This window comes from Schistocerca americana, chromosome 8, assembly GCF_021461395.2.
Source record: "Schistocerca americana isolate TAMUIC-IGC-003095 chromosome 8, iqSchAmer2.1, whole genome shotgun sequence".
NCBI lineage: Eukaryota > Metazoa > Arthropoda > Insecta > Orthoptera > Acrididae > Schistocerca > Schistocerca americana.
Genome location: NC_060126.1, coordinates 263,314,017 through 263,435,912, shown reverse-complemented (window position 1 = coordinate 263,435,912; position 121,896 = coordinate 263,314,017). Strand labels below are relative to the sequence as shown.

Genomic DNA, 121,896 nt, shown 5'->3' with positions numbered 1-121,896 from the left:
AAGTAGGGACAATCCCAACAAAATCTGGAGAGGTGGCAACACTAGTCACAAACATAAAATGTCAGGGTGTAGAAAACTTAAGATGAAACAACCATATAAAACTAGGTGTAAAAAAGTCAGCTGCCAGACAGATTCGTTTGTAGAATACTATGGAAAGTGATTCATCTATAAAAGAGATGCCCCCCACAAGGGTTCATATGAGGCCGAACTTTTGTCCCAATATGAAGCTGTTTTCTCATCGTCGTTCTTGGGTGTCTCTGACTTCGAAGCTCATGCATCTCTCCTTCCTTTGGCTGTGCCCAAATTTTGTAAAGCCCAAACCACCCTTGCACACTTCAGGATAAACTATGCGCAGAATTACAATGTCTGCAGGATGATGGGGTGCTGACACCAGTGTCTAAAGCCGCTAGGCAATGCCTATCTTCATCTTCGAAAAGCCCGATGGGGCAGTGCGTATTTGTGGAAACTCTAGTGCTACAGTCAATGCCCAATCAGTGGTTGACTCATATCCTATCCCCAAACTGGAAGATATTTTTGCTAAGCTGGGTGGGGGCAACGTGTTCTCCAAGACTAACTTAAAACACACCTACTTCCAGTTACCATTGGATGCTGAATCCTGTTACATCCTGGTCATCGACACACATTTTGGACTTTACCAATGTAATAGACATCCCTTCAGCATTGCTAGTGCTCCAGCTATTTTTCAAAGACGTTTGGAACAGTTGATATGAGGTACCATAGGCACCACCAATTACCTTGATGACATACTTGCAGCAGGTCACTCCACTGAAGATTTACCCAAGAACTTGGACACACTTTTTGCAGTGTCTAACTTTGTGCAGGTCCATTGTAACAAGGAAAAGTGTGACATTTTGAGTGACAAGTTGACTACTTAGGCCACATATCCAGTGCATCCGGAATTTAACTCATACCCCAGTATGTCAATGTTATTTGACTTTTTCCATGCCAGAAAACAGATCTCAATTCAAAATCATCTTAGGACAAATGAACTACTACTGCCTTTTTCTTCACCATGCAGCAGCCTTGGCAGAACCACTTTCATAAAAATGTACACCAGAAATGGACACCCCAGTGTGACAAGGCATTTCATGATCTCTGACAGGCCCTTTTCCACCACACCTTCTTACCATCTACGATCCCTCAAAGCCTCAGATTCTTGCTGCCAATGCATCAGACTATGGCATAGAGGATGTACTCTCACATGTGATCAACTGATTGGAGAGGCCGATTGCTTTTGTGTCAAAAATTTTATCATTGGCTCAATGGAACTACAGCAAGATCAAGAAGGAAGCAGTGACATCTTTGATATGAAAAAGTTTCACAATTATGTGTATGGGCGGCAATTTACACTCCTCATGGACCATAAACTGCTCCTATCCTTACTGAAGTCCACTGCACCCCTCCCCACCACAACGGCTTTTCAGATCCAGTGCTGGGCTCTGTTTGTTTCTCCATAATACACTTTCAACATCCAGTTTTGGTCCACAGCTCATCATGCTAATGCAGACCTTTCCAAGCAGCACAACGGTCAAGACCCAGATATTGGCTCTGACCCACAGATCTGCTGCTAGCAGTACTCAGATGCTGAAGACACCACAGCCTGGGTCCTGTAGGATGTCACCCTCATCTGACGACACACAGGTACTAACTCGGTCCTGTGTGACATCTTGCGGTTTGTCAAACACAGTTGTACAGTGAATTATAAAACGCTGACATACACAGATCTGCAAGCCTTCTCGGCTTGATGACAGGAGCTCCTAGTGGTCAACAGCATTGTCCTCATACTGGGCGACAATAGGAGAATGCACATTGCATCCCTTGCACACACCACGATAGGCTCCTCATCCTTCTACATGAAGTAGGTAGTGCTCACCACATGCGTCAGCTGTCAACATGTCTATTGGCAGAGCATGCACTATGCCATCACATCCATGGTGGCTGCCTGTTCTAAATGTCAACGCAAACAGGTCACCGTGCTCTACATTATTTTCCATGGTGCTCTAACCCGCGGCCCTGAGTTCCTCCCAAATTTGTGGACCCCTTTCTCGCTCGTTGCTGTCGAAGCACACATTTTCCTTATGTTATCCATATCTCCTCCATAGACAGCATCAAAGTGCTGACCCACATTTTTTCTATAGGAAGCATCCTGGAAATTCTGGTTACTTATAACAGTCCTCAATCCACCTCTTTCAGAATTACGCCCTTTTGCACAAACAATGGCATCACTTTAATCCACACTGAACCTTTCCATCCAGCCTCTAATGTCATAGCGGACCAATTTTTCTGCACTTTTACGATACAAATGTCCAAATTTTGTTGCAACCCCTTCTTGATGATGCCCTGAATCTTTTCCTTGCTTCGTACAGGGCCATGCTGCACCACATACAGCTCACCATTCCTCTCTTTCTTTCCTAAACCCTCAAGAACAGAGTCACCACCCCACCTGTTCAAACAGACACCACTTCTCTTCACAGAACTGAAATGTATGAATACAAAGAGTTTTGTTTTGGATATTCATGTGTTCTTGTTGGAGTGTCCTTACTGCGGGACATTTCACAACATGTGCTATAACAAAACTGACTGGGAATCAATGCCTGTTTTAAATAAGCTTCCCCAGTTAGCTCCCTAAAAATCTTTAACAAATTACCACTCTCTGCATAGTCCATGTCTTGTAAGTAATTTAAAAGAAAATGTATAGCTGACTGGCCAAAAATCTTTTTTTTTTTGTTATAACAGAAGTTTTTGATGAGTTTGTGAACATATGTTAAAATTAAAAATGTATGGCAAAATGTCTGTACTGGTGTATGTAATTAAGTATATCGATATCACACATATGAGCCAAAGCCTATTCCATTGTGTACATGGTCAGTGACAAATAAAGATGAATATATTGTAATTACAACCAATTTTTCAGTCTTATTTCCAGTAGTTAATACATATAATGAATTTATTTATGTGCATGCTGGGACAAATGGTTGTGTTTCCAATGGTTCTATACTATAGTAGACAAATTTCTATAGGAAGCTGGTATCAGGAACATTGAACCTAACAACTACACCTCCACTGTTAAACAGTGATAAAAATGTTCCATACGTGTTGGTCAGGGACAGTGCATTTGCACTAAACAGACATATCATGGAACAATTTTCCCTCAAAAATGTAATGGACAAACAAATTTTTAATTACATGTGAAGCTTTTGGCATACTCACTTTGAGATGCACCAAATAACGACTGTGAATTTCGAAGCTGTGGACAGCATTCTACATGTGTGCTGTTAGTTGCACAATTACTTAGTAAAGAGATACAAAGCATGTACGAGAGACTCCAGTGTTGGCAGAGAGGAAGCCATACATTTCTCACATCAATTAACTCCCTTGTTCCTCTGGCAAAAACCACAACAAGAGAACGAGTTGAAGAAGGAAACAAATGCTGGGAAGTATTTATTAATTACTTCAATAATGAGGGACAGGTACCATTCCAAGAAGCAATGCCATGAAATGACAAACAATTAAAACTGGAAGTTATATAAATCAGTGAAATAAAATATGTAAATGGAACAAAATAATATATTATTTGTAACTTCTTCCTCCTCTTGTATTCTATCTGTCCTATGTCCTGTGACTGTTTTTCTTTCATCTAAGAAAAATATCAGCCAAAGTACCAGACCCAAAGATTAATCCCTCACTTAAAATCTCATGCAAGAGTGAAATTAGTGCACAATCTGGAAACAAAAGACATAAGATGTACCAAACTTTTTACTATTGTGTGCTATCCATTATAATCAGATTGTCTTACAACGTTTCTACTGTAGGAAAGTACTTACTTACCTACCTCAGTTCTCCCACATGCCTTTCACAAGCAAAAGTGCACTGTAGCATATCTTCTAAATTAAAGAGTCGAGCAGCATACTTTACTACATCCATCCACATACTTCTAGCGAAAAGACAACAATGGGAAAATGGGAGAATTTCCTGCTTCATCAGAGGTTTCCAGACATTCTTTCCTCCCAAGTGCTATGGAGGTGAATGACAACAGTAAAAAGTCATAAGTATGGTAGTACTCCATCATTGTGGTAATGCTTTGAAAGAATCTGTACATTGTTTGATTGTCATTTGTATACCATCTCATTGCTTCATTACAAATCTTGATTGTTGGAAATTTACCTATACGATCCGCTACAGACTGATACTCGCTGATAAGTAAAACCGTTACGATATATACCCATATGGGCAACAAGAGATTGGTATAATATGCTTTTGAAAACACACTAATCATTTCAAACTACCTGCTTGAAACATCAACATTTATCTGTTGCAGAACGCTGTCTACATCTACATCTATACTCTGCAAATCACCGTGAGGTGCATGACAGAGGGTACATTCCATTGTACCAATTGTTAGGGTTTCTTTCCCTTCCATTCTCATTTGGAACATGGGAAGAATAATTGATTGAATGTCTTTGTGTGTGCTGTCATCATTCTAACCTTATCCTCACAATCCCTGTGTGACTTATATGTAGAGGGTTTTCGTGTATCCCTAGAGTAATCATTTGTAGCCAGTTCTTGAAACTTTGTTGATAGACTTTCTCAGGATAGTATACATCTGTCTTCAAGAGCCTGCAATTTCAGTTTCTTCAGTGTCTCTGTGACACCCTCCTATGGATTAAACCAACCTGCGACCATATATGCAATATCCTCTGTTAATCCTGTATGGTACGGGTCCTGCACACTTAAGCAGTAATCTAGGATGGGTCGCATGAGTGATTTGTAAGCAGTCTGTTTAGTAGACTGATTGCACTTCCTCAGTATTCTACCAAAAAGCGAAGTCTACCATCTGCTTTACCCACGACTGAACTATGTGATCATTCCATTTCATATCCTTACAAAGTGTTACACGCAGATATTTGTGGCATTGGCTGAGTCCACCAGTGAGTCATAGGATATTACGTCCTTCTTTGTGTGTGTGTGTGTGTGTGTGTGTGTGTGTGTGTGTGAAGTGCACAGTTTTACATTTCTGAACATTTAGAGCAAGTTGCCAATCTCTGTACCACATTGAAATCTTATCAAGACTTGACTGAATATTTATGCAGCTTCTCTCAGATAGTACTTAACTATAGATAACTGCATCACTTGCAAAAGGCTTTATTTTACTATTAATATTTTCTGCAGTATAATTAATATACAACACAAACAGCAAGGGCCCAACACACTTCTCTGGGGCACACCCAAAGTTACTTCTACATCTGACGATGACTCTCCATGGAAGATCAAATGGTGTGTCATACCTATCAAAGAATCATCAATCAAATTATACATTTCACTTGATCATACTTTTGACAATAAGTACAGGTATGGTACTGAGTCAAAAGCTTTTTAGAATTCAATAAATAATGTATCTACCTGACTGCCTTGAGCCAAATCTCTCAGTATGTTATGTGAGAAAACTGCGAGTTGGGTTCCACATAATCAATATTTTCAAAAACCGTGCTTGTTGTCATTGAGGAGGTCATTCCTTTTGAGATACCTCATTATGTTTGAGCACAGAATATGTTCTAAGTTTCTATAACAAACCAATGTCAAAGATATTGGACGGCATATTTTTGCTTCCTGGATCACTTCTGCTACCGGTATGCTTCTTGTAGATGGGTGTGACCTGTACCTTTTTCCAAAAACTGGGCGCGATATTTTGTTTGAGAGATCTACGATAAATTATAGTGAGATGAGGGGCTAACTTAGCTGCAAATTCATTATAGAATCTTACAGGAATTCCATCGTAGCCTGGTGCTTTGTTCAGTTTTAACGATTTCAGCTGTTTCTCAACACAACTGACAATAATACTTATTTCATTCATATTTTCTGTGGTCCGAAGATTAAATTGGGGCAGTTCTCCTGGGTTTTCCTTTGTAAAGGAACATTTTAAAACTGAGTTCGGCATTTCAGCTTTTACTTTGCTATGGGCTGGACACTGACTTTGGTGCCACTAACAGCCTTTATATACGGCCATAATTTATTTGGATTTTGTGAAATGTCATTTGACAATATTCTGCTATGGTGGTCATCACGCACAGCTCTCTTGACAGCCAAACGCGTTTCATTCAGCAACTAATTTATCTATAGCCCCACGCTGTGTTTTACACCTGTTATGGATTAATCTCTGTTTCTGTAGGAGTTTATTGAAAGTGACTGTATTCGGTGGCGGTTCCCTCTCGTTATGAACTGTTCTACTGCGTACATATCTATTACAGTATCAAGTGCGTGGTCGGCTGTACTTATAAATTTGAGCCAGAGTTCCTCAACATACTAGACTATACTATGAACCCAAACATAAACCAAATGTCAACACTTTCGAAAGTAACAAAACGTCGTAAATTCGACACACTTTCAATTTATTTCATAGAAGTGTCTACGACATTTTCGTGGTCATGTTAGTATTTCAGCTGTACGTATTTCTGCCGTTTCATAGCATTTCTTAATTTCCGTTAATTTTCGCATCTCAAATAAAGATCGTATTCCCATTTTTGATCTAGACATTTAGCCTTCTATCTTTCTATTGTTCTGTCAACAACAGTGCAGAGTGCAGTCAGTCACGACCTCCTCGGCGGACAGCATTGTGGCAATTGGTATCGAAGTCTATAAACAGAAGTTTTCAAAGAGACCGAATCATCAGAAAATACAAAGGATCGATCACATGTGAAGGTAAAAAAAATAACAATTTAAAATATATAATATTTTTCGTTTTTGTGTTAACTGGACAGAGTCTCTTTGGTAAACGCCAAAGGGACACGTAGTTCTTTGGCGGCGAGCTTCACTTAACAACTTTGTTAGTAAATAAACAAGGTGCAAACAGTAAACGTAATGGTTGCAAACTGAGCGAGCTGCGAAAGATTTAGAATGTTGTGAAGTGTTGGAAAATAAGTAGCCAACGGTGATGGCAGAGTTATGTTTATATTTTTTAAGGGCAACATCAAATTAAAGTGTGTCAAGTGCTTCCCTTTTGAATTATTATGACTGTCTCGAGCAAGGAAGGCGAAACAAGCCGCGGAGGACCCTCCCAAAACAACAAAATTAGTGACAAGAAGGACAATGACGGTAAGATATTAGCATGCAAAAACATTGTAATGCTTGATCTCCATTAAAACTAATTGCATTTTAGCACTGAAAATGTCAATGTTTTAGCTATTTACAGGGTGTACTCGGCTTTGTCATTTTTCTTCATGTTAATTGTTGTTGGATTTCCGTTGTGGTGGAAGACAACTGAAGTACACAGAGAATCCCTACCGTACACAGAAATTTCGTCGCTTAACGATTTGAAGCTTTCGTTCCATGTTAATGCGATTGTTAGCACTCTTGATAAAAGCAGAGGAGAAGATTTCATCAGGGAGTTGAATAAACTGTTTAGAACGTCAGGTGAGTTGATAAAAGTTTACATAATATCTTAAACACGGTAGTGAGCAAATTCTTACCTGTATTTCATTTTGTAGAGATCTACAACATCAACTTTACTTGGGTGGCTGCAGATAAAGCTCTTTTGGGTAGTATGAAAAGTATCACAGATCTCGAATTGTCATCAATGAGTCGCTTACGTCCTGGGGAAATAAAGTTACTTGAGATACCTGGGCTGTCAAGATTCAGCCCAGACCAAATTTTGGTTGGTCAGAGACGGAGCATCTATTTCAGCACTGATGCAAGTAAGAACCTATTTGTTATTTTATTTTATAGACTAATAGGACAACTACTACAATAGAGAACACACTGCTCTAATTTAATAACAATACAAGAAGTGGTTGACAGGTAGGGAAGCCTAATGTTTACATCCTTAACATGTTTAAAAATGCTAAGGGGAGCCCCATGCATAATGTTTATTACATTCTTAATATTAAAATGTCCTATTTTTATGCATAAAATATTACTAATAAAATATGATTACAAGAAAGAAGAGCTGTGGAACAGGAAGTTCAGAAATGATGGTTGGGTGATCAGTTACATAGTAAATGGATGAGCAACCACACTTTGTGCACACGAAATCTTAAAACCCGTGTCACATCCACCTTACCATCGCTTGAAATTGATAGCGGGTCTGCAGATAAGTTTATCTTCTAAATTTGTGTCATAATATGAAATAGGGAAAATGTCAAGAATTATAATTAGTAGGTAGGGTCGAGGCCCCAGTTATGGCCACATTAAGGGCAATTCGATATACACCACATTTTTAGTATAGGAAGAAAGTATACAAATTACTTAAAAAAATCGTATCTATTGCTTCAAAGTCTACACATTACAACCATGTAGAAACAAATATTCTAAGTTATTTAACAAAAACAGAAAAAAATATTGAAAAATAAATGGCGCATTTCCCCAGTTTTGGCCATGTTAACCCTACCTATGGCCAGTTGTTTCCCCACTTATGGCCACTTCATATTATAATAAAACTATGGCTAAAATAATTGTCAATCCATGTGCCAGAAAGTAATTTGTGCTTTATACAAGTATATAAGACAACAGACAACAAACATACATCAAATAGGTAAAAGGTACAGAAACTGAATGAACAGAAAAAAAAATTCGTTAGGCAAAGAATTGTCCCAGTAATTACTTAAATCAATTTCCACACAAGTTTATTTCTCACGAGTATCAATGGAACCAGGGAACTTTGTTTTTGAAGATAGTTTCACATTTTCTGGTATTTCATCTTCATCTCCTTCTACATAGTCATCGAAACTGCTTCCATTGTCCGTCCATTCTCGTTCCTCGGAAGACCTTGTTGGCCTATCACTTAACTCTTGTCTGTTTCTTGTTTTCCCCCTTTTTACGTGAGATAATGCCAAGTGCTGCTCTTTGGACTTTAATTCCTTCATAGCTTCTCTCTTCCTTTTTTCCTGCTCCTTCTCCTGCTTCTCTTTTTCCTTCAGTTCATGATATTCCGCCCACTTGTCACTAGTCACAACAGTGGGTGTATGTTCTTTCTTTCTCTTTGTGCCTCGTTGTTTAGGTTCTGGCCAAGTGATAACACTTTCAAAAACTGTTGCTAATGATTTTGGTGGTGTCACTTGGATACACACTGGAGATGGACTATGGTTGGATATTGGAGTACCTGAATTAAGTGAAATACTGTTGGGGGTTGTTGATATATCTGCAGGAATAAGACTGTTGGTGGGTGTTGAAGGAATATCTGAATTGCGTGTTGAAAATATGTCAATATTATCAACATTTTGATTAAGTCTGTCTGCGTTTTGTGAAACATTCTCTGTTTGATTATCTTCAGAGGGAGGCGCTATGCTATCTGTCAGAATGTCATCAGTGTTACCACTAGCACCATGCATTTCAACCTCATCAGCTATTTTTCTCCAGAACTTGAAAAGTAATAATGCTTCTTGATTTCCTTCCCACTCATGATTGCTTCTCTTGGTTGCTCTGAACTCATCTAGAAGGACAGGATCAATTTGCTTTTCTATGTATGAGAAATGTCTCGGAAGTTCCTCATTTGTCTGAACTGTGGTTGAGGCTGGTATACTACGAACAACTATCTTGCTGTAATCTACATTGTTCACATTAAATGGAAACAGACCAGTGGCCCTGAAACCAGCACGAATATTTGCCACCATTTTAGGTTCTGTAATAATTTGTGACAGAACAGAAGGTACATCAGATTTTGAAATTTCAGTGCCATTATTTTCAAAATGCCATTTCTGAACAATCTTCTTCCACATTTTTTTCATAGGTCCAAAGACAGCTACATCTAATAGTTGCAAGATGTGTGTAGAATTGGGATGGAGAGCAACTAGAATGATCTGATTTTCCCTACAATATCTGCTCAAATGAAGTGTCAAATGAGAGCAGTGCCCATCTAAAAATATTACTACAGGCCGGGGAATTTCAGCTTCTTTCAAGAACAGATCAAATACATTTGTTATATACTCAAAAAAACTTTCACCTGTCATCCACCTATTTTCTGTTTTTCCAATGCCCCAGTTTGGAGGAGCTGCTTTCACCAATGATGCTGGAATCCTTGCATATTTGAACAGTGTTAAGGGAGGAGCAACTTTTCCAGCAGCATTCACTGCAAACAATGTAGTAACGTTATCTTTGTCAGAGTTACACGACTCTTCATAAACATGATGGCCACGAGGACCTATGATTAATTCCCCTTTAGGAGCCAGAAAAAAAGAAGTTTCATCCATATTAAAAATTCTATTTGGGTCATTTAACACATCCATATCATTTAAAGTGATGGATACTTCTGAAACCAGTTTATTATTTTCTCTTCTGTAACAGAACCTCTAGACATATTGACATATTCTGCATGTTTTTGTGACAGAACCTTGTGCCTCTTAAGAAATCCATAATAGGCTAATCGAGGAATGTTGGATACAAGTTGTCAGCATTGGCAAGTAACATAGGAAACATGCTATACACACTGTAAACAACATGGTGACTATAATTTTATTGGTGATTTTTTTCAAATGGGCTAAGCTACAGCTCTTTCTGCCATCATAACAGTTTTTTTAGTATCTCAGTCATTGGTTTCACCAACTCACAACCAAATTGTCAACTTCTAACCTAATCTACTCGTCTGGCGAAGCTGCAGGTCCATGAGTAACGACTTCCAATTTTTTTTGCTTTCACATTTGTTAGCATTGCCAGCTAACAACAAAACTGTGAATATGTGCACCAAAAGGTGGCATGGCAGCAGCCATCAACATTGTCACTGACCAAAGCTGATGACTTGTATTAAACATTCCTCATCACCCTAATTACTGTGGCACAAGGATTGCAAAATGCAAAATCTTTGTCTTAAGCGGGGTAGGACGTCAAACGGGCTGACTTGGAGCAGGAGAGGCATCACAGGACATTTTAATTTCCAGTGTCTATACTTTTACAAATCAATTCATAAAACTTTGTCAGCATCACTAGGAAGGATTCAGGATTCACACGCATTGCAGTGAAAGTTCGAAAACTTAAAAAAATATTTTTTTTTGCATTTGAAAATTCATCATTTTTTCACGTACTAATGGCTGCATTTGTTGCTATAGGTACACTTTTCTTCATAAGTTATAGAGATTATTCGAAGAAATTTGCACAGCATACATACCGTACTTACAGGTGCATGAAACTCTAGAATTTATTTAATTTATAAAAAAACAAATGAGCTGTAGTATTTTAAACTTCATGTCTAGAAAAAAAACAAGTTTTGTAGTTAATTACCTCAATTTGGAAAATTCTAGAGTTTCATACACCTTTAAGTATGGTTTGTATGCTGTGCAAAATTCATCGAAGAATTTCTCTTATTTATGACGAAAAGTGTACCTATAGCAACAAATGCTGTCATTAGTAAGTGAAAAAAAATGATGAAATTTCACAGGTAAAAAAAATTATTTCATTATGTTTTACAACTTCCACTGCTAAGAGTGTGAATTCTGAATCCTTCCTTGTCATCCTGACAACATTTTATAAATTTATTTGTAAAAGTATAAACAGTGGAAATTGAAATGTCCTGTGGTGCCTCTCCTGCTCCAAGTCGGCCTGTTTGATGTCCTAAGTGAGGATTTAGAATCATATTTCATTAGTGGAATGATAGGTACTGCTTATAGGAAAATGTAAGAGGCCTTTGGACAGACAAGCAGTTATATGAATATGAAGAGCCCAGATGATAAACCAGTCCTAAGCAAAGAAAAAAAAATCTGAAAGGCGGCAGGAGTATATATAGAGTCTGTACAAGGGAGATGAACTTGAAAAGAAAGAGAGGTGAACATAGCTGAAGATGAGATGGGAGATATGGTCCTGCGAGAAGAATTTAACAAGTTCTGAAAGATCTAGACAAAACTACTCCGACTGGTGTGCGAGATGTACGAGACTGGTAAAATACCATCAGACTTCAAGAAGAATGTAGTAGTTACAATTCCACAGCAATCAGTTTAACTATCAGTTTAATTGCTCATGGCTGCAAAATACTTACTCAAATTCTTTACCGAAGACTGGGAAAACTGGTAGAAGTTGACCTCGGGGAAGATGGATTTGGATTCTGGAGAAATGTAGGATCAAGCGAGGCAACACTGACCATATGAAATCTTAAAAGACAAGTTAAGGAAAGTGTGGTGTCACCGCCAGACACCACACTTGCTAGGTGGTAGCTTTAAATCGGCCGCGGTCCATTAGTATATATCGGACCCGCGTGTCGCCACTGTGTGATCGCAGACCGAGCGCCACCACAAGGCAGGTCTCGAGGTACGGAATAGCACTCGCCCCAGTTGTACGGACAACTTTGCTAGCGACTACATGGACGAAGCATTGCTCATTAGCCGAGCCAATAGTTAGAATAGCCTTCAGCTAAGTCAATGGCTACGACCTAGCAAGGCGCCATAGTAATTGATAGTTATCGTATGAATTGTCTCATCAAGAACGCTGTATACAAATGATGGATTAAAGTTAAGTATTCCAGCAGCTACGTACTTTTCTTCATAGCATTCATTAAGTATCCTGTTTCAGACCATCAAGTCCGCCTGCTTTAACTTAACGCGTGCCCTTCAGCTTCCTCTCATTGTGTCTAGGCTGTCTTGTCTAGACACAACAGAAAGGCAACCTTACATTTATAGCATTGTAGACTTAGAGAAAGCTTTTGACAGTGTTGACTGAATAGTCCAAATTCTGATTGTAGCAGGGGTAAAATACTGGGAGAGAGAGGCTATTTACAACTTGTATAGAAACCAGAATGCAGATATGAGTTGAGGGGCATGAAAGGGAAGCAGTGGTTGAGAAGGGAGTGGGACAGGGTTGTAGCCTATCTCTGATGTTATTCAGTCTGTATGTTGAGCAAACAGTAAGAGAAATTTGGAGTAGGGATTAAAGTCCAGGGAGAAGAAATAAATACTGGCCGCTGTGGCCGAGCGGTTGTAGGTGCTGCGCTGCTGCTACGGTTGCAGGTTCAAATCCTGCCTCGGGCATGGATGTGTATGATGTCCTTAGGTTAAGTTAGGTTTAAGTAGTTCTAAGTCTAGGGGACTGATGACCTCAGATGTTAAGTTCCATAGTGCTTAGAGCCATTTGAACCATTTCAAGGAATAAAAACCTTGAGGTTTTCCAGTGATATTGTAATTCTGTCAGAGACAGCAAAGGACTTGGAAGAGCAGTTGAATGGAATGGACATCATCTTGGAAAGAGGATATAAGATGAACATCAACAAAAGCAAAACAATGACAATGGAACATAGTCGAATTAAATCAGGTAATGCTGAGGTAATTGATTAGAAAACGAGACACTTAAAGTAGTATATGAGTTTTGCTGCATGGGCAGCAAAATAACTGATGATGGTCGAAGTAGAGACGATATAAAATTCAGATTGGCAATGGTGAGAAAAGTGTTTCTGAAGAAAATGAATTTGTTAGTACCAAATATAGATTTAAGTGTTAGGAAGTCTTTTCTTAAGGTATTTATCTGGATTGTAGCCACGTATGGAAGTGAAACGTGGACGATAAACAGTTTAGATAAGAAGAGAATAGATGCTTTCAAAATGTGGTATTACAGAAAAACGTTGAAGAATAGGTGGATCAAGCACTTGGAGTCAAGAAATTTGTGGCACAACAAATAGGGGATCAGTTGATTGGAAACATTCTATGACATCAAGGGATCACCAATTTATTATTAGAGGGACATGTGGGGTATAAAAATCATAGAGGGAGATAAATAGATGAACACAGTAAGTAGATTCAGAAAGATGTAGGTTGCAGTATTTATTCGGAGATGAAGAGGCTTACACGGGATAGAGTAGCATGAAGAGCTGCATCAAACCAGTCTTCAGATTGAAGGTCACAACAAAAAATGGCAAGTATGAAATACAATAAACTCATGGGCAGTCAGATTCTGAGGTTACAGTCTGGAAAACAATGGAACAACTAGTAGTGTCATCCTGTTTGGCTTCATCTGTATGTACTTCATTAAATCATGATAATTTGTTAAAATGTTTGTTCTCAAAAATGTAGATTTGAATGAACAGTTTGTTGTACTTGGGAAGTCTTGGGATTCATCAATATTCTGGGTGGTGCTTTACTACAAAATTGGCTCTGTATATTTGTATGAGACATACCTAGATCTGTCAAATGCTGTTTTGCTTACCGGTATTTACCTAACAATTTTGTCGCTTTTGGGAGATTTCTGTAAAGACGTTCTAAGGTTGCACACATGTTAGTTAATTGGATAATTCCCAAGATCACTTGCAAGCGATGATATCGAGTGTGTGTCTGTCGTTGTGGCAGATGTCGGTTTTGTTTGAACCATTAACAACAACAATGATGACAAAAGATGACAGTAATTTCACTCACCGTACTTGTCATGCAGACAATTCCGCACGTTGTTTATGCTGCCAGGTGAAATCCTTTCTTTGCCATAGTACCTGTTAACATGGAAAGACATAAAGTTCTGTGACAGCAACTGCTTGTAATGTGATTAGGGTGCAAGGTAAGGAGTAAAGTGTGTCAGCGATGAACATTGTCCCTTTCTTAGCCCTTTTGCTACTTAGATCATTTCTGTGCAAGTGATATTCCTATAGCACAAGGATGTCAAAAACCTTATGTGTTTCTTGAAGGCATGTACACATGAGTCTAGTTCCTAATCCATGTGGTTTCTGAAGCCTCTTAAATTCTACTTTGGTATGTCCATTACCTGTTCGTGAAGCTTTCATTCCTCTCTTTCCCTTAGTATTTTGGTGGGGTGTGCAAGGCTGTTGGAAATGAGCTAGAGGGACTTGATAATGATGATGATGATGATGATGATGAAGTCCCATACTCCTTGACAGAGCGTAGGGGACGATGCGAGAGACGCGCACCGCTGTATTAGGCAAGGTCCTAGCGTAGGTGGTTTGCCATTACCTTCCTCTGATCATAATTGGGATGAATGATGGTGATGAAGACGACACAAGAGCACCCAGTCATCTCGAGGCAGGTGAAAATCCCTCAACCCGCTGGGAATCGAACCCAGGACCCCGTGTTCGGAAAGCGAGAACACTACCGTGAGACCACAAGCTGCGGACAGAGGGACTTAGTGGGTGCTTCAATGTCACCGCTTCCATTTCCAAACCTCAGGAAAGCTTTGCTTCTTGGGTTGGGTACAAGTGATCAGTAGCCCACTTGAATCATTGGGAGAGTTTTTAAAGAATTAATGGACTTCACTGGAATCACACAAGCAGCTAGAGTAAGAGAAGTCTATCCTGGCAGAGCTCCATGTGCCAAGGTAAGCCTTGTACAGCTGAGATCTGGCAGGTTCCGCAGTTGTTGCCCACTAACAATTGTTTCATATCGTTCCTCACATCAGTGTGCAACTCACCAAGAGATTAATGGCCTTGCTTCTATAGGGATTTGTACCATCCTAGTGAACAGAGTTATTAAGCCGAGATCCCCATTTCCTGTGACACACAATGTTTCATGCAGTTGTCAATAAAGCATGTCCAGAGTTCATGGTTAAAGATTTTTATGGCACCCACCAATTCCCAGATCAGGAACACCAGGTTCACCAAACTTATACTCGGCCAACAAAGACTGAGCTCGCTGAGGTGCTCGCCATTTGTCACGACCCAGGAATTACATGTAGCTAATCGAATGCCATCGATGTGGTGAGCTTTACCCACTAGGCCAGGAAGATAGCAAAGAGTTCTGACAGCATAGAGTTGTAAGTGTATAATGAGAGAATAGTAATGATAAAAAGAGGCGAAGTAGTTGTGTCAGATCCTGATGTAGTTATAACTGAGTAATCTGCAATTTAAAAAAAGGGGGGAGGGATTGGTTGATATCTAAAAAGTTGCAAGATATTTGCCATAACAGTAGAAATAATTTTTTGACACAAGATTTACAGCTGAAATGAGTATGAAAAATAATGTGACATGTATGTAGTCTCCTATCACAAAGTGTCTCTGCAATCATTGCTCGTATCTTCATTAACTGCAGCCGAGCTACTTCACATTGCATCACATTCATTTACTTTGACACATTGTAACCAGGCCCTCACTTCCCAACCAAACACAGACCTGGGATTTCAGTACTGATCAGTCTTTCCCAGTAACACCCATCCCAAAAATATCTTTTTGTATGACATTAGTTGACTTCAACAACTTGCACCAAACTATCTCCTCCCAACCTAACATGGATCTGAGGCTTCAGTGCAGCTCAGTATGTCACCACAACCATTGTTCTAAAAAACATAGCAAAGATAAATATTGTTGCCAGGTTGCTGTCAGTTTTAAGGCAACTTTTCATGACTCAACACAAACATGAATATTCTAAAATAATATGAAATGATTTCAATTTTTGTGCCCAAAATACATCTCCTATTTTCTTGTCTTTCATTGATTACGTAAAATGATTCTCCCATTGGCTGCATAAAACTGACACGTTAATCTAAGTACCTTACAGGAAAAGCGACCTGTCTGGCACTGCCGTTGTTCTGGACTTTAGCCTATACTAGTCAGGACGATCAGTCTTACATCTAATTGTGAGGGGGTGAGAGAGAGAGAGAGAGAAAGAGAGAGAGAGAGAGATGGGTGGTAAGCTGTGGACATGCTTTAGTGGCAACAATTCAGTACAATTGTGGAGCATTGGATAACACACCAAACAGAAATCTCTTGGCTTAACTTTCTCAACCTCAAAGATGGTAGAAACCTACATCTGAAAATAGTCTATCTAAAAGTGTGTTGCACCTTTTGGGGTAACTGCCACAAAACTACTTTTATAAGACTTGCTTAGGTATATGGGCTCTGTCTGAATTAACTTCTACTTTCCCAATTGCATCTACTAATTACCATGAAAAAACACTGCCAGTAGTTTAGATTGGGCCATTGGGTGGGAGAAATACCAAACTTAACAAATTCTTGGATAGTTAGAGTGACTAGAGATAATATCTCTCTGGTAGCTGAAAATACACATAATGGAACAGTTGGTGATTTTCAGAATTTTGTTTTGTTTTGTTATGGAGATACACAGATGGTTAATCCTGGTAACTAATCAGTACAAAAAGAAATTGTATAATTATTTAGAATATTTTCAGTAAACCTACTAACCACCAACAGTACCTCAATTTTGACGGATCTCATCCCTTTCACACCAAAAATCCCTCCCATACAGCTTGGCCACCTGGGGCCAGTGTAACTCCACTGATGAAAACTTCCATGCTCAGTATACTGAGGGTCTCACCAAGGCCTCCACAGACAGGCACCATCCCCCACACCTAGTCTGCAAACAGATCTCCCATGCCATTTCCCCTCACATCCTCCATCCTCCCACCACCCTCAAGAGCCAGCCACAAAGGAGTATCCCCTTGTCACCCAATACCACCCAGAATTGGAATGACTGAACCATGTTCTTTGTCAGGTCTTTGATTATCTATCATCATGCCCTGAAATGAGGGACATCCTACCCAAGGTACTCCCACCCTACCCAGTATGTGTGAGCCAGTTGTGTGCTGCCCTCTCATGCCCTAGTCTGTGAAATCGAGTGCTCAGCTGTCTGCTGTGTGCCACCTCTACCTGCACCCCTAGGTAGCCCATGGACGGCTCCCCTCTCTCCCACAAGCTACTAGACATTTGCCCCCAACCCACTCTCCGCCTCCCACCTCTCTCCATCCCTCACCCCCACCTCACCACAGTACACTCACTGTGGGCCAGAAAAGAGCTGGCAGTTGAATGAGCACAATGTAGGAACAAGTGTGTGTGTGTGTGTGTGTGTGTGTGTGTGTGTGTGTGTGTGTGTGTGTTGTTTTTTTTTTTTTCCCTACAGCTTGAGAAAGGAATTCCATTCTCAAAGCTAGCCAAATAAAGCTCTGTACCTTTTGTGTGTGTATCTGTCAATGACACAGTACTTCTGTCTTTAGGTGAGCCGTCTCCTTTATTCGTAAACAATTTGTTATTCTCAACCAGAAATTTCCATACATTATTATATTTACAGTATGATATTTTTGCAGGAAAATTGTACACCCAGTGTTTGAAGTGCATAATACTGGCATTAGCTTTCTAAGCTCTACACGTCACTCCTTGTGAGGAGATGCTCACTGAGTTTTTCAGACAGGATGACATGGAGACATAACAGAGGTGTGCCAACATGGTCCTGGGATTAAGGTCATCTGCAAAAATGTTTGGTGTGTGCAGTGATAAGTGTTGAGAGAGTAAAGCTAACTTCTTTCAAGTATGTAAATACTTAAGAGCATTGTACCTTAGGTATAACCCAGTGAGGTAGTGCGTTTGTTAAGACCCTGTCCTCAGATTTGAGAGGAGGAAGGCTTATTCTCTCTGCAGCAATCATGATTAGATTTTCTGTGGTTTTCCTAAATCACTTCAGACAAAAGATGGGTGGTTCCCTCAACAAGGCCATAACAATCCGACCTCTTCCCATTAAACATGTATTCATATACCTCTGTTTATGACTTAAATTTTTTAGCTGACAAATCCCATTTCAGAATAAATTACCATCACCATCACAAATTGATTCTTTGTTTCTGAATCAGAATGGAATGAAATGAAATGAAGTCCCATGCGTCTTTACAGAGCGTAGGGGAACGATGTGGGAGACCCGCACCGCCTTACTAGGCAAGGTCTTAATGGAGGTGGTTTGCCGTTGCCTTCCTCCGACCGTAATGGGGATGAATGATGATGATGAAGACGACACAACAACACCCAGTCATCTCGAGGCAGGAAAAATCCCTGACCCCGCCGGGAATCGAACCCGGGACCCCGTGCTTGGGAAGCGAGAACGCTACCGCGAGACCACGAGGGGCGGACGGATCAGAATGAGTCACCACTATTTAAAGTCCTGTCACCAGATCTGAAACTAACATTTATTTTTTTGGCTACGAATACTTCAGATAGATCACAGCAGGTTTCTGCCATTTTCTCAGCTGCTGTGAAATTCACTTTAAACAAATTTTCTATGCTAAATTTTCCACCATCTTCTGTAAGATATTGTGATTACAGTTCAGTTACACAGCAAGTTCATCGACTTTGATGTGTTTTTGTGAAATAGGTGGTACATCCAATGACAGTTCATTTTGTTGGTCACAGTAGATAGTCTTTCCCTACACTGCTTGTGTTTAATATGGATTCTGGAACATATTTGTAGAGGAAAAATCATTCCAGTTATGTGTGCAGTTTGAATTATTTGGAATTCATTGCAGCAGGTTTCATTTACTCTAGATAGCATATCTGTAGATATAGCTTAAATGCTGGGGAAAAAGTCTGGAGCCATAAGACCATACCATAATGCTTCATTCTTTACATTAAATGACAACTGTCTCCACACAGCCTATGAAGCTGAAATCTGTCAGGGAGAACATTCAAGTGCCCTGCCCTCCCCTGCTTGAGATACTGACTGATCACAATGGAATTGACCCTACCATGCTGTAGTGTCTTGGAAATGAATCAAAAGAAACCCACATAGAATGTTGTATTGCTAGCAGCGCAAGTTACCATTTTGCTTAAGTAGGTAATTTTGGTCAACTTAAATGCAAGTGCACACACACACACACACACACACACACACACACACACACACAAGCACACGCATGCCTGCAAAGGTGTGCTTTACTGCCAGGAGGCATAATATTCGTGGACAGCTCCACAAAATTGGTTTTCAAGGTGGTCTACATGTATTCATTTTGTCTTCCCTAGCCCACTGCTTCCTCAAGAGATGAGTTATACTCCTTAACAGACTTGAGAAGGGGCATTGTGTCCCTGAGAGAAGTGTGTCAAGTGTAAACCTTTGGCATTGCCATCACTGTTGTATGATCTCCTCCCAATCCAGTATCACTTGCTAGAGATTTAAATTTTCTTTGGAGAATATATATGGGAGGGCCTATAATTTTATTTTAAATGTTTTAGTGACATTTTTATTTCACCTGATTTTGTTTTCCATGTGTCAGAAAATACTTCTGCTAACACAATTATATTCAAATTTCATACAGCATTGTGTACAATTCACTATTAACTCTGGGTAAAATTTCACGTACCATGTCGGCAGCTTCTCCACTGTGTGTTGCAGCTAGTAACAGTTTGCGCAGTGGAAGATGGGAATTGGACTTCAACAAATTATGTTTTGGGTGATTAGACAAGATGATGGAACCAATGTGATCATGAAATTACGTGGCGGTATAATGGAATATATTATCCAAAATATTGTCATATAACACGGAATGTTCTGTAAAACCAAAACTGTATTCTTAGGTTCCTGCGTAACGACAACTACTGAAATTGGAACATTTCAAAAATACCTCAGTTTCTGAGTAACCAAAACCTCTGAAAATGGGATGTTTCAAAAATACCTACAAAGTTTTTGAAATGGTCATTGGGGTATGCTATAGATTAGTCTGTTACCACAGCCAGTTTTCCTCCAATTTACATTCATTGGCTTCGCCAACTTGCAAATGAACTATAAAACTGGAATACAAAACAGTATCCCAAGAAATCTTGTCATAGTCTGAGAAACATGCAATACAAGAAATACATATGAAAATCAGGAACCCTTCTTATATCACAGGTTAACCAGATCAATAATCATCTGTCTTGCACTATTTGTTTTGAGAACAAAAGTAATCAGTTCTTATCGTCTGCTGTAATGACTTATTAGATTTAACTATTTTATTGGCTACTGTATATTGTCCCCTGACTGGCTATGGCCAGCAGAAACAAACTGCCAACAGCAGTATGCAGTGGAAGAACCCCTGGATGCTGGAGTTAAAGATGGATTGCATAGGTTAGAACTATGTGTTAACAGTGTAGTTCTTCTTGGCTAATAAAGATGTTATTGAAGTCAACAAGAAACCATTAATTTTTACCAGATCCTAAAATAGATCATTTGTGGTTTCATGCCAATTAATTTGCCCAAAAATGATTTTATTGTTCACCATATTATGGACACAGGAGGATTATTGTAAAACTGATTTGGAGCAGATACTACTTGTAGCAGCCATGATTGGTGCTTGGAAAAACAGTGGCATTTCTGAAGCTCCTTGAACTTTGTTGTACCAGTAACAACCAATACTGCAGCGCGCGCGCGTGTCCATTATTTCACACTGTTGCGGTTGAAACTCCAAATCTTCGTATGAAATTGGTAGCTGATATTTCACTTTGATTAATTTCTCCACAGTGAGGGTTACATTAGCAAACATGCACAAAATTTCACTTCTGTTAATGCCACAATATGGCTTTATCCTAGCAGAGGCTAACAAGTTAGCAGTTATGGAATAATGTTAACAGTTTCTGTATATTGTATGGAATGGGGTGCTTACTGGTACTGTATCTCAAACTTTTCCTGGTTACTTACAGAGGGGGGAGTGGGCAGTGAAAGAAGCAAGTTCTGTCCTTCACATCTACTGCTGCAGAGAGAGAGGAACAATGTGATGGAAACAAGCTCCACCTATCTAATTCAGTTATGGTACAACACATGCACTATGTCTTTGGCACTAAGAATTAGTACAAAAGGAGAAGTGATCCATGAAACTAACAAATGCTTTAATATTTTGTGAAAGTGCTTTATTGATATGTTTGTTTCAATATTGGCATTCTAGTGCCCCAAACGGCATCTATAATGGCACATCAATGCCACAGATGTCATATCAGTTCACACAAGCACAGATTTTCTGAAGCTATTAATAATTTCCTCTCCGATCACTCCATAACTGTCTCCAAGTAGTCTTAAAGACCTAGAATTACTTCCTCACACTTTTTGTGAGAAACGTGCAAGACAGTGTAGCATAAATTTTATTATCTCCTGTAATGGCTAGTACAACACTACATACTGTGTTATTGAGTGTGACTAGATACAAACACTTATCACTGAAAGTCTTCTGGCTACTGTAGTTTTTTACCTCTTCAGAACTAATGAGCCCAATAATCAGGAAGAGTTTGATAAATACACTCCTGGAAATTGAAATAAGAACACCGTGAATTCATTGTCCCAGGAAGGGGAAACTTTATTGACACATTCCTGGGGTCAGATACATCACATGATCACATTGACAGAACCACAGGCACATAGACACAGGCAACAGAGCATGCACAATGTCGGCACTAGTACAGTGTATATCCACCTTTCGCAGCAATGCAGGCTGCTATTCTCCCATGGAGACGATCGTAGAGATGCTGGATGTAGTCCTGTGGAACGGCTTGCCATGCCATTTCCACCTGGCGCCTCAGTTGGACCAGCGTTCGTGCTGGACGTGCAGACCGCGTGAGACGACGCTTCATCCAGTCCCAAACATGCTCAATGGGGGACAGATCCGGAGATCTAGCTGGTCAACCTTCTAGAGCACGTTGGGTGGCACGGGATACATGCGGACGTGCATTGTCCTGTTGGAACAGCAAGTTCCCTTGCCGGTCTAGGAATGGTAGAACGATGGGTTCGATGACGGTTTGGATGTACCGTGCACTATTCAGTGTCCCCTCGACGATCACCAGTAGTGTACGGCCAGTGTAGGAGATCGCTCCCCACACCATGATGCCGGGTGTTGGCCCTGTGTGCCTCGGTCGTATGCAGTCCTGATTGTGGCGCTCACCTGCACGGCGCCAAACACGCATACGACCATCATTGGCACCAAGGCAGAAGCGACTCTCATCGCTGAAGACGACACGTCTCCATTCGTCCCTCCATTCACGCCTGTCGCGACACCACTGGAGGCGGGCTGCACGATGTTGGGGCGTGAGCGGAAAACGGCCTGACGGTGTGCGGGACCGTAGCCCAGCTTCATGGAGACGGTTGCGAATGGTCGTCGCCGATACCCCAGGAGCAACAGTGTCCCTAATTTGCTGGGAAGTGGCGGTGCGGTCCCCTACGGCACTGCGTAGGATCCTACGGTCTTGGCGTGCATCCGTGCGTCGCTGCGGTCCGGTCCCAGGTCGACGGGCACGTGCACCTTCCGCCGACCACTGGCGACAACATCGATGTACTGTGGAGACCTCACGCCCCACGTGTTGAGCAATTTGGCGGTACGTCCACCCGGCCTCCCGCATGCCCACTATACGCCCTCGCTCAAAGTCCGTCAACTGCACATACGGTTCACGTCCACGCTGTCGCGGCATGCTACCAGTGTTAAAGACTGCGATGGAGCTCCGTATGCCACGGCAAACTGGCTGACACTGACGGCGGCGGTGCATAAATGCTGCGCAGCTAGCGCCATTCGACGGCCAACACCGCGGTTCCTGGTGTGTCCGCTGTGCCGTGCGTGTGATCATTGCTTGTACAGCCCTCTCGCAGTGTCCGGAGCAAGTATGGTGGGTCTGACACACCGGTGTCAATGTGTTCTTTTTTCCATTTCCAGGAGTGTAGTATGTCTTCTACTGTGTAAATACTTCAGGGTAGTAAGTGCTGATTTGGAATCTGATAATACAGTGAATGTTTCCTCATTTTATTGTTAAAGAAGGGATACTTCTGATTAGCTTGTTGATACAAGGTGTATCTGTAAATGTCAACAGATACTGGATGATCCTTATAAGATTTTATTCGACCATTCAGTATAAGAGGAGAGGGCTAGTATGGCAGGGCAGAGGGTGTTTGTTGCAAGATAATACTTGACCCCGAGCCACATAAAAATGCTGAGGCTTCCTAAGTTTTCATTAGAATGCTCTGAATCATCTTGCCCATAATCTCAACTATACAGAAACTGATGTCCTTGTCTTGCATCATTTTGAAGGAGCTGTGGCCAGAAAATGTTTTTCAACTGACTAGGGAAGAAAGTTGTGTGTGAGGGGTCAAGGAAGTTGGCAGTAAACATATGCCACCAGCATACTTTAGTTGATACTCATCTCACCAAATGCATGTAATGTAATAGGAATTATGGGAAAAAGCATAGTATATCTCTGTATATGACATTTGAGTTTCATGAGTAAATATACAATTTTCTATGTATGAAATGAGGTTTAACATTCTTGTATGCAATATTTACAATAATTATTGCCTCATTGTTTAAGCTATACAGTATATTTGTGCTGTTATGGAAGGTATCAACTTTAGAAGCTAGTAAAATACGTTGGATTCCAGGTCCACTACGCATGCATGATGTTCTTCACAAGTGGCTGTTGCAGGAGGAGACACTTGTTCAAACTATGAAGTCCTTGAGTTCACAGACTGGAGAGAGAGACTATACCAGCCGTTACAGGTTGCCGCCTGCTGAGGGCTACAACCTGCTTGTCACAGCAGTTAATCCTGATCCTGAATCTTTAAATACCAGCCATTGGGATTTACCTCAGGCAATAAGTGGTAAGTTGACAGTAATTGCAGGTTCTGCAGTTCATAAATGGCAACAGTGTTCTGTTGTTGATACTTTAAACAACTGGATGTATTTCTCTGCCTGCCAATGATTTGTCGAACTGTATGTCTGAAGTTCCAAATTTATATACATTTCAGTGTTTTCTATAACTTATTCTCCAATACTGAATGACAGGTACAGTAACAGTTTTTTAATGTTGCCTTTTTGGTGATTTTCAGGTAAAGTAAAAGTGTTGGAGCTGAGAGGAAGCTAATCATTATAAGCTACGAGCTTTTTGCCCACAAATTGTCCATCACACACACACACACACACACACACACACACACACACACACACACACACACACACATATACACACACGAGAGAGAGAGAGAGAGAGAGAAGCATATTTCACGCATATCTGTATACATATTTCGTTTGTGTCCGTAGCGAATTTTACTCTGCAGTTTCATCTGGATACTGAAGAAACTGTTTGATTCTTCACTGTGTTGTGCAGAACATGTTTTGTTAGTGAACATACCGTTTCTAATTACAGCAGACCTCCACAACACTGAATTATTATAAGGATGATGTTGCCTGTGGAGATATAGCACATATGAAAATTTTAGAAACTGCGAAAAGAGAATGGTTTGTGAAGTGAAAATCGTAATAAGAACAATAAAGGACGGAATAGAAAGGACTGCTACCTTTATCCTGAGAGCTAATACCTTTATTGTATGATTGCATTGTCCACTATTACTCGAATACATTAAGTCAGGTTTTCTATACCTCAAGGTATGATATACACTCCAAATCCAGTGAAAAGTTACAAGCACTGCAAGATTCATCCACATCTACGCATGTACTTCATACCAGTATTAACAATTTAGTCCTAGTCCATCTATGTATAAAGCAAGTGGCATGATTCAGTGCAGGCCATAATTCTTGCTGTCTCCTTCTCATGATCACTACTTGAGATCTCCGAAGGGCACAATTGTTGCACAGTTATCCTCAGATACCAGTCCTCTAAATACATCCAGCAGAGTTTCACACCTTTTGTCCATAGATTTTCATTGTACTTCCCTTGACATATCTTTTTACACTCGTGGTTGGCCAATATTGACCTGTAAGCAGTGCATCTCTGAACTCATTCATTGTCCAATGTCACACCTACTTGATAAAGATTCCAAATGCTGTAGCGGTAATCCAGAATTAGTTGCATTGCTGCCTCATGTACAGTTTCCTTTACAGATCACTACACTTTCCTAGAATGCACACAATAAAATTAAATCATTTGTTCATCTTTTACACTAATGATTTCATGTGTTCATCCCTTTTCATATTGCTTTGCAGTATTACTCATACTCCATACGTAGAGCCAAAATTCGTATGTAATTACATTTTTATTTATTTATTTTTTTATTCCACATACTTAAAAAGTGTAAATGTTTACGGGATTATGTTGCCACTCTTGGTATATTTCATTTTATTATAACATATCTGTGTAATTATATGTTTTTGCGGGCTACTCTCTGGACAATATCTTTATTAGGCCTGAAGACAAGAAGTAAATTATTTTTTAAAATCTGGTTATATTGCAATAAAAAAATAGTTAATTTCACTCGAGTTGGATTATGGAAGAACGTTATTATGCTTAATTTCCTAACAAGGACCCCTGGAGTGCGAGGTTGCAAAAGGCCAATGATGTTTGTGGCATTTAATGCCCCACTTATTGTCTACAATGCAGCCACAATATTGTTTGCCAATGGCAACAGGGGGTGGGACTGGAGGTATGCAGTGGTGAGCACAGCATGAAGATACAAAGTGTAGTTCCCCCCTGCGGGTCCGGGGATTAGAATAGGCCCGAGGTATTCCTGCCTGTCGTAAGAGGCGACTAAAAGGAGTCCCTCCCCCTCAAGGGGGTAGTTAGCGCCTGCGTCCGGAGACGGACGGTTCCACGACCTCTATTTGTGGTCATTTTGCTTTTTCACTTCTCGTTTCTTCCTTCCTTTGGTTGGTTCCTTTCTTTGCTCTTCTCCACCTCACTGTCTTCCTTACTCTTTCCCTTGTCTTCTTCTCCTTGCCTTCTCATTGCCTTCTTCTCCTTGCCTTCTCATTGCCTTCTTCTCATTGCCTTCTTCTCCTTGCCTTCTCTGGTCTCCGCCTCGGCGTTTGAGACAGTCTGTCTCTCTCCCTCTCTCTCTTCTTTTTCCTCTTCTTCCTTCCTCCCTGTGCACGCCTGAAGGCCGACCCACGCGTTCGCACGCGTAGCCGGTGACGGGGTAACGCGTAATTCCCTGCCATGGGTAGACATGTAAGGCACGCACGTACCCCTGGTAAAGGCCAGGCCCAGGGAGGGGTGATTGCCTGAGCTGATACCTTCTGACCATGCCGATTGGTCCCTCTGTCTGTTTCTCGGAAGGTGTGACCTGAGGTGTAAACATTCACCTAAGGCGGGAGTGCCCTCTGAGAGGGTCCCCACAAGGAAGGAGCGCGCCATCGGAGACGCTGGCAATCATGGGGGATTCCTCCGTAATGGATTTCACTCCATCTCTCTCGACTTCTGCCCAAAAACGGAAACATGACCAGCCACCAGTGACAAAAGTACTACCGCCTGCCCCACAGTTCCTCGTCGTTTCTCGATCTGAGGACGGAAAGGATTTTTCCTCTGTCAACCCTTTCGTTATCCAGAAGGGCGTAGATGCCATAGCCGGATCTGTCAAATCTTGTACCAGGTTGCGTAACGGTACCTTATTACTAGAAACTGAGAGCGCCTTTCAGGCACAAAAACTGCTTCGGGCCACACTCCTGTACACGTTCCCTGTCCGGGTGGAGGCTCACCGAACTTTGAATTCGTCTTGTGGTGTGGTCTATACTAGATCCCTCGACGGATTGACTGACGAGGAGATTCAATCTTTCCTCGCTGAGCAGGGCGTGACGGCTGTCCATAGGGTCATGAAAAAGGTCAACAATGACCTTGTACCGACCCGGACACTTTTCTTCACCTTTGATAGTGTTAAGCTGCCATCGCGCATCAAGGCGGGCTACGAGGTTATTTCTGTTCGCCCCTATGTCCCGACACCTACGCGCTGCTACCAGTGTCAGCGTTTCAGTCACACTCGACAGTCTTGTTCCAATGCGGCTAAATGTGTCACTTGTGGCAGGGATGCCCATGAGGGTGACTGTCCACCTCCGTCTCCTCGTTGTGTGAACTGTCAGGTTGACCATGCCGCATCCTCCCGCGACTGTCCTTTCTATAAGGAAGAACGCTGTATCCAAGAAATTCGGGTCAAAGAGAAAGTGTCCACCTCGGCTGCTCGCAAGCTATTGGCTAGTAGGAAGCCCACGCTGCTCCCAGTGGGGAAATACAGTACTGTCCTCGCCTCTCCTCGGACTACCAGGGAGGTGGCAACCCAGACATGCGATCTGACCTTCAGCACCACGGTCGTCCGTTCGGCCAGTGCTAAGATCGCGCGGTCGACGTCTCCTCTTCCTCCCATCACCCCACAGACACCAGCCCCTTCATCAGCTTCTGCTAAGACGAAGACCCCGAAATCAGATGCACGGGCCTTCAAGAAGGAACCGTCCCGTGCAGACTTCCTACGTACCTCGACCTCCCAGCCTTCAACCGGTACTTCCACCAAATGACCTTCCAAGAAGGCTCATAGGAAGCACAGTTCTCCTTCTCCGCCACGGCGCATTTCTTCTCCTGCGCCACCCAGCGGTTGCCGGCCCAGGCCGTCATCCGTTTCGCCTGGCCGCACCGCTGGTAGCCGAACATCTGGCCGTTCACCGGCGGAGGAAGCTCCCCCTCCCGGCCATTTTCCCAAGATGGCCGATGAACCTATAGACCCAATGGATGATGACTGTCCGCCTACTGATAGCGGCGGCAGTGCTCGCTCGAAGCCAGGCCCTCAGCGGCCTTCGAGGTGACCCATTCTTTCATCTTCCTTTTCTTCTTACGATGGCACTTATTCACTGGAATATTTGCAGCTTTCGCTCCAACCGAGAGGACTTGAAGTTGCTGCTCCGCTTGCACCGTCTGCTCGTCGTAGCCCTCCAGGAAACGAAGCTACGCTCATCGATCAAATTGCCTTGGCACACTACACCTCTGTGCGTTTTGACCTACCCCCTGTGGTAGGTATCCCGGCTCATGGAGGGGTTATGTTGCTGGTCCGGGATGATATTTACTACGATCCCATCACGTTGCACACCGGCCTGCAGGCAGTTGCCATCCGCATTACTCTCCCCACTTTTACATTTTCCATTTGTACCATTTACACTCCATCGTCGTCTGCCGTTACCAGGGCAGACATAATGCAACTTATTGCTCAGCTACCTGCACCATTTTTGTTAACTGGAGACTTCAATGCCCATCATCCCCTTTGGGGCTCTCCAGCATCCTGCCTGGGGGGCTCCTTGTTAGCAGACCTTTTCAACCGGCTCAATCTTGTCTGCCTCAATACTGGCGCCCCTACTTTTCTTTCGGACACATCTCACACCTATTCCCATTTAGACCTCTCTATATGTACTCCCCAACTTGCATGCCGGTTTGAGTGGTATGCACTTTCTGGTACATATTCGAGCGACCACTTCCCGTGTGTTATCCATCTCCTGCAGCATACCCCCTCTCTGTGCTCATCTAGTTGGACCATCTCCAAAGCAGACTGGGGGCTCTTCTCTTCCAGGGCGACCTTTCAGAATCAAACCTTCACAAGCTGCGATCGTCAGGTCGCACACCTCACGGAAGTCATTCTCGCTGCTGCTGAATATTCCATCCCTCACCCTACTTCTTCTCCACGTCGCGTACCGGTCCCCTGGTGGACCGCAGCATGTAGAGACGCTTTACGTGCTCGTCGACGTGCTTTACGCACCTTTAAACGCCACCCTACAGTGGCGAATTGTATCAATTATAAACGATTACGTGCACAGTGTCGTCGTATTATTAAAGAAAGCAAGAAAGCCAGCTGGGCTGCTTTCACAAGCACCTTCAACAGTTTTACTCCTTCTTCTGTTGTCTGGGGTAGCCTGCGCCGGCTATCTGGCACTAAGGTCCACTCACCAGTTTCTGGCTTGACGGTCACGAATGACGTCCTTGTGGCCCCTGAGGCTGTCTCCAATGCCTTCAGCCTCTTTTTCGCAGAGGTATCGAGCTCTGCTCATTACCACCCTGCCTTCCTCCCCCGCAAACAGGCAGAGGAGGCTAGGCCACCTAACTTCCGCTCCTCGAATCGTGAAAGTTGTAATGCCCCATTCACCATGCGGGAACTCGAAAACGCACTTGGCCGATCACGGTCCTCCGCTCCAGGGCCTGATTCTATTCATATTCAGATGCTGAAGAACCTTTCTCCTGCAGGTAAAGGTTTTCTTCTTCGTACTTACAATCGCATCTGGATTGAGGGACATATTCCCGCATGCTGGCGCGAGTCTATTGTTGTCCCGATTCCTAAGCCGGGGAAGGACAAGCACTTGCCTTCCAGTTATCGACCCATCTCGCTTACCAGCTGTGTCTGTAAAGTGATGGAGCGAATGGTTAACTCTCGATTGGTTTGGCTGCTCGAGTCTCTACGCCTACTTACCAATGTACAATGTGGATTTCATAGGCGCCGCTCTGCTGTTGACCATCTGGTTACCTTGTCGACCTTCATTATGAATAACTTCTTGCGGAAGCGCCCGACCGCGGCTGTGTTCTTTGATTTGGAGAAGGCTTACGACACCTGTTGGAGGGCGGGCATTCTCCGCACCATGCATACATGGGGCCTTCGCGGTCACCTCCCTCTTTTTATTTGTTCCTTTTTAATGGATCGACAGTTCAGGGTACGTGTGGGTTCTGTCCTGTCAGACACCTTTCGCCAGGAGAATGGGGTGCCACAGGGCTCAGTTTTGAGCGTCGCTCTCTTCGCCATAGCGATCAATCCAATAATGGATTGCCTCCCAGCTGATGTATCAGGCTCCCTTTTCGTGGACGATTTTACCATCTATTGCAGCGCGCAGCGTACACGTGTCCTGGAGCGCTGTCTTCAGCATTCTCTTGACCGTCTTTACTCCTGGAGTGTCGCCAATGGCTTCCTTTTTTCTGCCGAGAAGACGGTCTGTATTAACTTCTGGCGCTACAAAGAATTTCTCCCACCGTCCTTACGACTCGGTCCCGTTGCTCTCCCATTCGTGGAGACAACAAAATTTTTAGGTCTTACATTTGACAGGAAACTTAGTTGGTCCCCACATGTGTCATATTTGGCTGCCCGCTGTACCCGTCCTCTAAATGTCCTTCGTGTTCTCAGCGGTATGTCGTGGGGAGCGGATCGAACCGTCCTACTTCGCCTGTATCGGTCGATCGTCCGGTCCAAGCTGGATTATGGGAGCTTCGTATACTCCTCTGCACGGCCATCCATCTTACGCCGCCTCAACTCCATACAACATCGGGGTTTACGACTTGCGATCGGAGCGTTTTATACTAGTCCCGTCGAGAGTCCTCATGCTGACGCTGGTGAGTTGCCACTCACCTACCGGCGCGATATACTGCTTTGTCGGTATGCCTGTCGGCTACTGGCAATGCCCGACCACCCGTCTTATCGTTCCTTTTTTGATGACTCTCTCGACCGTCAATACGAGTTGTATGTCTCTGCCCTGCTACCCCCTGGAGTTCGCTTTCGTCGCCTCCTTCAACACCTTAATTTTTCACTCCCTGCAACCTTTCGAGTGGGCGAGAGCCACACGCCACCTTGGCTCCAGGCTCAGGTTTGCGTCCACCTTGACCTCTGCTCGCTCCCGAAGGAGGTTACCCCCGGTTCAGTCTACCACTCCCGTTTTGTCAAACTTTGTTCGAAGTTCATTAATATGACCTTCATTTATACAGATGACTCTAAGACCAATGACGGGGTCGGGTGTTCTTTTATTGTCGGGGCACAAAGTTTCAAATACCGGCTCCATGGCCATTGTTCGGTCTTCACAGCTGAGCTCTTTGCCCTCTACCAGGCTGTTCTTTACATCTGCCGCCACCGACATTCTGCATATGTCATCTGCTCCGATTCCCTGAGCGCTATCCAGAGCCTCAGTGATCCGTACCCGGTTCACCCTCTCGTGCACCGGATCCAACGCTCTCTTCAGCAGCTGGTGGACGTCGGTTCTCTGGTTAGCTTTATGTGGGTTCCTGGCCATGTCGGTATCCCTGGGAACGAAGCTGCAGATGCCGCGGCCAAGGCTGCGGTCCTCCGGCCTCGGACAGCTTCTTGTTGTGTCCCTTCGTCAGATTGTAGCAGGGTCATTTGTCGGCGCATTTTATCGCTGTGGCATGCCGATTGGGCTGCACTTACAGACAACAAGCTTCGGGCCTTGAAACCTCTTCCCATGGCTTGGACGTCCTCCTCACGCCCTTCTCGGCGGGAGGAGGTAGTTTTGGCCTGGTTACGAATTGGACACTGCTGGTTCAGCCATCGCCATCTGCTGACGGCTGCACCGGCGCCGTTCTGCCCATGTGGGCAATTGCTGACGGTCCGCCACATTTTAACGTCCTGTCCGGATTTTAACACACTGCGTCTTGATCTTGGCCTGCCATGTCCTCTAGAAGCCATTTTAGCGGATAACCCACGAGCAGCTGCTCGCGTTCTTCATTTTATCAATTTGACGACCCTCTCTAAGGACATTTGATTATGCTGTTTTCTTTTTTTAATCCTATGCCTGTCAGTCTGTCTTTTATCGTGTTTTCCGTTTCGTTGCTGTTTTAAACTTGTGACTCGCGGTGCATTCCTAACGTAGTCTGGGCGTTAATGACCGTTGAAGTTGTGCGCCTAAAACCACAAAAAAAAAAAAAAAAAAAAAAAAAAAAAAAAAAAAAAAAAAAAAAAAAAAAAAAAAAAAAAAGTGTAGTTGAACTGCTTAGTCAGTAGCTCAGAACAGTGCTACAGTGCTAGTGGTGTTGATAAAAAACAGAACAACGGCAATGATAGACAAAGCAAACATTGTGTTATATCTACAACAGATGCTGAACTTGACATTTCACCAGAAAGGGACCCAAGGAATTCTGCAGAGTGAGAAAGAAGTGGCAGATGAAATATTAGTGTTTTTGTAAGGTGAGTCACTAAAGTGTGTGGCGTCGTATACGCTTGACTGTGCAGACAGTGTACCTGAAGAGTACAGTGATGATGATACATGCTTAACAAGTGAAAGTGATACAGCAACAGGTGGCTCCCACCCTCAATGGGGCTGCCACTTCTTTGGCGGGTTTGTGCTTGGCTACTATGGGGTTTCAGCCTTTGCAGCATGTTTTCCCTTCCATGGTGCGTGTCTGTCCTCCTGCTATTCTTTTGCTCCTCCCTTGGGGAATATGTCTGGGATGTTTTTGGAAATGTGTTCTGCATTTTCGGTAGCTGATATCACAACAGTCTCTCAACTGTTTTTTTCCTGTGTGCTCCTGAAGGCCGGGCCATGCATCTGTCGTGTGACAGGTGACCTGCTAAAGCATAATTCACAGCCCCGTTTCGACAGGTAGGGTTTGCATATACCCCCTGGTACAGGTCAGGCCCAGGGAGGACTGATTGACTGAGCTGCTACCTTCCAAAATTGCCGATTGGTCCCTCTGTCAAGTGTTCTGGAGGTGTGACCTGAGGTGTGAACAATCACCTAAGGTGGGTGCAGCCCCTCTGAGGGCCCCTCCCCCCCCCCCCAGTTGGAAGGATGCTGGCAACCATGGGGGATTTTCTCACAATGAGCCAATCATCATCATCACGGTCAATGTCTATTAAATGTAAACGAAATGAGGCTAACGATTCAGAGAGCCTCCCAGCTGCACCACGGTTCCTTGTGGTTTCATGTATTGAAGACGGTCAGTCCTTTGTTACGGTAAATCCGTTTAGTATTCAGAAAGGTGTTGATGCAATTGCTGACCCTGTAAATCGTGCTCTTGTTTACGCAGTGGCATGTTGCTTTTGGAGACTACTTCTGATTCTCAAGCATAACAACTGCTTGCAGCTTTGCTCCTCCATGGCTGTCCTGTCCATGTTGAGGCCAATCAAATGCTGAATTCTTCCCATGGTATTATTTACACTAGGCTGCTCAATGGTCTGACCGAGGCAGAAATGCAAACATACCTCTCTGAGGAAGGCATCATTGCAGTCCATCTGGTGATGAAAACGATAGATGCATCCTTAGTACCGAGCGAGGTGGCGCAGTGGTTAGCACACTGGACTCGCATTCGGGAGGACGACGGTTCAATCCCGTCTCCGGCCATCCTGATTTAGGTTTTCTGTGATTTCCCTAAATCGTTTCAGGCAAATGCCGGGATGGTTCCTTTGAAGGGGCACGGCCGATTTCCTACCCAATCCTTCCATAACCAGAGCTTGCGCTCCGTCTCTAATGACCTCGTTGTCGACGGGACGTTAAACACTAACCACCACCACCGCATCCGTAGTGTCCACACACACACACACACACACACACACACACACACACACACTTTTGATAGAGTTGTGCGTGGATCAAAGCAGGCTATGAAGTTATCACAGTCCGACCGTACATTCCGACCCTGATGCACTACTACTAGTGTCGTCGTTACGACCACAGTCAAATGTCCTGTCGACACACACCCAAATATGTAACCTGGGGTAGGGATGCTCACAAGGGCAACTGTCCACCTGCTTCTGTCCAATGTATCAATTGCAATGGTAACCATACCACCACCTCCCGAGATTTTCCCGTGCATCTCAATGAGCGGGCTATCCAGATCTGGGTGAAGGAAAAAGTGCCTTATCCAGTAGGTCGCAAGTTGTTGGCTAGTTGGAAACCTTGCGTTCTACCATCCGGCACTTACAGCACAGTTCTTGCTGAATCTCACTCCGTGAAAGATGCGCCCACACAGACCGTGCGACCTCAAATTCAGCACCATAGTTGTAAAATTGCCCAGTGTTATGGTAGCATCCCTGTCTCCTCCTTCAGCTGTGCAACAAGCCACCAAACTTTTGCCTTATGGGGCAAAGTTACCTGCAACACAACCGGCAGCCCGGAAAGGGCAGAATTAGGACTCCAGTGAAGACTTTCTGTGTCCCTCCAACCAAAAAACATCTGAGTCTTGCTCTGCCAACTGTAAAGGCTCCAAGAAATCAAACAAAGGCAAACAGTCTTCTCCTTTGCCAATTCGGAGATCCTCTTAGATGGTGTTGCCACGTGATACCCTCACCCAGCCAGCCTCATTGTCCGCTAACTGTTTTTCTGCCGTGAACTCCACAGACCAACAGAAGGAGCATGCCAATGCTTCTGTAGATCTCATGGAGCAGGATCCTCTGTGCCCTGTAGCAGTGAGTCTTTGAAGGCAGGCACTCGGCAGCCACTGAGGTGACACCCCTCCCCTTTCCACATCGTGACTCTCCTCCAATGGAAAGTTCGTTTGTGGTCTTCGATCCAACAAAGAGAACTTACGGCTGCTCATGGAATTGCAGCATTTGCTTGTTCTCTGCCTCCAGGAAACAAAATTGCGTCCTCACGACCATTTTGAGCTCTCGCATTTCTTCCCAGTCCACTTTGACCTTACCTCAGAGGACGGCACTCCATCTCATGGGGAAATCGTGCTGCTCATCCAGGATGATGTTCGTAGGCAACGTATCTCTCTGACTGCTTGGCTTCAAGCTGTTGCAGTCCTCATTTTCCTTCCTCACTTTTTCCCTTTGTACAGTTTACATCCCTCTGTCATCTTACGTTCCATAACCTTGCAAACACAGCTGGTGAAAGAAATGGGCCAATAACTAGAAGAAAGGGCAGAATTCCTCCAGCTTATTGGGCAACTCTGTCGCCCCTTTCTGCTGCTCAGTGACTTTGATGCCCATCATCACCTTTGGGGTTCTTCCCAGAACATGTCCAAGAGGTGGCCTCGTGGCTGCCACTCAATCAACTTAACCTCATCTGCCTTAACATGGGAGCACCCACGTTCCTTTCAGGCTCCATGTACAATTATTCCCATTTGGACCTCTCAGTCTGCACTGCCAAGTTTGCCAGTCGGCTCAAGTGGTCCGTTCTCTCTGACACATACTGGAATAATCATTTCCTGTGTTCTGTCTGTCTGCTGACTCCTACCCCACCTATGTGCACACCCAAATAGCAGCTTTCTAAGGCTGACTGGAGGCTTTACTCCTCCCTGGCAACCTTCTACAAACAACATTTCTCCAGTTGTGGTGACCAAGTAGAATATCTTACAAGCATTATCCTTACTGCTGCAGAATGTTCCATTCCTTGCAATTCCTCTTTACCACACTATTTCTCGGTCCCTTGGTGGACAGAGGTGTGCCGCAACACAATTCGCGCACGGGGACATGCTCTCCACGTTCTTAACTGTCCTCCTACGATGGCAAACTGCATTCATTATAAACAGTTGCATGCATAGTGTTGTCGCATTTTTTGGCATAGCAAGAAAGCTAGCTGGATTTCCTTTACTAGTTCTTTTAAAAGTTCCACTCCCTCTTCCATCATGTGGCCCGACCTCCAACGGCTCTGTGACACCAAGGTCTGTTCCCCAATATCCGGCCTGACAGTAGCAGATGATGTCATAGTAGGTCCTATTGTTATCTCCAACACTTTGGGCTGCTATTTTGCGGAGATTTCAAGTTCCACCCACTGTCACCCTCCCTTCCTCCATTGGAAACGAGTGGAGGAGGCTTGGGCAGTACCCCTCTCTTCCCAAAATCATGAGTGCTACAAATGCACCTTTTATATGAGGGAGCTAGATCATGCTCTCACTTCGTCCTGATCCTCCGCCCAAGGGCCGGACGATGTTCAAATTCAGATGTTGCAGAACCTTTCTCTTGTGGACAAGTACTTTTTCCTTTATATATACAATCACATCTGGGCAGAGAGCACATTTCCCAGATGCTGGCATGAAGCCAACTGTCATCCCCAGTCCCAAGCCTGGTAAGGACAAATACCTTCCTTCTGGATATCACCCCATTTCTCTCACCAGCTGTGTTTGCAAGGTGATGGAATGTATGATTCATGCCTGGGTGGTATGGTGGCTTGAGTCTCACAATTTACTAACCACTGCACAGTGTGAATTCTGAAGTGTGCCGTTCTGCTGTTGACCATCTTGTCGCTTTGTCATGAGTGGTTTTCTGCGGAAATACCAGACTGTTGCCGTGATTTTTGATTTGGAGAAAGCCTATGACACCTGCTGGAGGACCAGTATCCACCATACTCTCTATATGTGGGGCTTTCATAGCCGCATGCCCCGTTTCCTTCAGGAATTTTTCAAAGACCGAGTTTTCAAGGTACGTGTGGGTTCTGTCTTGTCGGACACCTTCGTCCAGGAAAACAGTGTGCTTCAGGGCTCTGTGCTGAGCATAATCCTCTTTGCTATTGCCATCAACTCTATAATGGTCTTGTCTCATGCCCGGCATCTCCTCCCCCTTTTTACTGACGATTTTGCAATCTATTGCAGTTCTCCACTGACTTGTCTCCTTGAGTGGCGTCTTCAGTGATGAGTCTTTACTCATGGAGCATCAACAATGGCTTTCACTTTTCCACTGCCAAAACCATTTGTCTGAATTTCTGATGGGGCAATTGGTTTCTTCCACCATCTTTCCATGTTGGGCCTGTTGCTCTTCTGTTTGTTCAAACTACGAAATTCCTGGGACTCATGCTCAATAGGAAGCTTGCTTGGTCCCCCCACGTGTCTTACCTGGGGAGCAGATCGTTCCACCCTCCACCATATGTACTGGTCCCTTGTCCATTTAAAACTAGACTATGGGTGTTTTGTTTATGCATCTGCATGTCCATCCCTCTTACACCGTCTCAATACTATCCACCATCATTGCATCCGTTTGGCCACTGGCACCTTTTACACTATCCCAGTTAGAGTCTGTATGCAGAAGCTGCCTAACTACCGCTGTCATACCACTGTGACTTTCTCCTCAGCCTTTTGTCTGCCATGTCTGGCCACCCATCCTATGCCTCCTTCAGTGACTCCTTTGATTACCAGTATGGGGCATGTCACATTTCTCTTTTACCTCCTGGAGTTCGCTTTCGGCTCTAGCTCCGACAGCTTTTCACGCTACCTGCCACTTTCCTGATTGGTGTGAACTCTTCACCATCTTGGCTTCCTGTGGCAGCCCGTGTTCACCTTGGCCTTCATTTGCTTCCTAAGAACACTACTCTAGCCTTGTTTTATCGCCGTAAGTTTCATGACTTTTGTATGGAACTTTGCAATAGTACCTTTCTGTACATTGATGGCTCTCAGACTGACCGTGGTGTCAGGTGTGCCTTTGTTATTGACACCGACGTTTTTCGGTATCGGCTTCCAGAACAGTGCTCAGTATTTACGGGAGAGCTCTTCACCCTGTGTCAGGTCATGCAGTACATCCAGCAACACACGTGGACTCTCGACTGTGTTTTACTTTTTACTGTTGTAGCAATCTTTAGTTCAGGTCATCCATTTCTCTATGGCATATTCTATGGAACCTTCTCCAAGTCCCTGTTTTTGACTGTTTTTCTTTCCATCGATTGGGCTTAATGTGTAGTCGTTTTTAACTCCTTTTTTGTCTTCATGTTGTACAGTTCAGACGTGGGTGCATATGACCCAGGTTGTTTAAGCACCCTAAAACAAAAACAGACAAACAATATCCCATCTCCAGTGAAACATAGTAAAACACAATTGTTGTCCAAGGAGCTGACACTAAACATAATTACGTACATGGAAGATCATCCACAGCATAGTAAGAAAATAATTATGAACAGATTTTGAATAACTCTACAGCAGTATGATCGTGTAGCATATATGAAAAACTACAGATGTTTAAGGGAGGACAAAGCACACTTGTTACAAAAACTGGTGTTAGTGCATTTCGAGGTCGCTCAAAACAATTTATAGGATGTGAATGATAGTGACTTACGACATTATGCACATCATATTGCATGTGACATAGATTACAGTGATTTCAAAGGAAGCGGTGGATGGTCACGTAACTTCAAACATAGCTACAGAATTGGAAGACTACAAAATTTCAAACAAACCTGATGTGACACATCAATCTGCAGAATAAGTCCGAAAATTTGTAGATGAAATAAACAAACTTGTTCCATAGTTCACTAAGGAATTTGTTTTCAACTCCGACCTATTGGGATTTTAAGAGGAAGTGTATACAAAAGGTACCTTCGAGATTAGAGGTATGAAGAGAGTTGTTTCGAGATCAACTAACTTCAGTGCCTTAATGCACTCGTATACAATTATGCCGATCGTTAATCTGGATGATAAATTGGCTGGAAAGTTATTTATTCTTCTGTGAGAATTGAAGGTGTTTTACCCCCTACAATTCTTTCTCGTGTGCTTGAACTTGCAAGGGCAGTAGGGAATATTTACGTCGCAGTAAATAAGAGTGGCAAAATGGATGTAAGAGAACTGCAGCTATGGTATGAGCACTGCTTTTGGCCAGTAGCTGATCAAAATAACTTGATTTTGCTTGATTCCTGGTTTGCATATAAAAATCATACCCCTTTAGAGTAAAATATCCCTTCTGAAAAATATGTGACATTGCTGTTGGTTGGTTGGTTTGGGGAAGGAGACCAGACAGCGTGGTCATCGGTCTCATCGGATTAGGGAAGGATGGGGAAGGAAGTCGGCCGTGCCCTTTTAGAGGAACCATCCCGGCATTTGCCTGGAGTGATTTAGGGAAATCACGGAAAACCTAAATCAGGATGGCCGGACGCGGGATTGAACCGTTGTCCTCCCGAAAGCGAGTCCAGTGTCTAACCACTGCGCCACCTCGCTCGGTCATTGCTGTTCATACCACATGGAACCACTAGCAAATTCTGCCTCTGGATTTGTTTTTTTCTTTTTTCACGTCTATAACATACACTGGAGAGCCAAAGAAACTGGCACATCTGCCTAATATTGTGTACGGCCTCCGTGAGCACGCAAAAGTGCTGCAACACGACGTGGCATGGACTCAACTAATGTCTGAAGTAGTGCTGGAGGGAATTAACACCATGAATCCTGCAGGACTGTCCATAAATCCGTGTGAGTAAGAGGGCTTGGAAATCTCTTCTGAACAGCACATTTCAAGGCATCTCTCAATAATGTTAATGTCTGGGGAGTTCGGTGGCTATCAGAAGTGTTTAAACTCAGAAGTATTCCAGGAATTGCCCAAGTCTGTTGGAATGCACAATGGATGTGAATGGATGCAGGTGGTCAGACAGGATGCTTACGTACGTGTCACCTGTCAGTCTTATCTAGACATATCACTCCAACTGCGCATGCTCCACACCATCACAAGTCTTCACCAGCTTGAACAGCCCCTCCTGACTTGCAGGGTCCAGGGATTCATGAGGTTGTCTTCATGCCTGTACACGTCCATCCACTCGGTATAATTTGAAATGAGACTTGCCAGACCGTGCAACATGTTTCCAGTCATCGACAGTCCAATGTTGGTGCTGACGGACCCAGGTGAGGCATAAGCTTTCCGTTGTGCAGTTATCAAGGGTACACGAGTGAGCCTTTTACTCCAAAAGCCCATATCGATGATGTTTCGTCGAATGGTTCACACGCTGACACTTGTTGATGGCCTAGCATTGATATCTGCAGCAATTTGCGGAAGGTTGCGCTTTTGTCATGTTGAACGATTCTCTTCAGTTGTCGTTAATCCTGTTCTTGCAGGATCTTTTTCTGGCTGCAGCAATGTTGGAGATTTTATGTTTTACCGGATTCCTGATATTCACGGTACACTCATGAAATGGTCATACAAGAAAATCCCCACCTCATTACTACCTTGGGGATGCTGTGTCCTATTACCTGTGCACCAACTATAACACCACGTTCAAACTCACTTAAATCTTGATAACCTGCCATTGTCGCAGTAACCAATATAACAACTGCACCAGACACTTGTTGTCTTATGTAGGTGTTGTCGACCACAGCACCGTATTCTGCCTATTTACATATTGTCACATATTGTTATACAGGGTGATTCAAAAAGAATACCACAACTTTAGGAATTTAAAACTCTGCAACGACAAAAGGCAGAGCTAAGCACTATCTGTCGGCGAATTAAGGCAGCTATAAAGTTTCATTTAGTTGTACATTTGTTCGCTTGAGGTGCTGTTGACTAGGCGTCAGCGTCAGTTGATGCTAAGATGGCGACCGCTCAACAGAAAGCTTTTTGTGTTATTGAGTACGGCAGAAGTGAATCGACGACAGTTGTTCAGCGTGCATTTCGAACGAAGTATGGTGTTAAACCTCCTGATAGGTGGTGTATTAAACGTTGGTATAAACAGTTTACAGAGAATGGGTGTTTGTGCAAAGGGAAAAGTTCTGGACGGCCAAGAACGAGTGATGAAAATGTAGCACGCATCCAGCAAGCATTTGTTCGCAGCCCAGGAAAATCGACTCGCAGAGCTAGCAGAGAGCTGCAAATTCCACAATCAACTGTATGGAGAGTCCTACGAAAAAGGTTAGTTATGAAACCTTATCGTCTGAAATTGGTTCAAGCACTGTCTGCAGCTGATAAGATTAAAAGAATCGATTTCTGTGATTTTATCCTTGCTCAAATGGAAACAGATGAATCTTTCGTTTCAAAGATTGTGTTTAGTGATGAAGCAACTTTCCACACTAACGGAAAAGTCAACCGTCACAATGTCTGTATATGGGGCACTGAGAATCCGCGGGAAACAACTCAGTATGAACGTGACTTGCCTAAGGTGAACGTTTTCTGTGCCATTTCAGCCAATAAAGTTTTTGGTCCCTTTTTCTTCGAAGGCGCTACTGTAACTGGACTACGGTATCTGGAGATGTTAGAGAATTGGCTGTTCCCTCAGCTCGAACAAGAAGCACAAGAAGTCATATTTCAGCAGGATGGACGCCACTACATTGGCACTTATCTGTCCATAACTACCTGAACGTCAACTACCCGAGGCGATGGATCGGCCGCCAGGCAGCCCGTGACAGAGCACTTCATCACTGGCCTCCAAGAAGCCCTGATCTTACCCCCTGCGATTTTTTCTTATGGGGGTATGTTAAGGATATGGTGTTTCGGCCACCTCTCCCAGCCACCATTGATGATTTGAAACGAGAAATAACAGCAGCTATCCATACTGTTACGCTTGATATGCTACAGAGAGTGTGGAACGAGTTGGAGTATCGGGTTGATATTGCTCGTGTGTCTGGAGGGTGCCATATTGAACATCTCTGGACTTGTTTTTGAGTGAAAAAAAACCTTTTTAAATACTCTTTGTAATGATGTATAACAGAAGGCTATATTATGTTTCTTTCATTAAATACACATTTTTAAATTTGTGGTATTCTTTTTGAATCACCCTGTATTTGGGTGTATGCTCATATACCTTGAGCCGCTTGTTTGGATCTTGGCCATTATCACCAGAGAACCTGGAAGGATGTCTCATGTGGTGGCACATAGTTGCTGTCATCGTAACATCATCTTATTCTTCTGTATCCGGTAGATTGCGATCTGTTGAATATGGCTTGAACTCGGGTTTCTCGCCACGTAAATGGCAGCTCCATTGTGGCCTGATGGGAGCCACTGTGTCATCGATAATGTACGGCATCACAAGTTCCAATACCAGGCGCCTCCACCAGAATAATGTCACGTAGAAGAAGGGATGAATGATGAACACTAACTTCACTTAACGAAGGTTTATTCAGCACTTGCACATACAAGAGCGGGGATCGAACTGCCTCTGGCCAGAATATACGGTATACGTACAGCTACAGAACATTCCAGTACAATGATTCTTGCCATTTGTGGATACTTCTAGAATGTACTTGAACCGAATATAGAAATTAAAATTTTACAGTTCAGGTGAGTTTTGAACTCATCACCTTCCATGCAACAGTCTAGTATCATAACCACTACACTACAGCGACTGTGCTACTCAGCTTCTTCTGTGACACTGCTCCCTCCTTAAGAGAACAGCGCCTTGGTGTTATGTCCTCCTAGTCCGGGAACAAGTCATCGGTCCTGCATACTCCAACTCCCAATGACTGATGTTCGCCCTGCCGGTGATCTTCTTAGAACTTCCCTTGCCACTATGTTCTTCGTCACCTTTCTGCTTGTTGCATGTTGCTGGAGCTTCAAATTTATCCTGGGTTGCATTCGATGGACGTGGACCATATCTCTGATCTTTCATCATCTTGTGATGGAGTCAAAATCTTCAACTTCATAAGTAATATCAGACAACTGTCTTACAACCATATAAGGTCCAAAGTAGCGCCTGAGGAGCTTCTCAGAGAGACCGATCTTCTGAACAGGAGTGAAGGTCCAGACGAGGTCACCAGGCTGGTAAACAACAGGGTGGTGGCTCACTTCATACCTTTGGCTATTGTTTTCTTGAGCCTGCAGTGTGCTGATTCGAGCTAACTGCCGAGCTTCTTCAGTTCTGGTTAACACCTGGCCGATGTAGTTGTCGTCCACATCATTGGCATGTAACGGAAACACAGTGTCCATCATCGCTGTCGCCTCATGACCATGCACCAGGAAAAATGGTGTAAATCTTGTGGTGTCTCGTTTGGCGGTGTTGTAGGCAAACATAATGAAATGTAGCACCTCATCCCAGTTGCTCTGCTCAACATTGACGAACACTGATAGCATGTCGGCCAACGTCTTATAAGGCGTTCAGTAAGCCTGTTAGTTTGCAGATGGTAAACAGTCGTCATGTGATGAGTAATATTGCTCCGACGGTTTATCTCTGTCACAAGATTCGATTGAAAAACTTTCCCTTGATCTGTAATTAATGACCTTGGGGCACCGTGTTTTAATACAATGTGTTTTACAATGGATTTGGCTACCTTGATTGCTTCAGCTGTTTTCACAGCTTTTGTAATGGCATAGTGTGTCGTATAATCAGTGCAAACAATAATCCATCTGTTGCCACTAGCAGACGTTGGAAATTGTCCGAGGAGGTCAATCCCAACTCGCTGGAAAGGCATTTTGGCTGGTGGAATTGGTAGGAGTCAGCCAGATGGTTTCTGAGGAAATGCCTTTCTCCTCTGGCACTCTCAATAGTGCGACACATAGTGACAGACACAACTAAATAAATCTCTTGCAGATCCTATCGTATGTCTTAATAAATCCTAAATGTCTGGCCTCAGGCGTGTCATGGAATTTCTGTAGAACATCGAAGCGCATGTGTTTAGGAATCACTGGTAGCCACCTCTTTCCAAACGCATCAAAGTTTTTCTTGCAAAGCAATCCATTAACTACCTTAAATAGTCCTTTCACATCCTCTGACCAGTTTAAGGCAAGCATAATTTGAGATATCTTGGTGGCCTCCTCCTGCTCAGGAGAGAGATCCTGTAGTGTAGCGAGACAGTCACTATCTTCATCAAAGTCCTAATGGTCTTGCACAGGGTTTTTTGAGGGACAGTTGGTCTCTTGGTGTTTATCTTCCCCTTCTGTACACAGTGGTAATGTCATACTCTTGAAGACATAGTGCCCACCTGGCGAGTCGTCCAGTTGGATCCTTAAGACCTGCCAACCAACAAAGTGAATGATGGTCTGTAACAACTATGAGTGGCCTTCCATAGAGATATTGTCGAAATATGGATGTGGCCCAGATCACAACAAGTCATTTTCTGTCTGCAGTTGAGTAGTTTCCCTTAGCTTTTGTAAGTGTCCTAGAAGTGTAGGCTATAACCTTCTCTTTTCCATCTGAAATTTGCATCAAAATAGCACCGATCCCATACCCATTGGCATCTGTGTGTAGTTCTGTAGGTGCTCTCTCATCAGACAGACCAAGTACAGGGTCAGTCGTCAGAGCCTTTCGCAGCACATTGAAAGAATCTTGTTGAGCACCACCTCAGATAAATGTAGCATTGGCTTTTAACAACTCTTCAAGTGGCCTGGCTTTGATATAAAAGTCTTTGATAAAACAACGGTAATAAGAACATAATCCGAGGAAGGTTCTCACATCTCTAATACTTTTAGGAATAGGAAATTCCGTTATAGATCTCACCTTTTCTGGGTCTGGTGCACACCTTCATTTGACACAAGGTGTCCAAGTATTTTGATTTCTTTTGATCCAAAGAGACATTTTCTTGGATTAAGTTTCAGTCCAGCTTGATGAAGACACTTAAGAGAATGGCCCTCAGTCTTTTTATGTGTTCATCAGATGTCTCTGAGAACACTATAATGTCATCTAAATAACAAAGACACATCGTCCACTTCAGGTGACTTAGAAGATTATCCATCATCCATTCAAAAGTTGCTGGTGCGTTACACAAACCAAACGGCATTACCTTAAACTCATACAGGCCCTCAGGGGTGATGAATGCAGTTTTCTCATGATCAACCTCATCTACTTTGATTTGCCAGTATCCAAAGTACATGTCCATGGTTGAGAAAAACGTAGGCCCCTTCAGACAATCTAGTGTATCGTTAATTCGTAGAAGAGGGTAAATGTCCTTTTTAGTTATCTTATTAAGCTTCCTGTAATCATCACAAAAGCACCAACTGCCATCCTTCTTCCTGATGAGGACCACTGATTATGACCTTGGGCTCTTTGAAGGCTGAATGATGTCATTCTTCTTCATTTTCTGTACCTTGTCGTGAATTATTCGACGTTGCTGGCACATGGTATGGTCTATGGCTTATTGATTGATTGTCTCCAGTGTCAATCCAGTGCTTCACCATCAATGTGTCTAATTTGCTCTTCACTTGTGGATTGAAGCATTCAGAGAACTCTTGAAGAATGGCAAGTAGCTTATTCTGTTGTTCCTTAGTGAGGTCTGGTGATAGTCGAGCTAGACGATCATGTCTCGTAGTGGTAGCACTAATTTCGCCCACAGACTCGGCGTGCGAAGTTTCTATGACACTCAGCTCTTCTGCAATTAACAGCTCAGCATTTGCTACGCACTTGCCTCTTGGAAAGATCTGCGGTTCTCAGCGACAGTTAACTATCCACAATTCACCGAATCCGCTCTTAAACGAGACGACAGAGACTGGGATGACCAAGTTATTCTTCAGTGGTATGCTTCTCTTACATTCCACTACTAGATCCATGGGTTGATGCATGGCATAACACATGACAGTTACTTTTCTAGCGCTGACTGCAGGAATGATCACTTCATCCAACACACACAGTCTCCACACACTCGGGTGCGCATCTTCCTGTCCACAGTATGCCATCTCGACTAGCATAATCTTCGAGCGACCGCAATCTATAATTGCCTGGGAAGCTTTCAAAAGTCCCATCTGAGAATGACGTCATGACTACACTCTTGTAAGATGACAGATTCTAAGGGCTGTATATGGCCACTTATACCCACATGAATGACACATCTTCTTGTAGGTTTTACATATTTCCGATTAGCCACCTTCAACAGAGATGTTTTGTTGCCGACGAATACGGTTTTCAGCAACTGGCAACGGTACTTCTCCGAAATGACTGCATATGATGCTCCAGAGTACACAAGAGCTTGAGCTGGTCAGCCATTCATGAGGATATCGACGTAGTTTCCTATCATTTTTGTAGTGATCAACGGCGGAGGGTTTTTCTCTTCAGCGGCCTCACCTCCTAGGAAGGTCGCCCTCTTTAGTTTTCCAGGTTGTGGCGGCTAGGTGATCGGCTGGAGCTTCTAAACAGCGATGGAGACCTTGATCGGCATGTTGGGGAGCGTACTCTTCAGCAGCTACCTAGTGGCGATGGTGACCTACATCGTCCTGCACCCACATCTTCTTGTTCATCTTCTCTGTCCTGGAGTTGGTGTCAGCTAAGATCAGTCTGCTGTCTCTTGGTGCGGGCATCATCAAATATCAGCTGCCTTTTGCGACAATAGCGCACCACATGTCCCAGTCGTCCGCAGTGGAAGCATACTGATTGGTTATCCTGGGTCCTCAAGGCGTCAATCTTTCTTGGTGCTCAAACAGGTTCCTCATGCGGCATCGTAGGAATGTAACTTTGCCTGGGTCTCGACTTTGTTACCATTTTAAAGGGAAATGAAGGACGAGAGATTGGGTTCAAAGTTGGTTCCACTTCCTCCCTTATGACCTCTTGAAGCATCTCGGTTTTTTGCTCGCCGTACAATCCAAGTGCCTTCTGAACTTCATCTCTCACTATCTGACGAGGAACACTTGTGAAATCAGTTCCTTCCTCCATCACAGACATTGATACAACGTTTGGAAGCTGTTAAAAAACTTCTTGCATGTAATTCTTTTTTGATGCATTGTCTCGATATAGTGGCACCATTTTATGAAGTTATCTGCTGTCGAAACCTCCTTCAGGAGCAGGGCTTGATCATGTCCTCAGCAACACCCTTCATAAGATGTGCAACCTTATCTTCCTCCTTCATGCGAGGGTGCACTATTTTACACAGCTTCAAGACGTTGTGAATGTAGGATGCTGTCGTTTTTCCTGGATGCTGTGCCCTGCACTTTAATTTATCTTCAGCCTTGCACTTCAATCGTCGTGTGTCGCCGAAATACTTGCGTATTTCCGCCTGGAATACTTCCCAGCTTGTGAACTTCTCCTTGTTGTTCTCATACCATTGCTTGGCAGTGCCCTCCAAGTAGAAAAATACATTAGCCAAACACACAGCGTCATCCCATTTGTTAAATTTGGCTATATGCTCATATACCTTCAGCCACTTGTTTGGATCTTGTCCATCATCACCAGAGAACCCGGGAGGATGTCTCGTGCGGTGGCACACACTGGCTGTCTCCGGTAGATTGCGATCTGTTGAATATGGCTCAAATTTGGGTTTCTTGCCACGTAAACGGCGGCTCCGTCATAGCCTGATGGGAGCCACTGTGTCGTCGATAATGTGCGGTATCACAAGTTCCAATACCCGGCGCCTCCACCAAATAATGTCATGTAGAAGAAGATGTAATTAGATGAATGACGAACACTAACTTCACTTAATGAAGGTTTTTTCAGTACTTGCACATACAAGAGCGTGGAGCGAACTGCCTCCGACCAGACACATACAGTATGTATACAGCTACAGAACATTCCAGTACAATGATTCTTACCATTTGTGGATACTTCTAGAATGTACTCAAACCGAATAAAGAAATTATAATTATACAGTTCAGGTAAGTTTTGAACTCACGACCCTCCATGCAACAGTCTAGTATCATAACCACTACACTACAGCAACTGCGCTACTCAGCTTCTTCTGTGACAGTACATCTATATTTGAATACACGTGCCTATACCAGTTTCTTTGGCGCTCCAATGTATTATCTCACTATCTGTAGCTACGACTTAACGGATAGACAGTTTTACAATAAGCTCCACAACAGAATTATTTAGCATTTTGTTGCAGGGCAGCACATTTCATCAGTTCCCATCACCCCATTATGCCAATATGATTCTAGATGCATTCTTTAAGAGTTGATACTTAGCTGAACGTCCTGTTCAGTTTGTAACTCCCAAGGAGTTTGCCTCCAATCTTGATGGTGCGAACTTTTATGATCACTGTGATGCCCCATTTTTTACTCGGTTTTCATGGTGTCAATTAATGTTTGTTTTGAACATTTTTGAATGTTGATAATGTCCATTTCTTGAAATGTAACAGATACATCCCATAGAAGGTTGGTCGCTGCATCTCCCAGACAGTCATTTTCTGTCACTGTCCTGATGCACATTGTGAGTCATTAGCAGCTAATATTTTTCCTATCATAATTGTTAACACAAAATGTTCAAATGAGTCTTACTGAAGAATGAATTTGTGACCTCCCACTCGAGGGGTGCCTTGTAAGATTTGATATTTCAGTTCTCAAAAGCAAAGCAGATATGATAACAGTACTTTGCTTAACATTGTTGTAGCCATTATTGTGTAGTAAAGTGCTTCATGTGCTGTCAAGATCGGCAGTGGGGCAAACAAAAGTCTAGCGGCCTGAAGTTTTCCCGAATGCTAGCAACTTCTACCAATTCAGAGCGAGGGAGTGCGTTTGGCAAGAAAAGTTTGTCAGATAGTACTCCTTAAGAGCTCACCACTGTTTGTGTTCGATATGTCTCCAGTTACACCAAACTTATTTAAATTAAGATTTTTGATTACAATGAACAACACTGTCACTGCCAATGGAGAGCTTATTCTGTGTTAAGTGTGCGTTAAGAAGATCAGATGCTCTGTGAAGTCCCAACTTCAGCAACATATACATAGTGATAAGCATACAAAGTAGTGCAATCGTCTAAGAAGCAAATGTTATTGATGCAAATGCAAAAGACTCCAAACCTCAAAAACAAACTTTTCAGTGATATGTGCTCCGCTATGGTTGCTGCAAAAATTCTGTGTTTCAGACTTCAAGTAATGGCCCCTATCGACAGGGGATCTCAGGTTGATTCCGTATTTCTGGATTTCCGGAAAGCTTTTTACACTGTTCCTCACAACCGACTTCTAATCAAGCTGCGGGCCTATGGGGTATCATCTCATTTGTGCGACTGGATTCGTGATTTCCTGTCAGGAAGGTCGCAGTTCGTAATAATAGACGGCAAATCATCAAGTAAAACTGAAGTGATATCAGGTGTTCCCCAGGGAAGCGTCCTGGGACCTCTGCTGTCCCCGATCTATATAAATGACGTGGGTGACAATCTGAGCAGTTCTCTCAGGTTGTTCGCAGATGATGCTGTAATTTACCGTCTAGTAAGGTCATCCGAAGACCAGTATCAGTTGCAAAGCGATTTAGAAAAGATTGCTGTATGGTGTGGCAGGTGGCAGTTGACGCTAAATAATGAAAAGTGTGAGGTGATCCACATGAGTTCCAAAAGAAATCCGTTGGAATTCGATTACTCGATAAATAGTACAATTCTCAATGCTGTCAATTTAACTAAGTACCTGGGTGTTAAAATTGCGAACAACTTCAGTTGGAAAGACCACATAGATATATTGTGGGGAAGGCAAGCCAAAGGTTGCGTTTCATTGGCAGGACGCTTAGAAGATGCAACAAGTCCACTAAAGAGATAGCTTACACTACACTCGTTCATCCTCTGTTAGAATATTGCTGCGCGGTGTGGGATCCTTACCAGGTGCGATTGACGGAGGAAATCGAAAGGGTGCAAAGAAGGGCAGCTCGTTTTGTATTACCACGTAATAGGGGAGAGAGTGTGGCAGATATGATACGCGAGTTGGGATGGAAGTCATTAAAGCAAAGACGTTTTTCGTTGCGGCGAGATCTATTTACGAAATTTCAGTCACCAACTTTCTCTTCCGAATGCGAAAATATTTTGTTGAGCCCAACTTACATAGGTAGGAATGATCGTCAAAATAAAATAAGAGAAATCAGAGCTCGAACAGAAAAGTTTAGGTGTTCGTTTTTCCCGCGCGCTGTTCGGGAGTGGAATGGTAGAGAGATAGTATGATTGTAGTTCGATAAACCCTCTGCCAAGCACTTAAATGCGAATTGTATAATAGTCATGTAGATGTAGATGTAGATGAATTGCCAGAATATCACATGTTTATACAAAAGTACCGTGGGCAACAGATTCCTAGTGAATCAACATTACGGAAAACGATTTTGATTTTTGTTACCTGGAGGCCCTCAAAACTTTGTGATAAGTAATTGCCACACATGAAGTAGTGGGAACTGCAGGCTGGAATATCAACAGTAATGAAAAAGATTGATTGATACTGTAAAGATTGCATTTTAAGTTGCAGACTGGCACAACGTTGCAAAAGAAAGGAGAAACACACACACACACGCACACACACACACACACACACACACACACACACACACACACACACACTGAAAATAATTTCCTATACCGAGCACCAAGTGTTTTGCAAAGCCCCACATTGTATGCCACTCTGTAGAGAACTCCCGCTGAACCTAGCATTGCCACCTGAGCCCGACTGCCATTAGAGGTGATACTGGATAGTGGGTAGTGAATAAGGTTGATGACACAATTTTGGCAAAAATCTGTGCTACTTGACTTTTGCTACTATCTTCAGTATCTTTAGTGGGCAAGGAGATGTTGCTCCAACTGACATCTCCAGTAATATTTCATGTCCTAAATTTTTACACTATGAATGTTTTGTGATGTGGAGACATCATTTACCTCCTGCAAAAATGTTCTTTCTGGTTACTGACATTCTGTGTCTGCAGAAAATTTTGATAAATACCTGACTATTCGTTGTGTATCAAAATGAATGGAAAGTTTTGAGACCGTAGCGATTTAAGTGAAGACGTACATTTTGGTTAGCTGATGTGACTGAAAACAGTTTTCTTGTAGTAGTGCTATATAGACTTTCAAAATAAAAAAAATAAGTATATATACACTAAGATGGTATCCGTTCTTTCGGACATGTCCGAAAGAACAGATACCATCGGTGACCATGCAGCTCGTTAGAATGATATTACAATGAAGCGAACACCCTTAGCTGCTTACAGCCGTTGACATACGTCAGCGGGGACAGATGAAAATGTGTGCGCCAACCGGGACTCGAACCCGGGATCTCCTGCTTACATGGCTGACGCTCTATCCATCTGAGCCACCGAGGACACAGAGGATAGTGCGACTGCAGGGATTTATCTCTGGCACGCCTCCCACGAAACCCACATTCTCAACGTGCTGTCCCGCACTACATTCGTAGTGCCCCCACCCATTATACTCATTACTCGCGGCGCGTTGCCGATTCCCATAAAGAGTTCGAGCATTGTCTGTGCATTTGCACAGAAGAAGAAGAAGGTGGTCTAGTGGCTGGTGAGCCTTTTACTATATATATATATCTAAGATGGTATCTGTTCTTTCGGACATGTCTGAAAGAACAGATACTATCTTAGTATATATATAGTTAAGGACATGTCCGAAAGAACAGATGCCATCTTAGTATATATATAGTTAAGGCTCGCCGGCCACTTGACCATCTTCTTCTTCTGTGCGAATGCACAAACAATCCCAAAACTGTTTATGGGAATCGGCAACGCGCCGCGAGTAATGAGTATAACGGGCGGGGGCACTACGAATGTAGTGCAGGACAATACGTTGAGAATGTGGGTTTCGTGGGAGGCGTGCCAGAGATAAATCCGTGCAGTCACGCTATCCTCTGTGCCCTCGGTGGCTCAGATGGATAGAGCGTCAGCCATGTAAGCAGGAGATCCCGGGTTCGAGTCCCGGTCGGGGCACACATTTTCATCTGTCCCCGTTGACGTATGTCAATGCCTGTAAGCAGCTAAGGGTGTTCATTTCATTGTAATTTCATTCTAACAAGCTGCATAGTCACCGATGGTATCTGTTCTTTTGGACATGTCCGAAAGAACAGATACCACCTTAGTATATATATTGTTAAGGCTCACCGGCCACTTGACCATCTTATTCTTCTGTGCGATTGCACAAACAATGCCCGAACTCTTTACGCGAATTGCCAACGTGCTTCGAGTAATGAATATAATGGATGGGGGCACTACCAATGTAGTGCGGGACAATACATTGAGAATGTGGGTGTCGCAGGAGGCGTGCCAGAGATAAATCTGTGCAGTTGCACTATCCTCTTTGTCCTCGGTGACTCAGATGGATAGAGCGTCTGCCATGTAAGCAGAAGATCCCGGGTTCAAGTCCTGGTCGGTGCACACATTTTCAGCTGTCTCCGTTGACGTATGTCAACGCCTGTAAGCGGCTAAGGGTGTTCATTTGAATGTAAAAAAAAAAAAAAAAGTAATGTAAAGCATACCTCATTTTTATACTTTTCGAGTTTCTTTTACATTTAAGTGCATGTTAAGATAACACGAGGCTTGTCTTAAAAGTATCCAACCTTTGACCAGAAAAAATATTTCGAATACCTGATGGGGTTGGGACCCTAATCCCCTTCAAAGTAGTCCCCTTGTGCTTGCACACACTTAGCCCATTGATCCTTCAACTGCCGGAAACACTTCTGGAAGTATTCCTTTGGAATGGTGTTCAGCTCTGTCGTTGTGTTCCACATTATCTCTTCCTCTTTTCTACTCTCAAAACGGGATCCTTTCAGTGGCGTCTTCAAGTTTGGAAACAATCAGAAGTTGCAAGGAGCCATGTCTGGAGAATAGGGAGGTTGGCGAATGGCTGTAATTCCATGTTTGGCCAAGAAATTTTGGATCAAGTGGCTTGAAAGTGCAGGGGCGTTGTCATGATACAGTTGCCAGTTTTTCGCCATCCACATATCTGGTCTTTTGCACCGAACTGCATCACAGAGTTGCCGGAGAACATCTTGATAGTACACGTTTGCCACTGTTTGTGCTTCTGGTGCATATTCATGATGCACAATTCCACGGACATCAAAGAAGACGGTCAGCATCACCTTGATTTTTCTTTGCACATGCCGCACTTTCTTCGGCCTTGGAGACTCGGTATGCTTCCATTGTGACTACTGTCTTTTTGTTTCTGGTTCATACCCATTCACCTATGACACATCTCCATTTATCAGAGTGTTCAGAAACCCAGGGTCAACGTTGGTGGTGTGCAGAAGGTCCTGTGCAACGTCAAAATGGTCATTTTGTTCTGGCGACAACAACCTGGGCACAAATTTCGCAGCCACTTGGTGCATGTTCAAATCATCACACAAATTTGCATGTGCAGAATCTTACTCACTCCAACCTCGTTGGCAATCTCCTGCACGGTCAAGCAACGATCTGCCATCACCAAATTTTGCATCCTCTCAACAACAGCTGCACTCCGAGTAGTTTGGGGCCTGTCAGAACGCTGGCCACTCTCCACTGATGTGCAGCCATTTTTGAATCGGTTGAACCACTCCTTAATTTGTGTTACACCCATTGCATCTTCTCCAAACAACTGCTGAATCTTACGAATTGTTTAGCTTTGAGAATCACGAAGCTTTTGACAAAATTTGATGCAGTATCTTTGCTCAACACGTTCAGCCATCTTGAGAGAATCGGTAATCCAACAAACACGTTGTGTAGCATCTCAAGCAGCGACCGGCAGGCTGCAAATAACATGCTTTAAGGTGGAGTCAGAATTCACGCATGCACATAAAGGTCTCTTCCTTTACTGTGTACAGTGTCACCGAGCTGTCGTCTCTATTTTGCGCGGGAAAATCAAAGGTCAGATACTTTTTAGACAGACCTCGTATAGTAGGTGATGGTGTGATTCAGATGTTGTTTTATGTTAAATAAAGTATTTTGTAAAGTTTCAAAGTATTTTGTGTTTTACACATTTTAATTACTACAAATTTTGTGTGTTGGTATTACATTAAAATTCATAATCTGTAAATAAGTTTTCCACCAATCTCGAATGATGTGCTGTTGGGTTGTTTCTGTTTTTATTGACATCATTTAGTATTTATCCATATTTAGAGAGAACTGCCATTCTGTACAGCAAGTGGAAATGTGGCCTTAAGTTATTTTGCATTTCCTTATAATCATCCAGTGGCAGTAGTTTGTGTACACAACAACGTTCACAGGCATCCCTATGTGCTTGATTGATTATGTAACTGACAACATTAGTGGTTGTACGACACTTCCTTGAGGCGCACATGATGTCACTTTGTTTCTGTCCGACTTAACATCCTGGCTTTTATTATTCAAAAATTCTTCAGGGCAGTCACATATTTGTGAAAATACTCCATGTGATCATATCTTGGTTGCCGGTCAGCAACAGGTCACATTGTTGAACAACGTTCAGAAATGTTAGGTGATGACTCAGCTTTGTTTACCATTTGCAAAGTATCATCTGTGAAAAAAGCAAACTGTGTTTCACATAAATAATGTATTTCTGAACTTCTGATCCTTTGAGAGAAGCTGTAGCGTATAATGTAGAATGCTGTAACAGATGCTCGCTAGGGATTTTGGTCTATAATTCTGTCCACGAATTCTTATATCTGTTTTATACCCAGGTCTGACCTGCACTAATTTCCATTTAGACTGTGCTACAAACAAAGTGATATATTGATAGATCAGATCTTAGGAAGTAGCTTGTTCCATTATTTGTTTTTATGTGTATCAGCTTTGCTGTAATATCTCCTCTTTTAACAAATGTTTATGTAAGCACTCCCCTTTTGTACCAAGTATCATATTAGAATTGAAATTGTTGATAAAATGGTATATAAATGCTTACCAAGCTTTGAATTATATTTGTAGGATGATGATTTAACTGTTTTTATTAATTTCAAAATTTTGTGTGTTTTGAAATACTGCATCATCCTAGCTCTATGTTTAAGTGGTGGTGTTTATTTCAGATCTTAACTGATGTGCAGTTTCTGTGATTAATATTAATCAGACTGTGGATCACATTAGTTAAAAATGCCGTCCTTGTACAATCTGTATTTTCTCATATAAATATTGTATCTTTTCTGTTGTCATACTTTAGTGTATCACTATTATTCGTGTTTTGTAGATTACATTACACCCTTTCTGGACAAGCTTTCGACAGTTGCTAACTTTTCTCTGCGGTCGCAGTGGATTTACTTAACTCCTCTGGAGATAAGACCACGCCGTGCTCCTGAAGGTGGATTTGTGTTGGACGCAGAGTCCTTACCTCAGCTCATCACACCACTGGAAAAGAAATTAGGTATTTATTGCTTCATGAAGGATTAGTCGCACATTCCTAATGTTTTCTAGCTGCAGTCACAGTAGAGCTTAAATTGCTGAAACTGCTCTGAGGCAGCAGGAGGGGTAAGTACACAATCACTAGATATGTTCCAGTTTTGTGGTAGTCTTGTATACATTCACATTGACCAACTGTGTAATTCACATATTGCAACTTCCCAGAGCTCTGCCAGTTGGTATGATCAGTTGTGTCTTTTAGTATTTTCTTGGAAAACAAGAACCAACTTTGAGGTATGATGATTGTGTATGAGAAACAGCAGATGCACAGTTGTATCTTTTCTGTTGTCATACTTTAGTGTATCACTATTATTTGTGTTTTGTAGATTACATTACACCCTTTCTGGACAAGCTTTCTACAGTAAATTTAAGGTACAATCCCTCCAGTTCTTTTCATTGACTAGTAACAGATAACATTAGTTTTGAGCCAGAGTAACCAAAGTTAAGGTGAGCATCTGCATATAAGAATACCTCTGAACCTACAATATATGCAACACAATTAATGAAGCCAAATGGCTTTGAAAGCATGGCTCAGTTGTATGTTACAGGTCACATTATGAAGGTGTTATTAATCATATGAGTAAATTATTGAAAATAGATGGTGTTTTGTAAATTGCCTACCCTCTTTCCTATAATTTCTGTCAGTATTTTAAGATTGCTGATGCAGAGAAAGATGAAGAAAGAACATTCTAGCAGGTCACATGGATTTTAATGCATCTTATATTGTGCTGGCCTTCGGTTCATTGTAATGAAGCTTTGGGTAACTTAATGGAGAGGCATAGTAATATCACAACAGCCTCTGTTCATTTGCAAAACATTTTAGCACAGTCCATCCATCACATCTCAGATGTTAATGTTATTGAATAGGCGTACTTTACCTTCTTGTTCCAACTCCAAGTGTAATTATGCCATGCTGACAGATAATTATCCTCCCAACCTTGTACAAAAACAAATTCCCATGCGTTATCTTTCCAGTCTCCCATCACCTCCCAAAGTCCCACCGTCCAGCCACAGAGGAGCATTCCCCTTGTAACTCAGTACCACCTAGGACTGGAGCAACTGAATTACATTCTCCGCCAGGGTTTTGATTACCTCTTGTCATGCCCTGAAATGAAAAATGTCCTGCCCACTATTCTTCCCATTCCTCTCACAGTGGTATCAGTGGTACTCCACTGCCCACCGCATCTACTCAATATACGCGCTCATCCTTACACAACCCCTGCTCCCAATCCCTTACCTCATGACTCATACCCCTGTAATAGACCTGGAGGCAAGACCTGTGCCATATATCCTCCCATCACCACCTACTCGAGTCCGGTCACTAACATCACCTATCCCATCAAAGGCAGGGCTACCTGTGAAACTAGCCATGTGATCTACAAGCTAAGCAGCAACCACTGTGCTGCATTCTATGTAGGCATGACAACCAATAAGCTGTGTCCGCATGAATGGCCACCGACAAATTGTGGCCAAGAAACAAGTGGACCACTCTGTTGCTGAGAATGCTGCCAAACATGATATCCTTCTATAATTGCGTAGGCTTCCGCGGCCAGAGTCAGTCGACATAAAAATTTTCTGAGTTTGATACTGCCTCATACCCAGAAGAAGGCCGCTGCAATCGTGGCCGAAACATTGGCTTTTCTATAGCAGCAGTAGTTTTTACATTATGACGCGGTTCCAAGCCCAGAGAACTTTTATGTAGATGATATCCTTCATTTCAATGACTGCTTCACAGCCTGTGCCATGTGGATCCTTCCCACCAACACCAGCTTTTCTGAATTGCGCAAGTGGGAACTTTCCCTGCAATACATCCTATGTTCCGTAACCCTCCAGGCCTCAACCTTCATTAGTCACTGTTCCTCACCCATCCAACCCCTTCCCTGTTCCAATTCCAGCACTACACAGCCGTCATTCCACCATCACACGCTGTATTTTTATTTCTCTCCTTTTCCATTACTCCCCCTCCCCACACCTCCCCTGCCCTCTGTCTAACCTGCAGCACTTCACTGTCCGCTACCCCCCCCCCCCCCCAATACTATCCCACCCCTTCCTTGCCCCCACCCTCCTCCTTACCCCCTCCCAGTCGCCACTCCCATCATGCACACTAGTGCTGTTGCTCGCAGTGTGGTTTCAGTTGCCTGCCTGAGACTACAGTTGTGTGTGTGTGTGTGTGTGTGTGTGTGTGTGTGTGTGTGTGTATTGTTGATGAAAGCCTTAATGGCGAAAAGCTCCAAAAGCTTTAATTGTGAGAGTCTTTTTGTTGTGCCTATCAGCAACTCCGCATGTCCACCATATGGTGAGTAGCAAGTTTCCTTTTCTTAATATTGAAGCTAACAGATACGATAGGTGCATGCCAATTGTAGGATGCAGTATGCCAAAGTAGGAACTGCCAAGAGATTCTGTGCCTCACCCTGCAGCAGAAAAAAATGTTGTGTTGATTAATCCATCTTGTTTATTATTTTCGTGGTAACGATTGTGTGAATGCCGAATGTTATTTTGGGCTCTAGGCACTTATGTTATTCATGGTGTCTTGCTACAAATTTTCTTGACTACCTTAAATGGCTAGTTTCACAGGTAGCCCTGCCTTTGAGGGGGTAGGTGATGTTAGTGACCGGACTCAAGTAGGTGGTGATGGGAGGATACATGGCACAGGTCTTGCATCCGTGTAAGTAAATGTAGGACATGTTCTGAGGCATCAAGGGATCACCAATTTAGTATTGGAGGGCAGCGTGGAGGGTAAAAATCGTAGAGGGAGACCGAGAGATGAATACACTAAACAGATTCAGAAGGATGTAGGTTGCAGTAGGTACTGGGAGATGAAGAAGCTTGCACAGGATAGAGTAGCATGGAGAGCTGCATCAAACCAGTCTCAGGACTGAAGACCACAACAACAACAACCTTAAATATAGATTTTGTGGACATAATGTGACATGCACTTTGTGTACTCTTGTCTCTGTGTTTTCAGGATGTACCAAAAAGTGGTTTGAGACCGTGCCCAAATGCAAACCACCACAAAAGTAAGACAAAAGAATGAATAGCTTAAAAAGAGTTAAAAGTTAGTAATAGTGTGAGGTTATAAGCATTTGTTTTAATCAGTGTTATAGATATGAGTGGTGTCTGTTCTGTCAGAGATGTCTGACAGAAGACGCGAATCATATGGGCACAACATCTTTCTGATGATAAAAAGTTTCAGTGTGGATGCACAACTAACATTTGAACTTTTACGGGAATCAGAAATCTGTGAATAGGGGGTTAATGGGTAGGGGTTGTTGCAGTGCAACTAGTGGGAAGTTGGGAATTTGGGTCTGACGGAAAGTTTGTCCAGAGGGCTGTGGCTGTTAAGGCAACCATTCTAGAGAACCAGAGAATCTGGGTTCAAGTCCTAGTCTGGCAAGCAGTTTCAACTCTCACAATTGCATTGCCCAGTGCTCTGTGTGGCTATGAGTCATTGTTTCCTTCCTACCTCTTTCACATCCTGTTTCCTTTCCTTTCACTCAAATTATTCATATTAATCAGTATTGTCCAGCAGCTGGTATGATAATTTCAATGACATCTTTGTTTGAAGCAATGCTGAATATTTGTTTTTTAGCCATTTCTGTTTTGAGATGGGGGCATTTAGTATTACTTGTTTGGAAGTTGATTTTAATCATGCATAATGGTTTTTATCAGCAGTGTTTTGGAAATGATATTGATTTGGAATTTATGTTGCAGCATCTCATGTATCAAATAATCCGTGCATACAACTACTTGTATACGTACCACTGTGCAGCGAGTCCCCCCTTCGCTTGCTGGCAAGTGATCAGTCAGTTTCCAAATACTCTGGCTTGCCTGGATACACAATGGGATTCCATTCACCTCGCTGGGGTGGTCTTGTTCTACAGAATCCTACTGCAGATGCATGTACGGGCCCACAACCAGTACTTGTAAATCCTGATTGGCCTAGTCTGGCTGCGATTTGGTTGCAGCAATTGCGAAGTCTTATTGGCATTCCTGAACACGTAAGTACTGCAATTTTAGGCAGAGTTAAGATGGCCGCATGATTTTCTCTCTCTCTCCCTCCCCCCCTCTATCCCCCCTCTCCCCACCTCTCCCTCCCCCCTTTCCTCCCCCACACCTCATGGTCATGCTACTGTAGTAAAAATCTATAACTGTCACTTCTTAACATAATGCTTATTGTATTTGCCTTATACCACGCACAATGAACACTGTAGTAGCTAAGTACCTTCACCATACTCAAACTAACGTGAAATGTTTTATGTGCACCCCAAAGTGTGTGTTACAGGCAGCTGTGGTGGAATGATGCAATTGGTTGGAATATCACGTGGTACACAGCTCATCCCCCACCACATCCCTTTTTACGTGTGCACTATTACAGCAACTGACAGTGGTAGTGTCCCCCTGAAAGTATTAATATATCACTATTGTACCATGCTAGTACTACTTTGGGATACTGTTATAGTAGAAACATAATTGCTTGAATATATTCATTTATTAATTTTCAAGCTGTGGTATTTATATATCATTTGCTGAAAAATATTTGGCAAAATATGAGGGCCAAGCAAAGGAAAACTGAACTGCAGAACAGTGGGACCATGGAATGGTTCCATTAAAAAATAATTACCACACTTGTTAAGGCATTTATCCCACTGGGAGATGAGATGAACAGTTCCTGTTTCGTAGAATATGATTGCCTGCTGACAGATCCACAACTGCACCCACTCTTGCACTTCTTCATCCAGCTAAAACTGACTTCCACGCGTGTTTTTATTCAGGTTACCAAAGATCTGAAAAATCAAACTGTGAAAGATCTGGACTGTATGGAGGATGTTGCAGTTTTCCAACCAAATTACTGGAGCATAGCATTTGTCCTATTGGCAGGTGGGGCGGGTGTTATCGTGCAACAGAATGATTTTGGCAGACAGCATTGTGACAGCCCAATGGCAAACAACAGAGCCAACAGCGGAGGAAATGTCCCACATTTCCCCCTCCAGAGAAATCCAAAACTGTCCACACAAGTTCTGTTAAGATCATGACAACCTTCTTCTTCAACTGCAGGGCCCCTCTGCTCGTAGAGTTTCTTGAATGTGGAAACACAATCAATGCACAGCACCTTGAAGACACTTTGCAGAAACTGGGAGTGCACCATAAAGTCAAAACACCCCAGAATTCTGTCAGTTGGATTCATCCTGTTTGATGATAATGGCCGTCCCCTCACTACCAATTGGACAAAGACTACACTTCAGTGATTTGGTTGGGAAAGACTGGAGCATCCTCCATACAGCCCGGATCTTTTACTATGTGATTTTTCACATATCTGGTGATCTGAAGAAAGACCATGTGGACAGCAGTTTCAGTTGGATGAGTATGTGCAAGAGTGGGTGCAGTTGTGGATCCGTCAGTGGCCAACCACATTCTACAAAACAGCAGTTGTTTTGTCTCCCAGTGGGATAAATTCCTTAATGCGTGTGGTGATAACTTTTCAGTGGAGCCATTGCATGGTCCCATTGTGGCAGGTACTCGGTTTTCATTTGGCTGCCTGTTATGCTTAGGAAACTAAATGCTAATACGGTCCTATGCTGTCTTATTTGCAACAAATCTTTCAATGTGCAAAGAATATTCATAACAGTGGAAAGGCTAATCAAAATTATCTATGATGAACATGATGGAGACTGTTCAGTTCTAACTTTGCCATTCCTGCATGTATATGTAGATATTCTGTTTTTATCCCCCATATAAGAGGTGCCCTCCTCCTCCTCCTCCTCCCCCTCCCCCTCCTTCTTAATTCTCCTTCCGCCTGCACCCCCTTTTTTTTATAAAAGAAAAGATGGGCACTCCTTGAGAAAATTTTATTTTGAACATACTCTGACTAATCAAAATTTCAAACAGTTCTATTGATAGGAAGTTAACATTAAACTTATTCTAAACTTGTACCATTGATTGTCTGTGTTTCAGTAATGCAAGGAGAAATAAAATAAACAAAAAGAAATTGTTTAGGTAAATTTTAATCTTCACTTCATTTTTTGCTTTATATTTAAGTCAATCATCTGTGATATCGCCATTTTTATTTTTCATCATCAGTGATATCATTATCTTCATTTGTAAGCCTACTGGCATTTCTTCCTTCTTAACATACTCCCAATGGTTTTTGTAAATGTATTGCTAGTTCTGCAATGGCAAAGAGTGGGAATTACTAGCATAGTGAATGAAATGAGTAGCAATGAAATGTGCAATCTTTACTGTCACAAATATGTGACTGTTTCTTCCAAATATGGTCAGTTTCCAAGGTTGTGGTTACTGTGGGACCTGAGAAAAAAACTGTTTTCAAATACATAGCGGTTTCTACATCTATACTGATGTGAGAATGTGACAATATTCCCTCATCTCTTGTTTCCAAATGTGTCATCTGCCTGATCTCTCTTAATCGTTAGTGTAGAACCAGCAGCTGACGCACTCTTCATTTCCATTATGCTACACTTAACACACAAATATGCCACTGGGTCCTCTCTAGACTTTTACATTTTCCTGCAGAAATGTGTACTGTTGTTGAGTATTTGTCCAATTTTAAAATTGACTCAATCTTGACAACAAATGGAGTCAGGAAAACTGCAGCTTAAACGTGGTAGATGTTCATAAAAAGCCAAGGTATATGGTGTACAGCCCCGTTAAAAAATCAGTTCAATCTCGACCACAAATAGGTTCAGGAAAACTGCAGCTTAAATGTGGTAGATGTTCATAAAAAGCCAAGTTGTCTCTCCCTCTCCAAAATAAATCTGCACAACATTAATCGCCAAAGCTTCATATGTACATGTAAGAACCTCTACACAACACAAAAAATTGACTTCAGAGCAATAGTTTAGTCTGGGAATGTAAGGTGCCCCTGTATTTTTCAAATGACAAATTTGGGGAAAAAAACACATCTTATAATGCTGTAAATATAGTGTTTTGGTTAATAATGTGAATACATTAAAATGGAACTGAGGCTTTCGGTTGGTGTACACTAGACAAAAACCATTGTATGGGTAAGGTGCAACATTCTGTAGATTCTATTTTCAGTATGTTTCCTGCAAAACAAAAAACAGAACAAAAAACAAAATGAAATAGTTCCATTATTGCTCTTAAAACCTTTCTCATGTGGCACAACTACTGCTTTCAGTCTGCTTTCCATTCCAGACATTAAATGGGTGATAATAGTGGTGCTAACTGACTAAGATGAGCCACATATTATCTTAAATTTATGTTATTATTTTAGCCTTGTATGAGCTTTGTTGCACAACATCACATTATGTGCTTATTCTCATTCCAGTATACATGTCATATTGCTGTAACTTGGGAATAACTAACAAATTACTGTTACCTCTTTTCTGACCTTCAGATACAGTAATTATAAACTTAAGACTATTGTCCAGATTTATTTATTCAGTGCATTAAAGATTTTGTGAATAGATTTGTTAAAGCTTATAGTGCTTTGCACTATGACTATAAACATCCCCACACTTTTCTCACTTTTAAGTTGAAGTAAAATCCTACAGGAATTTTGTACCAGAAGTCTGCAATGAAGGCTTTAAGAATAAATTGATTAGAAGAGAAATTCAACATATGTTGTCATTATCAGTTTTCCCAGTTCCCTAAACCCTTTCTTTCAATTCTCAGTTTCCACATAAGGGATCCTGACCTGGAAACATTTTCCACATTGCTTTCAGATTAGCAATGAAATAATTGTGTGGCAGTTTTGGCCAGGAGGTCTGGGGTTGTTTGTTCACTTAGTACAAGTATTTCTATTTGGCACCACTTCGGTGACTTGTGCTTTACTGATTAGATGTAATGGTTAGAAAAACGGAGACCTAGGTCCGAATGAAGAACATATTCGACCCGGTAATGAGGACATTATATTGAAAGGCACCGACATTTCTTTTGCCTTTAACATACTCTTAAGATGTTCTTTTTGACTGTGAATGTCTGATTTTACCATTAAATTTGGATGGAAAGTACTTACATGTGCTACATGGTTGCAGCCACATTCATAATAAATAAAAATCTGCAAGTACTGTTTTTCAAAACAGAAGTTTATTCATATGGTGAAAGAGAGAGAAGGATTCAAGGGAAAGAAGACCAAGACTAATCAAGGGTGAAGAACCATTGGTTAAGAAAAACGTGACAAGACAAGAAGGAATATTGTAATAAATGTAAGGACAGAGAATATTTGAAAATGGGAATATCATGCTGATAGCAGATATTTATTGAGTCTTGTGTGATGTGAAATATGTCTGAGAAAATAAATCATTAATGGAGCTTGAGTAAGGCATATGGGACAAGTTGTTAGTGGTGGCTATGAAGAGGGTATTAACCAATAAACTTATGGACATGAATTTGAGGAGAGACATGTGGTCTGACTGCAATGTTGCAGAGGTTAGAAGGACAGTGGGAAAGATTCTGTGTGTAGTGTGATGAGAAGGTGAATAAAGTGTACCTTATTTCAAGGCACAATTTGAAAGGTACACTACTAGTTTCCGTGAATCTCATTATTGTTACAGTGTTATCTTATCATTCTCCTACTTTCTCATTTACATGAAAACTGTAATAGTAAATGCTGAATGCATGTATTATCACAGTGGAATGTTACTACAGAGCATAATATTTGTGTAATCTTTTGCAGGCTCCTATTGCACGTGCATCTATAATGCCGGAGCCACAAGCAGCAGTTCGATTATGGGAGGTTGATGCTTTGATGAGGATCCGTGCTCTTGAACAACTGCTGTCTGCTCGCCTTACGCTACAGTCGTTGTCAGCACTCTTGGAAGAAATCAGCAACATAGTGATTGGGAAGGATGTGGCTGAGGCTGTTGAAGCAGCTGTAGAGGGACTGCATACTAGTGTAGAACATCTTGCAAGAGGAAATCTTGCTCGTGGACTGTCTAGTGCAAGAAATGCCTTCCTCCAAGCAGAGGCTGCATTCACTGATCCTTCTCTGCTTTCTCTTCTGTATTTTCCTGATGATCAAAAGTGAGTAACATGGCCTTCGGCAGCTTCTTTAACATGTGGAAACATAATGTGCCTCAATCAAAGAAATAATACATATTGTTCCACACTAAATATACAATTATGGGTCAGTACTCTTCTTGACAGTAGTGAAATATGGTGACTAGATTAAGTTCAACTACCATAATGTATTTATACATAATATTTTGAGGGGGATATACCAAGTCCAGTGCTGTGAACTTCTAGCCAAGAGGAGCAGGACGTAGCTTCATTTCTGGCCTTATTTATTTTTTCCATTGATTTCGTAGATCACTTCAAGCAATTCTAGGATGGTTCTTCAGACTGCAGCAGTTTCTTCTCCCCTTCGCCTTACACATGAGCTAATGATTTCTGCATTTTAAGCAAGGGACGTTAATTCTGGCTGTAGGCAGGTGGAGTTGTGCACAGCACACAGTGACACGAAGGAGTGGATTGGGAGGCAAGATAGAACAGGAGACAGTCAGGAGAAGAGGGTGTGATTCCAAGATGAGTGAAATTTGGGTTGTGTGGGCAGAGTGGGCCCAAAGAGATTACAGGATAAAAAAATCCAGTATCTGTTCTTTTTAACTATCTTTTCAGTGGTTTCCTACCTTTCTTGCTACATAGGAATTTATACAAATTCCAAAAGTTTGTGACCCAGCCTCCACAGAGTTTATAATTTATGTACTATTGCCCTGGTCTCTACTTGTTACGCATCATCTGTTATTTGTTGCATTTCATTCTGTCTTTATGCTAACAGCAGCTAACATCAAATTCTGAAATTTTAAAAATGCCCTATTGATTATTTTGCAGGTATGCTGTGTACATTCCACTTTTCTTACCTGTGATGATTCCAGTTGTTATGTCACTGAGAAAGATGAAGACTTGGATTTCAGTCTTGCGGACCGAGAAACTGAAAGTGGAATAAAGACACTTTCAAACTTGTGGATGAACAAATAGGAAAAAATAATTTGAGAGCTAATGTGACATTAGCTCAACTTTTAATGCCAAAGAATCACAAGGGCAATTCTAATAAATGTTAATGCTTATATCTTATCTTCCAAGAATTGTGCTTTGAGATGTAATTCAAAAGTTGTTTGAAAAGAAAATTGTGAACAAAGTGAACAACAATACAAAGCTTAGTATGTAAACACAATGTGCATTTCTTCCCATGTTTTGTCTTTGACATCACAGTATGTGAATTTATTGAAAAGTCTTGGATTTAATACTTGAAATGGATTATGGTTCTACTGTACTGTACACTCAAACTTCCGCAGACAACATGAACATTGTGTATCATATGAAGCAGCCCGATTTCTGTTGCGCATCTCAGTAATTGTCATGAATGGAAAGATATGACAGCTATCCTGTTGATAAAATATTCTATCCTTAATAGTATACTACAACACAGTCAAAATACATTCAAGAAATGGTGTCAAAGCTTCATTTGTCTGCTGGGGGATCCAAATGTGACCAGGATATGGACTGATATAATCATTTAATTCAGATGGCAGCTTTGTATTAACTCTTTACCAGTAACACCTTTGTTGGTGGAACTGCCATTGTGGATGACACCCTCGTGAGACTTGGGCTGCAAATAAAAATTCTGGCAGATGACCGTACGCCAGTCGGGCACAACTGCTATTAGCATTGAATCAATCGTCCCTAGACGCACCAGGCTGAAGGTACCAGTTTGGCAAAACACTTTGTCCCACTGTGTGAATAATTTCGTAACTAGCTGCTACGTGTCCTCATCTAACTGGAATTGCTGACCCTTGAAACCTTTTTTTAAGGGACTCTAGGCATGATAATTGCTTGGGTAGAAATCTGGACTATAGGGTGGATGCTTGAATGTATCCCACTTGGGTCAGAGTAACTTGATGAGGCTGGCCTCCCTGATCGGTTGGCATTGTCGAATTGCAACTGGCTTGGAACTTGGTGCACCATTCCACAACAGTGGTTTTTGATAGATGTGCTGCCCCATACACATGCTTCTTTCTCCAGTGGATGTCTGCTGGTGTTTGTCCTTGGCCACTCAAGAAAAGATTAACGGCATATTGATCCAGTTTCGTAGCATTCGGTAATAACGTCATAATAGTGCACATTTCCACATTCACCACATGCATGTCAGAAAGACATGAATGCCACATTATACCCACAACTTTGCACTTGATGAATGAGTTTCAAGTTGACGGTGTAACAGGTTAACAAGTGAAGAATGAGAAGCACAAGGCACTAGGTGTTTTCAGTGACCCCTGGAAAGAAGAAAAGGCAGCCTCAGCCTGGCATCAACTTAGATTCTTTCAAGCTCAGGCACATTTATGCTTACTACAGGAGGAAAGATTATCTCAAGTCAGCAAAGTTACTACTGTCACTAAGAGAAAGTGAACTTTTCAGGGGTGGGAAAAGTCACTAAAAACTTTGCTGAAAAGTACGGATTTCCGTTACAAAGTGCTAGACGAATGCAAAATCCTGTTAGAAAAGGCTCACATAGTTATGGCCCAAAGCATAACTAAGACATTCTTTCGATTTGTGTTTGTGATGATGATCGTGAAGCCTGTATTCCGACTACAGTGTTGATGGGGAGATGCATGGAATTGTGCCATTGTCACCATAAAATGGTGAATGAAAAGCTATGAATATTGGTTATTTATTGCATCATTGTCAGTATAAAAGGTAGAGTGAGAAGTTACACCTCGGTTATTATTTACATTTTAAACTATGTATTGTACTGTTTTCAAGATATCAGTCATCATCCACAAAATTGTGGACAAAGACATTCTTTCGATTTGTGTTTGTGATGATGACCGTGAAGCCTGTATTCCGACTACAGTGTTGATGGGGAGATGCGTGGAATTGTGCCATTGTCACCATAAAATGGTGAATGAAAAGCTATGTATATTGGTTATTTATTGCATCATTGTCATTATAAAAGGTAGAGTGAGAAGTTACACCTCGGTTATTATTTACATTTTAAACTATGTATTGTACTGTTTTCAAGATATCAGTCATCATCAAATGCTTATTTTCTGTATTTCTTTGCTCTGTTATTGAAAGCATGTGCTTTGTTTAATTTTATCTACATTATTATGCAGTTGTTTATTTGCTGTTATTGTGGTAGCAAGTCAAAAATGAATTCTTATGCATACTCTGTTATTACTCGATAGTGTATATTTATGAGATGGAATGGAAAACAATATCATCTGCTGTGTGTATAGAGGCTGTTGTTGCAACATCGCTATTGCAATATAGCCAGCCTAACTTGATGTAATACGAACTGTCAAGTGCAATGTTTCGGCGTTACAGATATAGTCACTTGTCTACATATCGGTGCTTACATACCCACATAGGAGTCATGCTACATTGCATATACCCCGCAGCAATGTCCTCAAACATGCCTTATCCTGGGTGCCTGCAGAAATGTTTCCCAGATTAAAAAATAGCATACATACATTCTTTTTATATCATCAGTATAAATATACATGCTATGTTAACAATTTAACAATATGAAATTACATCCCCCATATGATTAAATCCAGTGCATCCAGCAAGATAGAAAGTAAAGCTAGAAATATTCAGAAAATATATTTTTGTCCATATACCAGCAATGTTTGACACTGAAAGTTAAAAATCTGAAGTAAGAAATGAGTCTGAAAACTTGAATATCCTGTTGGTTATTAACAAAGTCAACCAGCTGAAATGTCAGCGTCACGGTGTAATGGCTAGTGTTGCTGTCTTCAGATAGTGGGGTGTTGATTTCAATTACTGGCTGGCTCAGAGATCTACTTTGCAGAAATGTCAGTGATTTAGTACTCTTCAAAGTGGAAAAACAGGTTATAAACTATGAAAATGCTTACATATCTTTGATGCCATCTGTAACACTTTGTTTTCATACTGAACATCTTATTAAATTATGTTCATTTCGAAGCTGGTAATAGGCACTAGTATCCATGTACTGGCATGTAGGAATGGTCCCTTTCTGCAGCTTCATAAGAAAGCAGAAATGGTAGATATTATACTGGGCACTCTGCAGTTATAAATAAATTAGACTTTGGCTGGAAGGATAGTTTTTAATTTCTTAATGTGCCACTATGCTAGAAAGCTGAAGATGTCCTGGGGACTACTGTGGCAACATTCTGTAAATTTTCACATTTGCCATGACTGCAGGACTGCACAGAAAGCAACACTACCCAGAGGAAAAGGCATAATTCCCTTTGGCGTGAATAAATAATCAACCCAAGTTACATAGTCATTGCTAAAGCCACAAATTTTCCCATCATACTTGGCAATGCTTGATCTACATTCCAGTACAATCACAGACACTCATATCTAGAAATAATTAATGGTACACTAACAAGTGTTTTTAAACCATTTTCTTTTTTCACAAGGAATGTAAAAGCTCAGGAAAACAATAATTCCATAAATGGATGGGGCGTAGTCTTAAGTACGTTCATGTTGAGGCACTGGAAGTTAAGCAAGTGGCTCAGAATGTGCAGCTCTGATCATACGGCGCAGATCGTGCAGCTGTAGTTGTCTAAGCTGCATCAGCAGGAATACACTTCAAGCTTGTCAGAAATCTGTTCCTAATTTTAAATAGAGCCAGAGCTATGCTTTTTCTTGAAATTGGGAAGATTTTCGCTGATGGAAATATTTTCTGCTTACCGCTTAATATCTTGAAAACTGTTAAAACACAATAAAATACCATCACGAAGTCCGACACAAAATTAAATATATTTAAAATGCATTCCAGCTAAGGAAGTGATGTCAGCTGACATCAACTGTGTTCTTAGTCTCTCAGTGGGAAAGAGAAGTTGATAAACATGGGACACAATGGAGTTAAGACAATTTGATAAACATGGGATATAATGGAATTAAGAGGTTCAGTGAAGTAGATCATACACTGGTGTGACTGCTATGTTGTTCAGGGACACCGGCTACAACATACATGATGGCTGTAATGCACAAATTACGGAAAGCAATGCTCACACGATCCATATCAGTCACCTGGGATTTTCGGATATACTGCAAGGAGGCGCACCGAGAGCTAAGGGCCGCCAGGTACCTCACCATGCAACCCGAGAGGTCACTGTCTGCATCACAAGACCATGCCTACATTCAGCCATGAAGTAGTAGGGGGTAGCATGTCTCTTTGTGGAGAACCAGCTATTTAAGAAAACCCAGAGATCATTGCAGACAGTTCCTGTCAACGAGAGCTGGTCGATTCATGCGTCAACGACTTGCAGTCTCTGAATTAAGCTGCCATCGATGATGACAGCATAATGCTGAGAAGTATGATTCTCCATTGGAAAATAGCTCTCTTCGAGTGCTGGTCATTTCAGTGATTAGTTCCGGCTACAGGGAGTTAAGAGTGTAACATTTCTGGCTTTGCAGCCATCATATTCAGGTACAAGAAGTTCTTCTTGGAGCAGTTGAGAAGGCAGCAGTGGCAAGATGATGTAATGTGGTGTGTGGTACTGATGACAGATGGTTTGTTTGGTATGGGTACAGTGAGAAAGACTGCTGAAATCGTGGTCCTTCTCCACAATTGGCTGCTGCGTTTGGAAGTTGCCCACCAAAATAATAATTTTCTGTTATTAATATTAGACAAACTAAACAGCACACTTGCATTTCAATCTAAAGCATCTCTCAATAGCGTGCTATTCCATTATTTCACAAATATTAATAAATAGCACAATGATAAACAACTGCTAAACAAAAAGGCAGATGAAGCACTTCAGAGATCTTCAGATCACACCTAACTTAGATGGTGGGCGATGTGGTTTGGCTGTAAGATCAGAGCTGGTTCGGCAGCATCAGAGGACAGACATGTTGTCTGCCATGGCATCAGTTAAGACTTAATTTGCAATGTCTAGTTTGTAAATGTGAGAGGCAGTTGGACAGCTATGTTGTCTGTCACAGTCAGTGTCAAGACTTTATTAGCAATATATGGTTATTAGGACAAGTAGTTGAGAACAGTGTGATAGTAATTACGAAAATACGCAGTTCATTATTTTGTTGAAGAATGGAAATTATTTGTGACTCTAAAGTGGAATGTAATTGTGCAGTTTCTTGTATTCTGCTAATAAAAAACGAGTGGTGACGCATATAAACAAAATAATTGAAAATTTAATTATTCACATGATATCAGTTCCTCGCTAAGACTTTCTTACAGCCTCAAGATTACGGTTTCACGACCTACACGCTGTCTTCTGTGCAGGGGACAACTACTACAGAAGACTGCAGATTGGTGAACATTTATTAGAACTTATGCATGCGCTCAGGGCGGGGGAAGCAAATAGGCACCTCACGTGTACTGGAATCTTAGTACAAATGAGATCTGTGACACGTCATCTGTGGCAACACAGAAGAGGTATGAAGCAGAGAAGTTATTGAGGTAAGGGGTTTATCACATGCTCATGTATATAATCACCCTCTCTCTCCTACCCTCTCTTTTTTCGACGTGCCGTAGGTGGAGCCAAATCCACAGAGTTGTATTTTGTTTGGAACTGTAGAAGAGGTGGAGTTAATTTTTAATTATAAATTGTGATGAACAGATTTTTTGGTTTTCGGAAGGATAATAATGAAGATTGTACTCCTACAGGACCTCTCTTTCAAGTTAGGAAAAATAGACAAAATTTTGCAATGACAATGGGAAAACACCACGTAGTTCAGAGTCAGAGCAATGAAACTATCAGTCTCACTGTTCACAGTTACAGACACAATCAAAATTTCAACACACTGCTGTAATGCTCCTTCATTACTCCATGCTTCCTATATCATTTGTGTCACAACATTATGTCAGTCTTAGGATGTGAGTTTTTCAGTTACCTTCTTCGAATGGTGTTCTTCAATCTGACACTGAAGTTGATGAACACACTGATTTATTTAACACAGTTACAGTAAAAAACGTGAAATAGTTCATAACTTGTCCATGCCAAGTCAAAGTCCACTAGAGTTGACAATAGAACAGGATAGTTTAATCAAGGATCCAAGCCAAGTTACTGTAAATGGTAGCAAATCATCCATCTTAGTAACATGGTACATATCCAAATTTGCAAAAAAAAATGCAGGTTTTTACTCAATTGGTTTATGTAATGATTTGAAACGGTGTTGCATGGTTGATGCAGTTCCCATATACTGGCTGCATATTGTAGTTGATTGCACTATTTTGACATGTTGCTTCTAGCCCAGGCTGCAGAGAAGATTGGCAGTTGTATTGTGTAGATGTCAATGTCAGACCTGGAGCCTGGTTTGCCTTTTGACCAGTGTACAAGATTCCTCCTTGGACGAAAATGTTTATCTGGGGGTGTGATGTACCAAAAGTGATGACGTGGTGACAGGTAGCCCAGCCAAAGGCTCCAACTACAGGGCTAGATCCATCTCAATATCTGTCACGCTGGTGTCCTTATTGTCCATCAGGTCCTGTATGCATGCTGTGGGGGTGGCCAGCTGAAGGTGTATTAAGGTATAGCAGCAGCAGTGGCATAGGTTCCACTTCCACTGCTTCCCAAATGTCTGCTAAAAAAGAATGGGAGTGAGTGAGGTATTTTTGGATTAAGATGCCCTAGAGTAAGGTCTAAAGTTATACTGCATAGGTGGAGGGGGAGGCTGGTTCCAATCTGGAGGACAAGGTGTATTATCAGAATGAAGTTCTTTGGCATGGTGTTGGAGATTCGTCCTGTTAGTGTCTACCTCGAAAAGCATCTTACTATAGGTAACGACAACTGTCCCTGGGGTCCCGTCTGGCCGTAAAATGTGGTCCCACACTCATGACTGGGACGATGGAATGCATTGTGAGATGCAAGATATCTAACAAGGTGCAATGGTGGTGGCCATGTAGCATCTCAGATAAATTAAAAAGTGTCTGTAAAAAGAGAGCAATCATGCCATGGCATCTTCATTTGTGTGGTTTGTACATATTTCTTTATTAAGTTATTGTTTGAAGCTAAGCCTATGTATGAAGCATTCTGATTTGCCATTTGAGGTCAAGTGGAACGGAGTTGCGACTATGTCACCAATGCAAGTAAAATGACAAAAAGAATAGAATTTGGCCAAGTAAATTGTAGCCTATTGTATGATAACAAGCATCTGAGGGCCCCCTGCAATAAGAAAATAACTTTGAGGGTTGAGATGATGGTGCAAGGAGTGACTGAGTGAATACATGCTACGTATGGGAACTTGGAGAGAATGAATGATCACCCGCCAGATGTCACCAAGGAAGTTCTGGTCCCAGAGAGCTTGTGGTATGGACCAGGCTGTTTACAACTGCGGCAGAGTGTCCGCATGATTGATACAGGGCTCTTAGATGGCAGGTATATACATAATGTGTCTGTTGATACCTGGCCAGTAGACGTGATGGTGTGACATGCCTCCATATGAGTGATGTCCCAATGATTGGTGTGGAACATCTACAGGACACAGAGGCAGTGTAATCAACACAAGACTTCCTTGCAGTCTTCATTTTCCAAGAGGCGGACAACAATCCCATTGCTGATCTGTAACTGATGCTGGAGAATGAGGTGTCTATAGTTCTAGAGATGGTTTGGGAGGTAGATGTTTGGGACAACTGTTTTTATAAAGTATCATCTTGGTGGTGGGGTTCATTGCCAAGGCAATGACCTCTGTGTTGACTGCAAAATTCTAAGTAGTTTCTCTGAGGGTGTTGATCAGGTAGCACATGTGCTCGAGAATCAAATGGTAATCAGAGCCCATGGGGATGTGGGAGTCTGTGTCTGTATTTGCATGTTGTGATATGTTGGATGGTAATAAATGAGATAGTGGTACCTGCTTAAAATGTTGTTCCATTGTTGAAGCTGTTTTATAATGCAGCTTGGATTTAGATCTGAAGAGAACAAGGAGTGTTTTATGGTTATTGATTAAGTCAGTGTGTGGAAATTGTTGAACCCCGAAAATAATAGTCAGCTTTTTCCTCAATTTGGCTTTGGTTAATCTGAGGTGGGATCAGAGTTTTATAGGCATAAACAATAAATAAATTAATACTTGTATTTAAAAATTACATAAAAACAAACTGTCTAAAAAAATTAAATTTAGAGCAATGTGTAGTTTGGAGGCCTCAGGATTACAAGACTGGACCACTCCAGTGCTATTTTGTGAGGCCTTGGGTGCCAAGATGAAATTTGGTGGGATCAAAAGGAGCTAGGCATGAAACCTTTTTAAGGGTTGTTTTTGAGGCAGTAAATGCTGCCTGACAGGTATCAGTCCAACAAATCTTGACTTTCATATGCCAATTGTTAAAAGATTTAACAATCCAAGATGCCTGAGGTATGAAGTTAGAGCAATTTATTTTTCCTAAGAAAACTTTTACTTCCTTTTGGTGAGTAAAGGCTTTCAGTTTTGTGTTTATTCTAATCCTCTGCCACTAAGGATGTGGTTTAGATATTCTGGTTGAAGTTGGGAGAATTTCACAAGAGCAGAGCTGCACGAGACCATTATGCTGGAGTTTCAAAAGAGTAGGTACAGATTCCGAAAGTGTTCAGCTGTCATATGGCCCAAGGCAGTTATAGCATTCAAGTAACTGCCACAACTGGGGATGTTGCAGATAAGTTGCTTGACATAGTGCTGGAAAGTTACCAGGTGCTAGCAATGTTGAAAGGCAAGTGATGGAGTGATACAAACCAAGTGGTATGCAAACAGCCATGCACAAGCTGGATTGTTTGTTAAGTGGAAACTGGAGATATGCATCAGACAGATTGGTTTTGGAGAAGCAGCAGCCACTTTTTAATTTGCCAGAAGGTCTTCTGGACAAGAAATTGTGTAATACACCACAAATTGAACATTGATAGTGGATTTGAACTTCCCACAGAGGCAAAGTTTGCCATTAGATTTCTTTAAAATGATGAAAAGGATAGCCCTTTGACTGCATGAGACCAGCATCACAGTTTATTACCACTCAAGATGATGATCTGTTTTGAGAGGATAATGGAGAGCAATGGGAATAGGGGGAGCATGGTAGAACTTGGACGTTGCTGCGGTAGCATGATCGTGCAGTATGCTTTGTCATCACTCTGAAAACCAAAGGCATCTAAGCCAGAAAAGTTCTGCACTCAGGCAGAAGCAACAACTTAGGAAGAGAGACGGCGTGGGACGTTCTTGAAATAATGTCTAGTTTGCAAACTCTGGAGCAGAATATTTTGTTTACCATAACAACAGAATCTCATTTAATAACGGCACTTTAGTGCCCGTATTGTGATGAATCTGAATAGAAGTTGTATTTGTGGTAAACTGGATGAGTATCTACTTAGGTCTTTCCATGAATAGGTCCAGCTGCATTAACAACTTATTTATATTTTTACACTCAGTGTTCAGAGTTGTTCTTGTTGAGTGTGAGCTGGCCATGACAATGGCAACCAGGACTGTACCACCTGCCAAGGCATGCTACATGGAATATGAACTGTGTGTCCCATTTTGCCACAGTGATCACTTTCCTTATCCTGGAAAGTATACTGGGCATGAGAGTGCTTAATGAAACAACAATGGAAAGCTGGAAAAACTTGTGCAACTTGCTACGCAGGATGTGAATCGCATGACAAGCTAGTTTCTATTAACAGGATGCTGTACTGCATCAGTATCTGCTGAAAGCCTCTCTGATCATAGAGTTCAACACTTGAAGGCATTGAGTCTGTTACCAATTCAGACACTCCTCTCCTCCCTCATCAGCACAGCATAAATATTTCTGTAGTATACCTGTTGAACAAACAACACCATTCCCACCAGGACACACTGTTCCATCCTGCATAAATTAATCCCAACAGTAGTCTACACTTTGTTGCCCATAAATACGACCTGTGGTGACTTCCTGAGACTACATTCATTTTTACATTGCAGAACTATCGTTCTTAAATCTGATGAACATGGTTATATTATATTGTAGGTCTGTCGTCACATTGCTTACAATTTTTTTTCACCAATTAGTAGCAATTTATGAGACATCAATCTACTTTCTAAAAGAACAGAAACACCATGGTGACATAGTTGCATGTGATTGATACATGTGTGAATTGATCATGAGATTACATTTTCTAGGATGTTTCAGTATGGCAGGAGAGTGGTAGGACTGAATTCATTACATATACTATGTTTCCCAATATTTATTAAGGCCACTGAACTGAATAAAATCAATCTTGCAGTCGCTTAACTCCAAAGACAATAAACAGAAAAGTCTTATCACAGAGAAAGCTCTTGAGTAATACAGTAAGTTTAGAACATAAAACATATAACATTTGTCTATATGGATAATAAGAATGGTATTAATATATGAGATTCAAGGGGAACTCAATTCTTAAAGAGATGATTTCTCATCAAATAAATATTATCTTCCCAGTATTAACAATTTACCTTGTAACACGGTTCAAACGTCAAAGAAATAATGTATCACTTAGCAACTGATATGACGTGACTGATTTAAACATTTACTGGTAGGAGTTACACTATGATAGGTGACAATGTCCAGTACAGGATATTCATGACAATAATGGTAGACATTCTCTGACACCTGCAACTTGATTGTCTGCCAGATAATATTGGTGCCTCCACACCCAACTACAGTCACGGTTGCAGACTGTGCTGGAACAACTCCACTCTCTGTGAGATGTGATAAAAAAGTAATGTGAATTATTTCTTAAAGAATCTCTCTTTATTCATCAAGATTAACTTTGTCCACTTCACAGTAATCCCCCTCAGATACAATACACTTATGTGATACTTCAATCTTGGAAGCAATTGTGGACTCACTTTTGATTACGGTGTTCAGCTCTTTCAGTGAATCTGTTTTTATGTATCATCAATGGTGGCAAAATAATGTCCTCTCATGGTTCTCTTCAGCTGCGGGAATAGAAGGAATTCAGCAAATACAGTGACTGAGGCAACATAAGTTTTCTTTTTGGCAAAAAAAAAAAAAAACAATGAACTAGCATTGAAGTGTGAGTGGGAGCATTATCATGATGCAATTTCCATCAGCAGTTTTGCCACAGTTCTGGCCATTTTCTTTCGATTGCTTCTCACAAAGTGCGCATAATTTCCAGATATGATTTGCTATTGACCTTATGACCATAAGGCTGCAACTCATGATGCACTATCCCATTGTAACCCAAGAAATCAGTGAGAAGAACCTTTACATTTGGTCAAACTTGTTGAATTTTGTTCAGTCTTGACCCTTCAGGCAGTTCCATTGGGACAATTGGGCTTTGGCTTTGACGTAATACCCGTACACCCATGCTGTAACCCTCTTTGGAAGTTCCAGATCATAGCCGAGTTCATTCATCAATTCCTGAGCGATGTCTACATGTCTTCATTTTTGGTCAAAATTCAACAATTTCAGAACAAGTTTTGCTGGTGCACATTTTATGTCAAAAACACCCTCAAAAAATTGCTTGGCATGAGACAGAAGATATACTAACATCATCAGTGATTCGGCAATTTTCCAGAACCATTTTATTTGCTTCCTCCACAGTGTTGTCAGTAATTGATGTGCTAGGGCATCCTGTGCGATCAACTTCTATGTCCCCTTGATCCCATTTGAAATTTTTGTTCCACTCGTAATCTCTTTTCTTACTCATATTAGATTCACCAAAAGCCACTGTCAACATTTCAAGTTTGGTGCTGCACTTAATTCCATTTTTCAAACAAAGTTTAATGCAAATGCTTTGCTCCATCTTTTTCGAAAGTAAAAATTTGCCGAGCACTCATAAACACATATAACCGTTAAGACTGTCAAAATAAACTAAATATTTGAATCAGATTAAAATGCAAACATACATCAGGAACATGTGTACGGCACCAACAAGATAAAAAAAAGTTTTGAAAATCATGTATAAATCCTGCGAGATTAAAAAATTCAATTACTTTTTGATTGCACCTCGCTTATAGCCAAGTGCTGTCGCCCAGCAGTGCCCCCGGGAAATTCAAATCAATGCCAGCACCACTGGAATAGTGCTGCGCCCAACACAGTACAGATATGCAGATAAGGGATGCTAATGCTAACCAAGCCTAATGTTTTATTTGCCAAGCGAAGTTGTGAAGCGTGTCTTTCTTGCAATCATCTGTTAAAACAAAGACAGGGCATACTCTTTGCATCAGAGCCCCATAATCATAATAAAAAAAAGTGGAAAGGAATATTTTAGTAGATGTTTCACTCCCATATAAAGGAAAACCTAGAATGCCTGATAAAATATCTCTGGGATCTAGAGTTGTTTTGTAACTGAACTCTTCCCTATTAAGGCAAATATCCTAATGAGAAGCAAATGTTTCTGAGCATGTTCAATTGCAGTATGCTGCACCATGCCATTATCGACAATAAGGACCTTGCGGCTTGCAGAGTCAAATTTATGAGACATTACTGCAGCAGAATTATAGAAAGAATCAAGGTGTGTGTAATTTACAAAACATAAAGAAGAGTCAGTGGTCAGTTATTAAAAGCTGTTGTTTATGACATTGATGTTTAACACAATTATTCTCCTTAAATCTATTAGCACTGGGTTCATCTTGCTTAAAAAGTGGGCACAAATTCTGAAATTAATAAGATACTTTGAGTGTGAGATATAGACACTAGTTCTCCTGATGTTCCATTGCTGCAGATTTCACACAGTATTAACCACATTTTATATTTGTGTGGTATCCTGCCCACTCGTCTAATATAGGGTTCCCAGGAAGCTGTTTTCTCAGATCGCTAGACAACAATTTAAGCAAATCGTATTAATGGAGTTTATTACAGTAAGTTATATTGACAATACTTAACTTTGTGTATTCACGAAATTGCATCAAAGCAAGTGGCAACAGGCAAATAATCAATGTTCATCAGTATACACAATTTCAATGCAAGCAAAACAAAACAGTTCATAATTCACTGCTGTAGCATTTGTATGATGGCTCTTCTTCCACAGCAGGCTACGCAGCGCTTATATTCTCTTCGTGTAGATGGTGGTCCTGTCCTGATGTCGTCCTAGTCAGTGTACTATTGGCTGAGGTCTTCTCACAGCCCTCTCTGCTGTAAGGTTCCAGGGAGACTTCTTACACTGAAAAAGTGAACCCTGCCTCTGCCATATTGCTGAGTGTTTGTATTGTAGTGCTGCTCTTTGATCTCAGACAACCCTTTGAAGACTAAATTTTTATGCACTCACCTGCTACTCTGGACTTTGTTACAGGTTTTTGAAATAATACAAAGATACTAGCTTGTTATTTTCTCATCAATTCATTTAATTGTATTTTATTACTTGATAAGTATTATGTGGAAATGTAAAATTAATTTAAAATATTTTCTGGGGCTGGTACTCTTGAAAACAGGGAACTACACATAAAGGAGTGTGGCAGTTATCGACTGCAAGAGTCGACTGCCTCATCTTTGAGAACGAACTTCTTTGAAAACTGTTGATCTCAGTGTGTTCCGAACACTGTATTCAAGCGGATGTGTTTGTACCGACATGATCAAAATAAAGTTAATTGATTATAAACGAGCGAATACTTAATGTTGGGTTTGATATTACCGTACATAACATCCTGACTCCCGCACTGGTGACCCCAACGCTCACGAACGCGGCTTACGACACGAGAAATGTGTACTGGAACATTGCCATGGACAAAAAATGCAGCAACCCTTTGTCTGATTTCTACGTCCATTGACTTCGCATCGCGCCACATCTGGATGCAGTGTACAGTTAGTGTAATTAGTGTGTAAATTCCCGACTCTTGTGTGAATCGTGCTTTTTGGTAACTTTTGTCACCTTCTCACACATCGACAATGCGACTGAGATGCACACGTCGTCCGTCGAAACCCGCTCAACGCGTCGGTAATTTCACTTCCGGACAGTGCAGTGCTCCTTCGCCGATTAATTTGGACAATTTTGACTTGCTTTTGTGTGATAATTATTAAGTGACATTCCTCAGTGCAGTGCTTCGACACCGGACAACCATGCCAAACAATGGACTGCAACAAACGGGGACTATTTTGCAAATCCCAGTTCGCACGAACTCCGAACTACGGCTAAATCGCATGCCTGGTCGATTTCACAAACGCTCGTCACGGCTACCGCATCTTCCGCGTTGCATGCAAATTCATTCAACCCGGTTTCCGCACAGCCCTCTTCCAGAGTTCGAATGTTCGCGCCAAATTTCCACCGTTACTCTATGCTTGTCCCTGATTTGCAGCTACATTTCTCTCGGAACAACTTCCGATGTGGTTCATGGCCGCAGAGCATCACCGACGAAAGTGAAAAATACCTCGTACTCTTCAGGCACCTAAAGGACTATCATTATATAATTACAGACATTATCTGTGACAATTTGAGTGAGAAGTACACCAAAGCGAAAGCCGCTTTAATTCAGTGTCTGTCACCGACATCACAGGAACAATTTCATCAAGGACATGCTACTGATCAATGGCAATGCACCAATTACACCGACGACAATGCCGGCTGTTTCTCAGTGCAACACTGGACGTGTTGTGCCTCCCTCTATGCAGCACCCGACCCGCACCGACTCTGCTCGACTGCTACCGGCAGCGACGTCACGGCCGCCGCCTGCTGGCTCACTGACCTCGACCCAGTCAAAACAAACAGCTGTGCGACATACAATCCTGCCACGGCTACCGCACCCGCATCTTGTCAACAACTCCAACACTACACATGCTTACCGCCCGGCCGTTCACAACTCGATCGCGCTCGCAACTTGTTCACCCACCCCACAAGACAATGCTTCATACAGCAGTGAATGTGTTCTCACTCCGCCGCCGCGGAGTACTGAGTTTCACATTCGCAATCACACACACGATCTCTTCTACTCGGACTGTTATGTCAATACTATGCCGCCGACCTTGTCTTATATGCCAGGTTACCCTTTGATAGAGACAGATTCTGATTTCGACCCCATCTTACTCAGTGATACACAGCAGACTGCTTCACGACATACATTTTCGCCTGAACAACTGCGACAGCTACGTGAGCAAATTGCGACGTACAACTTGTTGGTACAAGATCAGGTACACATGCTGCAGCCGATACCGACCGAGCACGAAATGCAATGAGATGCTCCTGTCATTGTTCCGCCTTCGACTGCTGACGTTCCTTTGCCGTTACTACCACCTACAACTAATACCCTGACAATCACGCTACATGGATCTATGTCCCAGATGTCATCATCACGCCGCCTCAAGTGGAAATTCTACGTTACTGATGTGATACAAGCACGCCGCTGCCACCTTTCCTTGGTAGTTACAGACACTTTGTTTCTGTACCATGGCATAACCAGCCACATTCCGGTGCTGCTTGCTTTGCCGCCCTCTTCACTACCTTCGCAATGTACGACCAACACATCTGCTGTTTCTGCTTCGACGAGTGAGCATCTTTCTGCTCCGACACACGACCGTGCAGCGGTTTCGCGCGAGCAGCTTGCAGCCTTATGACTCGACCGCAGTGCCAACAGCGACAGCACACATGCAGCTCCAGTTCCATCAAACTGTGTCACCTCTTCGTCACGGAGCAGTAGTTCATCTGCTGATTCGACTTCTTCACGTTCACATTACGTCTCATCGCCTCCTGCTCCGATCCTGGTTTCGCCAACCACATCCACGTCCCACCACCTCTCGCCGTCGCCATGCCTCATGCACAGGGCTCACGGCCACGCCCCCCAACCTTCGATCACAGCTGTTTCGCACATCAAAACACCGACACTGTCAACTCCGCTTGGAACAGCCTGCCATCTACCACTGTAACACACTAACCATCCACGGACTCTGAGGTGAAGCTTACGTCTACACCGAAGTCATCTGCCGCCAAGGTCAGTCATGTGCAGCTTGCTGTTTTCTTCCCCACTACAACATCAAGCACCTCTATAACTCTGTCATTACTGCGAGTGTTGCTCATCCGGCATCTCTTACACAACCTGTTAAGCGCTAGCATGCTTGCTCCTTTATGTCATATGGCCAATAACAAACTGTTACCGCACACGTTGCACTTACCGCAGCGCTCGCCAGCAAATACTTTGGCAGTACATCGCATCGCATCTTCAACACACTCCGCGCCTTTCATCGGATGAAAACTCCGCTGCGCCACACGGCCTCGACACAACGATGTTCTTCCCACCTACACGCCGCCGCCTTCTGCTTCCACTGTGCCATCAGCAGCATGGCACGGTCACCTGTGGATGCCTTTCGTGCCTCCTTCCTTCCGCTGGTCGTGCCTACCAAGACATCGAGAAATGGTACGATCGCGCCTCGCACAAGCGCCTGCCACAACACGATCGGTCACGCGCACCTGCACCATCATCCGGCTGGTGCACACTCGCCTCTCATCATCTTTCCCATGCTCCACACTACCGGCAGGGGCTCTGTGCTGTTATCGACTGCAAGAGTCGACCGCCTCATCTTTGAGAACGAACTTCTTTGAAAACTGTTGATCTCAGTGTGTTCCGAACTCTGTATTCGAGCAGATGTGTTTGTACTGATAAAAATATAGTTAATTCATTATAAACAAGCGAATATTTAATGTTGGGTTCGATATTACCGTACATAACATCCCGACTCCCAGAGGAGTATTAAACTCAGTGTCTTTTCTGTTTTTTGTCTATGCATGTCATGTGACTGCACACATGGTATGTTCTTAAGGTTCTAGGCCCCTGAGCTGTAATCTGTGTGAGACGTAGTGGTCTCTCATGTGATGTTGATCTTCCTCCCTTTGCAGACTTTCTGGAATTGCAGCATTTCCCCAGCAAGTTTCTCATGAGTTCCAAGTGGAAGCCCAGCACCTGTGGTTTTTTACCAGTTTTCATTTGGTAAGAAACATTCATTACAGACATGTCCAAGAGGTGAAGGAAAACTTTTTGAACCATTTGATTGACTTTGTGCACATTCAATAGACCTGATCTTTAGGTCAATTTTATCAATAGTGCTAACAATGTTTCATTTTGACAGTGTGTTAATTCTTTAAATGTTAGCTGTTCCAGTTTACTGCATTGTATTCACCTATTTCAACAATCTCCTGACAAATGATCAGGGTAGGAAGTAATTAAAATGTTTTATGTTATACTTTCTGACACGTTCCACACCCACGACAATCATCTCATTTTTTGGGTCTATGGAACGAAAACTGAACCTAATCTAATCTGAGCACAAAACAGACTGTGACCTTTGTTGAAGTAAGGTTTCACCAGAGTGTAGTTACGACAATGCCAAGAAACACTAAGGTCACAAGTATTGTCAATTTCTGTTCCTCTTTCTGTGTACACTATAATATCTCAAATAAATCTACTTTCAATATCACACAACATAAACTATTTTATTCCAAATCTGCGCCTTTTGCTTGGTATACACTGTTTAAAACAGGTCTTTCTCTCCACGGCATTAGGACTCATCAGTGAACAAATCTCTAAATTGATTTAGAGTTGACTTGAATTTCATTGTTAAGAAATTCACCATATACTTTTTTTTGTAAGGTCCATCCATACTCTCAGCATCTTCCAAAACGCCTGCATCACTAAAGTGTAACATTCAAAGAACTATTAGAAAACAATCCCAAGGCATTACTTTCGAAAGAAAGTGGGGTAAAAATTACATATTAAACCCCTGCCCCCCTTACATTTTTCAATATGGTGTAGACATAAAGATTAGACTTCAGTACCAGTCAATTAGTCACGACAACAAATTTTCTGATTTCACATTCTTTGACTTCACCAACTCACTTTCCAATCTAACCTAGACTTTGGGATTTACTACAGATCATTCTGTCACCAAAACAAAGATTTTTTGCTGGGGGGGGGGGGGGGGGTGTCCAATACGTAACTTAAGCTGAAAGATGTTTCAGTTAGTGTGTCTGTAGTCCAATAGCCCCACAGTCCACTTCCATCAACATGTCAACTGCTAAAAAATGACAAATCTCATCTACACTTGTATCTGTCCATTGTATAAACAATGAAATAATGTAACTATGATAAATTTATTGTTTAAAACTGTACAATTAAAATGTGAAATAGTGTAACTATCATTAACTGAATATCTAAAGCTATATAATTAATTCTTGAATGTAAACTGTAGAATGATTACTACTGAAATCTTCTGATTAATAAGAAGTTTATGCATTTATATGTATTTATGTATATGTAAAATGATGATGTGTGTAAAATATAAAAATTACTAACTACTAAACAGATGTATTTATATATATGCATAATGTATAATGTAAAATTAGTAACAACTACACTTTCATGAATATGCAAAATGTATTTTAACGAAGACAGTTGCATGGTAAACATTCTGAACGGCTAATAAACGAACATATGTATTCCTCTGGAAGATCCTTGGCACCGTCCATTCACTACTTTGTAAAAGCTGCTAGTTTCACTGGAAATGTATCCCATCAAATGCTTGTCAAATATAAGCACAAAACATTCATTTTCACTAGGTTCCTCATTCAAGGCCAATTGATACTGATCGTCACGTCAATGTATATTCACATCATGGTCTAATAAATGCTACCACAACACATTCTGGTGCGAAAACTGTTACCGTTTCACAGCTCCAAGCGGTGAGAAAGGAGTCAGTCACAGGTGTCAGAAGAATAATGTTTGTTTTTAATTACTTTTTACTTCATTAACGAAATAGTTGTTCTCTTTTTGCGTTCCATGAGTTAGTGGTACCAAGAGACATGAGTTATCGTGAAATACATGTAAAAAGAGCCAAATCACACTTTTTCAATGACATAAGCTACCAGTATAAATAATTCATGAAGAAATACTTTCGAATATGTCTACATTTGCGGCTTATTCCGCTGAAAGCACTAGAATATAAACATCCTTCATGCGCAAGAAGCATATATTTCTGTTGTTGTCTGTTATTATCAGAGGATCTTTCCTTTACACTTAAAACTTTTTATCGAGTCCAGTGATTCGCTCTTTCTTACATGTCACTCTACTTCCTAATACAATAATGTTTTTGTACATGTAATCAGTTTTGCTTCGAACACGAATGTGTTGAAGATTCTTGCCATTTGTGGCCCAAAATTAGCAACTGGTTTCTCTTGTGTTGGGAAACTGTTTTATTACTTTTGATGATTCATTATCACGTTTGTGTGGTTTTCCATTAAGATAAAGTTGTGGTGGCTTATTTGATACGTTAAATAACGCAGATATTACATTTCATATAGGTTTTCTTCATTCCACATTCACCGCTTTGGCTGAAACTGTAGCGAACAAAACTTGCTTTGTTGTATAGATATATGATGCCTTTCTGTAAAAGATCAGGTCATCTCTTGTTTACAAGTAATTTTTTGTTATTAAAGGAAAACGATATTATTCAATAAATGTCTGTACTTTACAAGAGAATCATAATTAAACTGTTTTGTTATGCACCGTTTCGTACCTCCCAAGGCCATTAGAACAATAAATAATCGCAAATGTGGTGCAATTTTTAAGTTTAGTCGATTTTTATGGCACAACATATTGTAGAAACTATGATTCAAATTAGTATTAACGTTAGTATTCGCACTCATCCGATACTGCATTCAGATTTCACAAGTGTCGCTCGCTGGCCGGTAGGAGAGCTGCTGTCGCTGGGGGAGGGGGGGATTAACAAGAAGGAAGGGGAGTGCTGTGACTGTTGTTTTAAAGTACCTTCACACCGAAAACCAATGCAACAAACAAAAGCACACAACTGTTGTCAGTATGGCAAACTCGCAACTGTTGTGAGTTAGTTTAAATTAGATTAAGTAGTGTGTAAGCTTAGGACCGATGACCTAAGCAGTTTGGTCCCATAAGGTCATACCATAAATTTACAATTTTACTTAAGTCCTGAAAAAGCGACATTAGTGACTTCTACAAATAAACCCTTGCACAGTTTTCTTAAAAGAAATAAAGAAGGTGCCACGGTTTACTCATCGACTGGCAGTTTTGATGTGGAATATCCAGGAACAGGCATGGTTTCCGATGGCAGTTGGAGGATGTCTCTGCAAAATAAATGTCTTCGGAGAATGGGAGGTAATGCAGGAAGGACAGCAAAGAATATAAGGGATGAATTATGAGTCTACTTTGTATAAGATGTTGGTTAAGTGAAATGCCATGGGAAATATTAATAAATAAATATCGAGTATGAAGACAAATGCAATTAAAAACTTCAGAACAAAATCCTTATAGCTTTAGTTATTAATAATATAAGCCATTAATTTGCAAACTACTTTGTATCAGATGTCGACAAAATGATATGACAAGAGAAATAAATAAATTTCCAATGAAAATACAGTTGTAATTACAAAATTTCCGACCAAAAGTACTATAGTTTCAGTTACGCCAGTGAATGACGCTTTACTTAAGATTGTAAATATTTTTCTCACTGGCTTGTTCACACCTTCGAGATACTTCATATGCTCGAAAAATATTAACTTCGGAGTGTAGATCTTAGTTGACTCAGACCCACTTCTATACCCGCGCCGGCGAAACATTGCACTTGATAGTTCGCTTTTTGTCAAGTTAGGTTGGCTATACTGTAATAGCGATGTTGCAACAGCAGTTTCTATACACACAGCAGACGATACAGTTTTCCGTCCTGTCTCGTAAATGCAAGCGATTGAGCAATTGAAGAGTATATAAAAATTCGTTTTTAGTTATACTACAACGACAGGAAGTAAACAACCGTATAATAATGCACGTAAAAGCATAACAATGCACACCCTTTCGATAGCGGAGCAAAGAAATACATAAAACAAGCATCTGACGACTGGTACTTTAAAATCAATACTGTACATAGTTTACAAAATAAATAATAACCGAGATTGCAATAAATAACCAATATTAGTAATTTTTCACTCGCTAATTTACAGCGATAATGGCTGAATTCTATCCAGCTCGCCATCGTCACTGTTGTCAGATTCATCGCCAAAACCATCTTCATCGTCGTCATCAGCAAGACAAATCATTAACTGTTCATGGCTACTGATAATGCCTTCTATTGGCTGTGCTGCTCGTGTAAGCTTCTCGATGTGCTCAACTTTTTTCCTCCGTGAGGCTGCATCCACAGTCACAAGAGCTTCACCCAACAGCTTTCCCACCTCTGTTATTGAAAAGGACTTGTTGTTATTCCTTATGAACATTATTACATCACTCCATACTAACTCAATAGGGTTGAAATGGCAGTGATATGGTGGCAGCCTTATTACACTATGACCCTGCTCCTTGACAATTTCGTCTACTTCATATGTAGGTGTCGTAGGCTTATTTTCTTTAACAAGAAAATATAATAGAACCTTTGTCATACTCATACCTGCTGCAATATTTCGAGCCTGTAACCACTGCACCGTAACTTCGTTCCGATCATTTGTGGTTGGGGCTTTGTTCAGTATCGCCAAATGATATGGAACATTGTCCATTACAATTGTTGTAGGGACAGGAAATTGTTTTAAAAGGTTCCCGAACCACTCAACAAATCGTGTGTGATCCATATCGTCATGGTAATCAACAGTCTTTTTCGATCTAAAAACTAAAAGTGCGTCGGGGACAAAACCACTGGAGGAGCCTGCACGGACCACAATTAATCTAGCTGCTCTTCCCATCAGCTGATGGACGCTACTGCTGGGTGTGTTATCCGTCCAGCATTTACTGACAGCTTCCCTGGCATTAACCCACGTTTCGTCTAGCCAAATCATAGAATGAATGTCTCTGCCCACAATTTTGTGCAAGAAAATGCTTCGAGCGGTAACAATACGTGCCCTTTCTAACAGTACTTTGCATCCGTCTAGTGTTTTGTAACGGAAACCCATACTTTTTGGCATAATTTTTAGTGATGTTTTGCCACCCCTGAAGAGTTCACTTTCTTTTAAAGAGACTAATAACGTAGCTACAGTTGGATACTGTTTTCTGCTGTAGTAAGCATAAACGTGCCCGCGAATTGCATCAGTCTGGAAAGAATCTAAATCTGTGATAGGACTAGGCTGCTTTTTCTTCTTTCCCGGGGTCGTTAAAAATGTATTATTTGATCCAGACAGCTCGGAATCATTACGGCTCACTTCAGTATCTTCCAAGTTTTGTAGTAATACTCCCTTAATTACTGCAGTTCTTGCACTAATTCCAAGAGTTTTCGACGTATGTTCCACCACTTTATCGGCAGGAATTGATGGCTGTTCATGAATTGTTACGTAGTTTTGCTCCTGCTCGTAAAACACACGAGTTCTGCGTAGTAACTCCAGTGCCTGGCTGTTTAGCGGCACCCCTCGACGCAAAGGATTGTCACTAGGTGAACGAAGTCTTTTCGGTGGCATTTTACAAGAATGTAAACTCACAATGTAACAAAAGTCACAACGATATAGAACACAGTACAACGAAAACACGCGGTAAACAACATACAATTCACGTTGTTTACACATTCACTAAACAAAGCCGGCAACGCGGGAACTTTGACGTCACAGCACGTAACAGCAGTGCTCACTGTGCTGTGATTGGCTGGCGCCCCACGCTGAACGCCTAGCGGCTATCGTTCTTCACTAATGCTGTCAACTTCATACGCTAACGTCAAGTGCAATGTTTCAGCGGCCCGGGTATAGTTTTGGCCATTTTACAATACTCACAAATGTACTGTGTTTTCATATTCGTGCATTTCCCTTCACACACCACAAGTGTTACACCAATTTTATCCGAAACTTCTTTCAACAAATCTTTCCTTTTATATTTGTCTTTAAATGTATAATCAAAAGGATCCTAAAGAGGTTTCCTCATTCCAGTTTCTAACAAAAGTTTAATTGTTGGATCTGATGACGACTCGTGATTTGCCATTGTCGAAAGTAACACAGCAGACGTAGAAAGAAACACAGCAGACGACACAGCAAATGCGCATGCGCAAGTCACACAACTCTGCCATGTTTTTGTTCACTGACCATAAACTACAAACTCAAGATAAAACTGACCTCAACTAGATTATTCAGACTAGCGAATTCAAAAAACTGTTGACAACTGTTGAAAACTAAGTCAAAGGTACCTTTAGACTGTGTTCACACTGTCCATCACGACGCGGCTTGTCAAGTCAGTTCATGCCACATGATTTCAACTCGAATTACCGTCCTCAACTGTTCTTTTAGCGGGAATTGCGATCTTCGCAAGATGATTTTCAATTGTTTTTACGCGTGAAGTGCACAAAAACAATGCGGTAGCTTATATGCGCGGATGCAGGAGTCCACATTTGTGCAAAAATGACATTTATTAGATTCCAGTGACTTGCAGCTTGCAGGGATAGCTTGTAAAGTAGAAAAGGGAGAGAGAAGTACAAAACAACACAAAGAAAGTGGGTAGGTCCGAGAAAATGTCATTACACGGTACAGAAGGGGAATTTCACTCATTATACAAGAAGCTCGAGGAAGAGCAACCTGTAATTTTATATTTTGGAAAGTGGAACTATCAGTTTTTTCGTCTGTTATGACAAACTGCACTCAGAATTACTAAAAGGAACGTAGTGTCATGAGCTGCCATCACACCATTTGAAAATTTGGTTTAAGGTTAACTTTAGTTAATTTTTGTGCATTAGACATATCTCCCTCGGTACTTTTCCCTTTAATTCTCTCTCAGTACTTTTTCCTCCGAGATATACAGGTTTTCTTTACATTGTGTTTTCGGCTTATAGTCGTTTAAGTGCGTAATTTGTATCCGGTTAGCTAGTGAAACCACATAAATGTTGACCATTAATGCTTGCAAAACTGTTTTACACGCAATTCTGGGAGCTGCTTAACAATAAAGAGGCCTGCTACAAATACTACTTAAACAGACGACTTGCAGTGTCTGAAGGGTTCAGTGCATTTCTTTATTTAATGCTAAAAATGCCTGGCAACATACAAGTAAATTCCACCTACTAATCAGTCTGATTCTACCCACAGTACTGTTTTCACTTCAAGTTGCAGGCATGTTGCAAACCATTTCATTGTAAAATATAAAATACAGGACTAGGATCTACAAAAATTCACTTTAAAAATGTAGTAGAGTGCCAGTAATTTAGTGCACTGATGTCGTACATTTGAGACTACTGTTTCACTGGTTCAATTAATCTGTCATTTATTATAAATTTTTATAAAAGAAATAAAGAAATGAAACGATGTATGGAGATCTCCCATGGGTGTGTATTGGGAGGAAATGAGCTTGTGGGTCACGTGATCAATAATGGATGGATGACGTCAGCCATCAAAACTTTCCTCCAGAGAAACCTTGACTTAGCTGTGATGTGACTTACGGCCAGTGTGGATTAGACAATGGTCTCCATACTACCTAGATGTTGAATGTCAGCAGACTGATCTTGCCAGCCATAGATGCTCACATTTCGTTTCTTGCCAAACTACATCATGGCTTCTAGGGAATGTAACTTGAACACGAAAAGAAATACTTTTCGTTTGCGCTCCCACATCAGCCTATTACATCACATGTTGACATAATGTTCAAAACAAGAAATCAGTCTGCAATTCTTTGTCATGTACAGACTGATGGAAATTTGTTTGCCAAACTACAAACTGGCGGACGCTGCAAAGCACATGAATCTACATACATACTGCGGTTCTATACTCAGAGTCCAGACTTCTACACGTGCGTCTCGCGGGCCCCGAGAAATCGCTTCATGATGTCATCAGAAAGGCTGAAAGCGTGACAGCGCTGCCTGGTGACTAGACCTGTAAACAACTCTGCTGACGTAAGTGACGTCACACTTGGCTACACTGTTTATACCATGGTTTATGGAGACTTGCCTTCAGCTGTTGCTTTGGAATGGCAGATCAATCCAGATTGTTTGAATGAAGCTTCCGTTAGCAGAATAAAATGTAGAAAGAGGGTTTAAATGCGAATAATCTGGATTATGGTGACATGATGATAAATCCGCAGCGTAGTCGAAGTTACATATTAGAGTCGTACGTGATTGATTGAAGCCAACTGATTACAAATTATTGGTCGAAAGGCAGAGTGATTTATAGCATAACAAATATTACGCATTGCGGACAATGTGTCTAAATGTTTTTAACGCATTAACTGCAGCTTACTAATGTAGGCTAACTACCACAGAGACGTTTGCAGCACGAATTTGTCTTTGGACCCATACCAGCAGTAGCAAATGCGGAAAAACGAATCAAATATGGTAAAGGATGCGTAGTGGAACGTCCATTGCATTTTTCCAGTTTGTGTACGATATCTGTACGTAATATGCATCAAAACACGTCGGATGCTTGTTCGTTTTCTAATATATGTTTTTTGGGGTTGACCTAGTTGTTTTATTTTTTTTATTATGAGAAATGCGTTAAATGTGGGAAAGTGAATTTAAATATGCCGCAAACAAATATTAGGCAAAGACACACATCTGTCTGTTACCACAACCTTTATTTCTCGTTCGCTGTGTTCCACAACTGTCAACGAAATTATCGCTTTTCAACCTAATGTAGACCTCAGACTATGCTACAAATAAAGTCATTACTCCAGTCAAGGTTTCTAGGGAAAAGGGGGGGAGGGGGCGAAATCCAGTATAGTGCTCTTGCCCAGATATGTGCTACCGATATGCTTAAATTTTGATCGTTGTTTTTCTGTTAACAAACAGCTATATGCCAATCACATCTTCCTGTATGTAGTTTCTCAAAAATCTAGTTTATGTGATCTTAAGATAAAAAGAGCTCAATGAGGGAATATTAATAGATCGAAGCAATACTGACATCTCCAAATTGTAAGACTGCTATAGATGCAAGTCACTGATTGTCAGTGTGTGTCAGTGGGACAAAACATTTGAAGTAAATCACGAAGCTTTAGGTTAGTTCAACTACTTCTTAATGTAGTAGGCAATCACAATTTTCTTCCGTATTTTTATGTATATACATACTACACAAGCAACCAAATGGTACCGTTCCACTCGCAAATAGAGAGAGGGAAGAAAGGCTGTCTATCATCCGAGCCCTGATTTCTCATGCCTTCTAAATTTTCTCAATAGTGTTATACAAAATAATACTCGCACATAGTTTGAAACTACTGGTAACCTATCTAGCATCCAGCCTCTGAGTTGCTTCAATGTGTTGCTTAAATCTGACCTGGATCTCAAACTTTGGAGCAGTACTCATGAATGTGTCACACAAGTGTTCTATACGGGTGTCTGAGTGATCTTCCCCTCATTTCCAGTCACAAAACGTATTCATCTTCCCAGAGGAAGGAAGTAATGGCCCTGAAAGCTAGAAATGATTTTTTTTATTCAAGTGCTGTTTTTCTCTCATACTTCGTACAAAGCATTTCAGAATTTTACAATGAGTACTGGCAGCCCTACATATAATGGTAACATTAAAACCCTGTTAATTTGAACCTTAGTGTTAACTAGCATATGCATCCTTGAGTCAAAACATTACGTTTAATTATAATTATAGAAGGGAGGCTAATAAAATAATTTTTTTACTTTGTATTTTTTTAATATCTTAGGATTTTCAGTTTTCTGCCTGATGTCTAACAGCAGCCTGTTAAAGACTTTCGATCAGAATGTGAAATTCCATTCTGAATCGTAGGCAGGGATGTATAGTCTACATGGACATTGTTTTTCCTTCCAGTATTTTGCAAGTCCATTTCACTGAACAGAGTAAAATTACCCCTATTATGAACAACAAATACTATTAGGGAGTAAATATGTTGACATGTAAGTGAAAGACTCCGAAGGCCCTGAAGAGACTTCTGTAAGAAGCTGCACTATCGATTTTACACAATAATTTTACTCACATGGATCAAAAGTTCTGTTAACTTGCCATATCAGATTTGAATAATATCGCAAGCATTTCATATCAGCCTCCATCACCATCACCAGTAATGGTACTGGTATGTAATGGTATGGTGTACTGTAGCAGCACATTAGAAGTGTTTCAATTGAATTGATTCTGCATTATTTCTCTTCCCCATGTCCTTGACATTAATGCTACCAAGTTATGTTCTTGTACGGTAATTAGTTTCCATGTTATAACATGTTAAATATAGAAAGTTTAACTGTAACCAAGCAGTAGTTTTCTTTGATGACAATATCAGTTCCAATTCACAACTGAATTTCAAAATCTGTCTTGTGGGGTGAAAATCCGTTACTGCTGCTATCTTGCGCTGACAATGAGATGACTTTCATAGAAATACTGAATTATTTCATTTGTAATACAGTTTCATAGTTTCTGTAGTTGCCCATGATCTTTACACTTGTATGCAATGGATGTAGCATCAGCATACAGAACTATCCTTGAATTTGAGGAGCAGTATTCTGTCATTTACACAAATCAACAAAAGAAAGTATCCCAGTACAAAGTCCTGGGTACCCTGTATTACCTATCAGTAATGGTAGACCTGTGTGTGCCACTCGCCATCCTTATGAGTGAAAACTGATTTGTGTTAGATAAGGTTTTATTAAACTGTGAACAATTATCAGCATAATTACCAGCCGTTTTCCCTTAGTATTTACTATCTCTCTCTACAAGCAACTTATAGAGATTAGCTAAAACAAATCTGTGATTTCAGATGGAGGTCTGTCTATATCTAAAATTATGTTTCCTTTCCCATCTATAGCTTATCGCAGAAAGTTCAGTAACACCTTCAACATGTAGGAATTACATCTTTGAGCACCAATTATTGCCACTTTTTGCAACATCACCATAAGGTTTGATATCCCTACTGAAAGATGAGCAGAAATTCTTTGTTAATGGGTGCATAATAAGATTCTTTTTTGGTATACCAGTGCTCAGTAATAACTGAAACATCTGGTTTATTAAAACATGCTGTTATGTCCAAATCATTGCGCTTATTTCCTAGGCTCGTCAAGTTTTGGAGGATGATTTTGGTTTGCAGGTTGCATTGTATCCACATATTTTTTTAAATTTTTTTTGTAACCATAAATATCCCCATTAAACAAATCAGATGTGCTTGTCAAACTGGGAAGAGGAAACAAAAAGTCCACACATGTACAAAATAATAATAAAAGGAAAGATTCCGAAAGAGTTCCTGACAGCAAAATGTAAAACTTAATTGTTTTTGGATATATTACTTACTTATATCCTTCATTCAAAAACTTAAGAAGGCTGCTAGTTTAGTGTCTTCAAGGCATAATGCTGTTTCATTGAGCATCGCAACAACCAAGTCTGAGATAGTAGTGTACTATGATACTACCTATGAAGAAATTGATGCACTGGATGTGAAGTGCACAGTTTAGTCTACCCAGCAGGTGTTCCAGAAGATGGCCCTGCACTGTTCTATACCATCATGAATATACCTATACATTAGTGATATATTCATCACTGACAGAAAATTGAATAATCACATTTTTGCTTCAAGTTTCTGAAATGGCAGTTGATGAGATCATATCTGAAGATACAGCTATCAACCCACACTTTCAGCATGAGGTACGACTAGCAATTACCAGAATTCTGAAATGTGGATCTTGTAAACCTAGAGTTGCTCTAGGAAAACAAGTAAGATGTGACACGTGTTCCAGATCAAAGATGAGAAAATGAAAGGTTGCTGTATTAGTTATAGCACACAAATATGTAGTGAATAAGAAGTGTGAAATGACTGTGTTCGCCGGGCAGGGTGGCCGAGCGGTTCTAGGCACTACAGTCTGGAACCGCGCGACCACTACGGTCGCAGGTTCGAATCCCGCCTTGGACATGGATGTGTGTGATATCCTTAGGTTAGTTCGGTTTACGTAGTTCTAAGTTCTAGGGGACTGATGACCTCAGACGTTAAATCCCATAGTGCTCAGAGCCAATTGAACCAACCATTTTTTGACTGTGTTCAAAGCTATGTAGACTTGTTTAATTCCTGGTTTAAGTAATTCACATTATTTCATTGTTGTTTCCTGCTGTCATCCATTAATACCTGAATGTCAACAACTACTTTGTTACTTTAAACCCTTCAACATGTTCATTGTGGCTGACACAAAGGTCATTTCTGCAATTTAATTGAAAGTCTTAATTCAGCTTTCTTTTTCAGGCATGTTTATTTTTAAATATTAAAACTGATGAGAGTTTCATTACTAGACCACTAATTTTGAAATCTGGATGACATCGTCCCAGCATTGCAACAAAATGTGCACCATACACAACAGGTTCAATGCAGTCTCTCCTCTCCACAAATTTGCGCCTCAGATGTGTTGTATGTCATAAAATACTACAGTTAATTTTCCATATATCTGAGCAAAACCAGTTATTGTGTGTCCAAGTTTACCTCATCTAGGCATTGCACCTTTCCCTTAACTTTAGTGTGCTTTACAATAAAATTTGTATGAAAAGTTTTCTGTGTAAATTACCTACTCTACACCTACAGATAATGCTTGTGTAACCCAGTGTGCCATTCAGGTGCGTTTACTTGTGTGTCAATATAATTGTCAGGTTTGGTATGAAAGGGTTTCTTGAAATATATTCCCACATAAATTTTGTAGTATCTATTCTCAGTTGCAAAATATATTATGCACTGTCAGTGCCATTCCAATGCAAAAATTTTAAATCATGCTGGGGAATGTACCAATAACACAGTTCCAGCACACCCCAGAAATTTGATTTTAGTTGCTTCAACCAATGAGAATTACGGACCAAGTCTTGCACTGCCCTGTTTTGTGTATTAACCCGTTGGCTGGGATGAAGGTGCCGGTGGTCACAGCAGACTGCTCTGCTGGGGCCAGCAGTGATATGGTAACAACCAGGTATCAGCAATTTTACACTTTTATCTTACTGAGGAAAAATATTTACTTATATTTGATATTCCTTGCCATTTCCAGACTATTTTTGGGTCTGCAATATTCTTATTTAAATGTCTTACAAAACCAAACGATTAAATGACTACAAAGTTATTCATGAATTCATTTTTAGACACATATTTAACTGTGTAAAGGATAATTCCTGAAACACTAATTAGCATTCTAGCTGTTCATTTTAGCCACGACTGTACAGATGCATATACTTCACACTCAAAGTTCCTAAATGCCTGCTTAACACATTGACTACCATGCTGCTCACAGCAGAGCAGGACACTTAATGCTGTATGCCTGACCTGGTGGTGAAACATCCATTACTAATCATGTCAGGGTCAAGAAATGCAGAAGATAATCTCTCAGGGAGTACTATAATCTAAAAACGTAAAATTATAACTAAAAAGGCAATTTCCAATTATGTCTACCAAGCAAATTATGCTTTCAGTCAGTGATTTCTTTTGCCATAAATGACTAGTGAACGCACATGCCAGAGGATGGTAAATATTCATACTTTGCCTCTGAGAAGCAGCAAAGCCATTGGAAACAGCTATGCACATAGTCCAATTTATGTTGAAATTATCACCTGGGTATTTTAATTAAATTTGGTCTACTATAAGCAACATGATAAAGGAGTCAAAAGAAACACACACACACACACACACACACACACACACACACTGAATTAATTTCTTTATTAACAACGCTCGGATTTCCACATCACCATAGAGGTACCAAGCTTGATGCGTTACTCGTTTTTTTACATGGCGAGTTTCCCCAGTAGGCCTATAAACCATGAAACAGACAAAAAGCTACTTCTCGCTGTCTTCTCTTCTTTGGATTTTCACTTCAGAAACTCTGAAACATCCATTACAAAAATAGATTACATCACTCACAAATCTGGATTCAGTCACTACAATTAATAACTATTTTACTGTAAAAAAGACTGACTATGATGAATGATGTAATTTTGAACATTCAAAAGTTTTCAAATGTGCAGGTTACTGACGTTAGAATACAGTTACTACACAATTTTTGATCAGGAAAAAGTTACGATGATTGCAACTTAAATACCGAAGCAATTTGTTATGAGAATACGCCGTTACCACAAATAATCCACATAGATGCATTGAAAGAAACTTGACTGGGTAACATAATGCACCAGAATACTATAGGCACAAAGAATGAAATTTCTGTAGATTTACCATACACTTTACTTTTCTTGAGCATTATAAGATTACTAACGGAAGTTACTTACCGTCCATTATCTGGAATATAAACTATCCTTTCTCCTCTGCAAACATCTGCTTTTTCAGCAAGTATTATCAATTGTTTTCCGTGATTGAAAAGCTTTAACGCACACAAATCACAAATCCCACCATTATACACACACACCCACAAGGCATTAGCATGTCATGTTCAAAGAATATCCGGGTTTCGAAAACTACGTCCACTATGAGGATTCACTAAAGAGTTATTGTCGGAGAAAGCATAATACTGAGGTGCAATTACACTGTCAACGTCTGTACTCATTATTTCCAAACTTTTGCTTCTTTCTCACCAATGAAGGTCATGGTTCGTGAATAATTTCATCACTCAATGAATCTTCACAGTAATTCCTTGCGGTCCTTGTGGTCCCCCTACATTACTACCAGATTTCGCAGCTGAGTCTTCATTTAGTAATATTTCTCTAGTTTCATCATTATTGAAACCTTTTGAACATGTCACTCTCACAAAACACGAAAACCCAAGTGCAAGTATCGATTTAGTTGTCATTGTTCAAATGTGTACAAGGCCTCCTGAAAAGCAAGTACTTCTTGGTGTTCGCGATAGATGGCAGCACCATCACAGAAGTGAGCAGTTATACCGATACGGATGTCAGATACACCCGATACAAAGGCGAAAACATAACCATATGCTCATAGGCTGGCGCGACAAAATGGCCACTGCTGTACTGAAACTGTCAGCTGGGTGTACTCGGGACAGCAAGGTTAACGTGGGACAAAATTTGGATACGCTGTTTCTAGTATTGGCACCACTGTTAAAGGGTTTGCGATGAAGTCTTTGTGGCTGTGGATTTATGAAGCTATGTGACGTAAACAAGAACAGTTATTGCCACATATTTCAGAGTGTGGTAATTATTGCTTCAACAACATTTAAATGTCAAAATTTGTGCTGAAAATATGCGAAATAACTTTAATTGTTATTTGTAAGTTATTACAGACAGAAAATGAGTATCCATGTTCTATTCTAACCTCATAATTACCCATTTTTCTTCTTATAGGTAACATACAGTATTTGATTTTTCAAGGACGTCACTCGTGGTCTGTCTCCACAGGCGTTTGGTCGGTGTGTCTTGACTCTCACTTGGATGACCCGAGTTCAATTATCGCTGCTGCCAGGTATATTTCCTTGGCGAGAGTAATGAAATGGGGTGAACTCAACCTCGTGATGCCAGACGAGGAGCTATTTGAATGAAAAGGGCGCCTCCAAGTTCTGAGAAGCCGATAAAAGCCTGGAGAGACCCCACGGCTTTCCATACGGCATATGCATTATGCCAGGCGCCACAGGATGACATGACGGTTGGTCAACACTGCGTGCTATTCTGAGTTTAGTTTTTAGACGTCACTTTTAACATTTTACTTTATTTTTACATTTTTGTGTTTAACGTCCTTTTGACGCAACACTTCATCCTTTTACTGTTGTCAAGAACGGACAATCCACGTACTTCTAGGCGGAAACTCGACAATTTTGCTGAATGAAATATTTCACCATGTTGAAAATAAATTGATGGTTCATCTGCTTAACGGGATTATAGCGTGACCTGTTACGGTTAATTTGTTCAAACAAATTTCGGGCTTCCAGCCGATCGTACTTTAACTGATTGCACGATGTTTCGATCAGGCACCCACCAGTCATCTTCAAGTGAGCCATCGAAGACTAACGAAGGCTTGCTCCGTTCTGTCCTCTATACCGCGCTGCGAGTGTTCCGCGCATGCATCAAAATTCGAGGTAACAGATGGATACAGAGCTTTAAACACTTCACGGTGGCAGCGCCCTCAGTGGTGGAACCGCGGAACTCAGCTTTCCTCTTGTGTTACCGCTCGGCGCGGCCGTTTGCGCACTCTGTCGTCTTCGATTAGAACAAATCGCAGAGACGACGCGGCTCCATGCACAGTCCAACTGCTAGCCGCTATCACGGTTCATCAGATTTTCCACCAAACTTATTTCAGCGAGTTCTTTAGTAATGGCGTTCCAGAAAGATGTAGCTGTGGTTGGAACCACAGTTCTATCACACTCTATTGAATATCCAGTGAAAATACGGTGTTCGGCAATAGCGGTCATGCTTGGCTGCAAAAGTCGAGTGCAGCGTTGACGTTCAGTGCAGCTTTCTTTCACATTGCGTGTGGTCCGTCCTATATAAGTCATACCACACTGAGAAGGTATTTTGTAAATACGGACTTCCATAATTACGAGTCGTCCTTCACTGAGCCCAGAAGGTCTGCAATCTTAGATGAGGGACGGAAAACCACTCTCACTTGAGATTTACAGAGTATTCTTGCTATTTTAATCGAGATGTTGGCCACAAAAGGGAGAAAGCAGAAGAGTTTGCCTAAGTTTTCTCCTCTTTATCCACTTCCTGGGTCTTGATTTTAACTGACAGTGCCTTGTTAACCTGCTGAGTGGAATACCTATTCTTTCTAAACACTCTCTTTAGTTGGGCGAGCTCTTTAGGTAAACCATCTAGGTCTGAGACAGTGTGAGCTATGTGTACGAGTGTTGTAAGCACGGTCGTCGTTTGCGACGGGTGACGACAACTTGACGCTTGCAAATACAAATAAGTGTGAGTGGACTTACGATAAACTGAATTCCCCAGAGAACCACCACTCTTCCGTCTAACCAAGACATTCGAGAAAGTCAGACCACAATCTTTCTCTATTTCTATGGTGAAGCGAATGGTGTTATGAACAGAGTTAAGGTGTTGACGAAACTCCGTCAATTTATCTTCTCCACGAGGCCACAATATGGAAACATCGCCCACGTACCCCCAAAATATAGTTGGTTTAAGCGCAGCTGATTCGAAGTTCTCCATAAAAAGGTTGGCCATCAAGGGAGACGGAGGGCTGTCCATGCGACCCAGTCAGTGTGTTCAAAATATCCATGGTTGAACATAAAATAGGCTGAAGACAGAGCAAGCCGAAATAAGCAATGATGTACGGTGACACCACAGCATGACAAAGTTACACAATTGGGATATTTATAGATACACTCCTGGAAATTGAAATAAGAACACCGTGAATTCATTGTCCCAGGAAGGGGAAACTTTATTGACACATTCCTGGGGTCAGATACATCACATGATCACACTGACAGACCCACAGGCACATAGACACAGGCAACAGAGCATGCACAATGTCGGCACTAGTACAGTGTATATCCACCTTTCGCAGCAATGCAGGCTGCTATTCTCCCATGGAGACGATCGTAGAGATGCTGGATGTAGTCCTGTGGAACGGCTTGCCATGCCATTTCCACCTGGCGCCTCAGTTGGACCAGCGTTCGTGCTGGACGTGCAGACCGCGTGAGACGACACTTCATCCAGTCCCAAACATGCTCAATGGGGGACACATCCGGAGATCTTGCTGGCCAGGGTGGTTGACTTACACCTTCTAGAGCACGTTGGGTGGCACGGGATACATGCGGACGTGCATTGTCCTGTTGGAACAGCAAGTTCCCTTGCCGGTCTAGGAATGGTAGAACGATGGGTTCGATGACGGTTTGGATGTACCGTGCACTATTCAGTGTCCCCTCGACGATCACCAGTGGTGTACGGCCAGTGTAGGAGATCGCTCCCCACACCATGATGCCGGGTGTTGGCCCTGTGTGCCTCGGTCGTATGCAGTCCTGATTGTGGCGCTCACCTGCACGGCGCCAAACACGCATACGACCATCATTGGCACCAAGGCAGAAGCGACTCTCATCGCTGAAGACGACACGTCTCCGTTCGTCCCTCCATTCACGCCTGTCGCGACACCACTGGAGGCGGGCTGCACGATGTTGGGGCGTGAGCGGAAGACGGCCTAAAGGTGTGCGGGACCGTAGCCCAGCTTCATGGAGACGGTTGCGAATGGTCCTCGCCGATACCCCAGGAGCAACAGTGTCCCTAATTTGCTGGGAAGTGGCGGTGCGGTCCCCTATGGCACTGCGTAGGATCCTACGCTCTTGTCGTGCATCCGTGCGTCGCTGCGGTCCGGTCCCAGGTCGACGGGCACGTGCACCTTCCGCCGACCACTGGCGACAACATCGATGTACTGTGGAGACCTCACGCCCCACGTGTTGAGCAATTCGGCGGTACGTCCACCCGGCCTCCCGCATGCCCACTATACGCCCTCGCTCAAAGTCCGTCAACTGCACATACGGTTCACGTCCACGCTGTCGCGGCATGCTACCAGTGTTAAAGACTGCGATGGAGCTCCGTATGCCACGGCAAACTGGCTGACACTGACGGCGGCGGTGCACAAATGCTGCGCAGCTAGCGCCATTGGACGGCCAACACCGCGGTTCCTGGTGTGTCCGCTGTGCCGTGCGTGTGATCATTGCTTGTACAGCCCTCTCGCAGTGTCCGGAGCAAGTATGGTGGGTCTGACACACCGGTGTCAATGTGTTCTTTTTTCCATTTCCAGGAGTGTATATACGCTTGTATGGAAACTGTCCTGACTAACACCAACATATGAGCAGAAAAGTCTGTCCTTGATACAGTCCGATCGCGCCAAGGGAAACAACGCCGAATGCCGAATACAGCAGCGGCAGTCCCTATGGTGGGGTGAATAGCACACACTTGGAGGCTAGGAGAGGCTCTCGAAGCCGGAGAACTGAATGGTACTTTTTTTTTCTTTTGTGGTAGGGTGTGGTACACCATCATCGGTGGATAGCGATCTTACTGTCCTAGTGTAAGGGTAAAATTTTTCTGTCTTACAATGACATCATTGCAATGACATCATTGAAGTGTGCGTTGAAGGTGTGACTTGCAATCCCGTTCCATCCTTCGACGGTGAAAGTTCGAGCTTGCAAGCAAGAGGGAACACATCTGCTTAGGTAGTGATAATGGTGGTCACACTGTGGACATTACATAATGAGTGGCCATATTAAGACTGAGACGTTACTAGTGGTCGTACAAGTTCTATCCCTAGCCATAGTCCGAATTTGATTCCTCGAGGATCGTAAGAGGGACAGGATAGGGTGCACTGCTTTGGAGTCGTATGCCAATGTGGTGAAAGCCAATGACTGTGTCAACTTTGTCGTAGAGATGCCTTGCCTTCTCTCGAATGGACGACTTTAGAGTATTGGGATAATAAATCTAATAAAAATTCTCGTAGAAAATACTAGGATTGTTTTTCTTGATTTATATCAATCTTCTCCATGTTTGCCTACCTGTGGAGGTTAATAACCCTCGTGAGTAGAGAGGCATGCAGGCTCCACTGAAGCACATTATTCTGCAGGCGCCGGAGGGGCTGCATCCAGGAGGCATTAATTGTGGCCCATGTGGGGGAGCCATAGGTGATGGAACGGCGGACAGCCGTCTGGTACAGTCGGAGCCTGGTATCTATGTTCAGTTTCCTGCTGTCGAAGAGCGGGTACAATGCTTCTGTTCTTTTTGGGTGACGTATTCTGCAGGCCAATGGGAGAGCAATCTTTTTATCCATCTGGACACCTAGATATTTGGTATCTGGGGACCATGGGACCTGCACGCTTGCATAGTGATGTTGTGACGAAGGATTGGGCGCCGTCTGGTGAACTAGACCGCCGTAGTTTTGTCGGCATTGAGGGAAATCTTGTTCGAACGACACCAGGTCACTGTTGCGTCCACTTGCCTTTGGAGCCGAGCAATGAGCTGATCCATGTTACGGTAGGTCATATAGAGCGCCACATCGTCGGCGTATTGCGCCAGCTGGCAGTGTGGGATGACTCGCATATCGTTAACATAAATGTTAAAGGGGATGGGAGACAACACAGAACCTTGAGAGGTACCCATCGACATGTGATGTAGGCTCGAGCGTTTTCCTTGCTGACTAACCAAGAAGATTCTATTGTGGAGGAAATAATCCACGATCTTGATATAGATGTCTGAGACGGTCGTCTGTCTCAGCATTTTGTACACGAGATTGTCCTGCCAAATCTTGTTGTGTACATTTTGCAGGTCGAGGAAAACAGCTGGCGTCGACATGGTGGAGTTAAAGGCCTTGCTGACATGTTCTGTGATCCTAAGAATTTGGAGTTCGGCCTACAGGGAGGAAGCTAATCCGAACTGTTCCAGACAGATTGTCCGAGCCACCGCCAGAGGATGGGAAATGTGGTGGAGGATCAAAGGATCTAGGATCTTTGCCATGGTATTCAGAAGGTTAAAGGACCTGTTGTTAGTACGGACCATAGGATCCTTCGACGACTTGGGGATGGCAGTCAGTTTGACCTGCTTCCACCGTGGGGGGAAAAGGCCGGTTATTAGACAACAGTTCAGGGTGATGGTAAATAAGATCCGTGGCTTGCATGGGAGCCGGTAGAGGTGTTCATTTAACGTGCATCCAAACCTGGAGCCGACTGCCCACTGACTTGTACAGTTTATTTTCTTTATTGCAATTTCTTTCCCCTGCCCACCCCTCAGGGGAGAGCTGGCAGCAGCACAGTCCACCGCTCTTCAGCCAAATGGCTTTACAAAAATACAGAGAGGGGGACTCTTACATATAAAGGGGGGATAAAAAGAGGGACATAAAAAACACAGTAAATGGAGATGATGGGAGTGAAAATATACATTAATATGGGGACATGCACTGGGGGCAGTTGAAAAGTCTACATAAAGTTAAAAGATCACAGTTGGTAATTCAAAGTGCACTTAAAAACACTGGAGGCAAATACAAGTTAAAAGTCTGCCATAGGATAAAACTCAAACAGAGCGAGAAACATAAAAAAAGCACTGGAAACGACAGAGCACTCATGAAGAATGAAAACCGCTGGTAGGGACCTGCCGCGGGTCTGGAGGTTGGAGAGGAGTGAAAAAGAGGGGAGAAAGGTGTGGTGGAGGGCTGGGGGAGGGGAGGAGGAAGAGGAAAAAATGAGGGGCGGGAGGCGCACCAAGAGGCAGGAGATGGGCGGGGCAGGTGATGAATAGTGAAGACAAGGCAGGAGGGAGTGCAGAGACACAGTAGGGGGGGCCATGGGAGAGGGAAGTGGTGGGGGAGGGGGAAAACCACTCAGGGGAAGGGGAGGGGAGAGGGAGCTCTGAGGAACAGGGGGGAGGAATGTCGGCTTAGAGTTGGTAGGAGGGGTAGATGTCAAGTTGAAGCTCATGATCCAGGAGGGGTAGGTGCTGGAAGTTACATTGGGGAAGGAGGTGGAGGGTGTGGCGATGGAGAGAGGGCAGGACACAACAAGACTTGGCAATGGGCTGGGGGTGGATAGTTAGGGGGACAGCAGAGGGTGGGGGGCATCAAATTGGGAGATGATATACAGGGTACAGATGTGTTCAAGGAAAAGGAGAAGGAGGGGGAAGGGGATGAGGTCGTAGAGGATGCACGTGGGGAACGGAAGGCGGATACAGAAGGTGAGGTGGAGTGCATGACGTTCTAGGTCTTGGAGGGCTTTATAGAATCTGGGAGTGACGCTGGCCTAACAAAGGATGGGGTGGATCAAGGATTTGCAGGTGTGAAGGACAGTGGAAGAAAGCAGTCCCCATGTCCAGCTGGACAGGAGTTTCAGGAGGCAGACTATGTTGTGGGCTTTGTGTTGGCTTGTAAGGAGATGGGGAGCCCAGGTGAGATGGCAGTCAAGGGTGAGGCCAAGGTATTTTAGGGTAGAAATGAGGTGGATAGGTCGACTGTAAATGGTTAGGTAGAAATCATGGAGATGGAAGGAGCAGGTCGTACAGCCTATGGTGTTCGCCTGGGTCTCGGAGAGGTTGATACAAAGGAGCCACTGGTTGCACCAAGCGGTGATCTGGTCAAGGTGGGTTTGGAGGGTACGTTGGGACCGTTGAAGGGTAGGATACAGGGCCAGGAAGGCAGTGTCATCAGCAAATTGGAGGAGATTAACAGGTGGGGGAGGTTTGGGCATATCAGTAGTATACAGGAGATAGAGGAGAGGGGAAAGGACAGAGCACTGGGGCACGCCAGTGGAGGGATAGAAAGTACAGGAGTTGGAATTGTGGATAGTGACATAGGAGGGACGACAGGAGAGGAAGGAAGCAAAGAGATGGACGAAATTGATAGAGAAAGCACTGTTCTGAAGTTTGAAGAGGAGCCTGGGATGCCAGACACGGGCGTAGGCGTTCTGGAGGTCAAGGGAAACAAAGATAGTGGAATGACTGGAGTTGTGCTCCGAGCACTATGGGACTTCACTTCTGTGGTCATCAGTCCCCTAGAACTTAGATCTACTTAAACCTAAGTAAACTAAGGACATCAGACACATCCATGCCCGAGGCAGGATTCGAACCTGCGACCGTAGCGGTCACGCGGTTCCAGACTGAAGCACCTAGAACCGCACGGCCACACCGGCCGGCAACGGGAGTTAAGCTGGAGGGAAAGAAGATGGATAAGGTTAAGGAGCTGGACGTTGGCTGAGAAGGAGGGCCAGAAGCCACACTGGGTAAGGGGAAGGAGATGGTGCTGGTTAAGGTGGCGGTGTATACGGCAGGAGAGGATGGTCTCGAAGACCTTACTGAACACGGAGGTAAGGCAGATGGGAGGATAGGAAGAGGTGTCAGAGGGGGGATTGTTGGGTTTAGGGAACAGAAGGACACGGGAAGTCTTCTGCAGGTCGTGGTAAAAGCCAGTGGAGACGAGGACTTTATATAGGGTTTCAAGGACAGCCAGGAAGGATGGGGGGGGGGGGGACTTGTGGAGCTCTGGCGCCGACCTATATAGTGGCCGGCGGCGGAATACTCGTGGCACTGTTTTAAGGTCACGTGTGCGGCGGACGCGAATAGGTCCCTTGGAAGTGGCGGCCTCGGCTAGCGCTCATACCGCCGCGTGAAGTCCGTCCGTTACTGCGGCTAGACGCTGAGGCGTGCAGGGGCCATGTAGGCTGCACGCGTGACTGAGGTGCCCGAAGGGTTGACGATCGCTTTTGCGGAGATCTCCGATATAACAGAAATATCACGTGATCAGTCTCTAAAATCGGTTTTTGAAGCAGCGCCATTGGTCTCGTTCTGGATAAGTGCTCGGGAAGAGTATCCAGCTATAGTCAAAACTGTACTGAGATACTTGATGGGCTTTTCGATAGTAAATCTGCGTGAACGAGTCTTTTCAACTTCACTTTAAAAACTAAGTACAGGAATAGATTGAGCATAGATAATGATATGAGGCTAAAACTGACAGTTTTACTCCAGATGTTGATTCCCTCATGGGGGACAAATACTGTCAAGAATCCCAATGAATTCTTGTTAACACTGACCACAAGATTTTGAGTATTTGCATGTAGTTGTGACAACTAAGTGAATACAATGAAACTCTTTCCTCGATAAAAAATTGATATTTTCGAATCATCTTTCTGCAGTATTTGTTATGAAATAGGCCTACAGGATTATGCGCTTATGATATATATACAGGGTGTATAATAATTATGGCGTAAAAGCATGCAGTTGAAAGTACACGCGGCGCGGGATTAGCCGAGCGGTCTGAGGTGCTGCAGTCATGGACTGTGCAGCTCATCCCGGCGTAGGTTCGAGTTCTCCCTCGGGCATGGGTGTGTGTGATTTTCCTTAGGATAATTTAGGTTAAGTAGTGTGTAAGCTTAGGGACAGATGACCTTAGCAGTTAAGTCCCATAACATTTCACACACATTTGAACATTTGAAAGTACACGATACTAGAAGCAAAAAAGTCTCAGTAAACATAGGGGCGAAAATGCATACGTTAAGACCTACGTGCAGTTTTCAACTTCGATACTGAGAAACAAATCTCTTCTATTGCAAGTTCTTTGCTTTCCATATTTTGGGAAGTGGTAGTACGGACAAGAATAAGAAAAAAATGTCTAGCAAACATGTGCTCTAAAACGCATACCTTAAAAGTTACGAGCGCTTGATCATTAAAAGAGTTGTGTTTCAAAGTAGCAAAGATGAACAAGTGCTCATAGCTCTTAAGGAATGCATTTTAGAGCATATGTTTATTAGTCTGTTTTTTTGTTTTGGTCCGTACTACCAGTTCCCAAAATATGGAATGCAAAGAACTTGCAGTAGAAGAGATTTGTTTCACAGTATCGAAGATGAAAAATTGCTCGTAGCTCTTAAGGTATGCATTTTCGCCCCTATGTTTTCTGAGACTTTTTTTGGTTCTGGTATAGTGTACTTCCAACTGTATGCAGTTTACGCCATTAATTATGATACACATTGTATATACACTCCTGGAAATTGAAATAAGAACACCGTGAATTCATTGTCCCAGGAAGGGGAAACTTTATTGACACATTCCTGGGGTCAGATACATCACATGATCACACTGACAGAACCACAGGCACATAGACACAGGCAACAGAGCATGCACAATGTCGGCACTAGTACAGTGTATATCCACCTTTCGCAGCAATGCAGGCTGCTATTATCCCATGGAGACGATCGTAGAGATGCTGGATGTAGTCCTTTGGAACGGCTTGCCATGCCATTTCCACCTGGCGCCTCAGTTGGACCAGCGTTCGTGCTGGATGTGCAGACCGCGTGAGACGACGCTTCATCCAGTCCCAAACATGCTCAATGGGGGACAGATCCGGAGATCTTGATGGCCAGGGTAGTTGACTTACACCTTCTAGAGCACGTTGGGTGGCACGGGATACATGCGGACGTGCATTGTCCTGTTGGAACAGCAAGTTCCCTTGCCGGTCTAGGAATGGTAGAACGATGGGTTCGATGACGGTGTGGATGTACCGTGCACTATTCAGTGTCCCCTCGACGATCACCAGTGGTGTACGGCCAGTGTAGGAGATCGCTCCCCACACCATGATGCCGGGTGTTGGCCCTGTGTGCCTCGGTCGTATGCAGTCCTGATTGTGGCGCTCACCTGCACGGCGTCAAACACGCATACGACCATCATTGGCACCAAGGCAGAAGCGACTCTCATCGCTGAAGACGACACGTCTCCATTCGTCCCTCCATTCACGCCTGTCGCGACACCACTGGAGGCGGGCTGCACGATGTTGGGGCGTGAGCGGAAGACGGCCTAACGGTGTGCGGGACCGTAGCCCAGCTTCATGGAGACGGTTGCGAATGGTCCTCGCCGATACCCCAGGAGCAACAGTGTCCCTAATTTGCTGGGAAGTGGCGGTGCGGTCCCCTATGGCACAGCGTAGGATCCTACGGTCTTGGCGTGCATCCGTGCGTCGCTGCGGTCCGGTCCCAGGTCGACGGGCACGTGCACCTTCCGCCGACCACTGGCGACAACATCGATGTACTGTGGAGACCTCACGCCCCACGTGTTGAGCAATTCGGCGGTACGTCCACCCGGCCTCCCGCATGCCCACTATACGCCCTCGCTCAAAGTCCGTCAACTGCACATACGGTTCACGTCCACGCTGTCGCGGCATGCTACCTGTGTTAAAGACTGCGATGGAGCTCCGTATGCCACGGCAAACTGGCTGACACTGACGGCGGCGGTGCACAAATGCTGCGCAGCTAGCGCCATTGGACGGCCAACACCGCGGTTCCTGGTGTGTCCGCTGTGCCGTGCGTGTGATCATTGCTTGCACAGCCCTCTCGCAGTGTCCGGAGCAAGTATGGTGGGTCTGACACACCGGTGTCAATGTGTTCTTTTTTCCATTTCCAGGAGTGTATAATATATGGTATATGTGTGTACTCATTTATTTACTTTACTTGTATATTTACGCTGAAGAGACAAAGAAGCTGATACATCTGCCTAATATCGTGCAGGACCCTCGCGAACACGCAGAGGTGCCGCAACACGACGTAGCATGGAGTCGACTAGTATCTGAAGTAATGCTGGAGGGAAGGGCTACCATGAATCCTGCAGGGCTGTCCATAAATACGTAAGAGTGCGAGGGGGCTGCGATCTCTTCTGAACAGCACGTTGCAAGGCATCACAGATATGCTCAATAATGTTCATGTCTGGAGAGTTTGGTGGTCAGCGGAAGTGCTTAAACTCAGAAGAGTGTTAGTGGAGCCAATACGTAGCAATTCTGGAGGTGTGGGGTGTCGCATTGTCCATCTGGAATTGCCCAAGCCGTCGGAATTCACAGTGGACATGAATGGATGTAGGTGATCAGACGGGATGCCTACGTGTTGCCTGTCAGAGTCGTATATAGACGTATCAGGGGTCCAATATCACTCCATCTGCACACGCCCCTCACCATTACAGAGCCTCCACCAGCCTGAACAGTGTCCTGTCGACATGGAGGGTCCATGGATTCATGAGGTTGTCTCCACACCGGCTCGATACAATTGAGACGAGACTCGTTCGACCAGGCAACATGTTTCCAGTCATCAGCACTCCAATATCGGTGTCGACGGGCCTAGGAGAGACGTAAAGCTTTGTGTCGTGCAGTCATCAAGGGTTCAGGAGTGGGCCTTCGGCACCGAAAACCCGTATCGATGATGTTTCGTTGAATGGTTCGCACGCTGACACTTTTTGATGGTCCAGCATTAGAATCTGCAGCAATTTGCGGAAGGGTTGCACTTCTGTCACTTTGAACGAGTATCTTCAGTCATCGTTGGCACCGTTCTTGCAGGATTTTTCCAGCCGTAGCGATGTCGGAGATTTGATGTTTTACCGGATTCCTGGTATTCAGGTATACTCGCGAAATGGTCATACGGGAAAATCCTCACTTCATCGCTACTGCGGAGAAGCTGTGTCCCATCGCTCGTGCGGTGACTGCAATACAACGTTCAAACTCACTTAAATTTTGGTAACATGACAGTGTAGAAGCAATAACTGATCTAACAACTGCGCCAGACACTTGTCTTATATAGGTGTTGCCGACCGCAGCGCCGTATATTGCCTGTTTACATTACACTATATGTGAATACGTATGGCTATGCCACTTTGTTTGGCGCTTCATTGTAGTTACTGGGTCTCTCTGAGTCTCTAAGCTCTTTCTCTCTCTCTCTCCTTTTGTTTCTTTCTTTCTTTTTCTTTTTTCCAAAATAAGGGTATCCACATCTAAGAGTGCTGTTCTAGGTCATTTCGAACTTGTACAACTACACCTGTCTTTAGAATCAGGAAAAGAAAACAACGTATGTCATTAATTACAGCATTAGTGTCTGGGATACAGTATTCCTGTATCCGAGTCCTATTCAAGAAGAATGCTATTAACTCTCAACTCGTTTTTTAGTCTTCAATGATGAGCTGTAATAATTCTAGCATGCCTATAGTTTGAGTTGTTTCCTTTGATCTAGTTCCGTTATTTAACACAACATTCAAATTACTAATTTCCCCTGTGATTTGATACATTACTTTCCGCCCCACTACGATTAAGAGCTACCGCAAAATAAGTGGAATAACTACATGTTATAAATGTCAGTGTAATTGTTGTGCTATCAGCCTGAGTACTGTCTGAGTGCTTGAGAATAAGCATGCGCTGACACGAAAGAGAGTGAATGCGTCATTGTACTTTAATTCTTTTTCATATTTTGATTAACTGGCATTGGTTTGTTGTATCTTTGATGACAAGGATTTATTATCTGTCGTTGCTCTGTCGATGCCACTAGTTATTTCAGTTGACTGGGCTCACGAAGAATAGGTAGAGAAGTTTGATAATTTACTATTTGTTAGTTAATTTTGCTACATCATTATTATGGAGAGTGCAGCGTCGCGTGCTGTAGCAATTAGATTCCTTTTCTAATAATCGGATTGCCGTTTATCGTAGAGAAAAGGCGGTACATATCGAAATATGTGTCTTCACAACTTTATTGAATCAAAAATACAGGCTGTACAAACTAAACATCGCGAAGTGGACCACCTTTGTTACGATGCGTGTAAGTTTCTGATTGTAAGTGCGTATTACAGTTAAGACACGATCCAGGGATGCTAAATAAACTATTTTGTAGCTAACACCATGTATTAGAATAAGACAGAATGGAGAAGTGGATGCCAGCTCATTCAGAAATACTTTTTAATGAACAATTTGACTGTTTAGCAAGGAACGTTTCAACGACAGGAATTCTTCGAAATACACAGCCCAGTCACATTAATGTGACCACCGCCTACGTTCGACGTGAACATGCAATACCCACTCACAGACGGCATGTGGCAGCACTAGCTGTGGGGGATCTGTGAAGCGTGTCGGGGGACGCGGAAAACAGTGCAGTCTTTGTCGTGGTGGTAAATGGAGCGATTTATGTGACGACTAAAGGGACCTGATCACTTGCTTTCTGGCCAAGAGTGGAAGCATTTCGGAAACGGCTAAATTTGTAAACGATCCACGTGCCGCCGTGGTTAAAGTACACCGTGCATGGCAAAATGGCGGTATCTTCAAATGCTGCAGAACTGGCTCTTTCCACAACTTCAGGAAGACTCCGATGATTTCTTTTTCCAACAGGATGGAGCTCCACCACATTGGCAGAACAACATACGTCAGTTTCTCAGTGGCACTCTGCCTCATCGCTGGATACGGCGCACAGGAACAGAGACATTGCCCAGCATTCGTGGCCTCCAAGATCGCCAGACATGACCCCATGTGATTTTTCCTTGAGGGAATATATGAAGGAAAGTGTGTTCCTCTCCCATTTACCTCGTGACGTAGAAGAAGTGAGGAACAGAATAACAGCCACCATTACCTCTGCCAAAGCAGATGTATTAAGCAAAGTTTGTAACGAATTTAGTTATTGTCTAGATGTTGTTCGTGCTGCTGCTGATGAATACATAGAGCATTTGTAATAGCACTGCTAAAACTTTAAGATTTTGATCCCTTGTTTGTAGTATGTTTTCATCAATAAATATGGAGTTTTGAAATTAGGTCATTCCTTTTGAAACATCCTATACTGCGCGGTCCATTCGCCTGGATGGCGATATATCAGGACACGACCATCGAGCTGTTGAAACAAAAAACGCGATTCACCGAGCGTCTGACAAGTTTCCATCGATCCACTGCCCAATCTCGATTATCCTGTGCCCACTGCAATCGTGATCAACGATGTCGTTGGGTTATCATTGGAACACGTAGTGTCCGTCTGCTGCGTTCAACAGTACTCAACGAACGGTGTGCTGCGAAACACTTGAATCGGCACCAGCACTGTACTCTGCTATCACATCTGCTTTGCAGAATGACAAACTTCCGATCCCCGTGTTCTGTGATGAGGCGTGGACGTAGAAGCAAGCGAACAGTCAATCAGCTCCGCCGTTCCAGTGATCAACGTTCCCAGACGCCGGGCCATGACAGTCTGCCCTCCGTCAAAGTCACTTACATCAATGGATTTCCCAATTTGCAGTCGGTATCGTTGATAGAATAATTCACCAGTCATCTCTGACCCGCTTATATTCTTTCATTGTCACACCATGTGCCCTGAACGCTAACAGTTGGCATTCAAACTTAACAGTGAGCAGTGGTCATAACTTTTTAGCTCATAAGTGTGTATTATACGAGTACGTACATTCTATATCATATCATACTGCTCACATGATGTCGTCTGGAGTAAGGATGGCTGTTTTGTGTACTATATACCAAACTCAAATAATACTTATACTCTAATTCAGTAATAACAACAACATTTTTAAGAGTTTTCTAGCTGTTCTGATGCGGTTTGTCACATCTTGCTCTCCTGAGCCAACCTCTACACCCCAGAGCAGCGCTTACATTCGTCGTCCTGTTTGATTTGCTGGATATATTCCATCCAGCGCAAAAAATGGGAATATGCTCATCTTTAATTTCGCATGCGGACATATTTGCCCCTTTTTTTAACATGCAACTCATCTCTAACTCCCACAAGCTCGCTCACACCCACTAGTTTATCGCTGTAAGTCTCTCACACCCACCCACTCCCAGTTGCCAATTGTCACTCACATATTCAGCCCAACTGATTGTCATGATCTCTGTGTGTGTCTCTGTCACTGATTCCTGTCTCACAATCACTGTCTCCGTTCTGTCCTACCACTATTACCTCCTCTCACTGTCGCTGTCTAACTCTTGCTCTCTCTTATTATTACGACCTCATTAATTCCTTCCCACTCATGCTATCTATTCTTACAGCCACTATCTCCATCTTCATAGTTGTCACTGTCATAGATTACAACAGCTCTCACCTACTTCTAATTTCTCCTTATCTTTATTCCTCTCCCAGTGGCACTATTTCCCTCATACTTTTCCCAGCACTGTTCTGTCACTGTCATCTACAGGGTGTTTCAAAAATGACCGGTATATTTGAAACGGCAATAAAAACTAAACGAGCAGCGATAGAAATACACCGTTTGTTGCAATATGCTTGGGACAACAGTACATTTTCAGGCAGACAAACTTTCGAAATTACAGTAGTTACAATTTTCAACAACAGATGGCGCTGCGATCTGGGAAACTCTATAGTACGATATTTTCCACATATCCACCATGCGTAGCAATAATATGGCGTAGTCTCTGAATGAAATTACCCGAAACCTTTGACAACGTGTCTGGCGGAATGGCTTCACATGCAGATGAGATGTACTGCTTCAGCTGTTCAATTGTTTCTGGATTCTGGCGATACACCTGATCTTTCAAGTGTCCCCACAGAAAGAAGTCATAGGGGTTCATGTCTGGCGAATAGGGAGGCCAATCCACGCCGCCTCCTGTATGTTTCGGATAGCCCAAAGCAATCACACGATCATCGAAATATTCATTCAGGAAATTAAAGACGTCGGCCGTGCGATGTGGCCGGGCACCATCTTGCATAAACCACGAGGTGTTCGCAGTGTCGTCTAAGGCAGTTTGTACCGCCACAAATTCACGAAGAATGTCCAGATAGCGTGATGCAGTAATCGTTTCGGATCTGAAAAATGGGCCAATGATTCCTTTGGAAGAAATGGCGGCCCAGACCAGTACTTTTTGAGGATGCAGGGACGATGGGACTGCAACATGGGGCTTTTCGGTTCCCCATATGCGCCAGTTCTGTTTATTGACGAAGCCGTCCAGGTAAAAATAAGCTTTGTCAGTAAACCAAATGCTGCCCACATGCATATCGCTGTCATCAATCCTGTGCACTATATCGTTAGCGAATGTCTTTCGTGCAGCAATGGTAGCGGCGGTGAGGGGTTGCCACGTTTGAATTTTGTATGGATAGAGGTGTAAACTCTGGCGCATGAGACGATACGTGGACGTTGGCGTCATTTGGACCGCAGCTGCAACACGGCGAACGGAAACCCGAGGCCGCTGTTGGATCACCTGCTGCACTAGCTGCGCGTTGCCCTCTGTGGTTGCCGTACACGGTCGCCCTACCTTTCCAGCACGTTCATCCGTCACGTTCCCAGTCCGTTGAAATTTTTCAAACAGATCCTTTATTGTATCGCTTTTCGGTCCTTTGGTTACATTAGACCTCCGTTGAAAACTTCGTCTTGTTGCAACAACACTGTGTTCTAGGCGGTGGAATTCCAACACCAGAAAAATCCTCTGTTCTAAGGAATAAACCATGTTGTCTACAGCACACTTGCACGTTGTGAACAGCACACGCTTACAGCAGAAAGACGACGTACAGAATGGCGCACCCACAGACTGCGTTGTCTTCTATATCTTTCACATCACTTGCAGCGCCATCTGTTGTTGAAAATTGTAACTACTGTAATTTCGAAAGTTTGTCCGCCTGAAAATGTACTGTAGTCCCAAGCATATTGCAACAAACGGTGTATTTCTATCGCTGCTCGTTTGGTTTTTATTGCCGTTTCAAATATACCGGTCATTTTTGAAACACCCTGTATGTTTCACTGCCACTATTTCTGTCTCTTTCTCTCACGCTGTCATTCCCTCCTTCGCTCTTTCTATAAACACAATCACTGTCTACTATCTTCCAGTATTTATTATTTTTACGCCTCTATGCCATTGCCATTGTCTTCTTCTCTCTCAGCATAAAAAAGTGTGAATATGATCGCAAGCCAAAATTTTTAGGAAAAATGTTAGAGGTGCCGAGGAGGGTAGAATATGGCAGCTGATACCCCACTTGTCGGTCAGTCTTTTAAATAAACAGGAACATATTTGCATTTTTTTGTGCTCCGACAGGAGCTTCTTCCGCTGGTTCCCTTCTTTTCTCTGCTGCGGCGCTGCATGTAACGCGCAGGAAAAGAAATGTATAGGTTAGTAAATTTGGTTCGTTTAATTACGTGAAATTAAAATAACATAAAACTAATTTTACCCCTAAGAACAGATTTTACGTAAGGAAAAAGTTTTGGTTTTGCTTCAGTACTGCAATACAGGGTTCACACAACACTTATGATGATAACGGAGACACTTTACAGCATATTTCTCCGTGCTATGCCACTTTATAAACTATGTTTTCGTCTCACGTCGAATTTTACGTGTGTGTTTTACGTGTAGACAAGTAGGGTAACTTTGAATCACTATATCTTAGAAACGGATAAATATGTCAAGAAAATTTTCAAGATTGTTCGAGATCGGGATCTTAGAAATAACTCGTAAAAATTACAGATATTTGCTGTGCATAGCCGTCCAGCAATCCGTGGCTCGGGTTTGCTATGAAAAAATGCTAAAGAACGCTTTTTTCAGGTTTTCTAAGGAACCGCCCACGAAGCAGTGGTGCATCGATGTACCACCTGAGGCCTACCGTTGACCACACGAAATGCAAGAAGAACCAACCGATTTGCTCGATTTGTCTAAGCTGGAGGAAGAGAGTAATATTCATATTTGACCCTGTGCTGCAGGATAGTGACACAAGATCGGTCTGTTGGGTATACAAATGGTCCCCAGCCCGAGTGCTATCCAAAACACTTGACATTACTTTTACATCATCAACAGAATCCGACATACGAACCTCGGAGAAATCCAGTTTTTATGCGCGGCGTTTGAAATATATTGGGGAAAGAATACTGTTGCGTAGGTACCGATATCTGTCCTCTTCTACAACTTCCCTCCCCCCCCCCCCCCTCTCCGGCTCCCGCAGGTGCCTCGGAAACTATTCCCTGATCTCTTAATATGTGTCCTATCACCCTGTCCCTTCTCCTAGTTATTTTTACATGTCCTATTTTCCTTGCTGATCCTGCGGATGACTTTGTTTAGCGTTTCATATCCATTATTCGATCATCAACAGTATCTGTTCTTTCGAGAACAGTTACTGTCTTCATATATATAGTTAAAGGCTATCCAGCCATTGACCTTCGTCTGTGCGAATGCGCACAGGTTGCCCAAACTCTTACGGGAATCGCCAAAGCGTGCGTGAGTAATGAGTGCATGGGCAGGTGTCTATAAGGTACATTACATATGTAGAATTGTGGACAGTTGGGAATGTGAGTCTCACGGGAAGCGTGCAAGGGATAAGTCCCTGCAGTCGCGCTATTGATCTGTGTCCTCGGTGGCTCAGATGGATAGAGCGTCTGCCATGTAAGCAGGAGATCTCGGGTTCGAGTCCCGGTCGGGGCACACATTTTCAGCTGTCCACATCGAGGTGTATCAACACCTGTCGGCAGCTGAGGGTTTCAGTTAGTCATCATTTATTCCAGGGAAAAGCTGCACGGTCGTTAACAGTATCTCTTCTTTCGAGAACAGTTACTGTCTTCAAATGGTTCAAATGGCTCTGAGCACTATGCGACTCAACTTCTGTGGTCATCAGTCGCCTAGAACGTAGAACTAATTAAACCTAACTAACCTAAGGACGTCACACACATCCATGCCCGAGGCAGGATTCGAACCTGCGACCGTAGCGGTCGCTCGGTTCCAGACTGTAGCGCCCAGAACCGCACGGCCACTCCGGCCGGCTAGTTACTGTCTTCATATATATAGCTAAAGGCTAATCAGCCATTGACCTTCGTCTGTGCGAATGCGCACAGGTTGCCCAAACTCTTACGGGAATCGCCAAAGTGTGCGCGAGTAATAAGTGGATGGGGAAATGTCTATAAGGTACATTACATATGTAGAATTGTGGACAGTTGGGAATGTGAGTCTCACGGGAAGCGTGCAAGGGATAAGTCCCTGCGGTCGCGCTATTGATCTGTGTCCTCGGTGGCTCAGATGGATAGAGCGTCTGCCATGTAAGCAGGAGATTCCGGGTTCGAGTCCCGGTCGGGGCACACATTTTCAGCTGTCCACATCGAAGTATATCAACAACACCTGTCAGCAGCTGAGGGTTTCAGTTAGTCATAATTTATTCCAGAGAAAAGCTGCACGGTCATCTGTTCTTTCGAGAACAGTTACTGTCTTCATATACCCATACTCGATCATTTGTGACTTCTCTCGAGAGAGTTTGTATATGAGAAATATCAGAATTCGGCTGCTGATGCACCTAAAGAGTTTCGTTCTGCTTCTCGCTTGGTCCACAGAGAGCGCAAGTGAACGTTGTACGCAGATCGTAGTACTACGCAGACACTGAGGGCGGTTGCAACGTTGTCCTGAGCAGCGAGGTTAAGTGGCGTCTGGCAGGCACTGAACTGGACGCGCCGTTCCGTGGTAGCCGGACCTGGCCAGTTGCAGGCTGTTCTCATTTCGCCAAATGCAGGCTCGTTTCTGACGAGGCTAATCTAAACGGCGCGGCTGGCTCTGATCAGCGTAGCCAATGACGTTCCTGGAACAAGCTCTGTCCATCACCGTTACGTAACATTTAATTCTGCACCGACAAAAGTGGAAAACTTTGACCGGACGCTACCAAGCTGATACTCTAATGTTGCCACGTGTATAGGATACGTTCATAAAATTTCAAGCTTATGTGAGTTTATTTTCAGTGGTTTCGGTAGGGAAGAAAAGTCATCCCTACAGAAGAATGGTGTGACTACATAATTGTTACTGGGTATGTCTAAAATTACTGGAATATTTCCGGTGGAGACCTCAACACAGCATGCCCAAAATACGTGCACCTGCAGTTTATTGCCATCTTTACGACTTTGAGAAAGGTCGGGTAATTATCGTGAGGGACACAAAAGCGTCGTGCGGACAGACCGCACAGGCAGTTGGCTGTTCTGCAATGGCTGCATAAGTGACTACCAAATGGACTCAGGACAGCAGTACGGTAAGAAGAATAGGCACAGGTCCGTCCAGAAGGGCTACATCACGAGAAGATCGTAGGATCGTTCTGGTGGTTCTGAGAAATAGGCGCCTGGGGACAGCTGTAATCCGAGCAGAGGTTAGAGACAGCGTGTAATCACGAATCATCGGTAAGATATTACTGGAAGCTGGGTTGAGGTTTCGAGTTACCATACATCGTTTACCGCTGACGCCTGACGCCTGACTTGCGTGATGTGATACTAAAGTCAACAGGGACTTGAATGCACTCTACAGCGCTGACCGGTTTGTTTGTAGCGTTCAGGTTGGTTCTAATGTGTACGTAGGCGATTTGGTGAAAGGTCACAGGAAGCAGCGATTCTCGAGACCCATACCTCTTCTATTTATGGGATCACGTTGTAGGCAGTTCCCGGGTTCCCGGGTTCGATTCCCGGCGGGGTTAGGAATTTTCTCTGCCTCGTGATGACTGGGTGTTGTGTGATGTCCTTAGGTTAGTTAGGTTTAAGTAGTTCTAAGTTCTAGGGGACTGAAGACCATAGATGTTAAGTCCCATAGTGGTCAGAGCCATTTGAACCATTTCATAGGCAGTTATTCGACAACTAGCTGTTTATTCTCACGAGGCAATGGGCTCTATCGACAGGGGACGTCAAGCTGATTCCATATTTTCAGATTTCCAAAAGGCTTTTGACATCGTTCCTCACAAGCAATTAATTAAATTACGTGCCTATGGAGTGTCGTCCCAGTTGCGTGACTAGATTTGTGATTTGCTGCCTGAAATGTAACAGTTCTAAAAAATTGATGCAAAGTCTTTGAGCAGAACAGTAGTAATATCTGACGTCCGCCGAGAAAGTGTTAAAGGCTCTCTGTTTTTCCTGATCTGCATAAACGATATAGGACACAATCTGAGCAGCCCTCTTAGATCGTTTGCAGATGATGCTACTATTTACCGTCATGTAATGTAATCGGATGACCCAAAACGAATTGCAGAATGATTTAGACAAGATATCTGGATGGTGCAAAAAGTGGCACTTGACTCTAAATCAAGAAAAGTATGAAGTCATCCACATGAGGACTAAAAGGAATCCTCTAAATTTCAGTTACATAGTAAGTAATACGAATCTAAAAGCTGCAAACTCAACTGAATATTTAAGGATTGTAATTGCGAGTAACAAATTGGAACGATCACAAAGATATTGTTGTGGGGGAAATCAAACCATAGACTGCGGTTTATTGCCAGAACACTTTGAAAATGTTAAAGGTTTACTAAACAGATTTCTTGCACTACGCTTGTCCGCCCTCTTCTGGAGTACTGCTGTGCGGTGTGGGATCCGCATCATATAAGGCTGATGGAGGACATTGAAAAAGTTCAAAGAAGGGCACCTCGTTTTGCGTTATCGCGAAGTAGGGGAGGGAGTGCCACAGATATGACACACGAATTGGGGTGACAGTCATTAAAACAAAGACGTTTTCGTTGTGGCAGGATCTTTTCATGAAATTTCATTCACCAGCTTTCTCCTCAAACCTTGAAAATATTTTGTTGCCGCCCACCTACATAGGAACGAATCATCATCATGATAAAATATGAGAAACCAGAGCTCGTACGGAAAGATTTAAGTGTTGTTCTTTCCCGCTCGCTGTTCGAGAGTGGAACTTCAGAGAACTAGCTTAAATGTGGTTCAATGAACCACAGAAGCACACGGAGTGCGTACGGCGGTGAACTTTCACGAAAACGGGAATAGCAACAGGACGGAAATGCAAAATTCTAACCACTTTCTGCAGCCGGTCTGGAACTCAAGGCAAACGAGGAATAATAGAGGGATTGGCAGGTGAAGCCTGCATCGTGATCACCAGAAAAACGTAGTGGAAATCAAACCATCTAACCCTTCAAACAGGAACCGCAGCAAAAGTCCGCATAGGATCTGACAAACGGCCGCTGCGGCCTTAGCCCAAAACATAGCCGCACATAATATCGGTACGGGCAACATTAACTTGTTAAAGTATGCGGACATAGGAGAATTTTTGCGTGAGAGGGAAGAGGTGATCGGCAGACACGATTTACACACCATCATGCTTTTTATCGTAGGTGACGTCGGGCTGGCGGGAATTATTGACAGTGCGAGCCACATTACGGCTTTATCAGAGAATGCATATAATAGACGCATAGAAAAGCACCCTTGGCCTGCTCTCAAAATCACTAAAACAAAAATAAAAGGTGCCTAGACCTTCAGACTCGACTGGTGGTTAACTAAATGGCTTTCAAATGGCTCTGAGCACTATGGGACTTAATATCTATGGTCATCAGTCCCCCAGATCTTAGAACTACTTAAACCCAACTAACCTAAGGACGTCACACAACACCCAGTCATCACGAGGCAGAGAAAATCCCTGACCCCTCCGGGAATCGAACCCGGGAACCCTGGCGTGGGAAGCGAGAACGCTAGGTGGTTAACTGCCAAGGTATATGCTAGAGAAAAACTTCTTGGTCGTCCCCGCTCCGTCTATCGAGATAGTGTTTAGAATGGACTTCTTAAATGAATAGCAAACCGTTCTGGATGAAGGAAGAAGTGAACTAACACTGCAGAAAGAGGGCGTGGCCAGATTGTCATTTGCAGATCGCGCTGTCCGTACACAGATCCCAATAGAGCGTTTAAACCAGAGATACACAACCAATGGGGAAGGAGCCGTAGGACCACCACGTCGATACGAAAGTAGATCGACAGCACACGGCGTGACACAAATTCGACGAGAGGTGCATAAAGCAATAGATTGCATGTTAAGCAACCTAGATAATATCCTAACGCGCGACAAGGAGGCTTTGGAGACTCTGTTAAGAGAGAACCCCGGTGTAAACTTGCCAAAGACAGGTGCAATTACAAATTTCGAATGTGCGTTTCGGGTACGGGAGCATAAGAAACTTTTTGTGCCTCCCTAGACGATATCACTGACATACCGGCAGAAAGTCCACTTCGAGGTTAAGAAAATTCTGGAGGATGATGTTATCGAACCTGCGACCTCCACCTACGATAATCCAATCACTGTGGTTGAGAAACAAGACGGCTCGATTCGCTTTGGTACTAGATTCGCGCCAAATCAACACGATAATTGAACCGGAAATGGATCGAGCGGAAAAACTAAAAGAACTGCCACAAATTTTCCATGGAGTTATTGTTTTCTCCACGACTGATCAAGCTTCCGGTAAATGTTATCAATTCAAACGGTTACCATTTGGTTGGAACGTCTCTTCGGCTGCTTTCATTAGAGTACTAGACAGAATCCTCAGTGACCTTATTAAGCGGGAGGTCACCAGCTATGTGGACAATCTACTGATTGCTGAGCCGACGTGGAGACAACACAACATGACGTCAGGGGAAATCCTCCATACATTCAGAGAGTGTGTATAATATTTCTGGCATTTTATTTCTGGCTTTGTAGCCTTCATATTAAGCTACAAGAAACTATTCTCAGAGCAGTTGAGAAGGCAGAAGTGGCAAAATGACGTAATGTGGTGTGAGGTTTCGATGGCAGATGGTTTATTCGGTAGAGGCATCGTGAAAAAGACCGTCTAAATTGTGGTCTTCTCTGCGATTGGCTGCTGCGTTCGGAAGTTGCGCGCCAGTATGATAATCTTCTGTTATTAATATTAGGCAAACTAAACAGCGTATTCACTTGCATTTCAAATTAAAGCATCTTTCAATAGCGTGCTATCATTCCATTATTTCACAAGTATTAATAACTAGCAGAATGATAAACGACTGCTAAACAAAATGGCAGATGAAGCACTTCGGAGATCTTCGGATCGCACCTAACTTGGATGGCGGGTGAAGGGGTTCGGCTGTAACATCAGAGCTGGTTCGGCAGCATCAGAGGACAGACGTGTTGTCTGCCGTGGTATCAGTTAAGACTTAATTTGCAATGTCTAGTTTGTAAATGTGAGAGGCGGTGTCAAGACTTTATTAGTAATGTATGGTTATTAGGTCAAGTAGTTGAGAACAGTGTGATAGTAATTACGAAAATACGCAGTTCATTTTGTTGAAGAATGGAAATTATTTGTGACTCTAAAGTGGGCAGTTTCTCTTGTTATGCTAATAAAAAGCGAGAGGCGTCCCATATAAACAAAATAATTGAAAATTTAATTATTCACATAACATCAATTTCCCCCTAAGACTTTCTTGCAGCCTCAAGATTACCGTTTCACGACCTATACGCTGTCTTCTGTGCAGGGGACAACTACTACAGAAGGCTCCAGGTTGGTGAACATTTATTAGAACTTATGCATTGCACTCAGGGCAGGGGAAGCAAATAGGCACCTCGTGTGTACTGCAGTCTTAGTACAAATGAGATCAGTGACACGTCATCTGTGGAAACACAGAGGAGGTATGAAGCAGAGAAGTCATTGAGGTAAAGGGTTTATCATATGCTCGTGTACATAATCACTCTCTCACTTACCCTCTCTTTTTTCGACGTGCTGTAGGTGGAGCCAAATTCACAGAATTGTATTTTGTTTGGAACTGTAGAAGATGTGGAGTTAATTTGTAATTAGAAATTGTGATGAACAAATTTTTTGGTTTTTGGAAGGATAATAAAGAAGATTGTACTCCTACAGGACCTCTCTTTCAGTTAGGAAAAATAGACAAAATTTTACAATGACAATGGGAAAACACCACATAGTTCAGAGTCAGAGCAATGAAACTATCAGTCTCACTGTTCACAGTTACAGACACAATCGAAATTTCAACACACTGCTGTAATGCAGCTTCATTACTCTGTGCTTTTCGTATCATTTGTGTCACTACATTATGCCAGTCTTAGGATGTGAGTTTTTCAGTTACCTTCTTCGAAAGGGGTTCTTCAATCTATCTGAAGTATCTGACACTGAAGTTGATGGACACGCTGATTTTTTAACACAGTTACAGTAAAACACATGAAATAGTTCGTAACTTGTCCATGCCAAAGGAAAGTCCACTAGAGTCGACAGTAGAACAGGATAGTTTAATCAAGGATCCAAGCCAAGTTGCTATAAATGATAGCAAATCATCCACCTTAGTATTATGGTACACATCAAAATTGCAGAAAACTGCAGGTTTTTACTCGATTGGTTTAGGTAATGATTTGAAGTGTTGTGGCATGGCTGATGCAATTGCCATACACTGGCTACATATTGTAGTTGAAGGCACTATTCTGAAATGTTGCTTCTAGCCCAGGTTGACAGTTGTATTGTGTAGATGTCAATGTCATAACGCGAGCCCGGTTTGCCTTTAGCCGAGCATACATGATTCCTCCTTGGACGAAAACGTTTATCTGGAGGTCGTGATGTACCATCAGCGGTGAGCTGGTGACAGCCCAGCCAAAGGTGGCAAAAAGGCAAAAACTATAATTTCAAGCTGTGAACAGAGAGAAAGAAATTAGCAAAATTTTATAA

General features: G+C 42.6%; 1 protein-coding gene and 2 non-coding genes across 3 annotated transcripts; all 3 read left to right on the top strand.

Annotated features, from left to right (window-relative positions):
* The first annotated feature begins 6,804 nt into the window (after positions 1-6,804).
* LOC124544696 (GPI transamidase component PIG-S) lies at positions 6,805-64,828 on the top strand. The gene is made up of 8 exons (XM_047123335.1): positions 6,805-7,110; positions 7,198-7,428; positions 7,503-7,709; positions 24,021-24,239; positions 54,475-54,648; positions 58,395-58,681; positions 63,337-63,683; positions 64,491-64,828. Exons 1-8 carry the CDS (start codon positions 7,026-7,028, stop codon positions 64,603-64,605), a joined length of 1,665 nt encoding a protein of 554 aa, XP_046979291.1. The 5' UTR covers positions 6,805-7,025; the 3' UTR covers positions 64,606-64,828.
* Trnat-ugu lies at positions 51,201-51,275 on the top strand. Its single transcript has one exon. It is a non-coding gene; the product is annotated as a tRNA-Thr (tRNA).
* A 50,650-nt stretch (positions 64,829-115,478) lies between the features above and the next one.
* On the top strand, positions 115,479-115,552 carry Trnat-ugu. Its single transcript has one exon. It is a non-coding gene; the product is annotated as a tRNA-Thr (tRNA).
* Positions 115,553-121,896: the final 6,344 nt, after the last annotated feature.

Excerpts from the sequence above, each read along its gene's own strand:
- LOC124544696 (XM_047123335.1), top strand. The coding sequence starts at position 7,026 with ATGACTGTCTCGAGCAAGGAAGGCGAAACAAGCCGCGGAGGACCCTCC. Across the intron at positions 7,111-7,197 it reads TGACAAGAAGGACAATGACG|CTATTTACAGGGTGTACTCG; the intron begins GTAAGATATTAG and ends TCAATGTTTTAG. Across the intron at positions 54,649-58,394 it reads ACCACTGGAAAAGAAATTAG|CATCTCATGTATCAAATAAT; the intron begins GTATTTATTGCT and ends TTTATGTTGCAG.